At 41.3% G+C, this 122,274-nt stretch overlaps 4 protein-coding genes and 1 long non-coding RNA gene across 9 annotated transcripts in view; 2 read left to right on the top strand and 3 right to left on the bottom strand.

Moving 5' to 3' along the window:
• The window catches only part of CPSF3L (cleavage and polyadenylation specific factor 3-like), a 14,078-nt gene extending 13,326 nt beyond the window's left edge, over nucleotides 1-752 (bottom strand). Inside the window, exon 1 of one of the 4 annotated variants that reach the window (XM_010577404.1) lies at nucleotides 576-752. The gene's annotated coding sequence lies outside the window, so the exon portion shown is untranslated. Of the gene's footprint in view, nucleotides 1-78; nucleotides 148-178; nucleotides 237-330; nucleotides 372-575 lie in introns of those variants that run through there. The other 3 variants (XM_010577402.1, XM_010577403.1, XM_010577406.1) reach the window with 3 other exon arrangements.
• On the top strand, nucleotides 462-2,460 carry CPTP (ceramide-1-phosphate transfer protein). Its single transcript, XM_010577401.1, has 2 exons — nucleotides 462-601; nucleotides 683-2,460. The coding sequence occupies exons 1-2, from the start codon at nucleotides 480-482 to the stop codon at nucleotides 1,203-1,205; spliced, it is 645 nt and encodes a 214-aa protein (XP_010575703.1). The 5' UTR covers nucleotides 462-479; the 3' UTR covers nucleotides 1,206-2,460.
• LOC104837940 lies at nucleotides 1,455-17,024 on the bottom strand. Its single transcript, XR_775002.1, has 2 exons — nucleotides 16,980-17,024; nucleotides 1,455-4,243 (listed from the first exon to the last, which is right to left on the bottom strand). It is a non-coding gene; the product is annotated as an uncharacterized LOC104837940 (long non-coding RNA).
• LOC104837939 (taste receptor type 1 member 3) lies at nucleotides 4,263-11,234 on the top strand. Its single transcript, XM_010577400.1, has 6 exons — nucleotides 4,263-5,302; nucleotides 6,295-6,595; nucleotides 7,328-8,107; nucleotides 8,520-8,723; nucleotides 9,041-9,161; nucleotides 9,775-11,234. Exons 1-6 carry the CDS (start codon nucleotides 5,124-5,126, stop codon nucleotides 10,659-10,661), a joined length of 2,472 nt encoding a protein of 823 aa, XP_010575702.1. The 5' UTR covers nucleotides 4,263-5,123; the 3' UTR covers nucleotides 10,662-11,234.
• A 5,366-nt stretch (nucleotides 17,025-22,390) lies between the features above and the next one.
• DVL1 (dishevelled segment polarity protein 1) lies at nucleotides 22,391-84,831 on the bottom strand. Of its 2 annotated transcripts, XM_010577408.1 has the most exons (14): nucleotides 84,762-84,831; nucleotides 68,993-69,114; nucleotides 63,870-63,982; nucleotides 46,666-46,804; nucleotides 39,773-39,866; nucleotides 38,669-38,738; nucleotides 37,735-37,874; nucleotides 37,335-37,411; nucleotides 36,784-36,851; nucleotides 34,985-35,134; nucleotides 29,996-30,127; nucleotides 28,926-29,093; nucleotides 28,199-28,405; nucleotides 22,391-23,097 (listed from the first exon to the last, which is right to left on the bottom strand). In XM_010577408.1, exons 4-14 carry the CDS (start codon nucleotides 46,728-46,730, stop codon nucleotides 22,679-22,681), a joined length of 1,590 nt encoding a protein of 529 aa, XP_010575710.1. In that variant the 5' UTR covers nucleotides 46,731-46,804; nucleotides 63,870-63,982; nucleotides 68,993-69,114; nucleotides 84,762-84,831; the 3' UTR covers nucleotides 22,391-22,678. The 2 variants fall into 2 exon arrangements, with proteins under 2 accessions (XP_010575710.1, XP_010575709.1); XM_010577407.1 differs by lacking the exons at nucleotides 39,773-39,866; nucleotides 63,870-63,982; nucleotides 68,993-69,114; nucleotides 84,762-84,831 and having other exon boundaries at nucleotides 46,666-46,751.
• Nucleotides 84,832-122,274: the final 37,443 nt, after the last annotated feature.

Genomic DNA, 122,274 nt, shown 5'->3' on the forward strand with positions numbered 1-122,274 from the left:
GGGGGGGGGGGGGGGGGGGGGGGGGCTCCTCCTCCACAAGCCCTTCGGCCGGCGGTATTTATTTATTTATTCACTCACACCACCAGATTTCCGAGTCCGCCCTCCCAGCGGCCGCCGATCCCAGCCCTGACCGCAAACGACGCTGCCCTCCCTCAGGGGAAAAAACCCAAAAACCTACGTGAGGGCCCCGGCTCTCCCGACGGCCTTCGGACCCGCAGGGCCCCGAGCCCCTGGCCGCCCCCCTTTCAGCGGAGCCCCCCGGTCCCGGCAGCGGGGTCTCCCGCCCACCGCGGCCTTAGCAACGCCCGCCCGGGGCCCGCCCGCTCTCACCGTGGCGCCGGGCCTTCTACCTCAGCGCCTCAGCGCACGCGTAACCGCCCGGGGACCCGCCCCCGCTCCCCTCAGCGGGCGCTGCGATTGGTCGGGTTGCGGGTGACTGGCAGCGGAGGAGGAGGAGGAGAAGGAGGAGGAGGAGGGAGATGGCGGCGGGGCAGGGCGCGTTCAGCCTGCGGGAGGTCCTCGCCGCCTTCCAGACGTGCGTGACGGAGCGGCGGGAGGTGCTGCTGGGCCCTTACCTCAGCGGTTGGCGGGGGCTCATCCGGTGAGTGCCCTCGGCGGCCGGCCCGGGGGCCCGGGGCCGGGTTGCCGTTGGCTAACGGGAGCGTGTCTTCCCCGCGCGCAGGTTCCTTCACAGCCTGGGCTCCATCTTCTCGTTCATCTCCAAGGACGCGGTGGCCAAGGTACAGATCATGGAGAACTACTGCCGCGGCGAGCAGCGGGAGAAGTACGTGTCGCTGCAGTCCATGGTGGAGTACGAGCTGGCCAACGGGCTGGTGGATCTCCAGAAGCGGTCGGGACGGCCCGACTCCGGCTGCCGCACCGTCCTGCGTCTCCACAGGGCCCTGCGATGGCTGCAGCTCTTCCTGGAGGGGCTGAGAACCGGCCGGGAGGACTCCCGGACGTCTGTCATCTGCACGGACTCCTACAACGCTTCCCTGGCCACCTACCACCCCTGGGTTGTTCGCAAAGCTGCCACGGTGGCCTTCTGCACGCTACCCTCCCGAAACGCCTTCCTTGAAATCATGAACGTGGGCACGACCGAGGAAGCCGTCACCATGCTGGGCGAGGCCTTACCCTATATCTGCGACGTCTACGGCATCACCCAGGAGCTCTTCGCCCGCCACAAGCTGCTTGACCTTCCTTGACGGGAGGGATGCTCAAGAGCCGTGCCACGTTCTGACAGAAGTAGGATGAAGCGGGTGAAAACCATGTGTTTTCTTCTCTGTCCATGGTCACCCTCCCTTTTCCAGTAGGGAGCTGACAAGTCGGCAAAGCTATTCAGGATGCCTCACTTTATAAGAGAAAAAATTGTACCAATTTTTTTTATATGTATATTTGTCTATGTGTGTGTAGAGCCTCGGCTCTACAGTAAGAAAAAAAACCCCACCGTTAGCATGCTTAAGGGATTTTTTTTTTTCTACCTGGATTAACCTTCAACTCTCCAGCTAGGCTGGGGAGAGGGGGGTAGGTTTCTTTTTTAAGCCAAACTCTGCAACTTCAGCAGCACCTCTGCGTTTACACTAATAGTTAGGACCTGGTGAGACAGCACAACTTTCCGATGTGGTGTCTGAACACACTTAACACTACAGTGAGCTCACTTTGCCACTTTTGTTTACAAGCTGTTCCCTTGAATAGATCTGGGGGGTTTTGCCCTCTGTTGTGCTTCAGCCTTGAAACTATAATGCTGAGTAATGCGTGTCTGAAAGGAAGCTCTTTTCCTTGTGGTCACAGACTCATTTGATTACTGCTGCTAATTCTGTGGCCCCTAGAATTAAAGAAGGAAATGTTGGTGTATGTCATTACTGTAAGACCCTGTTCTTCCTTTGTGCATGGATCCATTAAGCAGGACCTTCCTTCTGTGTAGCCTCCCCTACCCATTAATCTGTTGGTTTTAGCATGTACTGCACAATCCTATACATCCAGCTAAGGCTGCAGACTGTACCTTACCTGTTTTCCAGCCATGCTTCTAAATTGTGTTCTCATGATTTTTTTAATTAATGTGTCAAATGCCTACAAAAATGACTTCTCTGATTGTCTGGGGAGAAATCTGAACTTGTACTGTAAGTCACTACTTTGTGAGGCTTATTGCTTCTATTGCAAATCACTGTATATAATAGCCAGTTGTGTGTGTGTGTGTGCGCGCGCGCATGTGTGTGTATATGCACACACACCCGCAAAGTATGTAAAATGGAGTTTACTTAGCTTTTTGAAAGCTGAAAAAGCACTACATTGTTAGTTCAGGATGACATGAATATTTGGGGGAGGAGGGAGAATCCCAGTGGCTGTAACATGTTTTGATTTTATCTCAGATAGGAGGCACTTTGGCCTAATGTAACACTGCGTGATTCAGGAAATCACTATTACCTCATGGAGATTAACTGGACATTAAATTATGTGACTAACATGCTTCTGAAGAGTATCCTTTATAGGAATGCTATCTGGTTTTGTGGTGTTGGCAGGAACACCACTTACAGTGTTATCTATTTGTATCTTGTCTTTCACTAGCAGAGTCTGTTTCATTTACCTAGTGATCAGATGTGAAACCAGCTGTCAGGAGTAACCCAGTTGAAATTAGATGCTGTGCAGTGAGCTCCTATTCTGATTACTCACATCTCTCAACACTATTTTTTGCCTGAAGACAGGAAATGGAATTTCCTTGAACGTCCTAAATGGAGGTTTAGTTGCTGTGCTGTGAAAACACAAATATAATTCCCTTCTTGCTAAGACCACCTTAAATGATTACATAGTTACATAGGATAAATCCGTATATTAAAATGGAGCGGTTCCATGTTACAAACTACAAAGTGCTGGGCCTCCCCTGCTGTCTGATATAGATACAGCTGGTATTTAATCTGTGTAGCGTATTAAATGCCTTAAATTACGTCAAATAGTATTGTGTGTCAAGTGAAAAAATGTTAACAGATCTCTTGAAGTTTAATGCAGAAATGGTAGTATGACCACATGGGAGAATTACTTTTTGTCCCTTGTCACATTCATTCTCAACTATTCTTCCCATGAGATAAACATTAATGTTGAAGATGAACTTGATTTTTACCATTAAAGAATCAAACTTTCTCAGTAGGGAGAAAACTTTTTTCTAAGTTTATAACTGATCATTTTGTGCTAAGTATGCTTCAAGTAAAATACAGCTTTCCATCAGTCTGCATGCTCTCATTTAAACAAGGTATTGCCTCACGGTAATTTTATTTTCCTGGTGTCCTGCTCTGTCTCCAACAATGGGAACCTTTTTAACAGCCCCGGTTAGTTACCACTGAGTAAAACTAAGGTCCTGCACTTGGCTTTGGGCGAGTTCAGACTCGCAGCTTTCACTAATGGGGCCAAATACAGAAGTTTAAAACCTTCAGCTACAGTGACTGGTGTACTTGAAAGCTGCAATAACATACAGACTCGCTAGAGGGAGTTTGGGTATTTTGCACAAAAGTCCATCACATAAACTTATCTCCTATGCCACAGTAAGCATACTTGATTTCACGTCAAAATATGGGTGGGAGTAAATAAGTGCATATGTGTGACCTACACCATTCAAGCAGCTTTTTTTCTTTTCCTCTCTGTGAAGCTGAATTTGTATTTAGAACTTTTTAAGAGAAGTTATATAGTTAAAGCTAACACTAAGTATTCCATTAAGGGGAAGGTATTCTTAAAAGAATGTCAGTATAAACACATCTATATAACATAGCTATAGAAACCTACAACTGTTGCTTGCCTGAAGTACTTACATACTTAGCTTTCTACAGTGTACCTGCTCCTCTTCATACTGGAAAAATATTCTAGCCTTGTAGCAAAGGTGGTGTATCACTTTGGCAGTATAAGCAGTTTTTATGATACAGTATAAATACATAATAAGCCAATAACATGCAGTAAATTGAACTTTCCAATTCAGAGCTATCCTCTTTTCTAAAATACAAACCTGACAGAAAAAATGCAAACCATGACACAACCGAAATTACTATGTTGTGGAACTTGTACCTAAACCAAAGTTTTTAAACTGAAGTTAACATCATAGCTCAGTGTGAGAAAAATTTAGATCCGCCAATAACAACTTCCTAAAAATAACAGTATAGCTGAGTAATAGCTTACCAACCTTGCAATCCAGGAATGGCCTGCTCCAGACAAGTTCTTGCAATGCACTAAGGAAGACCTGGTTATCTCCTGATGAGGTGACCTTGAATTTAAAAAAAAAAAAAAAATTACCACGGTGTAAGTCTCTTATCACTACCCTTTAGTTCAGGCAATTCCACGTATTATTCTGAAGTTCATTTAAAAATAAACTATGTGACATTCTTTCAGCACAGGCCACTTCTAAGTAGGGAGCACGCAAGCCGGGGAGAACCTCAGGTAACAGCAGGATGCAACGCTGGTGAGCAAGTCAATTTTTTTCCTCCTCAGGTTCTGTATGGGTAATGGTTGTATTACGGTAACAGGCACCATTCTCCACAAGGCACACTTTGGCGTGTTGGATTCCACTCCTATCAAAGCGCATTCTCCTTGGCGATGCTTTTAGATGAGCAGCCTGCACTGATCAAGATCTGCTCCCAGCATTAGACAAGTCACAAATCCAGCTGTTTGTGAAAACTGTAAACAGGGACGGTTTCTACAAACACATTCCATTACAGATGATGTTTCTTCCTTGGTTGGGGCAGGGGACAGTTAATGCCAAAGACGTGTCCAAATTAAAGGTGGGCACCTGAGTTTACCACCTATCCTACAGGAAGTCCAATTTCTAGAGCTGCGACAATGAATTCAGTAAGTCACTGCTTGAGAAAAGGCTACTCACTGAGCAAAGGAAACCAGGATTAGGCCAGTGGTTTGCAACTAAGTACACTCATAGGGTATTGATGTGTATTTGACTATTGTCCACTAAGCATAGAGTTACACATTTAACGTATTTTGCTAAACAAATTCTTCCCCGTTATTTTCATCTCTCCGAGTTCTATTTAAAGAGACTTCCCAGGAACTGATGAGATTGGATCCCCTGCCCCTGTTCCCTCTCCCACATTCTCTTGGAGATTTCTTTGAAACTTTTTCCCCAAAACAGACAAATAATGGTCCCTTACCTGCTGCTGTGCTTGAGCTTTGGTTATGCAGCAGCCCTCAAACCCACATGCCTATCGGCCCAGTTTAGAAGGCCTGGTGATTATATCATAGGAGGCTTGTTCCCTTTTGGAACGGACACCGTAAACCTGACGGCACGATCAGAGCCCACGTTAGTTGTGTGTGAAAGGTAAGAGGAACATTAGCTTCATTAGTACACGGTAAGTTTGGTCACTTGGGCTGGGAAGAGAAAGGAAAAGAAAGTAATCCTTCTGATAGCAACTGACGGTCTCACAGCCGAACATTAAAGGTAAGATAGAGACAAAGATTAGCTCTAAGGTGCTGGAGCACTGGTGTGCTGTGCCATCAGTTTCTGATCCTGAAATGGAAAATGTTTTTGTCTTTTTCTCGATGCTACTATGCAGGCAAACTTCGGATGCAACCAACCCCATTTGGATGAAAGCTTTTAGTGGCACTGGCTTTCTTAGTGTTTGGAATCTAACGCTTACACAAAGGTGTAAATGTTGCTTTTGCTTCCAGATGGAATGAGAAGCATGCACTGCACTCCGCAGGCAGATGACACACGTTAAGATGGCGCGTTGCCTTTTACGAGATATAAGGACACTCAGTACAAAAAGACATGCTAGTGTCCTACCTGCTTCTTTGGCAGCAACAAAGCACAGAAAAGCACGGTCCAATTTCTTTCCATCTTCACAGGCCATGAGGCAGGGAATATGCCCAGTGCACTGAGCTATACAGCGGAGGAAAATCCCAGGAAGAAGGACATCTCTCCTGAATTAGCACGCACAGCACTTTGGGAACCACTGGTTTCATGGCTGAAGTACACAAACCTAAGAGCAGGAGGTTGTCTGAACATTGACTCTCCTCACGGCTAAACATACTGGTCTCTCTATACCTCTGTTTCTTCTCCTGTGAAGCACAGAGAATATATTTGCTGACAGACAAGATTAATTAGATTTGAAAGGTGCTCAGCGCCTCTCTACTCACGGTACAAAATTTGCAAAGGCTATGTATAGGTACAGGGATGCTCTGCTGACAGTGCCACTTGTATCTGGCTTGGCAACACACAGGATGCCAAGATGTCAAAGAACGTGGAATAAGCTGATCACCATTATAACAGCACTGATAGACCACGTAATTCCCTGTCTCCTCTTATTACAGGTTATTTGTAGGTGGGCTAATATGGGCTCTTGGGATGAAGTTTGCTATCGATCAGATCAACAATTCCACTTCACTTCTCCCAGGAGTAAAGCTGGGCTATGACATGCATGACACCTGCTTTGAGCCAGTGGTGGCCTTACAGCCCAGCTTGCTATTTTTGACCCGAAATGGCACAACAGGCATCGGAGTACTGTGCAACTACACCGACTACCAGCCTCGTGTGACTGCTGTGATTGGACCACATAAGTCAGACCTCTGCCTGGTAACAGCCAAACTATTCAGCTTCTTCTTGATCCCACAGGTAAAGAAACTCTCTGGAGAAGCAAGAATTCTCCTTTTTGGTGGGGGAAGGGTTTGGATCAACAACGGTCTCTACGCTCTAGGTCTTTGAAGCAGGACTACTAAAGTGCAGATTCCAGTCTTTCCTCTGCCACAGATTTCCTGAGTGATCTTGGGCAGGTCATTAAACTTCCCTCCTGGAACACACTCCAGTGTCTAAGTTCCCAGAGAGAAGAGGGATAACTCAGGCTGCTCTGTGATCAATGTAAAATGGGAATAAACAGAGTTCCCAGCATAAACTGCGAGGATCCCATGAAAATACATCTGTGACTGTAAGTACTCAGTTACCACAACAGAGAGAGCGCTATAATGGTCAGGTAAATTTAGCCCTGAGCTAAGATATTACTGAATCTTGGGTGTGTCACCCTTTGTAGAAAGTAGCTAATTATCATTGTCATTAACGATAAGGGCTGGTGCTGTGATGATGGACACAAATGGCACTGGAAGGAGATAGCCATGTGGGACAACGCTAGCAGAGGCAAATGACGGGCCAGTTTATGGTTCTCTTGGTAAATGCAGCCATGATGGACCTATCCCTTTAGATGAGTTCTTCCTTCCCACTATCCTGACACAGCAGTTTTGAAAATCTAGTGCACTGAGACTAAGCAAAGAAGGTGGAGAGTGATCTGGACTGTGAACACTTCTCTCAGCTTTACTCTTTGCCTCACTTTCTCTCTTATCCTCTAATTTGCAGGTCAGCTACGGAGCCAGCAGTGAGAAGCTCAGCAACACAGACTTGTACCCATCCTTCTACCGTACTGTTCCCAGTGATAAGAACTTGGTGGAAGCTGTGGTCCTGCTACTGAACAAGTTCGGATGGAACTGGATTGGCATCATTGGAAGCGATGATGAATATGGCCAAGGAGCTCAGAGGCTCTTCTTAAGCATAGCTGGAAATCACAGCATCTGCATTGCGTTCGAGACACTAATTCCTACAGACCTTGCAGACCCCAAAGCCAAAAACCAACTGGAAGATACCATTAGGTTAATTAACAAGACCAAAGTCGACATTATTGTCCTTTTTGCCTTTAGTCAGTCAGTCCAGGCCCTGCTGGAACACAGCATCAGGATGGGACTGAGCAAGAGAGTCTGGATTGGCACTGAAGCCTGGATGTTGTCTGACATAGCTGCCTCCATCCCAAATATTCAGAGCATTGGGACAGTCTTAGGCTTTATTATGAAAGCAGGCACAGTCCCTGGCTTCCGGAAATACGTTGCTGACCTCTTTACCTCTGTTCAGCAGGATAAATTTTGCCAGGAGTCTAGAAAATTCAACCAGCTCATGAACTCTGACGTGCTGGACACACATTGCAAACAGTGTGACCACATCTCGCTGCGTGACATCTCATCCATGCTAAACCTCCCACAAATACAATCAGTCTACATCGCAGTCTACAGCGTGGCTCATGCACTGCACAGAGCGCTGGGGTGCACCCACCAAGCGTGTCCCAAAGCATCTATCAGATCTTGGCAGGTGAGTAAAGGTCAGGGGGACAAACAGCAATTTTTCATCTCATTTATGCATCGATGCTGCACACAGCCAGGGAGGGAAGGAGGGTAACATTGCACTGTACTCCTGCCCTGGTAGCGATACAACCTTGGCAATTCCCTTAGCCAGTCAACCCCTACCCCGGCACACTGCATCTTCTCTGCTGCTGGCTAGGGCTGCATCCCCCTCTCTAGGGCTATGTTTTGGCTCCCGCTAATTGGGCTTGGCACAATAGATAAAGCAGTTGATAATACAGCCAGAAGGCTGATAGTCGCAATCTTAGCCCAATGCAAGGGACAACTGATTTCAGCCAGAAATTAGTTTACTGCATTATCATCCTCCAAGCAAGAACATCAACTGTACCAATATTTACCGTCAATTTTCATTTTCTCCTCAGCTGCTGCATTTCATGAATACCGTCCCATTCAAGGTGAATGGCCAAAGTTTCAGCTTTGATCAATTCCATGGCACAAACACTGGCTACAAGCTTATATTGTGGTCCTGGAAAAATGGCACCCTTACGTACCTGCCTGTAGGCAACTATGAAGAGTCCTTGTACATCAATAAATCCCAGATTCAGTTTCACACTGCAGATCAAAAGGTAAAGATGGGGGGCAAAAGCATAAACAATCATGAAATTAAGTAAACATTTTTGCCACTTCATCAGGACTGTTCATAAGGGGCTTTTAGCCTGCGTGCTACCCCTACGAGATTTGCGTGGGACCCAGTTCTTGCTCCTATGCAAACATGTAATCCATCTCCATTATGCAAAACTAGAAGAAGGTATTCCCAGCACTGTTTAAGATTCAGACACAGGTTTGATCCCAGCACAGCACATCCAGTTTCTTCTCATTCGTTTGGTGATACGGTGCTTCTCCTGAAAGTGTCTGGCTGACATTCATTCTTCCTTTTGTCTAGGAGCCTACATCAGAGTGCTTCAGACGTTGTAAACCAGGACAACTCAGACGAATAAAAGGATTCCACCTCTGCTGCTATGACTGCACAGATTGTCCAGAAAACACCTTCTGGAGCACTAAAGGTGAGGTCTAAGAAATTCAATGGCTTTAACTGCCTGTATTATGTCTACCTACTGCTTAAGGTCACACAGGTTCACAGAACTGGTAACAACCAGTTGTGAGCTCTTCCTCCATGAAGCACTGCCAGTGCAGAGTATTTGCCTCCATTTTGTTCTGCTGTGCATTGCTCAGTCTTGCTCTGGAGGTCTTCAGCGGGGGACCTTCCTCTGTTGATCCCAAAGGGAATGCATAAGGACAATGCTTATGTTTTACCTCAAGAGGTAGGAGAGAGGGTTATGGTGAAATTCTGGGATCATAGGTAGAAGAAAAGCATACGATGAAATTCTGGGATCTTTTGGAAGCTGGTGATCCTTCCTGGGGAAGGGAAACAGAGCCAGGAAATATGTGGATCCCTTTGGGAGGAGGGTGGAGAAGTAGTGGGGAAAAAAAGATTGAACTATCACAAGCTTTGGCGATCCAATACACTTAGGATGGGGCGGGGGGCGGGAGTAGGCAAAGCAGCACCCAAACCAGCTACCTAATTCATGACTGTGATCCATCCTCAAGGACTGCCTGCAGCAGGGTAGCAGCACTCCGCTGCAAGGTGGTCATCAGCTTCTCACTGCTGCTTTGCAGACAGCTCTACCTGCACTCCCTGCCTAAAGCATCAGTGGTCCCCTGTCCGGAGCACACAATGTTATGACCGCAACGAGAGATACCTCTTTTGGAATGAGCCGCTCACCATTGCCTTGCTAACGTTGATGTCCGTCACCATATCCTTGACTTGTTTGACAGCTGTGCTCTTTCTAAAGAACCTTGAGACTCCCCTTGTGCAGGCTTCTGGAGGCAAACTGAACCTCTTTGCCTTGTTCACACTCACGCTGCTGTGTCTCAGCTGCTGCCTCTATATAGGGAAGCCCAGCAACAACCTTTGTATGAGCCAGCAGGTAGTCTATGCCCTGTGCCTCAATGGTTGTTTCTCTACCTTCTTCATCAAATCCCTTGAGATCACCCTTGTGACAGAGTTCCCTCGCTGTGCCCCCACCTTCTTGTACTGGGTGACCCAGAGAAGGGCCTGGCTCCTCGTCGCCTTGTGCCTCCTCACCGAGTGCTTGTTCTGTTTCTGCTATCTTCACTTGGGCCCTGACTGTCTGGTGTCTGACTACAAGTCACTGCCCACCGAAGTTCTGCTTGTGTGTAACACCGAGTCCTGGTTTGCCTTTGCTCTGGTGCACGGCTACAACGGCTTCTTGGCCTTTGTCTGCTTCCTGTGCACGTTCATGGTGCAGACTTCTGGGAAGAAGTACAATATTGCCAGGGGGATCACTTTTGCCATCCTAATCTATTTCATCATCTGGATCTTCTTCGTTGCTACTTTTGTCACGCTGAAGACAGTCCTCAGGTCTGTTACTCAGATTGGTACCATTTTGTCAACTAGTCTGGGTATCTTGGGGACCTACTATATCCCCAAATGCTACATCATCTTGCTTAAGCCTGATCTGAACACGGTAGATTATTTCTAGAACTCCATCAAAGAGGAGCCACAGGAGGACTCAATAAACAGACAATAAACCAGATCCATTGTCACCTGCTCTGCAGTAGAAGCTGGCTGTATTTTAATAAGATAATTCTGTTTATGATGAGTCTATAAGCTATGGTCCCACACACAATCACCACAAAAAATACAGTCTTATCCAGTAGGCTGAACACTAGGAACAGAATTTTTAAGCTGCAAAAGCACAGGGCTCTACTCAATGAGCTAAAGCAAAATGCCCCCGGCAGAGTAGTATCCATCCTCTCTATGGCTAACCACCCATTTCATCACCCACAAGGAACCAAAAGCACATTTGGTTAAGCAAGCAACCTACAGTACTGATACTTTATATGAATCTCTCAGGTCTGGCAATCTGAGCTCACCCAGGCCACTTTCCTGTAAAGACCGCTCATGATTTTTACTTCTTAACAACTAGATAACTGCTCCAGCGATATAACCATGAATCTTTTCCCAGGCCTTATAAGAACTTTCAAATATATTCAACAGCACAGAAATAATAACCAGAAAAACAGAAGGGAATCATCTGAAAAGGTATGAGATAGACCACAAATAGAAAGCCTTGTGATTAAGTACTGATACTATCTACACAGGATCCTCTATAAAGCCCTTCTAGTGAGCAACATCAGAAAATACAGCTCCTGTGCAGGTCTCCTCCTGGTAGATACAGGAGGTAGATGACGAGAGGGAGGTAATGGACAAGAGAGAACCAAAAGTCCTGCACACTGCTCTGTAACTGCGGTCTGTACACATTTATGCGTGTTTGTGCACTTGCTTTATTAAAAGTGGAGTCAATGACATCCTACAGCTCTGGGTCTCTTTCTTAATGGTTACAGTCAATGCAAACTTATCGCTGTCTAGGTTGTGAAACTGTATGGTTCTAATAGCCTCCAGCATCCTTAAGACAACCCTTTCCCATTCTCCCTGTAAATAAGATTCTGTGACGGAACATACTGATCCTCTGGGCTGCCCTCTCTTTCTATTTAAACAGAGGGGCTCCAACTTATCAGCATGGCACCAAGTAAGTTTTGCTCATTTTTGACTGAAATTTAGAGGATGCCTGGAAAGGTATACATGAAGTTAACAACATAGGCAAAGAGTACACAAAGAAATTGATAGGTCATACACAAACTGAAGTATGAGGAAACAACTGTGTTCAGATCAAGAAGGGCTGACTACTTTGACTCTTAAATAAAAGACTGAAAGGCTAAGCAAGGCTTCTGATGACCATTGCTCTTCTAGTTGGTAATATCATCAGTACCCTGCTGCAGCGTATTAACTGAGAACTGGTCCTTATATATCACTGAGTGTTGAAACAAAACACAAGCAAGAACTTGCATTTCTCAAGAGATTTCACAGTTTCATTCCAAGTCAGAACAACTGTAGTTATTCAAGCCAGAATCTCGGTAAAACTGAGATTTTTTTCAGATAAATTATACTGTAAAAGTTTAGATATCATAATGGAAATGTTTATCATAATTTCACACTTGTTTTACAATATGAATTTCACTTTTGCTATCATTGTTGTGAAACAAAAAGCCGAACTTTCCAAAGTCAAAGTTTAAATTTCTGTTAAGTATTGTTTTCTATGGAAAAAAATTTCTTTTTTAATTTTCTTGACTGCTTTGTCACGAAATCCAGAGAAACCATTCTGATATGTAAAGGCAGCTGTATGCATGATATAGAGAGTATATTACCCATTCAAATTTCAGTTTACTCATTTGTGTTTCATTAACATGTGTTTGCACAGAACATGGAAATGCCAAGACACATGGAAATGAACAGTGTGCAAATCACACTATCCAAAGTCATAGCAAAAAGTTCCTCCATCTCAAAAAACATCCAAGGATCACCAGAGAGAAACATTTCTTACCCGGTGGGACATTCTGCAAAGGGGACAAAATAAATCAAACACTTTGAGGAATAAGAAATATCTCTAACCTGTATTCATACATGTAACATGGCCCCTGTTTGCTGAACAGCGGGAGAATTCTCATATCCAGAAAGGCTAGCAGTTTGCCCCATTAAGCATCTGATTTACAAGAACAGGTAATAGTGATAGTTTCAGAAGGCACAACAAAGAAATACACAAGAAAAACAGACTAGCTCTCTCACAAAAGGTGCCTGCTAACTATAACCAGTTACTATCTAGTTTATATTATGAATATGAAGGTTTATACATAAGTTACTGAACAAACAATGATCCTCTAAAGTGCTGAGCGTGGAGGCTCAGTGAAACGTATGGGTCTAACTCTCCGTAAATCCCGCAAGCTCCTTGCCACTAGGGAGTGTTGTATACCAAGAATTTCACAAGCCTATTTTTGCGTATGCAAAAATCATCTCTAATTGTCAGTCTACCTGCTTGTTTTGGATAGACTCCCCTCACTGCCTGTTAGCCACAGCCATACCTCCCTAAACAGGACTTTCTGCAGAGATGAATTACTAGACTCAAACCCAAACAAAGACGAAAGAAAACACCCCTTATTTCCATTACTGTTCTCTGTAACTACCTTTACATTTCCTAGAAATGGAATTGGCCCTTCCACCCAACACTGGACGTCTCTCTTTTTTTTGAAAGTGTCACCAATCAGTTAGGGCCTAAAGGCTGCTTAAAGCCAGGAAAGAGATTCACAATTATAATCCATAGCAGGTACTTTCTGCACTACAGCTGTTACTGACAGCGTCTGGCTAGGCTGTGTGTGACAAAAAAGCATACCCATAGTCCCTCTAGACCATCACGCACATATTGCTGGAGTACTTTCCTCAAACCTACAAAATCCTCCCAAGTTCCTGCCTCAAGTTCAGGCTCGGCTCCTACCTCCACTCCCACATACCACCTCTCACATGGAAAATGAACTGAACTGGCCACCAGCTGAACCACGTTAACACCAAGGGGACCAGCAATAACTGCCAGCTGGACTGCTGGTGGCCTACATACGACTAACAGCTGACAGTGGTAGCACCATTTAAGACAGCAGCTCACCCCCACACACTGTGTATTAGGAGCTACTTAGAAAAGTGCTACTTCTAGAATCGCTATGGCAAAAAGCTTGAACTCAACTCCTATTGCTGCCAATAGCAAAACCTCATTTAACTTAAATGTAGGCAACTATCTGACCACCTTTAAAGCAACCAGATATGCAATGGAGCAAGGAGCTATGCAGGTGAAGACAAACTTCCACTGAATTGTGTAAGCTGTTACAGAAGCATTCCTAGGTCTGTCTTTAATTGCTAGTCAGTGACTTGGGCATTTGCGCTTGAGTCAGTCTGTTCTTCCAATTGACTTGGACTTCATTTTTGTCATTCCTACTGATTGGATCAATGGCAGAAGGAATGGGTTGCACAGCTTTTAAACCTTGTTCCAAAGGGTTACCTCTCTACTGAACACATGCTGTCTAGTTTTGAGCCCAAACAGCCGCCAGATAACATTTAACAACAGGACTTCTGGTGAGCTACAGCAGAACACCAGTGAGAGTCTGAAGCTACATCTGCTCCCTATCAGGTTCTCACCTCAGGGGAGGAGAGGAAGCATCACGGATTTAAGTGGGAGCTTCCTTCTCTTTCAGGCTGCAGAGGACAAGTAGGAAAGATCCATTCTCCTCCAGGGCTGTGTTGTTCCCGTAATCCCCCCCATCTTGGACAGCTGCTGCACGGGCTGGGGCTGGGGCAGGGGGACTCTCCCAGCAGCCCCTCTCGGAGACCAGGCTTAGTCTTAGCATATGAATTCGTTTGCCACCTATGATGAAAAGTGCAAGACGTCTCTGGAGTTCTCTGTGAGGCACCGGGCTCTTTTTTTGCCCTCGATAAAAGTATTTTGATTTTCAGAAGGAAGATCCATTTCCCTGTCTGCAAAGTGCTTTGCTGTTCGGAACTGTGCCTAAAACGTCCTGCTACGAAATAAGCAAGTAGTGCCTTCAAATTCCATAGACACATGAAATGCAAGCTCTCTCAAAATACAGAATGTTAAAGCCTCACAGTAAAAACTCCAGCAGAAGATAGCGGAAGACAAGGAGTAAGTGACTCTGCTGGAAGGACAGAATGCTACCAGATCTGCTGAAGTAAGCTGCTGATAAGAGTGCAGATAATGCAGAAGCAGAACATGACAAGGTGTTGCAGAAGCTCGAGTGTGCCAGAAAATGAAACCTATGAGAGCAGAGGCTCAAAACAGCAGGAGTTGCACATCGCTTCCCTTTCACTTGCTCCTCAGAAATACAAGAGTGCCAAAGCTACAGACAACTTAAGCACCTGGACACAGGACAAGTAATAGATGAAGGGAAAATGCATCTGTCAGCATCACACAACCTGGAGATTTTCAGGCCTACTGCTTCACGCATGCACAGGGTATAACAGCTTTCTAAACATGGGAAAACTACACAAAGCCTTACCCTCCTGCTGGGAGAGTATGTTTGTACTGAAACATTTTTTGTAAGACTAGTTCAACTACTAGTGTTATTCCTGTCTGTTCTTGCAGGCATGGAAATTCCTCTGTTCTCCAGGTCCACCCTGCCAACTTCAAGGCATTGTAAAACCAACGCTGCAGTACACAGAGCATGACAAAGCTGACTCTGCAGCTCTAGAGGTCACCACAAATCTTGAAATCTTCAAAAAAGCAGCTTCGAACTGCAGACCCCAAGCAATCTGAGGGGCAAGGCCTATTCCCTCCTCTGTCCCAGTGCACCTGCTGTATTTTATTTCTCCTCTTGCCATTTGAGACTCTAGGGTCCACATAATCAAAGGACTATAATCCAGGACAAAAGAAGGTAAATCGCTGCTACTACCAGTGTGTCTCCTGCCAGTTACTTTTAGAACACAGAGGGTGGTGAGGTAATACGGCTGTGCTTCTCCATGAGTGCATTTATGGATCATGAAGCACTTGTCACCCTCACAACACTGCTGTACAGAAGCTGCTGTTGCTTTGCTTTACTCGTCTGGGTTTTCTAGGTCTTTTGAAGTGTTTACTATGATTTACTAGAGCTAACCTGATGCAGCTGCATACAGGTGATACAAGCTGATGAACTGGGTCTGCTTTGCTCATCTTCATGACTGCAGGATCATTACCCCTGCCTAACAGAGTCCCAGCTGCACAATTTCCTTTTTGTCTTAACTATTTTTACAGCTGATGAGGATGTCTGGCACTTTCGGTCCTTATTATAATACTGTGTTCTACATTATATTTTTTGTAATAAATGTGAATCCACATTTATTACACCTAAGTACTTTTCGTTACACACCTCTGTACTTCCAAAAGGCTGGAGAGAAACCAGCCAGCCCAGAGCAGACACCTGTGGCAGAGACCAAGCAAGGAAAGACAGACAGTATCTTGAACTACACAGCATCACAGCAATAATCAACAGTGTCTCAATGTCCACTTATATACCGTGAAGGTTGCCATGTGTACTAGTGTAATATGAGGTGGCTAATTAGGTATACTGCACTACCAACTATCAGCCAATAGTTGCTATTAAATATTAGCCACTTAGTGCCTCTTTATGTCAAGAAAAGTGGCAGCTACCACTCTGCTGTTACTTTTCCTAACAGTGCAGATGAAATACAGTACAGAGATTTGTCTTTTCTCATGCTGTATCATGGAGGAATGATGACAGTATCTCTCCTTCAGTTCAAAAGCAAAGGCTGCAACTTGATCCAACACTTTTTAACCAATGCCATCACACTTATCCTTCATAAACCTGGTAGAAGTACAATCAGACTCTAACGCAATTGTTAAAAAATTGATTTCACGTTACTGAAATTAAGCAACTAGCAAAGAACAAGTACTTTCTCAAAGCAAAACCAGAAATATTTTAGTAAAGGCTGTTCGCAGTATTTTTTTTTTTATCCTTTAAACAATCTTTATTCTACACTCATTTTGCAAAAAATTGTGTCGGTGTAAAGTAGCAAACCATGAAGGGTGAAAATGGAAAAACATCCACATTATAGCAAGTAAATATCAAGTCAAATCACTAAGATCTTTTCTTTTCCCCATCCACTTTGACAAGCAACTACACTCCTCTTTTATTCCCCACATTAGACAAAGTTTTTCCACCTATCCACTATGTGGTATTGGCAGTTAACTCATCAATTCAGCTCAAATACAGAATTTGCAAATTAATCTAAACCAGGGAATATTTTAATTCTTAAAAAAAAAGAGCTATTTGGTGTGCTGCAAAGCTAGCTGTCCTAGATTTCTGCGGTCACCTGCATATAAAATTCTCCCGGCGTACTTAAGGAGAAACGAGAAACATTTGACAAAAGTACCCCTCAGTGTGATTAAAGATAGCAAAAATCTGACCTGAAGACTGGAAGTCCTTGTTTCTCGAGACTGCAGCAAGTCTTCATGAGCACACTGTCGCACCTGAGAATTTCAGCAGTACTCCTCACTTCAATGCTGTGATTTCATAGTAGAGAAGCATTAAGTAACTTTTGATCCTCATTCCAGAAACAGAGAAGGAAAAACATTGATTTACCTCTACTGCTTCTCTTTCTAGCTGCAGAGGTACAGCCACGATAGACTGATTTTTCCTTTCCTTTAGGGGCAAAGGAAGGGGCGGGGGAAGAGGGGAGGAAGGGAAAAGTAGCTAATTAAATTGTTCAACCAGTTCCAGTCACCTGCAGACAATTTATACTACATCAGCTGGAGTTCGTCAGGCTCTGCAGTAAAAGGCTGCAAGAGCATGTCCAAAATTCTGATCATTTAATATTCACCTAACTGGGAACATGCTGGCTAGACCATTTTGCATCCCATGTAAACAAATATGGTTTGAAAGGGAGAATATGGGAAACTCTGCAAGACTTTCTCATGGGCTCTTATATACATTTGCTGCAGAATTGTGCCACTTATAACCGGTGCCTCCATAATAACTACTACTTAGTCCCTCCCTTTGCTGCTTGATCTCCACCAGCTAAGAAGAGGGAATCTGCCTCATCAAGCTCTGGCTGTTCTCTGTACATGAACCACTCAGACCTTACAGGGAGGTTTTGGTGTCCCTCATGTTGCATGACAAATACACCATGGTTTAAGGCTTACCAGTTAGTCTGCAAAGTGGTGTCCTAATGATCCTAGCTTGTCTCTGCTGGAGTTTGTGTGCAGAGTCCCAAAAAAGGGAATATTCACATGAAACAGCTGGAAATATTGATGGGTTCTACCAGCAGATTCATCTCCTGGGTCTGCAGGCAGGAAAACTTGTTCCAGCTCATGTCTTTGTAACAGCAAGTATCCTCCAGCTGTCTTTTACTTCCACAAACTTTCTTCAGCCTTTCCTGTACACCTACTCCTGTCAAGCTGCGAGAGGGAGAAGCTCAATAATTAAGAGATAGGGCAATTTAAGGGGAAAGCACAATTTCTGCACCAATGTATTAGTCATTAGCTCAAAGCTGCAGCACTTCTGATGAATGGCAGGGTCTTGTGCTTCCAGTCAGATGTCATTACCCTGCATGGAAGAGTCAGGCCTCTGCACTTCAGTCATCTGTGACCCAGTTTAGTGGTGAACATTTACAGGGTTCCTGTCATACTTTGAATTGTAAGCGCTTCTGAAGCACCATTAAATCACAGAACTCCCAGCTGCCTATCATTAGCTCCTGCACAACCTTCTCCTGTCCCGAGGACAAAACTTCAGTGTGGCAGGGGAGGGGGAAAAAAAAAAAAAAAAAAGAGTAAGATTCAACCAATACTTCATCATTCTTGAATAAAAGGTAATGCAGTAATGCAAAGAACTGAAGACATAGACTGCGGTTATCACATAAAATTAAAAGCTTTTTAGTGTTTAAAATAGCATTTACACATAAGCAGCTATATATTAACTATACAGACACTTGGGTTTTAATACAATATCTACAAAAAAGAATTCAATTATGCAATAGACATTTAACAGGAACAGTGCAGTCCATGCTAGTAAGAGGTCACTCTTTGAGTAGAACCAATTCTAGAATAGGTGATAGTCTGGGTTTTCATTATTTAAAATCATGTAACTTTGTTCCTCTACTGTACATAAAATTCTTTACATGTATTTCTAATCACTGATTAGAATTAATAATTTTAAGTCAATCTTATTACAATCCAGTTAAATGCAAAACAAAAACAATTACATCAACTCATGAGCTGTCAAGTCTCAAGATGGGACTGCCCATTTGAATAGAACAAAAATAATATCAAAAGTCAATGTCTGTGCATCATTGCTTGCCATCCAATATACCTTTGGATAAAGTGTCCAGGGGACTGTTACCTTTGAAAAGTAGATTTATTAACAGGAGGTAAAAGACAACAGCAGTGCTTTTAAGACTATTTGCCAAAAAACTTACTCCTCAGAGTTAACGTACTGGGTGGGTACACTACCCCTACAGATAGTACCTCCTTTGGATAGGAGACATCATCCCAAACTGTTTTCTTATCATTTTCTATCATCTTCCAAACATACCTGTTAGTCCTTGTTAAAAGCTGTTGGCAGGTATGCATGCACATTAAGCTCAGCTGCAGAGCACAGGCCGATGTTGAGGGTCTCACTTCCAGGATAAAAATGTCAACTACTTAAGGCTCCCGTTATGAGGTTGTTTCAATGCCCTATATAGCAAACCCATAACTTCTCATCGTAGTTAGAGGCATAGGTCATGCATTCTAGAGCCCAGCCAGTGCCAGTTACTTGACATTAACATCAGAGAAAAATTTCAGGCCCTGGTGAGAGAAACAGACAGTTCTGCAGGACTCCAGCCTTCAAACTTTCTTCCACCTGGCACAGTACTTCCTATTGTTAAGTAGCTTCGTTGGCATCAGTGGCACTTCTTTCTGCAGGTAGTACTGCACCCCTTAGGAGAAACTTGCACAGTTAGGCCCCAAGGCCCCCTTGTTGCAAAGACACATGCACATGCATTGAAAGCCAAGGATGGGATTTGGGAAATCTCCTGTCTTCATTCACGTCTGACAATTAAGAGCTAGCAATGTTTCCGGCCTAACTTTCCATTCACTCAAACCAGCCTCTCCACTGTACACTACAAGGGGGGAAATCAAGCTTTTGTTTTACACACAGTGGCCATTATGTATTGCACCGTTCACAGAAGGGTCATTTACATTCTCCTACTGCTGTTCGTAAATAGCAGGTTCTACATGCTATACAGTATTAACCAACTAGCACATCTGTCAGTACATTCAGAGCACTCGTTATTTGCCTGAAATGGATGCCTGTTTGTGGGTGAAGCTAGTTCAGGCTGGATTTAGCAGCCTGATTTCCTCAGCAGACGAACGCTTTCCCACACCTATGTTACGGACTATCAGCCTCATTCCAGAGCTACCCACAAACACGCAAGTATATAACACAGTCGTTTCAACATAGCAGCAAAGACCAGCAAGACACAGAACAGTTTCTGCCAATAGCATAACAACAAGACAAAAAAACCCAGCAGGTGTGTAAACTGCAACTCTTGAAAAGACATAAGGAAATTAAACACATTTCTTCCACGGGTGAAAGCTCAGCCCCCAGCTTTAATCCCTTTTGGAAATATCTTATTAAAATGACAGTCTTTTCCTCCAGCCCTGTAAGTTCTGCCTTAAGACAAAGCGGGCCAGAAAAACTGTAATATATAAGAGACCAGAAAAGTTAAAATTACTTTAAAAGTAGAACCGCTAGTGATTGTCAGTAAAGTCACAGACTCCTTAACAGTGTCTCCTGGAGACATAGCAGAATTACAGAATTATTTTACCCTGATTTATTTCCTTGCTTTAAATGTCAATCTTTCAAAATAGTTCACTGAGTTTAGTTAGCATCTTTGCTGTGTTACTGGGAGGAGGAAAGGAAAAGAAAGGATACTCTTGCACAGTCAAGCTTTAGGTAGTGCCATTCTTTTGAAGCCATCACCAACTTTGCAATCTATGCTAGCCCATCAGATGGATTATGATGAAAGCACTGCTTTCAGAAATGTTATGTAGCTTCTGGGGAGATTTTTGTAAACTAAACTGTCCAAAACCTCTCAGCTAGTTTAGAAGCCCAGTAATTGGAGTACCTAGTCTGAGTGACACACACTTTCCTAAATGCCTAGCTCCCTTTTGAAAGTGAGACTTAAGTCTCCAATTAACACAGACACTTGAAAACGTTACTCTGACTTTTGTAAAAGGGATGTGTTTACACACACAGACCTGTAATAAGAAAAGAAGTAGTGAAAAATCTATCAGAATGAACAACATACAAAATGGACAGTTTGAAGAGTAATTTTTTCAGGGTGACAAAGGAACATGAAACTACATGTATATAGTGAGAAAGACATGTTCTCTTTTGACATTCATATCAGATATTCACACTGCCCATAAAGCATGGAACATAACAAGAAGCAGCTTCTTACCAGTGAAGAAAATGCTTATATACAGAAAAGACTGATTTTAAAGCACCTGTCCTAAAACCTGCCAGAAGCAGGTATCTCACAAAAGAAGACTTAACTGAGGCATGGCCCCATGGTCAAATGCCACTAAGTGACTGCAGCTTAACACGTATTTCCCATTAAATGAGCCACCATAACAGAGTGTGGGTGTGCTCTTACCATGCCCTCATTCGGATACTTTAAAAAAGCTTCTTAAACGTCAGTGAAGGTTCCTGAACATACTTTATCAAGAGTCCATAGCCTTAGAGCAAAAAATACACAGTAATGAAATCTTGGGGATATACAACAGCAATTGCTTAAGTCAAAGCTCCTCAGCAGGAGCTCTAGCATGGGTCTCATTCTGTGTCAGATATAAAGATTCATTCATTGTACCATTTACGAACTGTTCTCAAAACACTCTCTCACCTCTCTGCTACCAGCTAGCCCCCATCTGTGTTCAGAACATGTTCCCTTGGGTAACACTGCAATTGGGATTAGACATCTCCAGATTTCTATTTCAAAAAAAGAGAAAGATACTGCTCAGAAATTAAGAACAGAAAAAGAGGTGATCAAAATGAATAGCCATGTCCCAGTGGGAGCCAGAGTTTACCTACGTCTCTGCTAGAATGGGATAAATATTCCCTTCAAAAGGGAAAAGCTGCAGCTACACTAACAGAATCGCATAGCAGCAATTGCCCTATTTCTGTGGAAACAACTTTGAAAACCTGTAAGCAAGTACGCATTATAACCAGAAGAAACAGACACATCTGTCAGCAGGGATGTGACTGAAATGCCCAGGAACGGACTGCAGCTACAAAGTCACTATCATGATACTAAATGAAATAACTTTACAAGTTCTGCACAATGAACACATACAGTAGCAAGACTCCACCACTCCCTTGATAGAATAATATCTAAAAAAAAAAAAGAAAGAAAGATTGATTTATTTATACTCCCTAGTCAGCAGAAGAAGGTAGCCACAACTTTGCCTTCTGCTAGGAATTGGTTTGAGCCTGCTCCTTTCCAAGCATGTGTTGTCTGTACACTTGCGGGTGCCATGTCTGCTTAGAGTGCTGACTGATGCATCCAAGAAACATCATTACAAGGCAGTATCACAGATACTAGCCAACGGTCATTTTTTCCTTGTAAGAGAAAAAGCAGGGAAAAATAAAAGTGCTACTATGCATTATTGGAAATTTAGAAGTGAAATATTCACTGTTATGTGAAATAATTGTCCTTGAATCAGCCAAAAAGATACACTAATTGCATTTTAAGTAGGCGCCACAATTACCAAAGCTTATTAAGATGTGAATATACACCAGCCATTCACAATCAAAAACAAGAGGGGAGGGGAAAAAAAAAAAAAAAAAAAGAAAGGATAAAGAAAAGATGCCATCGATTTGCTGATATTTAACAACCCCAGGAGATTTTTGTTGTTGTTGTCATTCGGTTTTGTGGGGGGTTTTTTTTGTATTTTTTGTTTCGTTTTGTTGATTTTTCTGCAACGCAATTGCAAACCAGGAAGGTGTGACATGCAAGACAGCCGAGTTTCTTCCGTGAAGTGTTCGACAATGACCAAAACTGCTCGCCCACCCCCAGAACAATCCCCTCCCCGGCCGTTCCCCAAGCAGAGTCTGAAGGCACTTCCTCTCACATGATGTCGACAAAGAATTCACAAGGGTTGCCCATAGCCTTCTGGAAGGACTGCCGGCTCCCCGTCAGCTCCGGAGGAACAGAGCTCAGTTCCCTCACGGGGGGTCCTCCGGGGGGTCCGCTCGTCCCGTAGACTTTGGAGCCCAGCTTGGGGAGATTGTAGAGGGGTGGGACTCCTGGAGGCCCGTAAGAATGCTGGCTGTGGTGGCTTCTCTCGCTGTGGGTGGCAGAGACGTGGCTTCGGTGGCTGAGCTGGCTGACGGGCCTCTCCCGACGCACGACGCTGGCGCCGCCGCCGCTGCGGGCGGTGTGGTCAGACTCGCTGCCGCTGCCAGCCGACTTGCGGTCCTTCTCTCTGCCAAGAGCTCTCCTGCTGTTCTCGCTGTTGCTTCGGTTCGAGCCGCTGCTTTTGCTTCCTAAAGGCCGCCGGTGAAAAAGGACAGACAGAAAAAAAAGCAGGATTAGCTCAACGTCCCGCTGCCGTCTCCCACACCAGCTCCTACCAAAACCCACAGATCCGGGTATGACCATTGTAATGGCGACAACGATGACAAAACCAGGCCTGAACGTGCTGTTGGTGGCTTATGGGATTTAGCGATGACAACCGGTAGGACAAAGCCGACAAGGTTGTGCCATGCACAGGTACACGTAGACACCTTAGAGCTTGCACAGTGAAAGCAGCAGCTAGCCTACAACTACGGGCTGAAAGCCATCTGCTCTGCTGCCGCCCGACTGACTGGAGGGAGGGGAGGAACAAAAACAGAAGGAAGAAGCAGGCATTTGGGGTTTGACTCAAGCAAACGAGCTTCAATCGAATTGTAACTGTCTCTGTCTTTGCTATCTTCTATCAGCAAAAACGTTTCAGAAAGAAACTCATTTGCCTTCTCTGTCATCCTTGGTCACACTGGGCGTACTCGCACCCAGGGCCAAATCACCTGAAGTTAACAGATGTCCTTTTGCTGGCTTCAGCACGTAGATTCTTTTAAAATTCATCGCTACAGTGTTCTGGGGTTGGAGAATTCTTCCAAAACCAGTTATTAGTTGAACTGCTCTACGACGAATCAATAGCATGCAGGATGTTCCTAGCGGAGGCCACTAAATCAACTTGGAAGAACAAAGGACTGCTGCTGGTGCGTAAGCCGAGTCGTTGCTACATACAAGCTTCACTAAACTTCAGAACTGATTTTACATTCAAGTTGAAGGTCATGCTCTGTTACCTATCTGTTACCTCTGAGAGACAGGCTAGGATGATGTCAGCACACATTTCCAAGTTAATTATTCTTTAAAAAATCCCAACGAACCAACCCACAGAATATCTCATTAAGTTCATGCCATCTTAGCGCAAGATTGTCTTCCCAAAAAGGATCCCCAGCCAGCAGAATAGAGGACCAGCTTTTGAGTCTGAATGAGCCACCGGGGTCACTGAAATGGGAAAAACAGAATGATTCTGAGCTGCTCCTTTCCTGAACTACAGATGATCATCAACTTCTGTCTGCTCCAGCTGATGTTTAGAGCAGGCAAATAGAAGAGACGGGAAAACTAGACTGACCTGGTGTGTACAGTGGAAAGCCTAGATTCCCCTGCAGAGTGCAAGAAAAGCTGGGGATAGATGGAAAACACAGAATATAAAATCACTGGACTTGAAGTTAGTATTCTGAGCCTGGGACTCTGAAGTGGTGTTTGCCGATTGTAACCCCTATCGGCTCTTCTCTGCTCTGGGAAAAACACTGTCCTGCTTTGTGCCTCAGTTTTCTTCCATCTGTAAATGGAGATATTAACATGGGTTCAGCTGCCTCCATGAAATACTACAAGGATTCATTAAGGTGAGGTTTTTGAAGAGGTAAGGTACTCCCTGAGCTGTCATTTCAAATGTTTCATAACAATCTTGTAAAAACAAATAAGACAGGAGAAACTACTTGTTAGCAGGTTGACTGTTACAGCCTTTGCGCCGAAGAACATAAAGATTATCTCCAAGAAGCATCTTTGTAAGCTCTCCAGTGTGGCACACTGTTCACAGTGGAAGAAAATTGACATTTGATTTTAACCCTTCCACAGCTAATATGCCTCTGCCTTTATCTCACGACACATTCTGTTGCTACCCATCCAACCTTCTGTTGCTACCCATCCAAACCCTGCTAACCTTACCAAAGCCATTATTCTTTGATGCAAGCTCCCTATTCACAAGAATTCATTGCCAGTTCCATAGCTTGTGGCTGAGTAAAGATCATGCAGGGGAGAAAGAAAGCTGCACTGAAAGCATTTATTACTGATCTTGAGAGGTCTTCCACAGTCAGTAGGACTGAGACTGCCTTGTGGCAATCCATCACCTTGCTACTCCAGACTTCAGTATATCCAGAGTACCAGGTCTAGCTGATCTGCCAAGACTCCAAGAGGTCAAGCGGTTAATGCAGACTTATCTCAGAAGAACCTGGCTTTCTGCAGCTGCACTCCAAGCTGATTACATGGCAGAAAGAAAATAGAGAAACCATCTACCATTACACCAGTCTTATCTAAGAATAATCATCATCAGCACAGCCGTTCTCCTCTGGTCATGCTGAGGTTCACTCTCTGCCTTACATGCCTTTAAATCCTGTCACAGAACACACAATCAGAAACTCCTTCTAAGCCTTGAGTTTAAACGCAAACTAATGAGAGCATCACCTTCTTGGCAGCTGGGGACTGGCCTGTCTTGGAGACGTGCAGCCCAACCTAAGGCTGAGGTGTGAAATGCTGTTAACTTGACACAACCACAGCAGTGTTTGTTTCCATCTAAGGCCAACTTTAAACCTAAGTGTCATAAAATGGATTTAAAGAATCTGCATTTCAAATGCCTAGAAAAGCTGCACTCTGCATTGGCACAACATACTATCAGCCTTCACTCTCTATTACTGCTGGACACCAAACTTCCACCTCCTAAAGCCACAGAGACTCCAGCTGCCTCAATACTTCATTTCATGGGAACAGAAGTTTCCACATGAATCCTCCTGGACAGGGGCAGGAGAGCATCCAGAAACAGTGTAGAGAGGCTCTGAAGACCCTTCTATTGGTCCTGTCTCAACAACTGACATCCTCTGAGCTTGAACAAATCCATCCTTCCTACTTCTTTCATCTCTTCAGACTGTAACCTGATGATCTCTCACTATCCATCTGTATAGCGAGCATCTACCAGAACAGGGATGTGACTTTAACCTAAACACTATGGTAACAGAGATGATGTTTTGCAGAGGAGCTGGTCCTCACACCAGTGCCATTCCCTACAGCAAACCTGTCCAAGCCTTTAAAAATAACCTAAGCCCTGGGTACCACAAGCAGGGACAGATGATGTGGCTCAGATGAAGCAAGCAGCAACCTAAATTGGAACAGAGCCCTGAACAGAACTGCAACATCACATAAAACTTTGCTAGATCTCCCTTCCCCTTTGTTGCCTGCCAGAACACAGTCTCAGTCTGTCTCTTGACCCAAATCTTAGGCTTTTGTCTGTAATCATCAGCAAATACACTGCATTCATCTCAAAAACGTGACATTCACTGGGCTCTGGAGCAGTGCTCTTGTTCACCAGATGAATTCAGTTACGATCTAACTTCGCACATAAAAGAGAGACTTCAGAAGAAACCCAGTTCTAACACTCTATATTGAGAGTGACCAATGCAGCCCTGTGTCCCAGTACTCTTACCTGCCTGAGACATCTGGACAGTGCTCAAGTGTCTTTCGGTAAATGAGCAGTGGAAGGGCACTGGTAAATAAATCTAATCCATATGGCTGACATCAGACTAATAAATTAGGAGCTGGGATTATTTATTTATTTTATGAAGAACAGCGAAGAGACTGGTGATAGGATTTTCCCATCTGAGCTGACAGTGAGGTATCTGATGCCATTCCCTCTGTAGCTGCTGCAGCATAGTCACACAGGGGCCAGACAGGTTGATATGCTAATGCCACGCTATTGGACTACTGTGCATTGAGACAGGTTGTGTGTCCAGGACAATTAAAAAAAAAAAAAAAAAAAAAAGAAAAAAAAAGTACAGCTAAACATTTGGGTCACAAGAGTCTAAATGATCATGCTGTGAATTCATTATTATTATGGAGGCATTTGAAGCTTACCAATCCCCTAGAGTCAGCCATTCCTCTATGAATCCTTCAGTCTAATGCTTGCTCAGAACAAAACAAGGGAATAACAGTTACAAAACAAGAAACAACACAGAAGTGTAGTTTCCAAAAGAAGAACAAGGAAAGTGTTGAAACCCTTCAAAATTAAACACCTTGGCGCCTTTCATAAGGCTCTCTTTAGCCAGTAACACAGGTCGCATGGATAAAATACCATACCTTTCCTATTCCAGCAGCAAAGATCTAATATTCTACTGCCCACAGAACCAGCTGCCAAAAAAAATAATCGCATTCTTTCCAGCACAATCAGCTTTCAGTTCTAAAACAAGGATACCACCATGAGCTTCCTCACAGACACTTCTTATTTTCAGATAAGGTGGGAAGCAATAGTGCTAAAATCTGGTGAGCAAGTTCCTGTTATGAAATTCTTTTGTGCAATTTTGCAAAATCTAACTGGCTATGGTAAACAAGAAGTTACATCCAAGTTACAGGATGTTCCCCACAAAAACACAGAGAATCCTCACCCTTTCTTTACTGGCAGCATTTCCAAAAGCAAAACTCACTCTGGAAGTGATTTAAAAAAAAAAAAATCTGTACAGCCGAAAGATACATAATTTGTATTTATTAAGGTTTAAAAATGAACCACAAAATTATCCTGGCGCAGGAAAGGAGGAGGTCAGGTTTTTAATCCATGCAGTATTATCTTTTTTTTCCCTGTCATATATTACAAAAGAGACTCTCCTCCCTGTGAGCAGTGTTTCAGCCCTGTAAACCATCTGGCTGGCCACCTCACGCCTGTTTCACACAAGCAAAGAGTGATTTTCCTTTTGTACTGAGCATTGAAGGGAAAGCCAAGAGCACCTTGGTTCTAATCCCTGTTCCATCAGCAACGAAATGGCCTAATTTCTAGCAATATCAAGCAGCTGCAGCCCCACTGTTGGCAATGGCTCTGACCTCTAAAAAGGGGGGCAATAGTTTATCTGTTTTAACAGGGTGGACAACTGAGTCATTAATGTTGGCCTGATCAGCCTTATCTAAGCAGTAGTTTACCGTGTGGTGCTGTTGGGTAAGAAAAGTACAGATGCCCATGCCACCATGGACATGACAAACAGCTTGGCTCTAGTTCCCCACTGGCATTTTGCATGGGGTACAGAACTACAGCATAATGATAAACAGCATGTATTCTATTCTATTCTACTGACTCAGTGAAAACATCGCTGGCAGTTTCAATACAGAGCTGAAAGGCTAACCCACTCCATCACATACACAGTTTTGATTAAGTGCAGTTGCACCAAATCCATGCAGGTAGCATACAAAACCACAAGACAGGAGCACAGACAGTACAAAGGAACTCAAGCAAATGGTTAGGGATAATGACAGCTATAGAAATAAGTACCAGATTAACCATCTTACCTTCACTTTGCTGGCTCCCTGCACTGCCACTACCATAGCTAAAGCCTGGGTCTTGGTATGCTGGTGGAAAACATGGAGGGGGCAGAGGATACTGATATGGGTATCCTTGGCCTAATGGCCAGGGAGCAGCAGGATGTGGAAGCGGAGCAAGGGTATCCTGATCCGAGGCTCCGCTAGAACCATTGTTAAGGTTCAGTGCAGCCATATCTGGAAAAGAGAGAAAAGGTCAAGACTGTGTTCTTACCTAGCAGCTGACTCCTGCATATTAATAACGGCTGACACAGCACCTAGTGTGGTGAGGGACTAGAGGGACTCCTCCCCGAGTTCATTTTAAATACCACACATGGTAGGGCAGACATCAGTATTTACCAGTGAGCACCAAGGTACCTTTGCAGAATTTCCGAAAGTCAAGGAGGAATCATTCCCATTTTACAGATTGGAAACTGAGTTGACTGACAAGCAGGAAGTCCGTGGCATCACCAGAAATAAACCCCGCTTTCTTCAGCCTCAGTGCAATGCCTTATTTGATGAGTTCATCCTGCTCTTCCAAGTGGTCTAATTGCTTGGTCTAACAGGAAGCATCAACCACTTGTCATACAACTTCAGAATAACAGCCTGTTCCGAAATACCCACTTGTGAAATCCTACAGGACTCTCCTCTGTGCATCCTGTGAGCACAGAAGAGACAACACACATGCAGCCTTGCCCTTCACAGATGGGGAACTTACTGCCACAGAGGTCTCCAAAGACATAATAGCACTGTTCTGAGAAGGTGATTTTGTTCACAGTGTGCCTGAGGTAGCCATGTTTTAACATGCTGCTGGCGTATTTTCTAGCCTCCCGTCGGTCTTTGAAGCCTTCCACATGTGTGTAAAGCCAGTCAACCACATCTGCTCCTAAAATGAGAACAGGAAGAGGAGACACAGGATCATCCTAGCCAAATTGACCTTTTTTGGTTTTTAATCTTCACATTATCACATAGCCCACTAGTACTACCGTGCTAGGTACTGAATGCAAATATGAATATGTAACAATCTTGCTGCAAAGAGCTCAAAATGTTATTTTCACAACTCAGCCTAACTGCTAAATTAGTTACCACCAAACATCAATAAAGCAAGCAAAGAATTATCTTGCACCCAGTTGAACACTACATTAACAGTGACACCAAATACACACAGAGAAAATTTTATAGTTATACTGTTCAACCCCTTCTGAGTTGCAGTAATGAAAATGACACAGGATTTACAGAACAGAAGTGACTGGGAGAGTCATCTTTGTCAAGGGGCAACCCTTGTCAAAAGACCCAGGTTCCAATCCCTTTCTCAGCAAAAAGTAACTACAACCTAGATTGACTAAATGTTAGCACAGTTGAGCTCACAAGACAGTCATAATCAAAGGTAGACTAGTTGTGGTAATTTTAAATGTAATTAAGATGCTTTATTCAGGTTGTGTGGCTGTGTGGAACTGGAATTACAAGGATTGTTGCTCTGCTGAACTTGGGCAGATTGCTAGAGCCACAAGTACTTACATGGAAAACCTGAGATATAACAAGAGTTAAGAACCAGCTGTGTGGGGGCATAAGAAACGTGCAGTATTTTGGGCTGTCCAGGCTCAAACAAGAGCTATTAGATATCTCCTGTCACACTTAGAGTTGTTCACAAATACCAAGTCAAGGGACTATAAGAGATAATAGATCGGGGGTGGGGGGGGGTGGGGAGCTCATATAAAGATAGTTTCTTCTGCCTATTTCCAAAAAGCCACTGGGTTTTTTTCCTCAGCATTCCTTTGATCTGCTTACCTATCACTGCATTGGAGATGGTAATTTTTAACCACATCCTGTCCCGAATTTCAAGGCCTGAGTCTGGTAGCTGCATAACCTTGACAATAGTAGCCATGTCACTCTTCACAGTTAAGGGAGATTCTTCTAATTCTAAAAGGAAGAAAGGTTACATGCTTCTTTGAAATGAACCGAGTCTGAAAAGGAACTTCTCAGCTCCCAATTTGGATGAAATGTTCCAAGACACAGCTTTACCAACAGATGCAAAAAAAGACACAAAGGGTCCCAAATGCACCCTCATCAATGGCATAAATTATAGCATTCGTACCAATTTTTCAGAGATTGTGCTCAGTGCAGCCAGTTTAGTCACTGAGATTCTGAGTCCCTACCAGCACTGCACTCTTTCATTCCACACTGCATTGAGATTTGCAGAAAAGGAAACTCAAGGAGTTCTGCGACCATTGCTTTCCATTTCAATTTGCCATGAACAGCCCCTACCCACCCAACAGTTCAGTGCACTGTATGCAAAACTCTGTAGGAAAAGTTTTTTTGGCTTGTTCTTTAACTTTCAGTTTAATTGTCAGGAATAATATCCATCTGCATGGACAAAGATGATGATGACCATGTCTCAATCAATGTCCATTTGTTTTCTTAAGATTTGGACATCAGCATAATTGCGGAGAATTGAAATTAGAAAAGAAAGCTTCCATCATCAGGATAAAAGCTGGTGGTTTCCTTAAAAAAAAAAAAAACCAAAAAACCCCAAAACTTTCCAGGATCCCAATGATGCCAGCCTTAAAAGTTAACATGTCATTTAACCCAGCATTACTTTGCCCTGCACCTTTCTTGCAGAACACTTTAAAAAACGCTACTCCCAAATGCCTCAGCAGCCATCACTGCTCTGTTCATACTTCACACACTCTTATGGGCAGACCTGGCTCACCGGAAGCTTCATACTTTCCCGATGAATTTTTATAATAAAACCAGAACAACAGGGCTGAGATTCACCCTGCTGAACTGAGGTGCCTACCGTAGGAGTCTAGTTCCTTTAGAAACTCTTTCTCTACCGTACATAGAGGCAAAGTGGCATCTAATATTGAAAGCCCAGTGGGGTGAATCTGGGTCCAAGAGTCTATCAGCCTTCTTGTGTTCTGTGCAGAACTCAATCATCCTGTTTATATATAAGACAACTATATTCTTTGGATACAGCACCCAGTCCTCCTTCCTGCTCCCACGTCTTCTCAGCCCTAGAAAATTCATGTTGAGCATGTGCGTCCTGTGTTTGTAGTTCAGACCCTTCTCCAGCAGGAATTCAGGAACCCTCCTCCCCTCCCTTCTCCCAGCTCCCCATATCACCCACCTTTCAAAAGCACAAGGGAACCAATTTTGGTTTTTTCCAGCAACCCAATATTTTGATAAAAGGTACAACAAGCATGAAACAATGAAAACTGAAAATGCTTCTTTCAGCACATGCACTGCTAATATGCATGAAAATATCCCAGACCAGCTATGCATGCGGCTTCAATACTTACAAAGTTTGAATAAACACTGAAATTTTGCTTTTGCTTTAAGTTAGTTTGGTTAGTGGCAAAAAGCAGCATGTTTGTTTGGAGGGAAAAAAACCAATAAACCAATATTCAAGTAAAGTTTGTGGGGAGCAATAAATTGTATTTTCTTGGAGACCCGCGATCTGCGTATAAAGAACAACACTGGCCAAATGATGATCAATATTTTCTAGGTCTGCTAGTTGCTGTACAAATAAGAAAAATTCTAAGATGCATCTAAAATGCACCCACTTTGGTCTGAACTCAAGTCAACTGTAGGCCTGACTACCTGACCACCTTTACAGGTACGTGCAAATCTGAGGAAGAGCACAGACAGTAAGTCCTTTCTGGGGAACTAGATCTACCACAAAGCTCTTTCTCAGGGCTTTGGTTATCAGTTTTGAGTGGCATTTTTTTCCCATTAGCAGATCCTGGTAATAAAAGAGGTGTATACTCCAGGAAAGCAAAGTCCTACCGCATGTAATATCACCACTTCCTTGTATCCTTATTTGAGTAAGGAAGTACACATTTGCCCAAACAAAAAGGCCCGCAGTACCTCAGGCTGAATACTATTAAGCAGAAATAGTTTGAAGTCTCAATTCAAAATCCTCTGAAGTCCATGCAAGAGAAAAAGAGAACCTTCCAACAATGTCAGTAGACTGCATTTTGAAACAGCAAGACCTTCGAGAAACATTGAAACACTTGACGTTAATCTCATGGAATGGGTCAACACTACTTTGCAGAAAGGGGTCCTGTAGTGGCAGAAGAGGGGCTGGAAAAATCTACCTTTAGCAGAGTAAACGAGGAGCAGAGTTTGCACTGACTGAGGCAGCAAGTCCAACACTCAGAAACCACTGTGAGAGAATATTCTCCTGCATCAGCCAGAACACTGCTGGAGAACAAGATACTTTTTAAAGCAATAATTACTATGAAGCACCTCAGTCTGCCTTGGTTTGCATAGTCCAGTTTCTGAAGAAATGCACCTGAGAAAATAAAGAGCTAACACAGAATAATTCCTACTGTGTGGTGGTGATTTGCATGGCCCCAAAATCTCAGCTACTTTAATCACTAGCACCAATATGATGGTGGCTGTGCAAATGCTTCAGATATCAGAACTTCACTTTTGATCCAGAGGCTAGAGAGCAAAGGAATGCTAGTCAGAAGGAAAGGAGTTATTCAGTCCATTTACATTATCCTGGCCTCGCTATACAGAGTAAAACAGCAGACAGTCACAATACTTAAACCAAGGAACCATGAAATAGACTTGTCTAAGATGACTGCGTTAATTCACTGCTTCCACTTTCACAGGAGATACTGTAGAACAGATACTATATTCGCTTCAAATACTAGTGACTCTAGCCTCAGAGGAAATGAAACAGAGAATCTTGCACTGGAACATGAAAAGTTAGAAAGCCCCATTTTGCATGAAGCTCTTCTTTCTTTGAGATGTCAATGCGCAGTCTCTCCTCGCCTCTTTCCTCCTCCGTTCCTCCCCGACTTTGTCTTTCCTGCCAAAGAGGTTCACACAACAGGTACTCTTTGTACCTAGGGCCCTGAGGTGCTGCCTGCCGTGTTTGGGGAGGGGGGATAACAGGACTCAACTGAAGGAAGGAGTGTTAAGCAGAAGGTCACAAAAAAGGTCAGGGGTACTCCGTGTTTTCTTGCATTCGGGAAACACTGTAAGTCACTGGCATAGAAATGAGAAGCTGTCTCCAGAAACGTGGTTCTGCTCCCAAATAACCTTTATTTTAAAAGTATGATTGAGAAGGCATCTGTGTTCCACACTTCCCAATCACATCACTATATATCAAGGCACACGATACATGAATAGTTCAAGAGGAATGCAGAGTAACAGACTCTTGTTGTTTGACAGCAATCAGCAGATACATTTGATTCCAGCAATCTTAGTACCTGTAAGGCTGAAAACACATCTCAAGATAAAGCAGTCATCAGGTAAGCGGTTCACTTGCTTTCTACTGCGGATGTATTTCCCCATCAGTGGTGCTGCCTACTATCTAAAAAGGCACTGAGCTATTACACCTACAAAAAGGATAACTGCCCTTTCAATTCAATGTGAGGTGTAATTCCAGGAACTTTGTGCTTATAAAATCTGAGAGAGGGTAGAAGAAAAAGAGGCAGACACCTACGTGGTCTGATAGGACTTAACTGGTCCCTGCAAATGCAACTTTCATGCTTCAGCCATGCATTTCTCCAGGGAAGATTCTGTCACTAGTCTTTAAAATCCTCAAAAAGACCGCATTGGTCTTTAAAATCCTCAAAGTGTTGTTTTTTTGTTTGTTTTGTTGTTTTTTCTAAATGATATCCTCCCTTTCTCTCTGGAAAAATCTTATAAAATGAAAAAAAAGTTATTCAGTCCTAAATTTAGACTCCAGATCTAGCAGACACTTAAGCATCCCTTGTTAACATGTAATATTTATCTGGCTTTCAATAAATGCATACTGAGGTAGCATTGTTCCACAAATGAGATAATCTCCTCAGAACTTTAAAGCTACTTCAAGATTTCTATGTGTGTATAAACAAATATAATAAATCTCCTTGCTACAGATGAACAAATTTGATAGAAAGGTTGCATCTCTAGAGAAATTCTTCCATATTAATATTACAGGAAACAAACACATACGAATGAGGTGTAAAGTACCTCAAAACTTTCACATCAAGTAAACAGAAGTGCTCTTTTAAATATGAACACGTTCCTGAACTAGGACTTCAGTGGACAGTGTTCTCAGAAACACATGTTCCTCATTTATTTGGCTTGCCTTACTGCCATGTATTTCAAACTAGCTTTTATCCCACGCTAACATCAGAAAGCAAAGGAAGAGTAAAAGAAAGGAAGAGTTTATATTCTTTAAAAAAACTTTCCAAGATAAGGAATCATGACAACTTGTTGGTTACATGGATACGACTAGTTTAGAGACTGCCACAGATAGACAAATCAGGAAAGAAGGCTGAGCTCTAACCATAATTTCACGTGGGACATTACATCTTTTTTTTCCTTGTTCAATAAATTCTAGAAGTATAAAAAAGTATAAAAGAAGGATATGCGAGTATCAGTGGAAGATTTCCTAAATGATACACTAACATTATTATCCAGTGACATCTACCTGAAGTAAATTATTTAAATTTATTAAAAAACAGTCAAGTGCAAGGAGGAAGCTCTCACATTCGTCTGAGGGGATAGGAGGCCTGCCTTGTAACTTTAAAAGGGATTAGAAGCCACCTTTTCCTGAATGTGAAACCTGGCAAAACACCACTGCATTAACTTCTGACCTTTGGAAAAAAGTTTTATGCTCCCCATAAGAATTACAAATTTAAGAAAGCATTCAAGAGTTCTGTGGCGGCTGTCGTTTTCATCGTGCTTGTGGCTGGGGTCGGTTTTGCGCACAGCTCTGCACTGCTGGCCCCGAGCAGAAGACGCCTGCCCTGTGCTGGCCGCAGTGTGACTTACTTTCCGAATCGGGAATTGAGCTTGTTAGTGAGGAGCTGGTAGATGTGGTGATGCTCATGGAGGGGCTCATACCGTAACGGGGGTACGCTCCCGTCATGGCTGTGGTATGAGAGATCCACGCTGCAGGGTCAATTGGCCTCACTGGTTCAGCTGCAAAACAACCAGAAAGGGAGAAAAAGACAAATGGAATCACATTTGCAGTAAACACTAAGACCTAGAGTAAGAAGGCATTTTTTTAGGGTTGCGCAAGTTCTTGCCATTCTGATAGCACAACTGAGACAGCCACAGCACAAGGGAACAAAAAGCACCTTGCCAGCAGTAGCTGGTTTCCTCTAGCAATTGCCGCACCAGTCTAACAGGATAAAATCATGACACTCCTGTTCCTGTAACTGCAGTAGGAGTGAAATATTTCCCCTTGTAGGAAAGAAGCTACCAGTCTAGTAATAATATTTCACTATCATTCTATACAGTGAGATAGAGATTCTCATTTTGCTATGATGTGAAGTACTACCAAATGCTTTGTCCCAGCCAACAGGAAGATCTCTCCCTACTTCTAAGGGTCTTGGATCCAAAATAACCACTCAGACAGAAGGTGAATCTTCTGCTGAAGGTGAATCAGAACAGTAACTCTAGAGCTCTGTATTTGGAGAGATGAGGCATCATGGAATTCCCCTCTCAGTGTTTTCAGCAGCCATAATGAAACTTTTTAGGACTGGAACAGTCTTGCAAAATAAATAGACAAGACATATAAAGACCATTTGAAGAGACTGGTGTCAGAGAAGAGTGAAAATTACACACACTCAGACCTTAAGAAGAGCCACATAGCACGTAATTTTTAAAGCTGAGAATAAAACTCTATTTTCCCCATAATCTGGATTACTTCTTTCTTCCGAATTATAGTGGCTGTTGTTCCATTGCCTTAAAACCGGAAATTATGTAAAAGAGCTCTGCCTATGTTAGATATTTCCATAAAATATCCCACACATTATTGCAACCAGTTTAGCCTACAATAGATACATTGCTGTTTGCCTTGGATAATAACGCATGCACCTTCGCTGAACAAAGGACTAACTGATACACAAGCTCTCCCTGTAGCAAATCTGATGTGATCTGTGGGATTTTTCTTTTGATTATGCTGGTGTTCCTTAAGGATTTCACTGAGTGAGCTCCCGTAGTCTGCACGAGTCTTTTGCATTAATTTCAATGGACAATGCTATCCTCATCTTCTTAGGAGGACTGGTAACAAGCTGGTTTCAGTATCATAAGCATAGCGCTCACCAGTAGGAGGCAGCTGTGTTTGTCACATGAGCACTGATCTTTTATCACTACTGACAGGTTTATTAAACCAGAAGTTTTAAAACTAGGTCATTTTCAAGAGGTTTTATGAATATGAAACAATGTTGTTTGCCTCAAATTTTAAAAATACTCAGTTTCAATTCTTCCTAAGAAGTGTACATGTGACAAAATGAGTCTTTTTAGCACTTAAGTATACTTATCCTCCAAACTTTCTACCAATTGAAAGGTTAAGATCACGAGGATATACCCACCAAAAGGTTAAGAGCTTGATCCAAAGCCATGTAAATCAAAAGAAAAACTCCCATGAATTCACTGGGCACTGGAGTCTCAGAAGGAGTATCTTAAACCCCTGCCTCCCAAAACAAAACATAAACAATACAACCAAACTTAAAAGTATCAAACTTGTAGGGAACGGAAATCTGTTAGATGCCAAAATAGCTGAAAATATTCTAGACCTTGAGGGCTCCACATGAACCTACCAAAGACCACAAATATGTACTCACCCCTGGGGATGGTGAAATAACTCCTGGGAGTAGGGTCCCAGCATTTGGCTACTGTTAGGCTGATAGGTCTAGGAAGAAAGAAGACAAGTAAGGGTGACTCTTAACCCTCCCTGTAGACTTAACTGCTACAATGAACTCTCTGAAACAAACTTATTCCTGTCCAACAGTTGTCAAGTACATCCGAGAATGCTTTTGAGATGCTTGTCAAAGTATTTTCAGTACAAACCAGTATCAGGATGTTTCTGGTTTTGCATAGATCACGAGCACTATTGGTGAAATCTGTCAAACGATCAGCTCTTGAGATATTAAAACACTCATTGTATTAAAAAATAGTGCTACTGAAACGAGGCAACTCCTAGTTTGTGTTGGCTTTGGCTGGTACATTGGAACCAGTCTCACCTATTCATCATTTACACTGAGCAGTTCAGAGCTGAGATCAGCAGTCACACTGGTTGTTTATTGAGATCAAAATGTTGATTTCTCTGAGGTTTGCCCAATACCAATAACTACATATGGAGGATAAGTAGCAAGAGATTTTGTAATATGCTCACCCCGGTTTGGAGACTATTTCCCGTAAAACCCGTACTGCGTCATCATTGCTCATGTTCTCAAAATTGACATCATTCACCTGAAACATTGCAAAAAGCAGAGGTCAGGCTTTGCAACAGCACAGTTAAAGACATTTTAATTATTTGTTTCCAAATTTGTTTGCCTTATAACTGTTTCCATTCCTTTGAGCGACTGCAGAAATATCGTTTCTCAGAGCACATCAACTATCCAGCAGAGTTCTCAAAGAATTATAGATTTAAGTGAAAATAGTCTTTGTGACACATTTCTCTGAGTGTGAATGAATTCTGTTAACTGATTACTAAGTCCATGGATCTGGTGGGATGACTGAGCTGAGCCACCAATGTACAAGCCAGCAGCATGTATTTTCGGACACGGACCAACCTGCAGAAGCATGTCTCCTGGTTCAATTCGGCCATCTGCTGCCACAGCCCCTCCTTTCATAATAGAGCCAATGTATATGCCACCATCACCCCGGTCATTGCTCTGTCCTACAATGCTGATTCCCAGGAAGTTATACTTTTCTATACAGATAGAAAGTGGAGGGTGGGGGGGAAAAAAGCAAACAAAATGATTGGAATAATAGTGAAGAGCTATTACCAGGCTACTTCAGACTGGAATAATCAGTTCTCTGAACATATCAGCTGGGCCATGTTTGACTTGCAATTATCTCAGGTTATCCTATTGGCGTATGTCTGCCTGGCACATTCAGGGAAAGGCAGCAGGGAAACGCTGCTAAAGACATTATTTTTTCATACAGGACACGGAAAAGTTACATTCAAAAAATCAGCAAGAGAAACAACATTGAAAAGACATGTCTACACCTAGAAATTAGGCACCCGATCAGCATTAGGCAATGTTTTTTCCACATGTCAGAGTGGCAGGAAGAATCTGGTGCTACTGAAAGGTGCTGAATTGGCAGTCCTGCACATTTCTATCTGGCTAAACAATGAAACGCATGAACAGCGGAAATACAAACTTCCAGTGCCTTTCTGCTCTCGCTCCTAACAATGTCTGACCCCTTACCATTTCTAGAAATAAGAGCAGAACTCCATATCCTGGAGTTCCAGCTCCTGCCCTGGGCTTCTCAGGAAGAATACTGATCTGCTTGTGCAAATGGCTCAGAACTATCCAGTACTGGACTAGGAATCCAGGCACAGTCAACAGAGTAGCAACTCTCAGCTGCCATTCCCTTTAGTTCAATTGGCATCCTTTCAAATCAAGGAACTTTCTAATGGCTCCAAAGGCTACGACACCATAACAAAATACATCTGTATCACTTGAAAGTCATCATAAAAAACATTGCTTATCCTCTTACCCATGTTGAGTGTGACAGTGATGATATTTAGGGACATGGTAGAATCGGTGATGCTGCTGAACGAAGACGACTGCAAAATACAACAGAAAATTCTCAAGGTTTTAAATGGCTCAGAATAAGACAATAAAAATAACTATTGAGAATTAATTCATTGGGAAGTGATTAATAGGTTTCCATTTGGAAGGCATCCAGAAACCATTGTGGCCTCCTCAAAATTATTCTTCATTTAGAATCTGTAAGGAAAAAAAATCTGAACACAATCTGCACTTTCTCCAAAGATTTGTTTACAAAATACACAGACCCAGTTCCTATATTAAGGTTTCTCAACTGAATTTTACATTGAATCATTTCTGCTTCCTGACTGTATGACTGACAGGCAGACATTTAAATACTAAAGTGCCCGGTGTAGTGTGTAGTGTGAATTATTACATCCACGGCTCCTCCCTAAAGAGAGGGGCGAACAACACAGGATCCTTCGGGAAGTGAGAAGACAGGCACTCCCTCCCTCCAAAATGAAATACAAACGTGCTTATCGAGTATCTTCTAAAACTTTACTCCAGTTCTTGTGATAAAATGTATGCATACTCATTCTTTAATCTGTGAAGACTGATATTTATAAGAGAACACAACATTTACTTCAAGAAATATGTCATTTGGACCATCCTCACTCTGCCACCATAGGACTAGCACAGAAAGGGCAAGAGAAAAGATTTGCTATTTCCTATTAAACGTAGATTTCTCCTTTCAGCAGAATGGAAGTCTCGGCAATTTATACATCAGATGTCTAACACCACAGACACCCCTTGCCCACATCAGCCAGTAGCATAATGGAGGTTCTCCTGCAGAGGCCGGTCTTGAAAGAGACAACAAGAAATGCGATCACTTCACAGTAAAAAGGAGAAAGGGAGAGGAGAAAAAGAGTCTTGACTCTAGAGCTGCAGAACTTCAAATGTTAGAGATTTAGTCCATGGTAGATTGGAGCCAAAGGGAGCCTTTCCAATGAATTCAACAGGGCACAGACCTGTTCTGGACCCCTTCCTAGTTCACCTGCTACACTCAAAAATCACAGTTCACCTCCTTGGAAAATTATGATGCCAACCTTACCCTGTCAATCTGTCGCATCCTTTGTTTCCTCCTCCTGCGTTTATGCTTCCGTATGAGTCGGGATGAAGTACTTTGCTCAGTGGAGCTACTCAACCTGAGGGAAATTGAGAGCAAATGTCAACTCTGTAAAGCTGAGCCATTTGCATTTCTCTGCACCCTGCCAAAAAAAAAAGGCTGGTTCCTACAAATGCAGGAGAGAGTAAATCGTACAGACACCATCAGCTAGCTTACAACATATCGCTCAGCTTGTTGCTGAATTGCTGCTCAATCCCAGTATGTGCTGTACCTTCGCCTCTGCCTAGGAGCAGAGAAGATACCAGCTAAACTACAGCATGGATTAGAGAGTATAATTTACTGGCTTGCTTTCTTTTGGGAGCAAGACTGAGTGCAACCCACACCTCAAAAAGCGTGTATCACCCTGATTTAACCACCCAAAGGTCAGAAGTAGCCATCTTCCACTACTTTAAAGGTGGTCCTGACTCCAGGCCCATCAAAGAAAAATGCACGCTCCAAGAACAATCGTACATTAAACAATGATATTAATCTCTGCTCTGAGAGAACAACAGACAACCCGGAGAATCTCTTAATATTCATTTTTGTGAGTCTTGTCATGGTCCTGTTATTTTCGTCTCCTGCTATCTACCCTGTTACCAGGATCTTAATGCTGGGGCTTGAATTCAATGAAGTAAAGTAGCAATTGATAACAGCTACTACCAAATAGTGGCAGAGGAATAGTGAATGTCATTTACCTTTACATATTCTGTTAGTTTTATTTTGTTGTGGGTTTTTTTTTCAGGCTCTTCACACTTGTAGAACCTAAATGTGCCACTCTCTACATATAAATCCTTAAGATCCCCCTAAGAGTTCGGAAAGTTAATCATTCTCATTTTACAGATAGTGGACTGAGACACAGATTGGATTTGCCCAAATTAATTTCAGAAGCCTGGGACAAAGCCTAGATTTCAGAGATACCAGTGTAACACCACAGAGACATCTCTCCTCTATTTATTATGTTAAGAATGGCAAAAAAAGACAAAGTAATGCTCCATCATTAACCAAGATTAAAAAAAATCCAACCCTGTACAAAACAATTGAACTGGCACTGTCACAAAGAAAACAGTGCCAGTCTTTTTCCCGAGTCTCCATGTCCCAGTCTTCAAAGTTCTAGCCACATGCAGGAATGCTAGAATACCTCAAGGAAAACTTGATAGAGCAACTTCAAAAAGGAGCTTGCTGTCATGAGATTACAACCCACCACACCGGGAAACCCATCTTGCATAAAGTAGGTGTGTTTTAGTCAACCATACTGAGCTGAATATTACAGATGATGGAACTGCTCAGAGGGTGTGAATCTCTTGACATTCTCTTTGAGTTCACAAAACTATTTCAGGCATGTTAACCTCACACACTCCTTTTTTCCCCTCCCAGCAAGGCAAATTAATTTAAAGAGCCAAGAGGTGGTATTTTCAAAAGAGATCAAAATTTTGATAATTCTCAGTTTGTGGAAACAGCTCACATCACCTGGTTTTCTGAGGCTTTACCTTTACAACATGAAAAATAAAGAGGTGTCTCAGATGCAGGGCTCCCAAAATTGGACTTGTTCAACATTCACCACTCTTCTTGAAAGTACTAGCAAAGATTGACACAAAAACCTCCTCTTACATTTTACTACCAATATTCTCCCTCTTCCTATTTCCTCTCTGTTTTCATTCTTCTCTCCTCTCTCAGAACATCTCATTGATAGGATTCAGCTAAAACTTTCCACCACACAACAGTTTAGGGAGAATTTGAAGAAAGGCAAGGCATGTTGCTCACATCACAGTGAACCTGCCTGCTTTTTAAGAAGGGCAGCAAAAAGAAAAGAGGCAAAAGACTGGGGGAACTTTTCTGCATATACACAAGTCAAACAACAAGATACCTTCAAAGGCTATGAGAGAGATGTGAGTGCCCTTCTTCCACTGATTAGAATAAGAATTCAACACTCCAAGCTGCAAACAAACCCTCTGCTCACAGGCTCTATTCCCTGCTGCAGACAGAACACAATGGTGTTCTGTCAAGCCCTGCTCTTTCGCATGATGAGGCAAGACTTTCCACTAGTTTTGGAGACACCTGAGCTAGCCCATACCAGAAAGGACAAAACCTTAAAATTTTATCTGTCCTTTTGGCTACTACAATCACACTTCCAAGTCATTCACAGCATCCAGGCAATTGATTTTCATTGTTTATACACATATTTCACCTACTGCTGCATCATATTTTTTCACTTTATCCCAGTGTGCATCACTTCAGGAGTATGCAGTACTTTCTGTCACCAACCTTTTTTAGAATGGCATCCTCTAATGGTTACTGTGGATAAAGAGAGTTCATTAAATTCATACACATCATTTCACTTATTCAGTTTCCCATTACTACGTTTCTGAAAGGAGTAATGCCTCTGGCTAACATTGCCTACTGTAAAAAGCAGTTTTAAGTTAGCAATGTTCATATAGCAGAGAAAGAAAATGGAGAGAAAAACTATACTGAAAGCCACACCTGCCTGCAGCAGGAGACCACGATGGGAATTCACCCAGTAGCAAAGTTCTTCCTCCACTTTCCAGACAATGGGCGTTTTATCTGCATAGCAAGTTATGGAAATGAGGGGTAGGAACAGTAGTTTCAGCAGACAGTTCACTGAATTTCTTTGTCTCAAGCAGTCCTGGCAGTAATCTGGTGCTATTTCATCGCACTTTACATCCTAAGAAGCAAGCAACTTAAAAATACCTTCCAATGTATGTTAGTATACTTCCTCTGTCAATATTTTTTCCTGATCACAGACAGCACATAAGGTCTGCTGACTGCCAAGGTTGCCTGGCTATGCCAATTTCTTCCTCCAGCTCTAGTGCACATCAATATGGTGTTGCTCAGAAAAACAAAGGATGATTGTTTCCAGCTTTTAGTCTGATTTTCTAAAATTGGACTGGACAAAAATACCTTTTGCCAGCAATGACTATAGCTAGAAAACAGAAATTGCTCTCTGACTCTGAGTCCTTAGAAGGGATATTTTAATCAACCATCAAATACAGGACATAAAAATACTTTCATTACAACCTTTAGAGAGATATATCAGGGATGAGTTCAAAAAGATGGACTGGAAAAAAAGAAGAAAAGTCTAAGTAGACCACAGAAAGGCAGACAGAGCACAGCTGAGGTGATGAAGGTATGAACAATTAGCTTATGTTCATATCAGCATCTTGTTTCTTCTTCACTTTCGCCCTCCCTATTTACTTTGGCAACTTGGGGGTGAGACTACTTTGGAAAATTTATTCAATTTCAATATATGACCAGAAGTTTACATTCCTCTGTAGGCAGCAAACATTCTGAATTTTTCTTTTAAATTAAACCAGCAAAAACAAAGTATTGGCAAATATCTGAACTTCTGTTACCAGATGATAATATGTGAAAAGCGAAGTTCTTTCTGCAGTATCCTTTTCCCTCTACTCAGCATTAGACTGGAAGAATGGAAATCAGTTCCTTAGAAAAGCCACAGTTCAAGTTTAGTTCAAGAGGACGGACAGTATTTCAGAGAAGTAACTACTTGAGCTAAAACAGCCTCTCACATTAGTTGCACAAAACTGATGATCAGAAGGCGCTGCAGAAACATTTTTGTGTGCTTATACATTGGCTTCTATACAGATAAACATTAGAAAATGTTACTTATTACACTGGAAAAACCATACACGGAGAGCTCACTTAACTCAATTTTTTTCATCCTTTCCTGGGGAAAGCTGGACAATGACTTAAGTTGCCTTAATAAGCCTATGTGTAAGTAGAAGGCAAGACAGCTTGTTTCAGCAAGAATCCCCCACTGTGTGAAAGCATATTTGTAAACATCAGGTTTCACAGTCTCTGCAATTTCTTAGAAAGGAGTCAAGCCTATATCTATTTTCATGTAGCTATGGTACACTTCATCATGTCTTCTTGTAATTTCTTTCAAATCCATAGCCTTAATGCATCCTTGCTGAATCATTCATAAACACTGCATATCTCATATTCTAGGAGTATCTGGATGCTAAATAGCAGCTCAAACCTATTCTAATGAGGAATAATATTTTGATCTCTGAAGTATCCCCAGAAATGAGTAAAAGTTATTATTACAATTTGATGAGCAAAACAAGATGGTATATTTGAGCTTTTGGGAACAATAAAGTGCAAAGATGAAAAACAAATCTGGAATCATAACTACTAATTTCCTGCACTAGCTACTGGCCAAAACCCTGACTGCACTTCTAACAGAAAGGCTAATAAATCCCACAGAAGAGATTTTTAAAAAGAATAATAATAATTTGTCCAATCTACATTCCCCAAAAGAAGGAAAAAAAGGTACCGATTTGTTAAAGAAAACTTATCCATACAGTTTAAAAAGAATTAATGTTAATTTCTTAAATTGGAAATAAACGTAATCAATTTTTTTTGCAGGAATTATTTTAGTTACATTGAACTCAGAATACTAATTGCAAGTTGCTGACAATAATCCTACAGCTACAGATGTCATATCTGCTAGACCTTTATTTGCTTAACAGAAGACAGAAATAAGGCTCTTACTGTAAAGTTCACCATGAGCTCCCTACATCAACCTGTACTCAAAATACGACCTACCTGCAAACAACATTAATGTTCAATTATATCATACTTTGAAAACAAAGGAAATAAATTATTGCACTCACACTACTTGAAAGATTCTGTACTGTCCTGTAATATCTGTGAACAAATTAACTCTTTGAAACAAAAAATTATTCTTTCTCTCTAACTAAATGCAACAGAACTTCCTTGGACTGGAAATCAACCAACTCTGCTGCCCTGCTCCTAGTTAAAAATAAAATAAACCAATGTCAAACGCACAGTTAGAAAAGCATCCTCAACCTTACAACCTCTTCACTTCCAAGACAGTAACGTCCTTCACACTTGATTTCTCTCAGTGACCTCCTCTGTACAATCTCCTTTACAATGCAGGTTCTGACATCAGAGTTCACCAGCTGTTATTAAACAAACTTACCCCCTTCAACCTCTTTTTCCCCAGGCCGCTGTCTCCAGCAGATCTGGAGCATGCTGGATGTTCTATTTGGCTGTATTTGCCTCTAAAAAAACCTCTCCCTGCCAGCACAATCTCTCATCTGCTTGAGAACATCATCACCGTAACACAACAGCATACCTTGGAGCATTCCATTTAGTTGTTCTTCCTGACTAGCTGGCCTGGCAGCTATTCTCCGTGCCAAACGCTTCTGCCCTAGCCTAGAAAGGAAAAGGCCTGTGCAGCAGCTTCGAAGAGTCTCTTTCTTCTCAGGTCAGACGCAGGAAGCTTTACTTTATTAATATAGAAAGATCTAGCTGGGTCTAGTATAATGTGCTTCAGTGGCCACCCTGACTGTGCTAATCCTGCCCTACTGCATATCTTGCTGCCATGGAAATGATTAATTTATTTACAAGAAACAAAATCAGCTGCAGGGTTGTTGTTGGTTTTGTGGGCTTGATTTTTTAGGGAGGGAAGGAGGGCTGGAAGCCCTAAAGGCTTTAGGAAGGCTTAGAGTACATTCAGGTTAACTACTGATCTTGCCAACCCTTTAAGCACATGAATATCCAGGTGAAGTACAAAGCATCCAGAAGGCTAATTTTCTGTATCTTCAGGTGTTGGCAACTTCACTGCAACTGCAAAATAAGTTCTTGAAACTAATTCAGGACCAAATCTTCAATGTTCATTTAGTTACCCTTTCAACCCTTTGGAAACACCCAGCCTTTAAACAGAATTTGAAGGAACTGCTGCTCTTCAACAGGTTTAAGCTATGATTAACTGCAAGACCAAATAGATCCACTGAGTTCAATAAGCTAATAATCTGTTTGCAAACATAGCACATGTTTAAGTATCTCCAGGACTAGTTGTTCTGTGCTGTTTCCATTCTACCTAAAATTTAAGAATATCACACTGCACCTTATTTATTTTAGCCACAGGTCTCTATGAACCACCAGAGATCTGTAATCTTGTTGTTCTCTGACATTTAATAGAAATCTGTAATGGATTTTCATGGCTTATTTGGATGAGCAACAGCTCTAGAGACAGTGTTCAAAGAATGCTATCACTGCAGCCGGGAAAGGGAAGAGTATTGGTTTTGATTGATTTTACATCTTTAAAAATAGGTATTTTGAATCCAAGAGATGTATTGGCTTATAGAACTTTTACAGAACAACAAAAATATCTTTAGAGATTAACAAGGATGTCTTGAAATGGAGAGGTTTTTTGCAAAGGAATAATTCACATTCTCTCTGTCTGCACAAAAAGAAAAAATAATTAAGAAGTCATAAATATATGGCATTACAGCCTGCCCTTGCAACAGCATTAACTTTGATGAATCCCTGTACTGCTCATAGGCCTCAGACTATGCAATTACACAGGCATTCCTTTACAATTCAGCTTTAGTGAAGTGCATACTTATTAGGAATCTGTGCTGAAGGTATTCTGTTACAATATTCACAACATTACTTTATAAATAGGTAGACAGTTGCGCATTGCTTTGATCTTAAAATGTGATTCTTCTTGCTATTAAAAGGAAAGAACAGGAACAAAATTTTTCTCTTAATTGGAATAGTGGCTATAGGCAGCTTGGACAGCAAGCCCAATAACTTAAGCTTGTTTCTCAGAGCAGTGATTATAGAGAACATGATGTTACTGATCAATTATCAGTGCTCAAATCATATGTAGCAGGGAAAAAAAAAAGAAAAGAAAATGGAAAAAAAAAAAAAAATTAATAAATCTTCTCATCTCACCAGTCAGCATGTTTCAGGAAGGCCAGAAATACAGTCAAGTGGCTGGGAAACAGATACAAACAGCATTTAACAGCTCAGTCACTATGCGAATGCCCTACCTGCTTGTGTTGTCATCATCATCAGAGTCAATGAAGCTGCTGGATTCCAGCTCACTACTCATCATGGTAGAAGAGCTGTCATAACCAGGAGGATGCTCACGGTGTCTGTCCAGTTTTGGATGGCCATTGATCCGAGGGACTGTAAACAAAATAAATGGAGTATTACTAGTCAAAGAAGAAGAGCAAGGAAGTGGCACTGCGAATAGCATGACATTCACACTGACAGCTGCAGACAACTCTGCAGGGGGTTCCTTATGCTGAAACCAAGCTCTTTGCAGAACCTGATTTCATTCAACAGCTGGAAAGCCTACTGCCCCTGGCCAGCCTGCCTGCCTGCCTACCTACCTTTTTCCTAACTTTTTCATTTTCTATGGCTCAGTTCATGGACAAGCCATAAATGGATCAACGCAGAAGTAGCAGGCATGAACAAGTACTATAATGGTATCAGAACATCAATTAGAATAGCCGTGAGAAGTTGATGTCAATAGGAAGGTACACATGAAGATCTTGGAAAAGCAGCAGATAACACAATTTGAGTTTAGTATGGATAGGCAGATTAACAGAAAATGTTAAACAGCACTCCTTAAGGAATTCTATTAATATCTCACCCATAAAACCACCTTTTCCTCAACCTGTGCTACGCATTCTTGTCCCCATACCTACACCACCTTGTCTGGGCAGTACAGCTCTATCAAAGTCACGTTGTCTTGACCATTCCACATGCATAAGATGCTTCAGAACAATTTCTTACTAATCCCTAGCTGTGTGAATGTTGTCAGACATGAACATTCATGCAGATAATCCCCTCGGTAAGAATGCCATTTACTTGAAAGCAGCAGTGATTCATCTTTTTCTAGAGATATTTTATGGATTTTCCTCTGCAAAGCAAACTCCTCTCCCTGCTTCCTTTCAGGGACTTCTCATTAGAAGACCCATAACCTGTTAAGTGCTCTATTTTTCCAAGAATGTTCCTTTCCCTGAAACAAGAAGGGCTCAGCTTGATAAGGCACCTGGTCAAGAAATAAACATAACAGGCTTCAAAGACAGACTGGTATTTTAAAACACACTCTCCAAACTCACAACTCCCTCCCAAGGTCCAAGGGATCTGCTCTTCAATTACAGAATAGAAAATCTTCATAAAAGAGGAATGTCTGCCGTAGGAATTATACATGATGGTGTGCAACTGTACACATTGAAAGTTAGTTGACAGTTCTTGCTAACTATTAAAGTAACATGGTTTGAAAAACCAAGAGCCACCCTAAATACCCGGCTGTGAAATCTACTGTGGCTAGCCTTCACTCCTCTATTTCAAATTGCTCAGAAGTGAAATAAAAAAACTGATTAGTTTTCTTCCTGCCTGAGGAACGTGGGCCTAATTATTTATGTCCATAAAGGGTTTTAAGAGATTCAGTAAAAGGTAACAGAGTCACATAAGATCTCATCTCATTTTTTTATACATGTATCTAAACCATTCATTTCTGCAAAGAAAAATAATTGAAGCATAAAGCTGTACAAATTCTCCTGCTATGTCACTTCCATATCGCGTTTGATCACTCAGCTTCTAGGCACATCTGTAGGTATACAAAATGACTGTGAAAACACTTAAGCTGGCTACCCAAGAAAAGCAAATCTTCTTTCAAGTCACAGAGCAAAACCAAAGCTCCTTCCCTCCTGCAACAGCACTGAGCTTTGGTTTGAAGAGAAGCTGAACAGTACCAACCCTTCGTCATCCTTCTCAGAACTGATACTTGTTTTTCATCCTGCCATGTGCTGAAGGGCAGTTGAGATGACACCATTTATTCAAGCCTCTTCTGAAACTAGCACATACTAGTAATAATGAGTCAGGGACTGACTGCTGTCCTCTAGGAGCTGCCTTAAAGTCAAAGGCTGTGTGGTGTTAAAAAAATGAAGCTTACCAGGTTTCAATTTCAGGCTCTGTCTCCAGAGCTCCTTACTCCTAGCATTTCCATTTCTCACTCCCTCATGTGTAAAATGGAGACAGAACAGCATTTGCCAGAGCTTTTTAGACTGCACATTCTACAGTATAGAAGTCCTCTCCTCCCATAATTTGGTTGTCACAACTACCATAATGTGCTCCCAGTATTGGGTGGTAACACTAGATCTCACTGAAAAACTATTAAACAGTTTGTCAACAGCAAGTTGAGGCTGCAGAACGACAACTCTTCATAGACACAGCGGGAAGAAAACATTTAAAGGCCTGAACTTTCAGTTCTGTCTGAATAACTGTGTTTCTTTCAGTACTACAGATGAGTAGGTGAAAATAAGTACCTTCAGGAATCCCACATCCACACTCGAATAGACTCCTAGCTCTGCCTTTAAACTAAACTCTAAGGAGCAGCCAATTACGCTTGCATCTGCCAGATGTATACAGCTAAAAAGAAACACAGAGGCTGGCCAAATTTTACTCCTTCTAAGCTGGCACTAACAGCTTAGAGGGAGTATCTCAACCAGACACAAACCGATACAGCTGTTTATGGCATCGTTACTGAGGAGGTGAAGACTTATATTGCATTGTTTCTTCTCATCCAGAACAGGCAACTTTGACCTTCGAGAGTCAAGGTCAAGTAATCCATTCTAGAGAGTCCCTGAATGTTCAATCCAGGCTTTAAAAAAAAACCCCATTTTTTCTTTCAAAGTTCCTTTCATCTGTAACAAAAATAGGAAAGAAAAAAAAAAAAGAAGGGAAAAGACATCCACATTCTAAAGCTGAGAAAACAGCACTTTTCAGCAAATTAATAAGCTTTAGACAGTCAGAGTTCTGTCTTTTAAGACTAAGGAGAGCGTCACAAACTTGAACAATTAAAATTCCTCCTTTTCTTGTGCTACATATTCATTTTTTAAATCTTTATATAGTGCAGCCTAGAGTTCAAAATATTTCACTAGATCTGGAAACCTGGATGCTAATCACAGCATTGAACAAATTCAACTCAATCTCTCCAGCCTCAGCTTAAGTATAAAATCAAGTCCAGCCACCTTGTCCGTTTATTTTTTGCTTCTACACAGTGAAACATCAGAAACTGTGGAGCAAATTAAAGCCTCTTAATCCAGCAGATTGCATAACCCAAATATGCATTCACTGGAAACAGTACTGGAACAGCCAACAACTGACACTGGCACCACTATCTAGCAGCCAGATAACTTTCAAGGAAGCAAAGCATTCCATACTCTGATCACATGAACCCCTTCTCTCTCTTCTGAACATACTTCAGCTTTAAACCTGATTTCAGGAGCAATTGTTAGCTTGCAAGAATATCATCACCAAAAATCAGTGTGTTGGACTATCAGAACACATGCAACACCATCACCCTTACAAGCTCTGCACAGTTTTCCTGAAGAGGGAATAACAATCAAGAAAAGGTGGTGACATACGTACAATGGCTTAGGGCAAAGCACTCATGATTCTGAGCTATGATGGACAGAGACTCTCACCAAATGCAAATCCAACACAGTCCCAAGGAACTTTGAGTTGGTTGCTGATTACTCGATAGTCTTGCTTCCACTGATGTTTCCTTTCTGACTTCAACAGGAAGTGACAGCAAATCTTAGAAATTTACTAGCTAGCACACAATTTACAACAAATCTATTATCTTTGCCCCTTCTGAGTTTTATATTTCTATTTTTCATAAAGGAGCAGTATAAAAGCTAGAATGGATGGAAGTCAAAACATCAGCCCTGGAGAAAACTGACTTCCATTTCTCCACTTGAAAAATCCCTTCTTATTTACTACTGTGTTTCTTTTCCTGCCTTCCTCTGCTATTCATGACTTGCAACTTATAGAAGTAATCACATCAATGTTGGGCGATAATGTTGATTTAATTTAGAGAAGCTGACGTTAAACAGAGCCCTGATATTAAAAACAAGCCCCTTTCAGAAGCAGCTTTCCAGCTCTGATTGGGTGGGTAGTAGATTACAGAAAATAATGACCTGGATTTTATCCACATTTAACTGGTATAAATAGGAAGCAAATTTGAGCAGCGTGCTTCTCTCATCAGAGATACTTTATTTACATTTGGCTTTGATTATTATTAAGTATACAGCCCAGAAAGAAAGTTGCCAGCATGATTTTGTAATCTTTCTCTGCAAAACTAGTCTGTTTATGCAGCTGGGGAGGGAGGGAGGGCGCCTCTGGTCATCAATAGGTGGGTTGTCTCAAGTGCCCACTAGAAATCACCAGTCCCGTCTCTCCCATCGCAGGTCATGATTATTTGACAATGCAGATTCTTCATTTCATTCCAAGTGGGTGGTCTAAAAGCTTTCACTCCTGTGGACCTTTTCTGCTCTAAAACGCCATCCTGCATTCAATTCTCTGCTGAGAATTCTGGATGTCATCAGTTAGGGAGCATTAAAGGTAGAAATCTACAGATTGCAATTTCCAAGCTCTCAACCGGACCTTGCACAGCTGGCAGTGAGGATTGCTATGAAACCAGGACATGTTTCAAACAGTCACATCTCATCCTTTGTGGGTTATTTATTGAGAAAATTTTTGTCCTTAAAAACTCTATGAGCAGATAGCTATTTTATAGAATTTGCAATTCAGAGTCATTTGCCTAATACTTTTAATAGATAAAAACTCTGTGTGTAATTCAGCTGATTTGTTTTCCATGTCTCTAACCACTGGACGCCATGGTCAGCAGTTGCGTGTTTTTTCTCTACTAGTAAGGAATTTCTCAACTCCGGATCTTAATTTGCTTCCTGCTAGCATCCTAAAAGACCGCTCATGCCATCTCTAAGGAAGCTTCCTTCAAAATTTACATTTATGCCACTAAAGTAATTCAGCTGTCACCCAGTTCCAATTGCTTAGCATTGGGCTCAAATACAAGCTTTCTGACTCTATTGTATTGTTCTTATCATCATTTCTTATAAGAAATGCTCTTCCTCTCCTGCTTGGCCTAAGACACACGAAGGATTACAGTACAAGCAGGCACATACAACAAAGTGTGATTATTTTGCAGTCTATGTAATTATTGACAGGAGCTGAAACCTTTTGGCTTCCCAAACATTCTGCAGTTTAAATTGTTTCCTGTTGTTTCAGAGACTATAAACTTGAAGCTAGGACTTGTGTTCCTATCAGATGGAATGGGACTGCTAACCTCATGTCTAATACTGAGTCTCAAACCGCTTCCTCATTCATTATCAGGTGAATAATTTATCCCACACATAAACTTGATCAGTTCACAACCATTATGAAGAATTAATGGCCCACATCTCTCTAATGCTCTTTAGTTCTCAGGGGCAATTTTCACACAAAGGACAATTTTAAGACCAGATAGAATTTTTAACCAGCTGAAGGCTGCCTCAAATGTGCTGTGCGAAAACTCACCATTGGAGTGTTTTCTTTAGCACTCTACCTTTCAGTGAAACAGAAGTACCTCTGTAGTACCTCTGTTACACTGCTAGATCACCTGCATTTGGCAGTGAAAACACTGAATTTTCACTCATTTGCTTTTCAACTAAAGTAACAGAGAAAGTTTAAGACAAGTGATGCTTAGTGCTTACTAGGGATTTTTCAGCATAGAGAGAACAATCAGGAATACAGAGGAAACCAAAGCGTGGAAGTGGCATCCATAGGTATTTTCCCCTCAAGCCTGCACATTTTCTGTGTTAACTAAAGGACAAAAACCCTGCAGTTTGATACAGTGCCATGGCCTGTATATGGGGTATGTCTGAACGACTGGCTGGCAGTCCCTGAAGGGATGCACTGTTAACTCTGACAACTCACATGGCTGGAACACTGCTGTAAAGTTCACTTGAGAATCTACAGTACCAGCATAGTCCTGAGGGCCTCAGGCAATGGATATGTAAGGTCCCATTTCTGTGCAAAGGTAACAGAGCTTGTGCCCAAGAAATCAAGGACAGAGTCAGTGCTGCAGCCTACAAATCCCAAGGAACGCTCAAGAGCAACGGGTCCAACACGGCAGGATCCACATTCAGGAGATTGGGGAGCATCCATCTGAGGATTTCATCAATGCTGCAATACATTAGTATGGACATAAACCCCCCCAGCCCAATAATAACCACCCAAATTTTCACGCACCCTTTAGATCTGGTGTGCGTTATCTCATTTTTATACAGGGTACCTCAGTTTCCCTGCACAAAATAACGGCACTGACTGCTTAGAAACTTCAGTTGAAATGAATGTTAATACCTACAGCGATACATGTGGGGCTGTGCTTCTGGGTAACATCTGACTGGTTCCAATGGCCTCATCAGGTGGTGACACCACTTGTGACAATATCTCCTACTGGGAGCGGGTCTCAGAGGGGAACGCTGCTGTGAGTGGAGCTCCTGTTGCCTCTCCTGTTGTGGCTGGCTCCTACCAAAACACTTCAAAAACGTGGGAGTGACCATTTCCCTGCCCGCACTGTGCCCACTTAAGGAAATCCCCAGCATGCACTGTGACTATCACTCTGTCCAAGTCCAACAAACATATCCAGATGTACATGGAGCTTCCCACAAGTAGTTATTTTTCAGGCACAGTGTGAGAGAAAAAAAAGAGCCAGTTCAGGGCTCCTGCTGGGACACCGGAAAATTCCATTCCTGAAGACTCAAAGATTATGAAATATATATATATTTTTGCATGCTCTTCCTCCATGACATAATCCCAAGGAAGCCTGTGCCCAAGAGGCAGCGCATCTGGTAGGCAGTGCATCTTGAAGGACTGGGGAAATAGAACAAAAATCATTTGCATTGACTTTGCCATTTGCCACTCTGCCATTTCCACAACACACTTTGTAATCACATCTGCTGGATACGAGTCACTCTTTTTCATGGATCAGTTCTGAAAATCCAGATCTTTTTGTAGCCACGTTTTTAATGGGATCCTGTAAGATGACATAGCTCTCTTTATCCCAATAAACCACACATAAATAGACCTTTGGAATTTGCATACTTTTGAGAATATAGTCAGGCTACTAGAGATTATACTGATTTGGGGCTTCTTTTAAATTATCTCTTATTTTAATGTATTACAGAAATGTGTCTCAGATCTCAATCCATGGTTTTCCAGTCCCTCATAAAATTTCTCATTTTTGGAGATAGAGGTGAAGGAATTTTTCACCCAAGAATAAAATCCCCAAACATACATGTGTGTTTCTCATCATTAAATTCCATATATTTCTGCTAGCATCTTTACGAAGAGCAAAATGTTTCTCAGCCTTAACCTGATGCAAATGCCAGTGATGGAGCAACTCCACTTGTTCTAGAGAAAGTCTAAGGCAGATGGACTGTTCTGTCAGGACACAAACCACTTAAAGCAGCAACACTGTAAAAGTTTACAAGGCCTAAATATGGGCATCATCATTAGAAATTGTAATGCAGACAAGTTTCACAACATCAGTTGAAGTTCGGCACATGGCAAACCACAACCACACTATAGAAACAAATGTTGGATCTCATGTGTGTGCGTGCTCGTGTCTAGTGGAGGTTCACTGAGACTTGCATTTTAAGGTCTTCACTTAGAATCAGGGACAGACCACGCCTCGGTATCAAGCAGAGGTTTCTGTCCATCCTGGTGATATCTACGCTTGAGTAACAACTGATAGAACTTTGTTTCACATACCTCAAATACTCTCTCAAACTACATGCCCTGGCATTTCTAGTGTGCACTTCAATACCGCAGCACAGAAGCAGTGTTTGCTGGATTATTAACTTCTTACAGAAGGACAAAAACTTCAGAAACTACGAACATTTGCAGCTTCTGTGCAATTTAATAAGGACTGCAACAGCTCAGCTGCTCTCAAGGTTCAGCCATTCAAACATTTCAGAAACAGTTTCATGTTCTTTGACTGGGTCTTCAGGGCAAACACAAAACAAATACAATATGGCATTAATTTGTTAAAGATAGGACGTTTAAAAAGATGATCCTTTCAAGCGATACTACAATTGTGTCAGAAACCTCTTTCAACTCCCCATTTTCCTGAGAGTTTTTCATTAGCCTTTCTTGCCAGTTGTTCCTCACAAGCCGAAGGAATCGGGACAAATGCAAGACGGTGATACTTTGTGTAAATTAGTGTTTGCTTTTAGTACCATTAACAGCAGCGAGGTTTAATATCACAGTGGTCTCAGCATTCTTGTGCGGAGTTACCACAAGATGCTGCGTTATGGCAGATGCTAGTACCTCAGACGCTAAATTTAAAATAGATTTACCGCGTTTGTTCAAGATTTTAAGCTGAGCTCTTCAAAAAGTAAATGTTCTCTAACATCATCCAGGTCAGTTTTGTCATCTGATTCAGAGTCTGTCCCAGTATTATGGATTACTTGGGTATGAACGAATCCGTGTTTTTTAACGGGTCTCTATGAAATTCTAATGCTTCACAGGGAATAGCGTTTTGAAAGTGCGCCTTCGCTCCTGGAAAACTTCACCGTCTCTAACGTCGAAGTAATCTTCTTTCCCCCCGGTCTCTCCCCGAGACTCGGGTCACTTTCAGCCATACAGAAAACCCCTTGATCCTTTCCCCCATCAGAACACCTTCTCCCGCCTCCGTCCCGGAGCGAAGCCGGCGGCGCGGTCCCTCTCCGGCCCCCACCGCTCCCCCGCGCAGCGCAGGGAGCCGCGGACGGTACTCACGGCCCGGTCCGGTCACGGAAGGCAGCTGTCCTGCCGGCGGGCTCAGGCTCCGCGATCCCGCGCAAAAGGAGGCCGTGGGGATGGCGTCCGTGGGCTCCCACGTTACCTCAGCTTTGCGTGCGGGCACCGAGCTTAAGAGTTCTTCCATCGAGACTGGAAACCGCTCACCGAAAGCGAAACCCTCCCCCGCGAATGAATGCCTTCGGGGGGTGGGCAAGCTACGTCTACGCCTTGAATGACTTGGGACAACTTATTCTAGGGGAAGCAAGGCTGTCCTTAAAAATAAACAAAATAAAAAGGACAGTCCTACTGACGCGGGATCTGGAGTTGCCGAGTATCATGTTTCCAGCGTACAAAGAAAACACAAAGCATGTGGTTTAGGGTTGTCTTGTAAGTTCGGGAGACCCACCAGAAAGAATAAGCAAACAAAAACTTCGTCCCGTCCCATCCCTGTCACCTAATGGGGAAGGAAAGCAAATTTCTCACACGTAAAGCACTGCCAGGGAAATCAGATGCAGCAGCAGGCATCATACACCGCTTAGGAGACAAGACACAGATTTATATGGTATTTTACATGCTCCTCGGATTCTTCACAAGCATTAGGTACAAAGAAAGTGAAAGGCACAGACAAGTTGAGATGGATGAATGATGGCAGTAATGTATATATTTTGTCTGTCTGCCATGACTCAGTCTGACATGGGATTTTGTTGCCTGCAGCAGGACTGCACCTGGAACGCTGCAGTCAGATCTGAATATCAGCAGCAGAAATTCGTTGGCGCCTTTAAGCCCATTCCGAACAGTCAAAGCAACAGCCAAAACACTGCTAATACAGAATTACAGAAGGAAATGGAAAAGGACCTGCACCTTTTGAAACATGGTGTCAGTTTCTAAGTTCTTTTCTGCATGCCACATCCAAGCAAACAAACTCGGTTCCACTACAGAGATGCAAAGGGAAGACCCCAACAAAGGAAAACCCCATATCTAAATGCAGTTTCCCTCCCTTTTCCTCCTTAACTCTCACCTTTTCTGTAGCGACTTAGTTATATCAAATATAAACATATTATAATTATTATAATAATAATAGTAATTAAATATATTTATTATACAAAGATATATTTTTAAAGACTTCTGATTAGCAGTGCATTGGCCTACCTGCGTAAATTAAACCTTCAATTTATGGCTTTTCTCGTATCATTCAATATAAACTAAAAATGGAAGTGAACTGTTCTCTGAGCACTGTAAAAGGTTCACTTCATTGTTTCCCTAAAAGCCAGGGCACAGCTGGATTCAGCTGGAACTGGAATGGGTAAACAGATGTGAGGTAAAGAGACGGGCTTTTAGTCTCATTTTGCAGATCTGAAGCGGCACTGATAGTTGAGATCAACATCCGTATTTCTAGATATTCCAACTAAAATACACCTGGTTTATATACTAGATCAGAAGAGCTCACTATACTAATAATGCCTTCTGTTTACATTTTTTCCCTTTCCTTTTTCCAGCTATATCTTCTCTGTTAAATTTTAAACAGAAAAAATGCATTCAATTTCACGTTTCCTGTTTGAACTAGATCTTCTTTTATAGAAAAGCTCCTATACACCCCTCCAATAGATAAAAGTGGCTTTACCAGTATGCAAATACACTTCAATTTTAACCATGTTTTATACCTCCTGAACAGCACCAGGTAGCCTTGAAATCACAGGAAAAGTTTCCTGTGTAATTAAGATGTGCATTTAAATCCATAAAGTTTTTGTAACCTCTCTACCCAATTAAAATTCCCTTTTCTAAGTTTTTCTAATTAGGCCAGCATTGTTTGGGGGGTGAGGGTCGGAATCCATTACTATAATTGAGTGAGTACTTTCACAAACCATGATTATGAGAGTTTTATTCATACAACACTCCCAGGTATCCAAGACCTTAGCCTAAACAAGAATCATTCCCTGCTCTGGTTCAATGCCTCTCCCACTAATAACGAGGGACTTTCTGCCCTGTTGACCCCCTGCTCCTGTTTCTTCATTAGAGGATGACAGAGTTCACTGAGACTGTCTGACAAAAGCCTTTCAATGTGACACAGAGAGGAGAATAAAGCATAGCCTAGGAGGTTAAAATATGTCCTCCTTGACTTTTATCAACAGCAGAGTAGGCCCTGCCTGAGGGACAAAAGCACATCAAAGTACTAAATCAAATAAGCCTTGAAAGCGGAAAAGAGTAGAGCAGCATCTGCTCAAGGAAGCTGTAAAGAGGGTTCCGTGACACTGCAAGAGAACAAAGGTGAGAGTGTCTCAGGAAGAAGTCATCCCCAAGCTCCCAATTCAGAGAAAAAACAACAGAGCTTCCAATCCCCACCAACGCAGAAAGTCTTTACCAATTATTAACAGGAAGGATGTTACCACTTTTTCAATGAAGACTTGCGACCCCATCTGTGCAGCTCACTTGCGTGCAGGGGTCACAGCCTCTGCTACCTAAGTAGGGAAGAATGGTGAGTATTACATCGTCCACTCCTGCTTTACGCTTGTACCCGTCTGCGTGTTATATACCCCGACTTGTCTTGTGCTTGAAGTTTTTTGGAACCCTTGAACAGTCTCTCCAATGGCTCTACAGTGCTACCAGAAAAAGGCATCTAGACATTTCCATAGGACAGATTACAACCAGTAACAAAGTTCCTGCACTCAAGGGCACACAGTCCTACACTGCCAGTATCCCATGCATGGCCACCCGGTCACTTCAAAACTTCAGGGGCTCACCAACCACTTCATAGTTGTTTATACATGACAGAGTCTTTAAAGAGCAACAATTGCCGAGAACCGTATTTTCAGCTACCGTTGTTAAAGTTCCCATTGCAATTGTTTTGTAGTCCCAGTCCTTTTTGTTCAGATTCCTTGGCACACACTATGGTAAAGAATGCATATACTGCAGCAATGATTGGAAATCTGCAACAGCTCCTCTTCCCAAACTTTTGGGGATCTACAAGCGTGCCCACATTAAGAGCTTCTCCAAGCACAGGTCATTATCTGGCATTTTTCAGCTGGCTGGACAATAGTTAAGTTCACTCCACAGCAAACTCAGTGTTGAAGCACTAGTGTCGACACTTGACATCTGCAGACTTGTCAGAAACCAAGCAGTAGCTATAAAACATTCTCCAATGCCAAAGAAAACTTGTCCCTTAATTACCTCCTTAATTAGAGCGTCCACAGTCCCCTTTCCCACTCCTCCTCAGGAACTTGACATGGGAGCTTTGTTCTAGACAGCAAGGGGTCCCAAGAACATGTGCCAGGCAGACCTCCCACATTTCTAATTAAGATCCTCACTCTACTTTCACTTAATAAGACTTTGTCAACTTTCCAAAGCAACAAGGACTTTTGTTGATTTAAGAGAGAAAGTGGAGCTCTGACATACTGACAGCTCAGCTCTTTCAGATTAATTTTATATGAAGCTAATGCCAGGAATAGATTTGCTACTAATTAGTGTGAAAGGTGATCAGGAAAAGACATATTCCCCAATTCATACAAAAGCCTCTTTGAATACAAAGCCTCTCAAAAAAAAATTTTTTTTTAAACTTCCCTGCATATGTAGCTTCCACAATATAACCATCATTATACCTTAAAATACATACACACACAGAGAAGGTAACTTTGTCCACGCTTACCTCACAGGGCTCATCTTTCTCAGCTAGTTCACTTTATTAACCTCACTGAGAATACAACAGCAGTATCAGAGCAAAACCTCTTTCTACTTGCACTCTTGGTGTGAAACCTCATGCTTAACGCGTGAGAATAATACGGCAAATTTAAACTTAGGCAACTCCCTGGAGAAAAATTACATCTCTACTTGTTGTTCCTTCATTGTTTCCCCAGCTTTACTGAGCATCTGTGGATGAGAATTACCATGTGCTTTGCATATATGACATCATACACCATTCTAGTTCCCATTAGCAGAGAATGGTCTACTAAAAATGACTGAAAAGGAACAGAGTAAGATGAAAAACTGGAGACCCTATAAACTGGTGCTCTTGCTACAGGTAACAGGTCGATGCACAGATAACCAAAGCTCCGGCAGAGGAATGACATAAGTGAAAAGCTTTCCTTAGCCTTGACACGGCTGTAAATGAGGTCCGGGATAAAAGTCCAGAAAGCAGCTTCTTCTAGCACCTATTAGGCATTCAGTTCAACTCAGAATCTTAGCACATACTTTAACTACATCATTGAGGTTGACCAAAATCACTTGGATTTAAGCATACTTCCTGAAAGTTAAGGAGGTGCTTAAGTGATGAAAGGGCCAACAACAAAACCAAGAGCATTCCACGGCTGATGATGTTGTGTGTTTGGACATCTACAGTAGGTAAGGAAGGAAATGACAGATACATTGATAACTGCCCCTCTGGCTAACCTTCCTCCCATTCTCCATTTAAAAAGGAAAACTCATGCTAGGCAGAATTTGTCCAACTGAGTCACTTCTGCTCCCTGATGTCATCAGCTGTACAGTGCCACCAGAGAAAGTCTTCTAAACATTGGCATAGGACAGATTAAAAACAGTAACAAAGTTCCTCCTCTCTCTTAAGTATAGTATGATCAGGGTGATAATTCTTTAGAAACTACATCCCTTCTCATTTTTGTCCCAATCTCTGGCAGACATTTCACCAATAAAATTATAAATGCACTTTGTTTTCCAGATCAGTTTCTCTTATGATTTTCTTAGTGCTTGTATCTGAAATGTCACATACCTTCAAATGCACATTGATGAATGAAGGAGTTTCATTATGTTCCTCAGGCCATTACATTCTCTTTGTGGGTATATTTTTGAAATCAGAGAAGATATAAGCACAGGAGCATCCACAGCTATTCATTGCCTCTACACTTAAAATAGCAGCATAGTTTAAGGGAAATGGGTGGAAGAGCTTGCAAATGACCTAGCCTGTGTTGTTATGAGAGTGAATCCCATCTAGTAAATCACAGCCTCTCTGCAGCAAAATCCTTTTGCATTTTCAATGGAAAGAGGTGTCCCACATCTTCTGGCTGCAGTACGCCATCAATATTTATAATAGCCTCTGTATGTATGTCTATAATTGCCCATTAGCAATTCAGCAGAAATAGTTTTTCTATGATGAGTAACCCTGCAACAATGAAGTAAAGCATAAAGGCTAGGATTGTGAACAATCTGCTCATGATAACACACTTTTAATTATCAGCCATCAGAGAATCTGGTTAGTTTACCATCACCTAGACTCTTCAAATCAAAACTGAATGCCTCTGTAAGAAACCTGTTGCAGTTCAAGCACAGGCTGTCAGACTGAACTATCCGACACAGTCTTCCAGTCTCCTGTACAAGCAGGAAACAATCTGTGCAAATTAAAATGGACATTAGGACAGAAATGTCAAAGAAACTTTTAACTCTTTAAGCAGTTCTAATCCCCCCCCCCCCCATATCAACAGTAGCTAGAGAGAAAAACTCCCTTTTTCCCATTCCTGTTTTCCCTGCCAGCTTTTGTCTCAGATATTTCCACCATTAGCTTTTCAGGACAAAGCATCTGTCTGTTCTGAGCTCTCCATACAACACTTTGCCCTGCGGAGCATTCTGAATAGCTGTCACTGCAAAACAAAGAGGAAACAAGTCGGCAATAAACATTTTTTAATTCATACACTGTCTTCATGTACAGACACACAAAAATGCTTAACCCTTCAGCTTCCTGCCAACTCATTCTTACCCCTTTCTCACACCATTCCTCCAAATAATTGGTCTGTGCAAGACCTTTTTTTTTAATTTGAGCATTAAACTAGTCTTTTTATGAATTAAAACCTGTGGTTTAAGAAAGACAGGGAAGATTATGCTTTAAGGACTCCACCGCTATGTAGAATGACTGGGCAGCACAGATAGGTTCGTGGGTCTAACCCTTAACGAGAAGGAATAAAAGGTTGCCTACAACTAATGGTACCAATATTGCTTGTTACTGAGTATTATTTTAATCTTTCTAAAAGATAAAACTTAAATCCATTTGGGAGATTAAGATGAAATTCTCATCTACTCATGATGGAGCTGTACAGTGGGGGCTGGAGGGCATTTAAGTGAAAACTAGTGGCTAACTCAAAAGGAAGCTTCTGTCATGCTCTGAAAACAGTAGCGGTCCCTAAATGCCAGGCTGACAGGAGAGAGATATTTCTGCACAGCTCACAGTTAGAATTCTGCTTTTCTACTTACATTTACTTTGGGATATTTTCATTTTACCTACATTCTCAACAGATTTTTGTTTTGCTTCCCTTCTCTTCCCTGCCCTGGGTTTTCCCAAGTCAGGATGAGAACCTCATTCTGTTGAACCTCTCAATTCCACAGTGATCAGGGATCAATGGAATAAGCTTGCTTGACCTGTACAGGTTTTAGCTTAATGTGTCTACATCTATGCAGTTCTCAAATGGCTTATTAGCACCTTTTCTCACTTCACCTTTTTTGAAATGAAGGCTATAATACACTGTTCATTTCTTCTTGTGGAATGAGTACTTCTTTCCCTTCGCAGAGTATCCAGGGATATCCTCATTGTCAGGGTGGGTATTCTTTGTCATTCACTTTATACCAATAATGAGCTCAAACAGTTACAAACACTACATGGTACGTTACTGTACAGTTTGGTGAGCTGGCAATACTGTACATATATGTCTTGGCTACTCTGCATAATAATACCTATGGAACAAACCTATGAGTAATGCAGTGCTTCAATGAAGATCCCTCATCCTGCCTCTCTGTGAACTACTAGAGCTGTAATTTTGGTATTATTTAAACAAGTCTCTACAGCACAAGATCAAACGCTCTAACTGAATTTCCTTCTTTCGGCAGGGAAAGGAGGATTTACCACTATTTCATAATGACAACTGAGCACACAGCTGCTGTCCCTGAAATTGCTTTGAACCAGGTGTCACAACCTTGCTGCCCTTCCTCCACCCTTCGCCCCCTTTTTCCTACGACTGTTCCCCCATTTTACATCCAGCTGTGCTCCAAAGAGGACACGAAGACTCAAGAAAAGAATGACTCTGCTAATGTGGGACCATTATTATGAATAGGCCTTAAAACCCTTCTCCGGGATAAGTGTATTTCACTTCTTTTAATCTTTTTAAGTGGCAGTTCAGGATACAGTGCTGAACTGTGCATTTTGGAGACATGCTTTCAACTGAAATTAACACTCTGGACATTAAATAATATATTTCATGAGACCAAAATCATACAGCAGTTGTCCTTGCTTTATGCACGTTAACAAAACTCACATCTTCCTTATGCGTATAGCCTGCTTCAGGTAGGAGGCCTAAATTGTTTTGAGAACAGGTAATGTTTGCATTACTGAGTGACATGTTCTTGCCTCAGCACAGCTTAGACTGACAGGAGAAGGAGGAAATTTTATCCCATTTCTATCTAAAGGGAAAAGTATGAACTAGTTTCAGACCACCAGAAAGCAGAAACTCCTGTGCTCAAACAATCCCATATGAGCAATCTAGACTATGGTCGTAGACTAGCCATTCAACAACCAGCTCTTTTGCCATGAATGTCCATGGCAAAACATGCATTGGTACTAGCTTAAACTAATGTTAAAAACAAACCACCGTTAACATTCTTCCTGTAACAAGTTTTTAACACAACACTATTAGAAGATTCTGCCTCTTTCTGTGATTTCCCAAAGGAATCTGCAGGCAGGATCATGCAAAGACAGCTCTCTGCTCCACCCACTGAGTAACTTTCATTCACTCTGAGTCACTTGCAAGTTGGAAGGGTTAAATGAACAGGAAGACACCTGCTTCTAACCCACAGTATATATATATGACTTCTGGTTTTCTCACTGGAGGCAAATACTTTAGTGGGTGGAGCTGTGAATAAAGCCTGTGATGGCATCTCTTAGGCCCAAGTATTCCACATTCTGGACTGTTTTAAACTCAATGGGTGGCACCTATTAATTCTTAATTAAGCCTGGAAATTCTTGTCTGGCAACAAATGAAAAAAGCAAGCTTACTTTGATGTACAGACTAGAGGCAAGAGATGAAGTTCTGTAGTTTATATGTGTGCTTTGGGTGTATTTATGTATAAAAGAAGATCTTCAGAGCCAATGTGCTGTAGTTATACCAGCATAAAACACTACCGCTGATCCAAGCCTAGAGAAATCAACAGAAATTATTTCAGAGGATTTTGGCTCAGATCTTGCAATGTTAAAATACTAAGACTCTTAAACTGTCTACACTGCAAACTCCCAACGCATCGTACAGATAACGTGTTCTACCTTTAAATGAGCAAACTTGAATAATGGAGGCAGCCTAGCCATGACAGTATGGAGCTCAGCATTGGGTGGTGTTATTCCTCTCCGAGCTAATCATCTTCTAATACTACAGAAAGTTCTGTATATTGTCAAAAACAATCTCTCTGCCACTTTACTGTAGATTGTCCAGACCTCTTAGAAAATGCTGAGCTTCAAAGAGTTTCAAAGCAATTATCAAATTATTCCATTAAAATAATAATAGTCCCTGAAAGCACGCAAGAATGCAGACACGTTTCTCTTCTGCGGTATTCACATAAGTGTAGTTGTTGCTCTGAAAGATTATCAGAAGAATTGTTCTTTCTAAATGAAAAAGGGGAAAAATGAGATAGGACTCACCATCCTCATGCCCTTCTCTATTTCTCCGTCGATGTCTGTCTCGCCGGTGGCTAATAACTGACTCTGTTCCTGTTTCATTGTCCAGGCCGTCCCGGCTGCTGGCAGCATTTGGGCTGTTAGAGAACAAATAGGAAGAAACAGTGGAGTCATCTCTTTTTTTCTTTTTGATAAAAGCAGTTGTAGTCGTGAGGATGTTGGTTGAGAAGCCAGAAAACTACTATGCAGATTAGCTGCAGTCTTGCTGCAGCACCACAAGCTCCCTCAGATTGCTCTGCTCACCCCAAAACTACCTGAAGGGTGAAAAGACAGTTTCAATATCAATGCCCTAAGACACAGCGCTATTTGCACAAGTAGTATCATCATGCCATTGAAAAAGCTGCCACAAGACTGTTGTATGAAACTTCCATAGGAAAAAAAGCCTACCGGTAGGCTAAGAAAAGGGATCATTTTAGCATGCAGCAAGACGACAACTAACTACAAGACAGCTTTAGCTGCTAACACACTTGCAAAGGAAATGGGATTTCAGCACAGTTCCATCATGATAGCTTTAATACCACAAATATGCAGCATACCTGCCTAACACAAGAACAAACAGATAACACTGGTTTTTGGAAGAACAAAACTTGTTGACCCTAACACTCACCTTGGCTTCCAAAACACCCCAAGTTCCTGTGCATCTCTCAAACCCTCCCATGCTCATTCTGAAGATCACAGATCTGAGGAATATATACATGTATGAGCTCCTCTAGTAATGCCAACAGATGACATGCTCTATCAAGGGCTTATTCTCAAGCCTGTGAATTAGTTGCCTTTTCTACAATATTCCAATACATACATATATTTTTTTAAACCAAACCCAGTGTTTCAGCTCACTTCCTTAAGTGCTTGTTCACCCTGAACAGGTTTGTTTTCCTGACAATAACCCAAGGTAGATATGCGGCATGCTGACAGCCAAAGGGCAGAAGCTATAGCTCACTGTGGCCACTTTTAATACAGAGCGCTGACCTTGAAGGTTGAAGTCTTCCAAGTCACAGCAAAGCTCAAAATAATTAAGTACACGTCTGTGAAATGTACAAATAGACCCCAGGTCCTTTCCCCATGTTCTCAACTGTTTGAAAGCTACACTGATATGCCAGCACAATATTAATCTAGTAAGCCCCAGTGAAGGACCGTTATGAGCAAGTGAGCTTTGGGCAAAAAGCAGAAAGATCTTGATGATGATCTCCGTGGCCAGATTTCTTCCACTCTGCTTTTGTAAGGGCTCTGCTGAGAGTCATTTTCTCACTACTACAATTAACCAGAACAAAAGGTTTCAAAGAGGCAGTAGAGAATTTGTCCCCATGGTTTAGGGCTGCTTTCTGGGATGAATCTAAACAAACAGCAGTGACAGCTCTATACTCTTGAACTTCCAAGCATTGAGAAAGGGCCATTTCTCAGTTCATATAAACCAGGCTGGCTTTCACTTCTAATTCCAATAGACAAGTCAGCTAACAAAGAGCAGTGACTGTAATATAGAACACTGAATATGTAAGACTGCTTATTTGCAACCATCTGTTTCAAGATCTCTGCTGAGGAAAAGAAAACAGTCATATTAAAGCAGAGTTGGCTGGAGCAAAGAGGAAGATGGAGATGCTCTTTTTTCCCCTGCTGAACAGAACTAGCGTAGCTATTTAGTTTTCCCCTCAGGCTCAATCTGTTTTATGTATCTCTACTATTCTTGCATTTAATAAGCTACCTTGAAGTGCTCATGTGGAAGGAAATAAGAAAAGCCTCTTGCAGCGCTGGCAAAGGCCATAGCTCATTTTAACGGACTAAATTGTGGAAACTGATCTAAAGCTCCTGAAAATACAATAGCACGTGATCTGACGTGGGCTAATGCTCTCCTGTAAAAGACTTCCCTTAGAAAGTTACTGGTCATACTCTTCCTGTGTGTCCCATAAATACCACCCATTTAAAAAGCAGTCCCAATTCACATCTGCCCTTTGCACCTGTTATTTATGCCTGACGTCCTACTTATGCACACAGAGTGCATAATGGCCATCATTATACTTACACCAATGCATCGGAGTCATTAATTTATTTCTCCTAGAATTCCATGAGGCTGGAGTACACTGCCATGCACATTTCACACAGGGAATTAAAACTACCAACAATCTAACCAACTGGTCCCACGGACTTCTGTGGAAGGCAGACCCAGAATTGGCATATGTGTAAGCACATCTCTATAGTTTTACATTTAAGAGACTGCTGAAAAGCCTTCTGCACGCCCACACACTTTCTTTGCATTAATGAAATGTACTGACATGCCCACCACACAAATTAGGAAATCGAGGTTGTTATTCAAGAAAACATTTGACTACGCATTTTAAGCCCTAATGAAGCTACCAAAATCCAAGTATGTATTTAAGTGTTGTCACAAGTACGTTTGTATTTCTTGTTTCAGTCTAGTACGACTGAAAAGGGAAAGAGGGTGACAGTTTCCTAAAGGCACCCTGTGAGGCTCTCGGACATCTCAGCACCACCATCTAGTGACTACTGCTGATACTTTCCACTACTAAATCTCCTCCTAGGCTAAACCCGCCTACAAAAGGTGGTTTACACCCTAACAAAGGGTGCAAAAGGAAGCTCACAGCTGGCTTGTTTCCTCCCTCATTGCTGAGCCAATTAAATTCAACACAATTTTCAGTGCACATACCCAAGAGCTGTGTAAGAAAGGTAGCTCAGAGGTCACTATTCTCAACTCAGTCATGCACCTCCACCACTAAACCAGGAGCAGCCTCACCCATTCAGATGAACATGGATTTGGCAACCACTAAACAGAAGCAGTGGAGCATGAAATACAGGATGAACTTCAGAACCCTCATCAGGAAGGGAAAAAGTCAATTTTCTTTGGATCTAATCAATGACAAAGCAAAATATCAATGCTGTCAGGCAGCTAGTTGAGATTACCACTTCACCTCTGGTAAGGATCTCATTCCTTTGCATGATATTGCCTGCTGACCCGTCTGCTTCATCTATCTCTTGTATTCTTTGTTGTCCAGCAACATTTCTGTTTGTACAATTATACACCACCTAGCTCAGTTTGGGCTTCTTGCATAAATAAAGCCCCAATCAACACTGAAGAAGGAAGACAGATGACAGATCTCTGATAGTTTGAATAGCATTTAAAAAAATCTCAGGAATTTATGAACCAAGAAGGTAAGTCACACTTACAGAAGGGGAGGTAAACATGAGTATACAGTAATACTGAAGTTACAGTTGTGAAAGTTACAGGATTGCACTACTGATCTCTTAAATGGAAATACTATTCAAGGAGACAATATGCAGAAATGGCACTGAACACACTATTGCGCAGAATCACCATGCCAAAATCCCCAGAAACATCATTTTCAAAAATTGCTGGAGAATTGTAAGTGATCAGAAGAGAACTACAGTCATGGTTCAATTTCTGGAAGCTACGCTTTACAATGAAAAACTTGAGCAGCTCAACTTATTTAGTTTATCCAAGAGAAACAAATAATTTCAAAATACAGTGAACTCTTTATCACTTGGAATCTTTGAACCTAGAGTGGGTGTGTTAAAATGAAATTCTAATAGCGAAACAGAATTAAGGGCTTCATTGAGAATAACTGAGTGAAATACTCTGCCCTGTGTTACGGAAATAAGCTTAGGTCATCATTAGGCTCTTTTCTGGATTGAAAAAATAAAACACAATAGCAAAAAACACTGCAAAAATTAAGACATTCAATTGTGAAGAGAAAAACCAAAAAAGGCATTAAGAGAGAACAAGTTTTAGTCCAGAAGACCTCCCCACAAGCCAGATTCTCCACTGCAGTTTAAAGCATGAAAGCAAAAAGGGGTAGGGGAGAGAGAAAGAAGGAAGGTGATTTATCTAGGAATGAGAACACAAGCCAGAAAGCACGACCTCCCATGTTGCTACCCCAGACTCAGCATGACCTGTGTAAGTTACTTCACCCCTTTGAGGATTCCCGCATTTGCTCTGTAATATGAAGATACCACCACTTGCAGCCCTGTGCTGACTGACAGCATGAAGATACAGACAAGATTTTTAGAATACTATGGAGGACAGCAGGTGCATCAGCAGAGCATAGCTTAAATTTCATCGGTCTGAGTACCTACAGTTATTAGCAGCGAGTGGTTCCACAAACACAGACTTGTGCCTAACTCACAGTGCATTTTTTTAAATAAAGTTTGATCTTGCAGCTATTACATGTAGGAACAGGTCAGAAAGACAAAGAACTAGTTATATTTGCAGGCCATGTGACTGCACTCATACAGGCCTCTCCCAGTCAACATAAAGCAATTCACGAACGCACGAGGGCAGTAAAGCCCTTGCAAGACACACAGCATCACGCAGGGTTAAGTATTTCCCAAGATTTCTTGTCCCCTCTAGAAGGCATTTATCTGTAAAAGACTCATACACAACACGAAGAGCTCTTCCAGGCAATAGGTATCCCAGAAAGCAATGGAAACGCATGGCACCCGGCAAACAAGACCACATTTCCTTCTCCGAACATATACTAAGATCACAGCTAGAACCAGGTCCTGCTTTAAATCCTCCTTGTGTAAATTCAGAGGGCCTCCCTGAAAATGAAGGTATTCTAAGGATATACATTGGCTATGCACACGTAACAGGAAATAACAAGGATACCATTAAATCAGATGACTCCCAGTCTGGCTATATGCAGTTCATGCTACTAGCCTCTGTCTGGACATGGAGGAGGCATTATTCCTTATGTAAATTTTTGCTCTTGGTATCAGTGTTCTGCTGGCTCTGCATACTACATAATTACACATAACAGAGTAATAAAAAGTTGTCATCCATATACTACGAAAAGCATTTTGGGCTCCCTCGCTACTTAACTCTTCCACAGTGTTTTTCAAAATGAGACATACAGGATATATATTTAATTCTAACAATGATAGGGGGTTTTTATTCCCATCCCCCTTTTAATTCCTCTGTTCTAATAAGCATATTATTTTTCTAACAATAACAATAAATAGCTAGTTTGCAGCAGCAGGGAGAAATGTGGGGAAGAAACAGACAGGAATTGCATTTTTTGGTTTAAAAAAAAAAAAAAAAAAAGACAGCTTGCTCTTACTGGAATGATGGAGGCCGGGAATCTCCAATGCCGCCTGTTCTCTCAATGGGTGGTGGGAGATCTGTGTGGCTCTCGGTGCACTGGGAGCCTGTGTCAGAGTGGGAGCTTTCAGCCAGGACCAGCTGTGAAAAGAAAGAAGAGAATTACATACCCTTGTACAGGTTTCTCCACTCTGACATAAGGTGTTCAGCCACTGCTTTGCTAAATATTCTGTGAGATCTAAGGGAAACTAGAGGAAAGGAAGTGCTTAGTGTCTAGTTGCATGGATTCCTGCCAAACTTTCATAAAATCAGGTTACATTCATTCTCAACATGAAAGCATCATCAGCTAGGATATGCACAAAATTCCTGCAAGCACCACAAAATTTTTCTCATCTCAGAACAAACAAGTACACCAGGCAGGGAGTGCACTTTTTTCCTCTGACTTGTCATTACAGCATTCTCTGAGTTGCCTAAGCATGCAAGTTGTCAGCATTCCTTGCAAAATGTACGCACATTGTAAGACTGCACTCTCAGTCTGGTTTTGCCATGACAAAAATAAAAAGCAAAAGCTGAAACTTGACAGTATGACAGCCCAAACACAGTATAACTTCTTATACAATGACCTTCAAAACTCCTGAAAATTCACAATCTGGTCTGGACCAATCACCAAATCTCAGAGTTGCCACCTTTCTATTAAGAGTCTGAACTAAACCAATATCCACCGAATCTCAACAGCCATATACTTTCGGAGGAGGACCAGACTCCTGATGTTCATCATACTTGTATCTCTTGTGCCCATTTTGTCTCTTAATGTTCCCTTAAGGCAGAGCAGCAGATAGAAAAAGTCATTTCCCAATCATGCCATGAAAACCAGGATATGCAGTGTGCACTCTTCTATAAATTCATAATGACCTGAAAACTTTTATAGTACTACACTGTTGTAACTATCACCTTCCAAACTCCTCTGACACTGACATTTACATTCATAGAAGCTGAAGGTGCCTGGCAACCTGTCAACCAGGGCAGAAGGAAAGGCTGCAGAGCACCCAACACACAGCACTCCCGTGGAAATAGGTAATTGAAGATATGCTGCAACAATCTATCTTCTCATTACAAACACCAAGCATCTATATACAGCCTAGTGTGTTTGGGAATTATTACATATTCCAGTCCCATTACAAGGCAGGGTGTAAATTCTTCATATAACAACTAATGCCAGCACATATTATTTCTATTTCATATCAACATCCTCAATCATTAGTAGGGATGCGCCCTGGATAATGGATCACAGGCATGGTCATGGCACACAAAAGGCTTACTATACTCAACCTTACTTCCAATAAATTCAGGACAGAAAGACCATCTCCATTCAGTATGCCTAGTATGACATCTTTAATCAGCAGATAAACAGACAAGAGAAAGAAGAATGAGTCTCTCTTCCTACCCCCACCTTCCTGGTTTGTAGCTCATTGTAATATACTGATTGACAGAGGCTCTTCCATTTAACTAAGATCTGATTCTATCCACTTATCTACCAGGCTAGTATCTAATTTTCTGTATTAGAGAAAGGAAGAAAAAAAATCAAAACCAAAAACAACAGACAGTGATGCTTTGTGTTAAAGGATCCTTTTGTACAAACCTAGGTGAAACCGTTCTTCCACATTAATTTTTTTTTTAATCTTACTAGAGCTGGAAAAAACTCCTGGCTGAAGCGTACAGCCAGGAACCAGACAGAGAGGGTCCCTTCTCTACCAATGATTCAGTAAAACTTTTATAAGAAAATCAGCATTTGTGCCTCAGTTTCCTAACCCAGAAAGGCAGGAGACTACTGATTTTGCACAACTGAGATTAAAATAATTAACATGCCTAAATGCAACTTAAATCTTAAAGTAGAACCACCATATACTGAGTAAAGCACCACTATAGAAAAACAAACAGACTGATCCAAGATTCCCTTTAATTTATCTCTGCAAACAGAATGTGGTCATTCCCAATTAGCAGTTCCAGTTTTAATTCAACTTAACCTGCTAGATTAAGTGGTTACTTTTTATTAAAAAGCATAGCGGTGGATAAAGAGATTCCAGTCCTCTAGTATTCAAACCAGGAAAGCAGATGACCAACATGAGAGGTTTTGCCCAGAATGAAAATGGAATTCCACCAACTGAAAGACTTGGTTAGTATTTTAAATGACCGTACAAAAATTAGTCTCCCATTAAGCTGGGCATCCTGTACAGACAAACCCCACCAAGGACTGCCTGCACTTCAGACAGACCAGATCAAGAAAGAGACAGGGAGGCAGCAATGCCGATATCCCTGTCCTGAGAACAAATCGAGGCAAAATGAAGCAACTTGCTCAGCCTCACACAGGAGGTCTATAGCTGTCCTGAAAGCAAATTCAGACTTTGCACATTCTAATCTAGTTCCATACTTTCCTTACTGTATTTTGAATGTTTTTGCAGGAATGGGGAGAAAAAAACCCTGCCCAATCAGAAAGGAAGCTAAAAACGGTTCATGTATTTCAACAGTCCACTGATCACACAACACTTTCTGGCCGCTACCAACAGAAGTTAGACTTGAACCAGTAACCTAGAGGTGAAAAGGTTTATATCCTATTACCAATCCCCTGAGCCATCTAATCACTTTGCTGAGTCTCTTTAAACAATATGATTATTGGTCTTTAATTAAATAAATGCTCAAATAATGATATAGATTATTACCTTTCACTTAGAGGCAACAAGGTCTCAGCTTCCCTCTATTTTTAGCTGTGGAAGAACTAGCCCTATGTAAGAGATTCCAACTATAATTGGTTAATTTATCAAGGACTAATTCTAATATAATCATCAGGAAGCTGCTAGCTGTTAAAGAAGGGGATGGAGAAGGAGAGGGAACAGGATAGGAGGGGACTGGCATTCAGGATGCAGTATGTTACTCCTAAGAGCATATACCATAAATATGAGAAGGCAAACACACACAGACTGTCAAAAAGGAACTGCCTGAAGACAAAACAGTTCTCCAGCGCCACATGGAGTCAGTTGCATTATTCAAACTCTTATCACCAAAGCAAGAGCAACAGAGGAAACACTGAAGGGAAAAATAACACGAGCTTTCCTAATAACTTGATAATTAAGGTTTCTTTTTTTCAGGTGGGGAAGCTAATGGGAGATGTTTAGAAAGCATGTTGGCATTATGGAGATGCAAGAATGCCTCTGAGCCTGGCTCATCCCCAGAGGAATCTCTCCGCAAGTACTTTCACTAACAAAATCAAACCAAGGGATAAAAAGAACAAAAAAAGAAAAAAAAAAAAAAAGAAACTGGGTGTAGGCAAGATCTATACATCCCCTCACCCTTCTCACTCTAAATTGTATCAAGCTATGCAGACAAGCACCTGGCTCAAGTTATTTGAAAGCAGCAAAACATATTCCTTCTTTAAGCCTTTCTGCTTATGGCAGCACCCGTCTCAAAGATGAGCTTGACGCAAAAAGAGAGATGAGCCAACAAGACAAATCCTTTCCATATTTCAGGATATTTGTTCTTTAGTACTTCCCTGCTCCTGGAGGAAGAAGTCTTGGCACTGCAGAACCCATTACGAAGGCAAGCCCACCGTACTGATCAAGGTTGCAGATCGTCTTGGGAGTGCTGCTGAGCAGAAGCAAAATCCACTGCAGCAAAGCAACTCCTTTGTGAATACTGCCCCTGGGCTGTGATTTCCTGAAGGATAAAGCACTGGGTACCCGCTTCTTATTGACCTTCAGCGGGATTAGAGTCACAAACAGCCTCAGACTATGCCATTACCATTATAAAGAGAAGAAGGCTGCAGAAATTACCCATACTAATGTTTCAGCTGCATTCAGGAAATATACCACTTGAAACTTGAATCAGTTCACTACCAGATATAGTGAACTTGAGATACATTCAAACTCAAGAAACTATATTAGCAATATCTCCTGTTTCCAAGTAGCTTGTTAATCCTAGATAAAGTTCTTTCAGATTTCAAGTAGTAAGTCATAAGCACAACAGCAATGATAATGCAGTGGCCAGTGCAGAACTTTTCATGTTTACTTTCCCAAGTTAAGATCCATGCCATACTGGCTGTACTCCACACAAAGTACACTTACTATAATTTAGCCACATCCTTTGGAGTGAAATTTTGCCCCTCAGGAATAATAATAATAATAATAATAAAAAAAAAATAAACACAGAAGTGTAACAGTTTAAATAGGTTGCCTAACGTGATTTTACTCTTATGATAACCAGGACCTGGGAGCTCCTGCTAGAGGACCTGACTTCAGAGATTTAAGCAAGAGAGCTTGAAGCAATTACATTGTTAAAACAAGACACAGACTGTCCAGATCTATGTCTGGTTACAAGTGAAGCACTCACCCTTCATCAAAGCTTTCATTCTTGACTTACAGTCTCTGTGTTCAAGAGCAGTAGAATATAAATGGATGGCTGCAGACCAAATTAACAAAAACACCACAAAAGAGCATTAGAAAAACATCTGTTGTGCTAGAAAAGAAAATCTGCAGTAGAAGATGGCACATGCAGCAAGATTATTAAGATTACACTGTCTAGCTGATTTTTCCCAAATGTCAAAAGGATCAGAAAGGTAGTATAACACCTAACACCATGGAATAACTGGATCCAACTGGAACTTCATAGTGAGTTAGCAGCCCCACCTCCTTCCGGGCACCTTGCAAAATGCCTTCAATTTGATGAGGGTTTGATGGTGACTGCAGAAGAGGAAGAATTCTGTGGGGGGTGTACACTTGTTGACAGAATTCACACACACTGCCCTGACTACGCCTGTAGGAATTGCTGCTCCCTGCTTTGCCATGCTAGCTAGGAGTGCTTCCTTTCTTCCAACAAGTGACACTTAGTAAATCATTAAGTATCCTATCAGCTTTAAGATAAATTGTGGCCTTTTCTTTGACAAGCTGTGGTAAGAATAAAACCCTCCAATATTACATCACTTTGAATGGAGAAGATAATGCACTATTGGACTGCCGCATTATAGACTTCTCACTGTGTTTCTGCGAGAAAAGTGGTGTTAACCCCAGCTTCCTGGACAGAAGCCAGCCCTGATAATTATATTTCACCCATTGAGCTTCCCCTGCAGTTTTGACTGGCAGTGGCATTTTAATCCATTTCTTTACTTGCACTGTGTTGGTACTGTGTGCTGTTCAAGAGCATGCCTCTGGGCTGTAAAACAGCTGTTGGGTTCCACCCCAAAGGACTGCATTTCAACGCAAAATGTGGATGTCTTCCGTGTGGTGGACATGGAGGAAGTTAATAAAGAAGTGTGGAACTAATTGCAACTGTTGATTCAGTTCATTTCATCATACTGAATGCTGTTTGTTTTTTCAGCTGAGGTCCTACCATCACACTCACTACTAAATCTTTCCCAGGAAGTGGAGAAAGCATATCAAGCATATCAACCCTGGCATGTTAGAAAGGAATCCTATGTTCTTTTGATATTCCTAGTGATACCCACACACGCACTTCCAATTCATGACAGTACAAACAACAGTGTGCTGTGCAAGTTAGCTACTCTATGCTGCAGTAACAAAACATGCAGCCTATTCCTGCTGACAAAAAGTGCGTGCTTTCTTCTGCGCTAGAGAAAGTTACCCAGCATTGCTAGGCATCTGCTAAGAAACTTATCTTGTAAGTCATCTGCAGAAATAAGTGTTCCGTTCACAGTGAACTCTGCTCACTTCAGCAACCTGACTTCCAATCTGAAGCTCTAGTACAGGCACAAAAGCAAACTTCACACCAGTCCATTCTGCAAGTTGTAAGCAAATTCAAGTGATGGAAGAACAATTGGTAGGCAGATGGCCAGGCACTCAAATGCAAGCAAAACTTAAGCTCCCCAGTCAGAGCCAAACATGCCAATGAATGTTTACAGTGTCAGGAGAGCCTGTTTTCTTCCCTTTATTGCTACTGACCTCCAGTGAGTCCTTGGATCAATTGCTTCACCTCTCTGTAGCTCAGTTTTGCTTTTTCTCCTCTACAACCACATTTCCTTATGCTCTTCCCTTAATTATGGCAAGGACTGTCTTTTATAGCACTCAGCAGACATCTTAACAAACTCACACAGGCATTAAGCCAGCTCAAGGAATCAGTCTGTTCAACATTCATGGCTGAAGACACCAGACAACAAGAATGAGTCTGGGAAGGGGGAGAGAACAAACATTGGTACACTCTGCTCTCATATTCTCATCTGGCTAAATATTTATTAGTCTATCAGCATGAAAACAACAATATTTAAATTCTCGCTGTTACTGAGAGCAGCAGCAGCTCTTGGTATTCCTCTCAGCTCTGGGAGAGGTGAGGGACAGATAACAGTAACTAAAGAAATACCCCAAAAGAGCCATTTGTATTTTTGACAGCAACTTCAGAACAGCCACATTCATCTACAAGTTGAAAGTAATTATTTCCTATAAAGTCACAGACATCTCAAAACCCAAGTCAAAGCTTCAGAGACATGGCCCATTATCCACACGAAGGCTGCTCCTGAAGGACCAATTGCACAAAAGGACTTACTGATGAGGCCCTTTATTCCACCAGGAATTCTGTCAAAGGCAACAAGACTCCACATTGCTAGAAGGCCTGCAAAAGCCTATCAGGAATGTGATGTTTATTTTAGTATGAAGAAATTGTCTATGCCGGGTAGATTAGACTTCCCCCTTCTTTTCTGCTGAAAACTACAGTACATTTGTTTGAGGTTTGCTTCAACCATGGACCATAGATAGGCAGAGAATACAGGATCAAGCTTATATAGCCTGGAAATCAGAAGCTATAACAGGCTAAAAAGAACAACTTCAAGAAATCTGTGGCTGTCAGGTAAAGGCTGACCTTCTTCAGTGTTCAGAGACAGAAAGATGCAGACTGAGTTTCAAACTAAAATTGTTAATTCTATATGTGATTTTATCACCTGCCACCTTCTATTATTTAAAGAAAATATTGTATCTTCATGAAATATAATATCTCAGATTACTCCCAGATTCTGTTAAGCATCTCAGGTGTTTGTTTATGGCACAGTATAGCAGGCTAGCTGTGAAAAAAAAATCAGTTTCACTGACACTTTGCAGCAAGTTCTCTTTAAACACAGGATTACCTGCCTCTTGGAGAACACGTGGAGTGAGAACAGGAGGCAAAAAAAGGATCTGCAGTCCTATAATCCTATTTCCATGTCTCACCCTTCCAGATTTTTTCAGCAGGTTGGTGACTTTTTCCGAGAGCTTACACCTTCCTCACCCCAGCTGAAAACACGTACCTGTGTACATCAGAGCAATGCAGAGACCTGGGTTGAGTGTCCCCATGCTCCTGCAAATGACAGCAAGTACTTCTGCCACATGACTAAGGAAGTAAGATCTCCTTACAAGCCTTTCCTCCACCTAGTGCTGATCACAGTTAGAAACAGGACAGCATCTTTCAGTTCAAACTTGGATTAAATCTAATTTGAGAATTCTTGTGCATATCAAACCAGAACCACCCAACATTACTTTAGCAAAGAGAAGACCATAAGATCTTAGAGCTCTGAAGCATCCTCATCCAGCACATTCTTTCAGTTTTTCTTCAAGTCCCCCATCCTTCATGTTAACCCGTTTGCTTCTTCCCCATCTCTCTCATAGAGATCTAGCACTCCAGCCCCAGCTGCACCTTAGAGGAATTTCATTCTCCTATACTAGGACTCAGATCCTTCCCTAATAACTCATTCGGGTACCTTAAAGCTTAGGAATGTTTTCAGTGATCCCGCTTTCCTTCTTTATAGCCTCTAAACATTATGGAAGAAGATGCAATCTTGTATTAATATACTCTTCACTTTGGGTTAGATTTCATGCACAGCTCTCTATTTTCTACTGTGTGATAATTCAGACTATCAGGAGATGAATGAGGGTATACATAGTCTGTGAAGAGAAGAATCGGGTCCTGAAATTGGTTCATTTTATACATAAGAAATCAACGAGAATCTGCTTCTGTGAATTTTCATTCACTGCCTCACTTCTGTGCCGAAAGGCAACAATGCACATTGCTGAAGATCATTTAACAATCCTGAAGCTGCTGTGTTGCCTTGTACAGTAGAAGGCTAAATAGTTCTACCCAACAATATTAATTGCAATTGCAAATACAGGATCTAAAAAGCTTACGTACAAACAGGACAAGTATTATCTGTTGGCACCCAGATAATAGAAAAGAAAAAAAAAAAAAAAGACTCACACAAGGCTATGACATCACTGCCAGCCAATAGGAAATAGTGCACATTCCCAGCAGCCAGTCAGGGAATTGTTCCCAGATGTTGCAAAGCCTTCCTAAAAAACACAGATAACAGCCAACCGACTTTGTGCAAACTGCTGGCAGAGGCCACTCAGCTGGCTCCGATCTGGCAGCAACCACAAGCCAATTCTTTCCACATTCCCAGCTTCCACTGGGAGGCTGTCCCTGGGCTGTGCAAAGAGAACAGAAAAACATTTTAAGCTTTTGCAAAAAGCCTGAAGGTAACTTTTTCTCTCCCATACAAGCTATTTTTCCAAATTGCCCAGTAACTACCTGAACCTGAAAAAACAAAAATGCAGTAATAATTTCACTCAGGTAAGCGGTCCCAAAGAACTCAAAACAAATTATCCCAAGAAAAACTGTATCCTATGTTTTGTGTGTTTATGTGTGTGTGTGCTAGCAGAACAGGCACACATGTATCAGCTATTTCTTGCAGAAGATGTATTTGTGTAAATGCATTTACAGTAATTACTACTAGATTAAGAACTCTGCCATACAATTAATGCTAGTCTCTATATTGTTGAAAAACCTAAAGGTCAACCACTGAAAAGGAATCTAGTAGGTAGTAGCCCTCTGTCCCAGATTATTTAGTCTTTAAAAAAACAAAATCACCCCAAAAATCGAAAGGACAAGATATAAGATGCGGAGGACAAAAACAAGCCGGACGCAGGAGGGATGGCGAGGAGGTTTAAACAGCTAATTAGGAGCAGTGATTCTAATTCAATACTAATCTAGCTGTATACTGAGTTCCCAGGGCAGCGAAACTAAGCAACAGCTAAGGACTTGCAGATCCTCCCTTGAACATTTTCCCCTATGGAAATCAGTCCTGCATGTGACACCAAGATCAAAGTTCCTACCTGTGACAAATAGAAGGATTCAAATGTTATTAAAAAAGATGAAAATCTCAAATTTCTAAATGTCAGTCATCTTGTAAACTTCAAAGTAGCCACTGTATCAGTCAAGAGGGGAGTTGTAGGGGAAGAGACAGCTAAGCTATATCGTGTGCACTTAATGTTCCAATTTTAAATATGTCATCTTGATATGAAATACACAAATATACATTGCAGTAATTTATAGTGAGGATGACAATTATCACAGATGGTTTTGTGAAAGAATCCCAAGCTGTCTGCTACCAGCTGATGCACGTTTTATAACATGGGAGACAAAGAAAGCTCAGGCCTATCATGTTAAAAAGCAGAGAAGGAAATAGCCCTGCCCAAACCACATTTTTTCCAAAAGGTAAAGACCAACTTTGCTAGCCCTGAAAGATATGTATGCAATTATCTGTTAAGTTCCAGTGAATAGGATATTAAAGGGTTCAAAACTGTGAACAATTAACTTACAGTAAGATTTACATAAAACTCCTCCAGTAATTAGCAGCAAATAGAGGCAGATAAGCACTGCAATTTTATGGGTGTTAGTGTGGAAAAAGTAATTTGCAATTTGTAATGCAGGTCAGACACAGATGTTTCAGCTGATTGTTCAGCAGAGTGAACAAAAGCCCTTGTCAACATCATCTGCAAAAGGTGCACCATATGATCTCTGAGGAGAGCTATAAACTGAATCCAGACTAGTGGGATATGCATATAAATTTGGAAACAAGCTGATGGGTGGGAAGGGAGGAAGGAGTTTAAGTCTTCTGAAGCAATGTATCTATCCATACTACCTGCAACAATCTGTGCTCATTGTCTCTGCCTCAGCTGAAATAGATGGGTTTATAATGCATTATGTCATTTGCTGCTGAGCAGCAGAGTCTGTGAAGAGCCTACATTGATACAGCACTCACAAAAGGCTCTACAGTACTACTTCTCTGAAACAATTAAAGCCATGCATCTACGTTTTGCTTTTAGATCTTTGCAATAGCACCATTCTCACTATTAGAGACTTGGCTACTTAGTCAGACTGAATTGAGTCTTCTGTGTTAAGTTCCTGGGTTGGCATTACGAAGAAAAACTATTTCACTTTTTATCATTGAACTGATGTTATTTCACCTAAGGAAGAAAGGCCATTTGAAACTCATTCTGCTCCTAAAGAAAAGACATAAGAAATGAAGGAGGGATTGTGTTCTGACTTGGGAAAACCAAATTTGTCTTTATATTGTCTGTTAAAGGTAGATGACAGACTGCCTTAGTCTCATCATTAAAAAGGATGATGCAAGCATCAGAAAAGCTACAGAAAAAGCAGTAAATCCATTCACAGAATAGCCGACATTAGACAATCTCCAGAGGTCCATTGCAGTCCAACTGCCGTACTCAAAGTAGGGTCAGCTAGAGCAAGTTGCTAAGGTCCCTGTTCAGTCAGGTTTTAGATATCCCCAAGCAAGAAGACTGCACATCTCTGGGCAAGCTGTGGTTTACCAGCCTCAGACTAAAAAAGATTTTTTTTATGTTTCAGTGGAATTTCCTTTATTTCAATTTGTGCCTATTGTCTCCTGACCTATCACTAGTGCTGTTGAGAAGAGTCTGACTCAGTCTTCTTTACTCCCCCCCGTCAGGTATTGATACACATTGATAAGATCTCCCCAAGCCTTCTCTCCTTGAGGTTAAACAGTCCCAGCTCCCTCAGCTGCTCCTTGTATGCCAGATGCTCTTGTCCCTTAACAGTCTTCAAGGCGCTTCACTAGACTTTCTCCAGGGCATCCAGGTCTCCCTTGTTTTGGGTAGCCCAGAACTGGACGCTGCACTTCAGACGTGTCCCCACTAGTGCTGACTAGAGGGGAAGGATTACCTCTGTCAAACTGCTGGTAATGCCCTTCCTGATGCAGCCCAGGACGTTGCCAACCTTCTTTGCTGCAAAGGCCCATTGCTGGCTCACGGTCAACTTGCTGTCCACCAGGACCACCATTAAAGTTTCAAGAAAATAAGACGTTACGTTTTCTAAAAAGCTACCCTCAACTTACACTTGCCCATATGCTCATTTTAAAAAACTGGCAAGAAGGAAGATTTTAAGATTAAGTAATCAGACTATGAGATATCTGCTGTCAGTTGTAGAAGACTTTCTATATGACCTTGAAGGGAAAGAAAAAACCCACATGAAAAACTTCTGTCTCAGTTCCCATCCTTAACGTAGAAAAAGCAAATAGTTGTGACATACAAATACAAGATTGAGGTCTCTGGATCAGCAACCGCGTCTCCCGCCATGCACATGTACAGCGCACAGCATAAGGAGAAAGAAAGAAGCAGAGACATTGATCTTGGTTGCAGCCTCCAAGCAAAACTGTAACGTAGAAAATAGGAATGGGTGGGAAGATTTGAAACAAGGTACAAATCCTTGGAGCAAGGATTCTGCATTCTTCTACATTTGGAAAGCAGCCAGAAACCTATACTGGAACAGGAATTACAATAAATGGAATTCACTCTTAAAACGCATTTCAGAAATTGTAACGTTTCTCTGAAATTAAAATAGTAACAGTCACAGAATTAAAACATAACATTTGTATGCGTGTGTGTGTATATATTCTTGTTCTGATCTTACTGTTCTTTATATTCTCCTGTTTTTCAGCTGGAAAACAGAAAAGGCATATATTTTCATATTTTATTATTTAAGAAGCTGGGAAAAGAATTCAGCTCTCAACTTGAGATCAAATGCCCTTGGGTTTTTGGTTGGGAGAGGGAAAGAGGAAGAGGTTAAAGAATTGGGATGTAAAGGGGAATGAAATAATCCACATCCTTATTCATGTGGAATACTTTGGGGTTGGGGGTTTGTTTTTGCTTAAACTCCAAGAACACTGGCCCTTGTTGGAACAACCTGAGTCATATTTTGCTGCACAGAAGAGCCTGGATAGTGTATACAAGTTCAGAATGAATCATCGGTGTATTGAATCACCAATGCAAAAGATACATTCTTTAACTAGACCGCATAGATAAAAACAAACACTACCATGCTCCTGAATGCATTGGGAAGAAGAGACCCAGTTCAGGGATGCAGAAAGGAAACCAACTATCAGCCTGTTGTTTGAATTAATATTTATCAGTTCAGCAGCATGGGAGAAAGGGGTAGAAACAGGGAGGGAATGACCCTGAGGAGCAAATACGGTGCAAGTGTACCATACTGAGAAGGAGGAAAGGGGTTCTCAGGATTAATTTGCTCTCTTGATAAGAGCTACTATTCATTTCTACCCCTTTGCTTTTAAAACAGATGCTGCTCTCACACTATGGCAACATAAATGACATTTCATAGTCTTTTTTTATCAGAAGCTTTCAGGATGCTCTCTTCAGCTTGTCAATTACACATGAAATCCCTTTTTGTACAATCATTCCCATACTGTCAGAACACCATGCTATAGCCCACAGTAATCCTTGGACTGAAGACAAAAACAGCACCACCAACATTCATAGCTCAAGCATATCCTGAAAGTAGCATATTCAGCAGCATTGAGCTCTTCAAAGAAAAAAGGACCTCATACCACACCGGTGGCCATTAGCACATATGTTCAGCCATGACTTGGAGAAGTTAACACCACTGTATGTTCAGTTCCCACACAAGAATGGACATAAGCCAACAACCTCATTAAGAAAAAACGTGCTGTCTCCCACAGCGCTTTAGGTGGACCATCAGGTCTCAAAGACCACGGCTGTTCGTTTGTTTGTTTAAACATTAATTTTATTCTCTAATGCCAGTGATTTTTTTCTAGAGATCGAATACTTCTTTTGACAACCAATTTACTCCTCCATGGAGCACAACACATGAGGATCTTCCCTTCTTTGTGAAGGCAGGTAGACAGGTTCCTGTTGTGTTCATTTCTTTCCCTTGAGCACTGCCCAGCAGCACAGGTTTGTATCAGCATAACTTTGCTTTAAAACACTCATCCATTTTCAAACCAAGGCATTTAGTTGCCCAACACCCACTGCTGGGCAGAAATATATGGCTAAGTTCTACGAACAGCTTTGAAAGTCACACTGGTTATTAGTCAGCTATTGCTGCTGAGTCAAGAGGTTGGAGCACAAAGGCCAAACACAAGGTATGGAGGTCCTACAAAAAAAAAAGTAGCTATTCCTTCTGAATGCATCTTCCAATGACGAAACAGCTAACTTTTAAGAGAGTACAGACTGAAGGGAGAACATTCTCCCAGTTTTTAAGAACTCAACACAAAAATCTAATAAGTGCTTAATATTCTGTACACATTTGGGTGTGTAGGAAGACTAAGGTTAAGTTCATGCATTAGAAAGCTATGTGCTTTGCTTGCCTAATACTAAGAACCTGTTGGGACTACACAGTCTGAGTGCCTTAAAATTGAAAGCAATCAATAGAGCAGAAAGAAGTGATAATATTGTAGCATACAGCTGAGCTCAATTCATCTGCCAGACCTTGCCCTCACATAAGCAACATTTTCAGCTGCTTAGAACCCAGCAGGGGCTGTATTTGATGAACCACAAGGCATCATTACTTAAGAACAATCTCCCAGTCAAACTGATGTTTAAAAGATACATTGCACTTTCCTTATACAATAATAGAATGCACACATGCACTCTACTGCAGGCAACAGCATGCAATCGATACTGTATTTGATTTTATAGCGAAAGCACATGTAATCCTGTCTACAAGAAGCCAGGCTTAGAAACTTTAAGCTACCCAGCACGATTATATGCAAGGCCCAGACAGATTTCCTTATCCTGTATAACTTCAGTGACTGGGATACTGAAATATTTTAGCCTTACTGGTTTTAAACATGTGAGCAAAATCTTCAATTCCTAAAATCAGCATAGGACTGGAGAAATAGATGGAGACATGGCAGTTCATTCCAGCTGAGAATCCCAAGTAGCCCTACTCGTCCTAACTGTGCAGTTGGAAAAAACTCTTGTAAACCTACTTAACTACTACTACTTTCTTGCTTACCTTCATCCTACCAGAAATAGGAAGACTGCAAACATATATCCAAACATATATCCAACGCTGAAAGGCTGTCCAACATTTCTAGTTACTTCAGCAGAGTTCTCCTATCATGGCACTATGATTTCTAACCCTACTTGCATCACTTGAAGCCAAGCCCTTAACAAAAAAATCATTTCATACTCAAGTCAAACTTGAGTTTTGGGGAAGACAGACAATTCTTCTTGTCCTCTTATAGTGTTCCCGATACCCAAGATTGTAAGGTCAGCTTGAAAGAGGACATTAAAATCACAGACTATGTCCCAAATGCTTTTTTGGTGTTAAAATCTAAAACACTACTGCCCTCTTTTCTGCCTAAAGGTGCACAACCACTTTAATCAACCTTGACAGTGGTAAGCCTCCTATCCCCAGGTGGAGAAATATGTCCATGAAATTGCCAAACACCAAATTTATCTGTGCGTTTGTATCTGTGCCCCAAACATAATCTGAAGGTGGGAATTACTATATTTCACACAGTAACCCTGGGGAGCAACAGACTTTTATTGCATCTCCATTAAGCAGATCATAACGTAGCTAAAGAACTAGGCTTGTGGAGAGGCGACCAACTATTACAGTAACAGCACAGATTGTATGCTGCTGTTCAGCACTCAGCTCAGCATGGAGTGCAAGTCACCTGTTCTTTAAATGAGAAGCAACCCGAAGGGCTGTGTAACACTTAGGAGATAGTAATTAATAACTATAGTTAGGGGACAAACAAATATCATGGCATACTGGAGAAATTAACACATTAAGAAAAACAAGAGAAAGAATAAGGGAGATGTGATCTGCTGAGCAGCACAGTAACTAGGATGAACAGCTGGATCGGTCACTTCCTCTACAACTGGATGACTTACAGCACAAATTCCTCTGCCTTGCTTATTTTTCCAAGGCTATAAATTTTTGTGTCTTTTTACTGAATGCATGCACACTTTTTAGGTCAGAGATTTAAACCCCATTTAAACCTTCCGGGCACTACCACAATGCTGATACACTGAAATTAAAATAACATAACCAAAATCCTCTAGAATATCACGTTTAGCTGGTTTCGAATAAGTTATTTTGGCTATTTAGTGACAGTATTAAAACTCAATGATTGGGCAGAACTCTGACTATTAACTGTGTAACACAGACAAAAGTGTGCTTCCACTCTCCTACCAACAGCAAGCCTGCTGTTGCATTTAACCTTATATTGTGGGACAATTTTTTATTTTTTTTGAACAAGGATCAGAGCTTGGCTCTTACTGGTTTCAACAAAAGGTGAGCAAGTAAATGTTTTTAGAAGTCTAGCCTTATTTTGTGAGGTTTTACAGCATTATTTCAGAGCCCTCCATCAGATTCAGTAATACTTAGGAGGTGAGGAAGAGAGACAACACTGGGAAAGAAAAGACAACATGTTACTAACATTAAAGGTTTCATGTTTAAACCACCTTTTCAGCCCTGCACACCTTTGGGGGCTTCAGTCTAATTTTTAAAATAAATTACTTAGTAACAGGATGTTACAGATATAATGAAAAACAGCCTTTGCTTCCATATAGTTTGAGACTCAAGACACTTCTAAAAATCAGGATCCATGTACCAACTACCCTGCTACTGTGCCCACTGTATCAAACAACATATGCATACAGACACATGAGCCAACATACCCAGGAGACCACTCTTCCATTGAAGCAAGGTAGCTTTGCGTTGTCGTCTGAGATCTCCTCCTTTACCACCCTGGAAAAAAATAATAGGAAGAAATTCAAGAGTTTGAAATTACATCAGATCAGAAGGGACAGTAGTTTTCTTAAATGGTCCAGGAAAAATACAAATTTTTACTAAAATGTTGGTATCAACAAGTATTCTGTATTTAAAGAATATGTGACTATCAGAACAAAGGAAGCAAGTAAAAATAAAGGGTAGAATAGTACCTTTCTAGACAACCATCCAAAATCAGTAGGCACAAAGTAATTATAAGCACTTTGGAGTCTTCCATCTCACCACAATTTTTAAAGATCTGATGGTGATTAAAATCCCACTGTGCTGTGCAGTCTCTGTGTCAGAGATCACAGATCACAACTTAAGGCCACTCTGTCAGCAAAGGGCTATTACCTCAATTTCCTAGACTAGATTTGGAGCCAAAACACAGCACCTTCCCTCCAAGGCACTGAAGGGGTTGTGGTCAAGCTTCATACTGAACCTTCCATCTCCTGTGCATCAGACAAGCATCTCAACCTTCTTCATTAACTCAAGCTCTCTTCCCACTCTTGCTAGCCACACACCCCTCTTGCTCCCTATACCTCCCTCCTTTCACTCCAAGGTGGTTTAAAAATGGTTAGCAAGGCTGAGGCCTGGCCCCGTCAGGGGAAGAGCTGACATGGTCAAATACAGAGGTGCAGCTCTGGCTTTGAATTCCCTCCTCTAGTCCATTCCTTTTTAAACAGATGCAATGCCAATACAGCATTCAGCTAGGAGCCATTCTGAAGGCTTCTTGATAAAAAGCTTAATCCAGAACTCAAACCCTTATAATTAAGAAGAATAAAATCAGCAATTTGTTTTACTAGCATAAGGGTTTTCATAATATTTTAAATTCTGAAGACACTTACTGTGACTCAGTATCTCAGAATCAGCATTTATTTCAACAGTTTAAGACTGGTCATAGCCAAATATAAACAGCACAACTACTGAGAAAACAGAAATGCTCCCATTTCATTAAGACTTAATTCCAAGCTTCCAATTCAGCAGCAACTGAAGTTACTTCAGACGTTTCTGTTCTTCTAACTATCATGGTAACCAATATGGCCCCCATTTAACAACTTCATATTCTTTAAATTAGCCAGTCATAGACACACATATATATATATATTTATAGCTACAAAAAGTTATTCTGAATTCTTCAAACAATTCAGTGCTCATTCATCCTCTTAGAAAGTAAAGTAATCATGTTTTAAGTCAGCAAGACCTTTATCAGGTCTGCCGGAGGCAAAGTGAGCCTCCAGTTCTGTAATTCCCGCACTAAGTAGCCCGCACAGCTGAACACGCTCTAGAAGGCCTCTCTAAATCCCATCCAGGATCGGGAAACAATGGTGCTGTTGACTACACCAGAGTCGCTTCCTTTGGATTCATCCAGATGAAAAGAGCAGGTTCAAAACCAACGAGTGGTTCAGTACTACTAGGAGTAATTAGTTACTGCCTTGAAGCACTCTTTGCAACAAGCCCCCAGTGAGCCAGCTTCTAAGTCTACAAACCAATTACAAATGTCATCTCTCAGCAGGGCACTTTAAACCGTATTTTTGGGGACTGCTGCTCTAAGCTGGAGAGTTCCAATTTAAAGCAGCAAAGATTAAGAAAACCTTGCATTTGCATCAGCTTCCTTAACAAACCTCCCTCATTTATACAAGGCCATGATCTCTCAGAAAGTGATTTTTGTCTTTAGAGAAGAAGCAGACATTGCTGGTGGCTTCCGAAGAGACTGTCAAATGAGAAATTTTAAAAGAATCACCATTTCAGAAGCCAGCCTGAGTGGTGCTTCAGTTTCAACATGCGCTTTATTACTTAATTTAAAATCAGAACCATTGGACTCTGCCAATTCTGAAATCCTGACTATAGGATTTGGTAAAACAGCTGGACTGCTTCATTGTTACAGTTCAGCAGTTTCAGTGTAAGATGACACAGTTGTGAATCAGTGCTATGATGGATTCTCTCTTGTTGACGATGATCCACAAGACAGGACAGAAATGGTCCATGTTATCTATTACAACACTTTTGTCTGGTTATCTCTAGTAAGGAGATACAGATGAAATGCAGGGCAGTTAGCTTCCCATTTGGTTTCTCTGATTAATGGTAAGAATAACATCACTCTTCAAAACAGGAGCCCACAGAGTCACCATTATACAGGACCCCCTTCCCATCCCCTCACTCCCCCAATAGGACATGAATCACTTCTGCCTAGAAAGCAGACCTTAAGGACAAGCTTCCTTTCAAGCCTTTTTTTTTTTTTTTTTTTTTAATCTGCAAATTGGAGCAAACTCTAAACCCAGCATCTGGCAGAAGCAAGGCAGCCCCAGGCAGGGCAGCATAGAGAATCCCACACTACACCACACACCCTGTACAGCAATTATTGAAACCTGAAGCCCTGCATAAACATCTTTTCAAATGCTACTGCTGCCTTCCTTGTAGCAAGATTCTTGTGGATTCTTCTAATCCTACAAGCAAGGGCTCACATAGGGCTGAAATGCAAGCATTCAAATGCAGGACTTGTCAAATTCCCGTTTCAGGAAGCCTCGTTTACAGAAATACTCCCGCACAACACAGCAAGCTTGCAGGACATTTCAATCCATTTTAGTCTCTTATTTCAAGAGAGAAGTAGTCCAGGACAGAGTTTACCTTAATTCACTTAATCCATAGTATTCTCTTTATCAGAGTTGCAGGAATAGCATCAATGTTTACAAGCCCATGGCTTCCTTTCAATGCAGAGCTCTCCTCTTCCACTTCTGCCTAGATCCAAATAAACTAAGGCTGTATGACAGCAGAGACCAACAGAGCACTTCTGCTAAGTCCTGGGAGTCACTTGTCCAAGAAGGGGTTTGTTTCATGATTCTGAAGAGCTAGAGATATTCACAAAGGTGGCTGCCCAGGTCAGGGAGAACTGGCTGGGTTTTTTGCTGGGTTTGGGTTTTTTTTAATATACAGCTTGAAGGAACTGAGCTGACTAATAGAAAATCATTCAACTGCAAAAACACCAGGTTTGCCCTTAAATACAAGGCTTTAGGACTACATACTGATGTGAATACTCAAGACATTATTTTTGTTACCTAAGGGCTCCAACCAAAATTGGGAACCTTTTGAACAAGGCACTGTACAAACACACAGGAAAGCTCTTCAGAGTGGGGACTGTCTAAATATGGGCAGAGAGGAGATATGGTGGCATGTTTATACCAAGTCAAACAGTAGATTCGTAGCAGAAATAGATTTCTGGCCTCAAGTCCCTACATAGGAGAACAGGGACAATTTGGTTTTGACAATCCCTAAGCTTTAAAATAGGCAACCTGAAGTCTAGTCAAACTCAATAAAAATTTGTGGTTCCACAACCACATTTTCCTTTATTTATGTGTTTGTCTTCCTTGTTGCTGTGTAAAAAAAACCACAATAGCCACAAAGCAACTGACTATGCATGAAACAGTGTCATATTATGAGGGGGGAAAAATGGTTAGGAAGGAGAAGAGAGGAGAGGAGAACAAATGGACAAATGAGTCTCTTTCCATCTTACTTTTAGAAAATTAGGAATAAGTGACACCACCACTAAAACCTGCATTTGCAAATTTTAATCCATTTCCTAAAGAAGGAATGAACAATCTCTTCTTTCTCCATATTTATTTGCATTGTTAATGGTTAGCAGTACAATATTAGGCAGTCTTCACCCCTTTTCTATTATTGGAAAGAAAAACATTTGAAAATATTAATTTAACTCCTAATCCATCTGTCCTCCCTTCACCGTTTGGCAACAGGAAAGAGATCATATGATTTCGTTATTGTTTTTAGTCATTTATACCTAGACTCTAAAGAGACAATTAAGAATAAACTCCATTGAAATCAACAGATACTCAGTGCTTTAAAATCCTTTGACAATTCAATGAAGCTCTCAGACCTGTAATTCTGGAGCTGCAAACTCTGTGTGCAGACAGAGGATTTCAACATTTGCATGGATCTCCAGCCCCAATGGACTGACTCGAATTCAGACATTATCTTTTGTGTTTCATAGAGTCCTGGAGAGAACACTCACTCAGCAAAGATCCAATTGCAGAATCAGCAAATAAAGATGCTGCAATAATTTTATCCTGACAACTGCATGTTTTAAATACCGTTCTCCCCCCCCCCCCCCCCCCCCAATGAAATGCCATTTACTGCATCCCAGAAATCATATGCAGCAGTTCTGCATCAAGCTCTAAGATTTAGGCAAAAGTCAAGCACTAAAAACATACTGATTGTGAGGTTCTCTCCAGAGAAAAGGCTTGGAGGTCTTTCTAAAATTGACACATACAGTGGCAGTCAGGATATCCCTGCAATACTGCACAGACTGGTTTAGTTGTCCTCGTGATGGAAAACAAGCACACTGAAGTCAACACTTAAAAACCAACGCACTCTATCACAGCATTAGCCTTCTGCTGCAGCTAAAGGGAACAACTTCCAGATCTGTTGCAACTTGAACTACTAAATATAGCCTTGAGCTATGAGGCAAGAGGATGACAGACTGTAATTCCCAGCTTGCTTTGGGTAGCAATCAACAGTGCCAAGAACATCAAAGACAGCAGCAGCCACTAATTTCAAATATCACTGTTTTACAAATCATTATTTGTAGTAAAGAGGCTGCTCCTTTCAATTCTCAGGAAGGAGAAGCAATGGAGAGAAGGCAAGAAAGGAATATGAAAGTTTACAGCCATATGCTTCGGTCTGAGGACAACTTTGTATTCAAGAAGACATCTTTTGCTCTACAAGAACTTAGAAGGGCAGAGGGAGACCCATGCCGTTGGCTGCTTTTGGAACACACACAGTCCATTAGGAACTAATATACAAGGCAGCTTAAGACCAGGGTGGATAAGGCCCTAAGTAATGGGTTCACAGCCTAGACCCAACCCAAGCTAGCATGGCAAGGAAGAAGTGGTGATGCATTTGATATGCCAAAGACCTCCTACAGAGGTGAAGAAAAGTCTGTTGGTACTGGATGTGGTCCACTGTGGAGATAAGACACCACTGCTCTCAAGCACAATCATTAATGGCCTTACTGTTTGGTAACAAGAACAAAGACCATCTGATACCAAGAAACACATCCCCTGCTCTCATAAAAGTTAAAGGTTCCCTTCAGAAGACAGGATATTTGTTTCCGAGGTCACATCCTGCCTCCTGGCAACACTGTGGCAAGGCTGGAATGCACACAGTCTCTATTCCAGCACACACAATCTTCCACTTAACCCAGGTTAGGAGCCACTCTGGGTCACAGAGAAGACAGCAAATAAACACCTATCCACAAAGCCTTTTACAAAGCTACCACTCAAGGACTGCCAAACGGTAACAGAACAAACCAGTCATTTCCAGATAACTTGGGTCGCAATAATTCCCAGCTGCAGGTCTACCCCATGCTGCCCTGCTGTGTTCCAGCTGTACACGATTCTCCTTTCCAAAGGGGAGGGAGGGGAGAATCTGCCAGCACACCAACAATTTAGCTAGAGATTTTTCTTCAATGTTCAGAGACTTGTAACATTTTCCTCTTCACTATACTCCAGAAAAATCCTGATGCACAATGTATTAGATCCTTTCATTCATCCTTCAAATGCATCTACCAGGTAAAAGGAAGGTAAAAGAAGAACACAGAGGAACAACTCACCCAAGGTCACACAGTACATCAGTGACAGATCATGAAAAAGACCCCATACTCTTGCATACCCCCAAGCACCTGCTCTACATTGTCAGCAAGCTCCCTACTATCAAATCCCACATCAATACAGTCTTTACTTAGAAAGAGCATGTGCAAAAAAGGGTGTGGATGTGGGGGGGAAGGGGAGGAGGGAATAGTTCTCAGAAGCTCACATCCTCTGCTTTATTTCACTTAGAGGAGATTTAAGAACTAATTACTAAATGAAACAATCACTGCTGGTAACAGCCCCTCCTTCCTCTCACTTCCTGGAATTGTGTCTGGATCCTCTTGACTTTGCTACCACCCTACTCTGCACAAATAGGTATTTGTGCATTTACCAAAACCAGTCTTGTTCACCCTCTCACACCTCACCTGTTTCTATGATAGGTTTACACTCCTGGTTACCTCCCCAGTATCCTGATTCCTTGCTTTCCTCCAGAAAGGATTTTAGCCTGAAGACGAAGGATTGTTTACGCTTACCCTCACTCTCATCCCTCTGCCAAGCTGTTTGCTGCCTCAGAATATATGCTGACTCCATATTAAGAATACTAAGTGAACCCCAGAAACCTCTAATGACTCTCTGATTCATAAGCATTTAGGCAATTGGATATTAAACACTGGGTTTGATAGTGTTGCATACACTTGCATTTTGATTGCATCATGCACGCCTGGGAGAGACTTAATCTCCAGAATTAGCTAGATGATTTTTTCTTTCTACTCAGAAAAAATGAGGTTATAAAGGAAATTCTCCTTTGACGGATTCACCAGTTACAGGCCCAACCCTCCAAGGCCACATACATGGGAAATGCAGGGTTGAGACAGCAGTGCGGCCCCTACAGATACATTCAAGGTTAACATGTACCATGCCACAAAGTGCGCATCTTAATACACTTTAGCACCAGATTAATCCCATCTTGTCACTGCAATCGCAATCAAGTCTTTTCTTAACTCTTTCTTATTGTCCTTTACTGATGGGAGAAGGGGGAGAGAAGCTTCATTCATTACTTTTTATGACTTGGAGATCCTTAGAGAGAAGGCGAAGTAATTAGGCCATTTGTTCTATACCTATCTTTGATGATTTCATCACCACAAAGGCAGGTAAGAGATTATTCACGTTAGTTTTGATTCATAGAATCATGTAGGTTGGAAGAGAAATCCAGGGGTCATCTAGTCCAACCTCCTGCTCACAGCAGGTTTAGGTTGCTTAGGGCCATGTCAGTCAAGTTTTGAGTATCTCCAAGGATGGAGGTTCCACAACCTCTTCGGGCAACTTGATTCTACTTACGAAGCAGCAGTTTTCCAAAAACCTGTTTAAATTAGTAAAACCATAAGTAATCATAAATCCACATCTGCAATGAGTTAATACTAAGAGAAGCTATTCGTAAGATTCTACTAACTGCTTTGGCAGATTCTAAGCTCACTCAAAAGCAACTTTTGCTTTGGAAGCGCCCAACTTCTAATGTGGTTTGATAGATATTTGCACATTGGACAAGCGGTCAGAACTACAGTAATAGTATTATACTCCACTGATGCTAGCTAGCTGCTTCATAGAAATTCTTTGACTTCACTAGCCATAAAAAAATATTTTTAAAGCTCTTCAAGCAGAAGCCCTTTCTGAAGAAGGTCCAGAATGGTCCGACTACCCCCTGCATCTTGCCTGGCAATATCAGGCCAAACTTCCATGCAGAATATAAACATCGCTGAAGACCAGACTGTTTACTACAGTACAAAAGCAAATGACAGGACAGTCATTTTTAGGGAAACCCAAGTAAAATACAGACAGACATGCAGTTCCTTTAAGGACAATTTAAATTGCAGAATGCACACGGCAAACCCAGCAGAAAGGAGCTGACATGCACAGAAAGAAAAAAACCTCTCACCCTTCTGATCACGTGACAAATATGCAACTCCTCAACTGGAATCTAAGCCTGCAGCTCTAAAAATAGTCTTTCTGAAACTGATTAACATGTCAGTTTGAATCTTTAATGCAGAATTAAAACTTTAGGCTTTTTGTAGCTGAGGCCACAACACAGAGAGTCTTTAGCCTCCCAACTCGGAGAAATTAATGAAAATAAAGCCACCCACTGAATTTACAGATGACACTTGGCTAGGATATGTTTATTTTGGAAATAAGAAAGAGGGGAGGAAAAGAGAAATCTGTTTGCCGAGCAGATAAACACCCTAATGCAGTGCAGCATAGAAGGGCTCTGCTCAACACAGAAAGATTCGCAGCCTTCTGTGATGCATGCATGAAAGCCTTAGATCTTGTCTGCACCCCACTGAGCTTGTGAGCAGGAAACAGCATTGCAGCGTTCTGAAGCAGACTTACAGTGCTTCTCTACAGAAGGCTCATGCCAATCACTCCTCCAAATAGCACAGAGCCAGAATGGAACCAGCCTTCTCCTTTTTAGGTTGTTATTCATAAACAACACTGACAATGCTTTGCCTTTCCATATATGCACTTTTGTATGCCAACTCCCACATAAACCTGTCAAAAATGAATATGAACGTGCTACCCACGAATATGATGACACACCCAAGTATAGAACAAAACCCTCTTCAAACAAAGATATTTAGCTTCAATGCATGTGAGAGCTCTCCTAACAAAAAAGCTGAGCAGCAGCTCTGCATGATCTGCAGAGGCTCAGCTACCCAAGTTCAACATCCCTTCTGCATAAAGCCATTTACTAAAGTCAGCTCTCGTGACGGCACTCCCCAGCTTGAGGTTAACCTCCTGTCCTTCCACCACGCACTTTAGCTCCTTCTTATAGGTTCTGTAGAAATCATAGCAAGAAACTGTGTGTAACGGGTGTTAGGGAAGTCACCTCTTCCTGCATAGCTGACAAATACATTAAGAAACACTCTCTTTTTCTTCATTTATGTAATTAGCTGCTACCCTCTGTCTCATGTTATCCTTAACACTTTTAAAAAGCTAAACATGCAGTCTTAATGATTCTGTCTGCAATTAATATGAATACATTAACCATGTTTACACATCAGTTATCCTCTGCCACATCTGATCTTCATCACCACACTAAACACTTTTGCCCACATAACTGCCTCTTCCCTGTTTTCTCCACTCCACCTTTATTCCTGCAGGCACATCCAGCAGTTGGTCATGCCAGCCTTCTAGAACAGGAGGGAAAATTTACCATCTTTCAGGAGAACTGCAGAATACCGGAAAAGTTTTGGCACTTAGGTCCTATACCAGATACTGACCTAAGCTTAAGCACATGAATGAAGTAAGAACTACTGTATTCCCTAATCGAGAATCAGCCTGAATCTGCCCTTCATTTCAAATATAAAGCTTCACTTTTTATAGCAATGTGTTGGGACTCAAGGACAACTAAATTTGTCTAGTCTCCACTCTTGCACCAACCCACTGTATGACCTTGAGGAGGTCATTTGGCCTATTACACTCCCTCTTACTACAAGAAAATTATGGGACCCTCATGTTTAAAGGTTCCTTGATGACTCTTTAAGATAGACATTCAAGCAGCAGAAAGCCTCATTACTTGGTTAGAAAAGTCCAGAGTTCTGCTTAAGCAAGATCCCTGCACATGAATCCAAAAAGAACAACAGGAGCGTGTGAGGGAGGGAGGCAAGCAGAGATTACTTGCATTACAGCTGCCTCAACTGTGAACAGGGGAATTCTGATCTACAGCAATCCAGTTTAGCCATCTGCATCACACTCAAAGCACTTCTAAAGGCCTATCAGTCATTACCAAGTGCAACAGTCTGACACAGTGACTCATACTAAAAGGTTCCACGTGTTTTGAACCAACTGGTACTTGGGCTCCCAGCCCAGATCCGTCTCATCCTTCCATTTCAGTCAAGTGCAGCACAGCCCAACTTGTGCTAGGCTATAGACTCTCAGAACTTCTACCCATTATCTTGAAAGGGTCTCCAAATACAGTGCACTTTGTAGCATCCTCAAGGAATGGCTTCCAATTAAGTATTTTAAAATATTTATGACTGACTGTTAAAGAGCAATGGCATACAGGGAATACTATTTGCTTCTCTACTCCTTAAGTAACAATATTTCAGTGGTTGTACAGATGCCCAAGGTGTGAAAATCCCACTAAAACACAAGCATTTATGGCATTATAAGTTGATATCTATAGAAATTAGTCTATTTTGATTTAAGCACCAATAGCCCAAATTGTGCATAGTGTTATCCTCCACTCCATGATCAGCTAACCTAGCAGTAAAAAGGTTACTCTTAATTATGTGCACAGAGAAGCCAAGCACGTGGTTGACTTTTGGAGTCCTAAGACCTTACCATTTGTTTTCATCAATACCACTTACTCCCTCGGAAAGGGTTTGGAGTAGAACTGGCCAAACTGTCCATAACAAGCAAAGCATTTTATCCACACTGACAGTCTTCTGTCTTTTATATTATTTCCCTTTTTCTTCTAACCTTCCCCACCATGTTATTTAGTAAATTATTTATGTGACTATATTATAGTCTCACAGGTGTTAAGGAACCTATTCTTGCAACTGTCCCAAGGGACAGACACATATCATCACCTCTGCTGTAAAGACAAGGAAGTCACAATACAAAGGGACAGGTCAGCATAATTATGACCTGAACCCAGATTTCCAAGTCCCAATCCAATGTCTTAGTTACAAAACAATGAATATTAACAAGCCCCTATAAAATTAAGTAGTTCTTGAAAACAACCTAGGAAAAACACTGTAAAAGAGAGGTTACTGCCAGCATCAAGTTGGTTGTGGAATGCCCATTTGAAACAGCTGGCTCTGATTTTGCTTTCCCCAGGGTGCAATTATCTTCAAAACTCCAGAGCAGGACACTCTCAAAATAGCACTTAGAGATGACATTCACACAAAGTCAAGGCAGAGATGCAGCCTGTTGAAAATCTAAGCCTCTGCAGACTGAAGTCGCGTCATGACCTTGCACACTGAGGGCTACATACCAATTCATTGAGATGTTGCAGTTTCTAATACACAGTCTAAGTGCCATTCTCCAAGCCAGTTCTGAAGCTGAGAATTGAAAGGCAAGGTTCATGATGCTTTTAGCTGATCATCAACAGCTCTCAGCCCCACTGATAAACAGCAAGAGAGGCTGCACAACATGTAAGTTTACTGGGCACTCCACCTAGTATATACTACCAACAAAATCCCTATTTTTTGCAAAGGGAACACTAATTTTGGTAATACAGCCTCCCTCAGCACAAACTGACACTAAGAGTACTACATCCTTTTAGCTGTGCTTCCAGTCCTTTCAAAGTTACTTGGGAAGCATTAAGAGCTCCATGAATGCCCAAGATTTCACATCATCCCTAAGGATATTTTGGGATAACATAACTTTAATTCATCAACATGCAAAAAGCATCACTTTGCAGCCACTATTCTTGGACTTCCAGCCAGAAATGTGGATGCCTCAGCTTAAGCCTGAATTTCATCTGCTCAATAATGAAATGGACAGAGAAGCATTTCAAGATACTAAATCCAAGTTAGTTTTAACCCAGCTAGCTCAAGCACTGACAACAGCAGTAATGTAGTTACACAAGCTTCATTACAGTCCATAGATTACACTAGGGACTCTGGTACTTCCTCTGGCTGCCAGACCACACTTAAGCCCATGCTGCCACAAATTATTTCAAGGGCTTCCCACACTAACAGGATTCAAATTAAGACAGATAGGCTCTTTGCTATCACACATCCAAAATGGCATGCGGACACAGCCCCCCTCATCCCATGGCTCATACCTATAGAAAACTCTTCTCTAACAGTCAGGCAGAAAGGGCAGTCTGAATATGGTGAAGGATGAGTGACAGCAGGAGACATGAACTACAGCCAGATGCAGCAGCATACCTCTGTCACTGACGATGACTGATTTCAGTAGCTCAATTGAGGGCTGGTTACCGGGTCACTCCAAGGAATCGCTCGCTGCGCCCAGTGCCAATAGCTGCACAGGTTACACAAGTGTGCAATTCAAGCAGACGCTGAGTAAAAGACACCTGACAAGTTGAGTAGGAGAAAGGACCTGGGTAGAAAGGTAACAATTTCAGAATAAGGATGGAATTATAGGACAATGCACCTACACATCCAGTAGAAAGAGTCCAACCGAACTGTGTTAGGGCACTGCAGTCCACTCATGGGTCTGATACAGTGTGCTTTCTAGCAAATGACGTGCTCAGATTCCCAACACTAAGTTTTGAAGGTGAAACTCACTCCTGAGCCAAACACAAGCACAAACACTACGTTTTACCTGACTCAGTCTCACATGACTTATCAGCTTCAGCACAGGGATGGATCTGGCCTAGGCAGAGCTAACTGACAAAGGAGGATAATTTGGAGCAAGTGCACAGTAAATACTTCAGAAGGACGTTATGAAAATATAATGAGTGATATCCAGACCATTGTGTCATAGGTCCTTTTCCAAAATCCCAGAAGACTACTATGCAACAACCCATTATTCTTATTCAAAATACTGACCACCAATAAGAACTGAGCCCACAGACAGCAGATGGCTCTTATCTTTGTGTATTTGCACACATTTCACAATGGCCAAGTGCCCAGGCAGTTATTTTTGCCTCAAGTTAAGACCTTGATTTATAGCAAGATTAACAGTAAATATGCAACTTGTAAGCTCTTCAGGGACTGAGTATTTTCAGTGGAAAGGCTGACATTTACATACATCACATTGCAGCCACAGAAAGAAGGGACCACAAGAACAGCCGTTGTTTCTCTGCAACTGAAAGAACATGCAGACATGACAACCCCAATACCATCTCATATGTGCATCTATAAAAGCAAATAAATGAGGCAACTAATGCTAGACAGCATACTGAGTTTTAGTGCTGAAGCGACCCAAAGTCACATGTTCTTACACTGCCTTCACAATTCAACAGAAAAAACAGCTTCTCAGCAACAGACTATTGCCAGCACACTTTATTTGCATTACTAGATGTCAGGCAATCCATTTTCAAAGGCAATACCACCAATCATGTATTGTAACCTTATGAATCTATTTTCTGTCCTAAAGGGAAAAAAATATACACGTACAGAAACATGTTACTTCCATCTCAGTACGACCCAGGTGCTGTCACTGATAATGCTGGCATGAACACACACAAACCAGAGCATTACGCTTAACTATCTTTCCACTACAATTATTCTGGCATCAGTGGCACCAGCACAATCACACAGCACGTGGTAAAAAAATGTGCACAATATTTGCCCTTAAAAATGTGACATCAGTTTTTCTTTATCATTTCTTCACCCAAACATCATTTTAAAGATAACTATATTTTCATCTAAAACCATAGTCTCTGAATATTAATGCATGTTATAACAAAAATCCCAGACAGTCAGGTCCTCATTTTAGAAAACTATTAACTGTATATATTAATTTTGCAAAAATTTAGATGTCCACTTTCAGCATATACCACATTAAGGAGACAGGTTCCCATTCTGCTGGTAGAACAAGGAAGGAGAAGAAGAGATCTTCCTTTAAGATTGTGAAGGACAGGTGCAATGTCAAACTAATGAAGTGATCATCCTGGCTGAGTTGTTCCTTCAAGAATCAACTCCAGAGCAATAAACTCCAGAAACAAGTCAAAGGACTGTGCCTGTGACCCTAATCCCCTATATTCCATCAAGTCCACTATTCTCAATATGGAAAGAAGCACCTTTCTGGAGAGGTCCACTAACTACATGCAGTGAAATCACTCTCTGAAAGGCAGCAGGAGGAGAATGAGCTGCCTGAAAATGTGCCGTCCCTCTCTCTTTTCAGACAGAATGACTTTCAGTCCTTCACAATGAAAGCAAGAAAGAAAGAAGTTCAACATACGGCCTTAGAAAGCAGAGCATTTTTCCTAACCAACTAGAAGTAAAGTGAGCTTATTTCTAGCATTCTAAGTAACGGCTGGATATGGTAGCAACTCCAGACCTCTTATTACAACTATTCAATTCGTTTTCAATAAAGGTGTCACACAACCATGACAGATAGGGTGTCAGCTGCCAAACACCACAAAACAAGAAATGCTAAACGTACGTGAGAACAGTTGGGTCGAGGGAGGTGATTCTCCCCCTCTACTCCGCTCTTGTGAGACCCCACCTGCAGTACTGTGTTCAGCTCTGGGGCCCCCAACATAGGAGGGACATGGACCTGTTGGAGTGAGTCCAGAGGAGGGCCACAAAGATGATCAGAGGGCTGGAGCACCTCCCCTACGAAGACAGGCTGAGAGAGTTGAGGTTATTCAGCCTGGAGAAGAGAAGGCTCGGGGGAGACCTTATAGCAGGCTGCCAGTATCTAAAGGGGGACTACAAGAAAGCTGGAGAGGGACTTTTTACAAGGGCATGTAGTGATGGGACAAGGGGTAATGTTTTTAAACTGAAAGAGGGTAGATTTAGATTAGATGTAGGGAAGAAGTTCTCCACTGTGAGGGTGGTGAGGCACTGGAACAGGTTGCCCAGAGAAGCTGTGGATGCGCCATCCCTGGAAGCGTTCAAGGCCAGGTTGGATGGGGCTTTGAGCAACCTGGTCTCGTGGAAGGTGTCCCTGCCCATGGCAGTGGGGTTGGAACTAGATGATCTTTAAGGTCACTTCCAACCCAAACCATTCTATGATAAGGTAAGAATCAATTCTTACTCCTCTGTGAGATGTTCCTTTTGTGGTCTCTTAAAAGTACATCACTATAATAATAAAGCTAGGTCAAAAAATAGCCACAAGTGTTCATCAATACCTCACAGAAATATTATTTACAGACAGGTTAAAGTAATCGCTAAAAAAAAGAGATGAATGCCGATCTAGTTACACGAGAAACCACCATATTATCCAGCAGTGGCTACAGTACTCCAAGACTCCAGATACTTGGGAGAGAAAAGAAGCTATTCATAAATTTATTTAGTATGGTCCCTATGCAGAAACCTCAAACACTTATTATAGATAATATCTCACTCCCCCTAGGTTATTTGTCTAGACATATTTTAATTAAATGGCATTATTCTGGTCACTGATGTGGTGAAAATGATTTAGTTTATTTTAATAAGGTCTTTTGCTCTATACTACTCCAGCTTCCAGAAGTATAACTCACAGCCCATGACAAGTTAGACATATGTTGTAATGAATGCGATAGCGCCTGTTGCCTCCAGACCTATATAAAACACAGGCACAAAGGTGGGGACTACCATCCCTGTCTACCTTCAAAGCACATGCAAAATGTCAACTTTCCCACAGAATTACACAGAAAACCCTAAAAGACTATGTACCCTTTTTTTTTTGTGGGAAGCCACCGGAAGCCTTCACTAGTCAGTTTTTTGTACAAGCTTAAAAAGTGTACTGCATCATACATAGAGATCAATTTAATGCACAATTCCCAGAATCTTCATTGAGTCTCAAAGGCAACCCAGGAGGCGTATAACATGAATCCACTGCATGGCTGTTTCAGCTGTTCAACACATTGCCTGGACAGTCTCTGTGGACAAAGTATTTTGGAATCCAGATCACAAGATAAAGTTGTTCTTGTCTACACCCCATCAAACTTTAGCCTCCCATGAGGAATAACATGCTACTGGTGTAGGGGAAGCACGGATACAGCCCTCGTAATATTTCCCTGGGATAGTAACACTGCAAGACAAACTTCTAACATAATGAAAAGCTGGGTTCAGACCTCTTGCATTCAGACCTGGTAATAAATTCCACCCACACTTCAACTTCAAAGTATAACTGGACCTACAAGTTTGTTTCGGCATTGAAAGAGAGATCTCCAGCTTGTCACAAAATCCCAAGTCAGATATAAATTAAGGAACAGGTAGTCTTTGGATACATGCCCGTATGTATCCACAGTAAGTCAAAAACTTGTTTTAACCATCAGAAAGGTGTTCCAGCAGAGAAGTGAAACAAGTTCTCGATAGCAAGTGCAACCCCCCAGCCCCATGTTCATGTTGAGACATGAGTTTGCTATCCAAAGCTACACTATAAAGCGTTTTACAAAAATACCTACTATTTCATTTAGAAAAATAGCAAAGAGTAATAACACAAATTGCATGGACTGAAATATTCAATATCCTTGTAAAACCAAATTAAGAGAGGTGTTGCTTTGAGAAAAGTGAAGTCTTCCAGTAAAAGACAGCTGTCTGTATAAACATTAATAAGCCAACCTCCCTCATTTCATGAGTGGCCCCTTTAGTTTAGAACTGGAAGTCCCTGGTAAGGGAGAGAGGGATATGGTTGTTTCATTTACTACTAGACTCCTGAAGAGCTAACGACAAGCAAGAAGCAAGCTGCAGTGCTCAGGGACTCAATTTGGTACCTGACACAGGTTTTTGAGTTCTTTATAAAGAAATATTTGTTCAAGCTATTGTCGTTTGGTGCATCCCTACCAGAAGATATAGCAGCACTGAAGGACACAAATTAAAAAAAAAAAAAAAGAAAGCTGCAATGAAAAGAGCCTACAATGCTGTATTTCACCGTTTCCCCAGGTGCATCACAGGCTTTCCCATCAGATCACCAAGTCCTTGTTTCTCAGGAATACAGCAAGATTCATTTGCCAACAGTTCTTAAGGCCATCCATTTAAGGAGAATAAAAGTTAGATAGGTCTGGAACACTGAACCATTCAGCTAAGGTACCCTTCAGAAGACAGGGAGCAGGCTTGCCAAGAACTGACATGCATGCACTAAGAAATGGTGCTCCTCCAAATATTGCACTTATGTAACTATTACCTAGCAGCTGGTAAAGCACAAAGGCAGACTGTTCCGGGAGGGGCCCCTATTAACATAGGAGGTACATGCTTTTTACCTGCCTGGCTCTGCCTGTTTGGTTCCCCACCTCCCACTCTTAAAGAGTCATTTCAGCAACCTAAGAGGCTGCTCAGAGAAACAGTTCTGATAAAAGGTGTTCAGATTTTATGCATCACAGGCAGAGAACTGAACCCTTTTCCATATGCAAAGGGAGAGCAAGCAAAATGCAAACCCTTCATTCCACACCTGCACAAGCCCAAGTACATTTGGCTTCTAAATGAGTATTTGTAGGTTTAAGCACAGAATCCAACAGAACCTCTGCCTTAAATTACCAGTGTATTAGTGTGGAAAAGAGTGGGGAAACACAGGGCCCAATGATTTTATTTTTTTTTTTTTTTTTTTAATTAAGCAGCATTTAAAGCCCTCTGAAACAGAAAGCAGACCCTCATTATCCTGGCACCATACAGAATGAGATAAGCCTTCTGCAGGGAAAACTATCATCTAAAACACAAGATTAAAGACTTATTGCATCTCTTCCAGCAGATGGTAAGATGAGGCAGAAAACTGTGTGGCAGGGTTGACAACCAAACTCAGATCTTCCAAGAGCTAGGTAATCACCTTAGCCACAGACAGCCTTCTGAAGAGTCTCTGCCACTCTTAGCAACATGGCATTTCACCAGGAACTGAACAAGAAAAAAAATGTAAGCCATGTCCATTCACATGAAACACACGTTTTCAATTTGTAACAAGTAGTCCCCCTTGCCTTTATTGTCTTAATTTTACAAGCTTCACAGAGAAGATTGCTACAGTATTTGCAAAGTGCACTTCGACAGTCTGTTGGTTCCTTCTGGATTCAGAGCTTCGTTTGTCCAGACTGGAAGATATGCATACATACACCCCTCTGGTTCTGTTTAGTGACTTTTGGTGCTTCCTGTGGCAATGCAGCTCTTGAGGGATCTAACAAAGCTCTGAGTTACTATCTACTTTGGCTGTGAAATGCATCACAGGGAAATCTGAATCTCCCACAGGTTTTAGATCGACAAATACCACTCCGGGTAGCCCTATCTTTTAAAGGAAACATCCTGAACCTTGCAGAAGGTTTGTACATATTGACACCGGACAGTACGCCCCAGAGATGGAGCCACAAACAACATAAGTGGCAGCCTTTCTACTTTACTAATATAAGGCGCGAGCCAGTATAACCTAACTCCCTAGGGAACTATGTGCATCAACACTGGAAAGCCACATCTTCTCGGTGCAGAGCACAGCTTCTTCACCACATCCAAATGGTGTCTAGAATCCATTTTGACTAGCTGCATGCATTGTGAAATGACATGCAGCATCGCTAGGGAATGTTCCATGAACACATTCATCACCCCAAGAACGCCGAGTTTGAAATTGGGAAGAAATTATAAGTTCTTGCTATTACAAGAGTTGTTAGAGTTGCATCATCCATCTTTCATCAAACTCAATATTCTCCTGTCATGGGAACTTCATAAGCCTTTGGGCCTCTGACTACAAAAAGGCATGCACTGGTCCCACTTGCATAGCTGAGATTTCTACCCTCTCCCTAGAGAACAGGCAGAGCACCAGCAACAACCTTTACTGAAAAGGCAGACACAGCCAGATGGTGTATTTGTATTAGGCTGCATAATACTCAGCTTGGGAACTGTAGCAGGACTGCAAAATATTTCTTCCAAATCCTATTAGAGAAGCAAAAGCTGTTTGCCATATCAAATTCAAACTAATGAGAAGAGCCCAAATTCACATCATAATGTTCACAAGCACCAAAATGATACATGCCAACTGAGCTACAATCCAGAAGTTAAAGCAGTTTTTCACAGGTCAGACTTTCAACTGACTCAACATCAACAGATGATAACACTGGAATAGGTAAACCATAAAGTTTGATTTTGTTGCTGCTTTTATTACAAACACAGTAAAGAGTGGCTGAACAGCTCTAACTCAACCAATGAACGCCATAAATCCTGAATAGCTTCTTGAGCTTTCCAAATCCTGTTTTTGCAGAAGGATACCGATAGCATCTCTCAAGAGCGAAACTCCACTTTTGTCATTTCCTAATTCTGATTTCATTGAGACATATATCCTGCTGTTTGGCACAGCCAGATAAGAAGAGACCCAATCCCAGTGGTTTTGTAATCTGTCCATTCTTCTATTACAGCTGTGTTCCTATCTTTACTCATTTTCTGTCAGAGACTCGGGAAGACCAGCAGCTCTGTAACTGCAGCAGTTGCCAATGGTTATCCAACCAACCAGAGGCTGATTTCTTAATTAGTGATCCCTGGAGTCTAAAGAGAGAAAAGGAAGCTATTAAAAGGAGACAGCACGGATGGGGGGGCAGGGAGGGACAGAGGGGATGGGAATGAAATGTTGAAACATAGACTAGTTGTTTAAATTTGCCCAAAGACATGGTGAGTACCTTATCCACAGTTAAAGGTCTAGCTGTTGCTTTTAAAACCAGTATCCAATAAGCCACCAAATATCCTTTTAAAAGTCAGTCTGTCTGGTGGGGAAATCAGAAATACACATTAAGCAACTACCTCTTTTACAGAATCTTAAAGAGGGCTTACAGTTTAAGACACCTTGGCAGTATCTCAGTTATAACTTTTTAACACAGATATTACCTTCTGACCATGTCCTGAGTCACTATTTTCAAAAGGAAATCTGTCCATAAGAAAACACAGCAACAAAAGGAGGTACTGTCAGATTCTCAAAAATGATAGTTACTTTACTTTGCCCCTGCAGACACTGTTCTCCAGTAGAACTCTGCCTCCACCCCGAGAGACATAGCTTCTTTTGATAACACAGGTTTAATAAAAGTTCAGCTTTTGTATACTGCCTCCACAGAACACTTTTTGGAATGCTATCTGACATCTGCACTTACACTTTAACACTCAGGAGAGTGAATCATTTTAGGAAAGGAGTAATATATTTTCAAGAGCTGTTTTTGCTTTGCATTTACATTTCTATACTTACTATCCTTAGAGAAAAGAATGTTTTAAGAGTTCATGAGCTGACAGATGTGCATGTCTCTATTGCTTTTATTTATTTTACCTGGCTGCTGTAAGTAAAAAGAAAATATTTTAAAGAACAAGAATATATGAATGTGAGAAATCAGCAGTCTTGGCAAGGAAAAGTCAAGGTAGTTCTATGAATACTTAAAATAAGTTTTTAAGAGCTAATGCAATTTTTAAGAGCCAGGTTTCCATGAGCAGCTAGAGAGAGTTGGTAACATTTCGTATTGTGCCTCTAATAGAGTAAAGGTCTCGATTACTTGCCAGCAGCACAGTTGATTTCACAAGCATTTACAACTTATACCCAAATGCCTAAGATTTAAAGAACAAAATAAAATTGTTAAGAAGGAAATATTTGAGGCAAACTCTTAGAATAAGTACTGAAAATCAGAAACACATTTATTCAACACATGCAGCACTGGACACATGTCTGTCTGACGCATCCTTTTTTAGATGCATGGGGGACTGCTAAGTTGAGGACAATGTGACATCCAGTGTACTATGAGAACAAAACAGCAAAGAGGTATTGACTGGAGTGAATAAGAGGAGACTTTTCAGGAAGGAGAAGGAGAAAACTACCAACTCAAAAAAAGTTTAAACAAACTCCTAACCCTGGAGAATGAAACTTTCCACTCGTCCAACAAGCAAGTACAGACAATAGGCTTCAATCCTTCAACCCCCGGAGGAACCTCTCATTGCAAATAAACATGTTTTCAGAGACAGATTCAACCTTTGCCTGTCCATTGAGTCTATCAACAACATGGCAAAGGATGGTGGTGGTCTGTCTACTACTAAACTCCCAGGCATTGGAAGTGGAACCAACTGCTCAAATAATCCAACATCTACAGCATTAGTGTCCAACCGAGAAGTCTCCCCCAAAAGCCACCATCACTTAACCTTACCAGATCCCTGAGGTCATGAAAGTTCACAAAAATGTCCCATTTCTGTAAAGAGGTATAAAGCCATTTCCTGATTTGTATGACATTACTCCAAAGAAATCAAACACATAGAGCTCTAATTATGATATTCAATCTGCTGCTGAGAGTTCACAGTGCCCCAATTATTAACTGACATATTGCAAAGCTTCTTGTCAGCTTGGAATCCAGAGACAAATCACCACTGCTACTGCTCCTAGAAGCCTTCAGGATAAAAGGAGAAAGGAACAATAAGACCCAAGAGTATCTAGGACTATAAAAAAGAAGAAAGGTCTTATTTTGCTTAATTTGAAGCAACGCATTTTATTGCAATGACAGTGATAGACTCAAGGTTGTCAAAACCAATTGCATCCAGAAGCAATCACTGGAAGCAACCTTTAGTCAGTTTGGCAGGCTTGGCTAGATAATTATATCATGAATTTGTTCTTGTATCTGTTATATCCCAGGCCACAGTCCCAGACCTTGGGCACGGAGAGTGATTTTAATTTCTTCTCACTCATTTTCTATTACTTTCACTTTTATTTCATGTAAAGAAAAAAGCAAGATTCTTCCTTAAAAAGGATAGATCTGTTACACCTTAATGGATTTCTCTCCTCTCTGACATTTTGTTATTTTGTGTGTTTGAGAAGGGGACATATTTCAGTTTAGAACATTAATAATTAGCCAGACTGCAAAACTTGTAATATTCCAGAGGGGTGACTGAGATATTATCCAGAACCTGTACAATACACTAATCCTACCCTTGCTCCTAAAGACTGTACTTCAGTCTTGATTCTCTAGACTGTCCTCACCCGGCTTTACTAGCGCTCAATTGTTATCAATGGAAACAGTAGCACAATGGAACTTGTTTACCCTCTAGATGAAAAAACTAGAGTCTTTACTCCAGCTACTTTATTTACATGCTCACACCTATCACATCTGTGTTGCCATGATAATTACGACAGTCTGAAAAAGCTTTTAGTAAATATGAGCCAATTTGCCAAGCATAGGAAGAGGTTCTACCTAACACTTCCCTTTCTCTGTGGCTATCAGGAGTAGGGACGCAAGCAAAGTATAACAGAACAGCTGAACCTGCACAGCTCACAATTTGACAGCTCCGAGTGTGCCTGACTCACAAAGCCTAATGGAGAGATACACCGACCTTACTCTCTTCCTCTTTCTTTGTGCATGTAAGATATACACACTGCTAAGGCCTCTACAGAAAGAACGAGCCACAGAACTTCGTGGACCCAGAGAGCAGCTACTATCCTTCTAGCAGAAGGGTTTACATTGCATAATCCAAATACAAAAAACATAACTGGAAGGACTGCTACATTTGTAAGTGCTAGTGCTCATGGAGCATGCGCTGGCCACCCCAGAAGTGATTCTTCTAAAGAAAGCTCATGTTATACCACTAGGATAACAGGAATATTCACCCCCTTTTTCCCCTCCTAATGAGAAATCATTTGTGTGCATACAAAATATGCAAAGGTGGGGATCAAACCTCTCTCTTTTCAACAGGTTTTACTTTAAGCCCATTATTTACTGTATCATGATCCTCTCATTCAAAAAATAAAAAACTCCAGTGATGCCTGTCCTTACGTTTGTTTCTTTTTGCCTAGCTGCAATATAAGTTCTTCAGAGTAAGGACTGTTTTCTTACTAGGACCTTACACTATGCCTCACAAAACATGACACCCATCTTCACAAAGGATCCCTCAACAATGAGTAACCATGCTGTATTTGTCTCTGCTGCCTTTTTACAAATGTAAAGAGCAAGTGCAATTCATACAGCAACTCACAGCACAAGGCCAAGACAGATGAGCCAAAGATGTCCCCACAAAAAGAACCTGTCAAGGAGATGCCTCCTAAAGCTCAGTCACTACCCTTCAACACCCATGAGCCCCTCCTGTCAGGAATGAAAATCCCAGTTCTTTTTGCACTCCCTGGTTTTAGTCACACAAACTAAAGTCAGCTTGGCACTACAAATGCAAAGCTGCCCTGCAGCAAAGGATAATTCACAGTAGCATTATCTTCAATTCACTGGCTTACTGTTAATTTGGTCTGAACAGGAGGGAGGGGGGAGTGTTAGCAAACACAAAAATAAGCAGATGACAAATTTGCTTATTAATCACATTGAATAAGATATGTATTAAAAAACCTAAGGAGGGAGGGGGGATGAAAAGTAGGATATGAAAGAAGCAGGAGCTGGAACAGCACGGATAATGTCAACCATGAAATGCAACCCCTGCTGGGACAATTTGAAAGACAGAAGAGGCAGGCTTTTTTACGTTAACTATTTGATCGCTCTACTTCAGATGCATCTATCTAATATCACATGAAGAAGAGGATTTCCATTTACCCTATAGGTAATTCTTACAAGCTAGAGATCTGAAACAGCACTGAGAACAACAAATAAATTCACTCTGCATTGAAAACTTTGGTTAACTTCACTCAAAGTTGACCAGGACACACTGTTGCAAGAGTCACCATGAAACAAGTAAAACACCAAAGAGCTCTTAACAATTCTCCAGTTGCACATTCACACAGGCTCCAGGGCCATTATTTAGTTTACCTTTATTCCAAATACTCAAAGCTCTTTGGGAGGCACATTCTGTACCACCTCAGGATTAGTTTCTAGTACCATTGAAGCCAGTGAGGATCTTTGCATAGACTGAAATAAGGAACTTGTCAAGCATGTCTACAAGCATTGCACTTGCCCAACAATCTCTAATGACTAAGTATTCCCACGTTTCCCCATGACACCAGAAATCCAACCTCTCCCTTGAATTCAACAGCTTAACTAGCACCTCTAGTTAGAAACACGGTTGATCCAGAGATTCCTAAATATTCATGTTTTCTGTACCACTCATATCTTGCCATCACTTGCTACCAGTGTGCAGCTTTCTTCCTCAGTAAGAGCAAAATGTAATTAATGTCAGATGCTTCTTTGCATATTCTTTTTCAAATAAAGAAAAAGTTTGTCATGCATCCTTACTCCCTCCTCATCTCTGTACCAGGCAAGTCTCTGGGCTCAATTAGTTTTGTTCCATTTACTGTACCTTTTTTCAATTTGGATCTATAACTAGAATAGGTCATGAATTACAACTGGAAATAAACATATTTAAAAGCAGCCCCCAAAAGTCTTGCAAACCCACTCTTTTAGTAGTTCCATTCTGTCTGCATTGGCAAATTATTTTTATTTATTTATATAATTTTAAGAATTCAACCACAATAGTAAATTCAATGGAAAATATTACACGAGTACAAATGGAACAATCACTGAAGCTGGTCATTGCAAAGAACTTCTACTACAATGACTGCCAAAAAAGCAATGGGCAGGGAGGGGAGAAAGAGCCTCTCTGCGACTCAGCAAAACAAAAGGAAAGAGAAATCTGATAGGATACCATGCATTTGCACTGGTATACTTCTGCAAGTGCAAACTCTCAGCGTTTATGCTAGTCTGCAGCAAGCTAGAGCTTTACTCTGATTTAGAAGTTTTTACAAATCAGAACTGAACCCCCAAAATAAAAGCTGCTATTTCCAAGTTTCCTAGGCATGTAATTTTAACACGTTTACAGTCTTCTCCAAAGGCACAACTCATGTACGTAAAATGAAGCTAGGCAGAAGTTTAACTGGTTGTAATATCAGGGATTAGATCACTTACTCAAGATCAAATACAGAGTAGCTGGAAGAGGGAAAATTGAACTCGCCTCAAATCCCAAACCAGTGCCTCAACCCGCATAGTCATTCTTCTCTTCCCATTCCAAAGGGAAGGCAGAGAAAAGTCATTTAAATATCACAGGTTTCAGATAGGATTTCACTAACAAAACTCTTATTTTGAGACAATTTTCTAATCTATCTGTTCCTCTTAAACTTTATATGATGAATGCTTGGTTTTAACAGCCTAACAGTTGTTAAAACACAAGCTCTTGTCCCAGTTCCCCATAGTAAGACAGCTATTAACAAACAGTATTTGCACACTTACTAAGGATTTTCCAAATGCATCTACTTCTACACCTCAGAACTCAGAAATGCAAAGGCATGTTAAAAATAAATAAATCAAAATCTGGAGGCTCCCTTTTAGGGCTGCTCCTCGCAAATTGTTGAATGACCTCTATAGACACTTCTTCCAAAATCAGAGATATCTTAACAATAGAATTATGCAAACTTAGCAGCTTTCCAGAGCACTGGATGGACTCCATACCTTAGTCATTACAACTGAGACTGCAAGTTGCTGTGAAAATGCCATCCTTACAAGACTTGAGGGGCCTCAGTACCTACCTTCCATATCACAGCCCTGTCAAGTCAGCCATCAGTCACATTCCAACTGGTAACTTGCTGATTGACCTTCAGCATCACAGTCACCCTCTGCCTGTAGCAGACACATGCACACCCCCCATCCAAATCAGAAATTCTCATACTGATTCAGGCATGCATGGTCTTCACCCATTATATTATTGCCAAACAAAGCCAAGAATGTAGATCCTCACTCCACCTGCTTAATAAAAAAAGAGCCAGAGTACTTTTCAAAAAGGAGATGTTATCTTCTTCAGAAACGATGAAACAGGTAAAATTAAACCCAACAGCCAAATGATCCCTAGCAAATCAATGGCGTAAGGTGAAGGGGTTCTCTTACTATCTTCAAGTGTTTCACTTCGATAACTGAATGGAAAAGACAATGTTTTGTATGCTTTGAATATCCTCCCAAATTATTTTCATACTTTACCTTACCAAGGCCACTGAAATAACCAGAAATTATCATTATTCCCTCAGTTACTTACATGTCACATGGAAATAAGCCACAACAGAATCACAGGGCAACTATTTAGGTCGTTCCTTCCTCAAGCACTGTAAATTCCTCTGTATTTGCTCAGCAGCTTGTCTCAGCTGATTAAACTCTACAGCAAAAATTGGAGGACAAGTCTCCAGTAGTCTTCTCAGAGAACTGGGACCCCAAAACAGCATTAGCAAGATTGCCACTGACATCCTCCCCCTTCCCCAACATGCTCATTAAACCATGAGTTGGTGCTTAATTACTTTAGAAAATTGCATTCTAGTGGGAGGCTAATCTAAATGTCCTTTGCTAAAAGGCACGCAGTAATCAGATGGAAAAAGCGGAGCCTATACAGCAAAGCTTTTCCTGCATATATGATGTACACTTAAAATCTTCTCTTAGCTCTGATGCTGAAACAGAGCTGAAGGCTAACAGAAGATCCAGAGAACTGTATGCTCATAGCATATCCCCACTGCTCACTACCTCAACAGTGATATTCATTGTGGAAAAACTCACCCATCCACATTAGTGGAGCTGACAGGAGAAAGCTGGCTGAAGCACAGACCTATTTTTTCCTTAAGACAGCGCAACACGAAGACTGTACTTCTGAAGCAGTGTTTTCAGGACCCAGCTCACTGATCTTCATTGATTCTAAAACTTAGCTCTAAAGAGCCAGCTGCGTTGAACCAGCCATGACCAACCATTCTTCCTTTAAACACATACATTCTCTCAGCATTCCATCCTCTCTCACCAGGCATTTTCTTCTTGCAAAGAAAAGCTTCCAAATCTAGGGTCATTTATATACTATACATATTTATACCCAAGCTCTAGGGTCTTAGAGCTTGGAGCATCTCAAACTGTTTTCAGGAGTACTTGCAACCCCACAAAAGGGAACCTATGGAAGCAATTCCATCCAAACAGCTTTTGGTATCCAACAAAACCTGGACAAATATATTGGTCAGAAGAGTCTGTCCCAAAGCCCATCAGAATTAACTATTAACTATTTCTAAGTACCATTAAGGGGTTTGAATCAGGCCCCTGTTGGGAACTATGAGCAAGACAAACAGTAAAGAACACCTGTGTAAGCACATTACTACATATGAATGGATTTACTTCTGAGATTTAAGTTAAATAATAAGCATTCAAGCAGTTGACTAAATTAGGGTTTAAAAGCTCTGTGTGTCACCAGTTTCCATGTGCTGTATGAACTGATGCTTGGATACCACAGCCTCAGGAACTGCCCCTACTCCCATCCCCTACTTGGCCACAGAGACAATTACTCAGACTTCCAGACCAAAACATCCTGCAAAAACTAAGGATGGTTACAGATATCCTTTTCTTCCCTGTAAGAACAAGAATGACTGAAAAATGGCTTATGCATTTTCGTAAGACACCGTATTTCTGCTAGAAAAGACAGTTACCCATCTACAAACGGATGCATCTTTCACCTCAAGGTTATTATCATGTTTGGGAAAACAAGCAAAATTTAATATCTAAAAGGATCTTCTCAGGAGATAGCTGGATTTGCAGGTTTTCTGGAGAGCAGACATGACCTCTTTATTTTTTCCTCCAGAAGAGGATCATCTATCTGCCAATTTTTGCAGGGTGTGTAAGGAGAGGAATTTTCTTTTTTGTATACTCTCAAAGTAAAAGAGGGTCAGAAAACAGTGGGAGCTGCCATGAACTCAGAGGGGGGAAAAAAAAATAATCAGATGTTACTATCAACAGATGCTGCTTCCTTGAGAATCTCTCTTATGAATTTGCCTTTTTTAACACATTGATTTTTAGGCCAACTAAGATCAGTATCTTCCAAAATACTTTAACTGGCTATTGATAGACTACATCTAACATAGTTCTGTACCATGTAGAAGATTTCAGCATGTTTGAAGCTAACCTAAGGTAAGCCTCTGTATCATATCATTGTGGTATGCAGAGGTAAAGGCTTACACCTATAATCATGCTAACACAGGGCTCATTCTTTCTCAGTTCTGCTTTTTCACAGGGTCCATTTTATCAGGGAAAGGACCATATCACAGCAATTCCAGAGAGTGCTTACCTGGTACCACTTCATGTCAGTCTCGACAAGACTACTTTGGAAAATACAGGTATATGCTTAGAGAACTGAAGACTAAGACAGACTGAGTGTTGTTCTATTGAGAAAGGACATTTTTACAACTTTCATATATTTTATTGCCAGCAACATGCTCTTAAATAGACATTTTGATTCAATTATTATTAGGCTTCCAACTGCAATACTAGCTTTGTGAGCTAAACTAACAATGCAGACCAATTTAAAAGCAACATTGCCTGCATTCACTGCTAAACCTCGGAACAGAAGAAAAATAAGGCAAAAAACCCCCCTGTCTTGGAACTCTTGGACAAGCGAGGCAAGACTGTATTTCTGAACACTAACGGTGAAATTTTCAGGAATGGATTTCCTCTAACTTCATTGGAAGTGGAGTTAGACCTACCCTAAATGACTATGAAAAAACAACACATTTTGCTGGAACAAGAAAAACAGATGAGTTTAATCATCTGTCCAGATTCAGCACCCCAATCAAGTGAATAAAAGCAGGCACAGATTAAACAAACAGTAAAACTGATATTGGAGATTGTCAGGAATGCTTTACTCACCCTTTTAATTTTCCCAATCCACCTACTCAGTGTATCTTGTCTGAAAACAGTCAGTTCTTTGGAACTGGGGTTGCATATACTACATCTTGCAAAATTCTTAACAAATAGCTGCACTTCAACTGAGTTTACATGTGTTTTTCTCATTAGCTACATGTAGAGGGATTTCAAAATGCTGGCTGCTGAAGGCCACAGTACTCTGACATTTACTCAAGACTACCAGAGAAGAGGATGCATTTGCAGATCACACAAGCATCCCTTGCAGGACTATCTTAATTACCACCATGTAATAACACAATTAGAGCATATAAAGTAGACATTTAGCAAAAGATGAGGCGCCTGTTTTCTTTATAAATCACATAGCCAAAGAAAAGATGCCATCCTGGATATTGTAACTAACTAGCCATTAAACTGCATCAGAAAAGATTTCTGCTCATTACCATGGAGCAGTTTACAGACGTTTGCTTTAGCAAACTACAGGGAAATCCTTATGCAAAAAGAATGCAAACAACGGGGTAAATTGAGAGTAACCATGAGCCACGAGCAAGCTTTTTAAAAAAATAACTATAGGACCAAGTAACGTTAATCTGTCTCAATTCAGTGCCGTGTCCATTTTTATCGGAGGCCATTCACCTCATCTCCATTATTCAGTACAGTCAAGCTATCCAAAACATTCAAACAAAGGATTGGCAACAGCACAGCTTGCTCCTTATACAACAGGCCAAGTCCTGTCAGTACAAGGGCAAAGCTAGATCTCAAGGAACAAAGGATAAATTAAGTCTATCTGTAGCAGCCAGTCACTGAAAGGACACTGCCACTTTTTTGAGCCTTCTTCTCAAGTTCTCTTCGGGTGTTGCAGCATGTAGTGTTCCACACTGCTTCAGTTAGTGTAGATGTCACAGCAAAAGATACACTCAGAACTTAATCACTGACCTCAGGATTCTAGTGGACACAGAAAGGACAAAGGCTGACTTTACCTCCAGTACTCGCAAAATAGATGGTCAAGTCACACAGAAATACCAAGCCATCCTCCTTTTCCCACATAGACTGAAAACAGGAATAAAACTCTAGTTCTAGATACTGCCTTTATTCAGTAAGTTTAATACTTGTTCACTTTGCTTCCTCTCTCTTAATTTCTTTCCAAATAAAATCCAGAAATCTCAGCACTTTAAGGAACAAAAAAGCTAGACAGAATAAACTACAATAATACATCTGTAAAGGGTTGTATTGAGTCAGCATCAATAATTGGAACAATCAGCTGATTCTATTGAATTTTCCCTCCCATAATGTGAGGCACATTAAGAAAGGTACATATCTGCTAAGAAAGGGGATCATGGTTTAATGGCTTTAAGATACTTGATCTCAACTGACTTTATATAGGACTGGACTCCAACACTGCTGAAAGTTTCAAGGATAACGCTTGGATTCTGCATCTCCACAGCTCCTTTTTAGCTTACCAGAAACACAGGAAAAAAAAAAATCTGCCTCTGTGTTGTAGAAGTTTTAAGTAAATTTAAAATAAAAAAGGCTTGCCACTTCGCAAACTCCAGCTGATACCCCTAAGTTATTTAACACAAAAGGAGGTGGAACAGAAACTTCAACCTTCCCTATTTCAAAGAGGCTCTAAACACAGCTCACTGCTGTAATTACAAGTAATCGTCCTACACTTTTACCCTGGAGATGTTAAAATTGGACCAAGTAGCAATGAAGACAGTGGACTAGCTATTCAATCCACAGAAACATTAATAAACTGGGCCCTTGCAAAGAAATTCTAATACCAAATCAGATCCCTACCAATCACAAGGCATTCAAGATTGCAATGGGGAGACTACAATATACTGCAAGTTACTTGAGGCCTAGCATATTCTCAAGGCAAATATCAGCTGCATAAAGGCATTGATGGATACCCTTTCTCCATATCTGTTTACAAGGAAAGAATGACAGTAGCACAGAAAAGAGAGTAAGAATTAGCCTGGACTTAAGGGCAGGAAATAAAAAATCACCATTTAAAAGAATTTCACACAGAGATGAAGGCAGAAAATCTACTGTTGATTATATCAAGCACAACAACAACATATCTAATCAGCTAAATATACAGGAACCCCAACTCTTGTGGAAAGAAAGAGAGAAAGGAAGTAACTTTAATTATCAAGACATCCAAATTGAAACATGTCATGATTCCTAAAGCAGATAAAGACCAGAAGAACAAGGAGAGAATTCTAGCAGTGACGCCATTTACAGGAAAAATCACTATCTGTGTGTCATAAACACCACCTTGTCAACCTTTCCATCTAACAGTGTGGCACAACAGTTGAAATAAATGGTTGGTGCTCCTGTACGATTCTCTGAGAGTACTAATCAGCATGATAATTGACCAGGTTGCACATACTCACGGTAACACCTATCAGGCTGCATTTGAAGTGGAATCTGAAATGCAAGCATGAACAAGGCTACTTTAAAAAATGCCAGACTCGTGCTTGAAGGTAAGCAGAACCAAGTGAAGGGACCCTGCTGTACTAATCTCAAATATACCATGGAAATCTTTACAGGCTTTAATACTGTATGTAAATTAATTCCTTAATTCAACATTTTAATCTATTCCATAGCTATTTATGGTTGGTTTCAAAGCGCTCAATGTGGATCTCCTCCTGGTGCATCTCGATCTCTTCCTGGTTGCCTGTTCACCCTCCTGTGTCAGGCTAGAATGGTGATAATCTTTCAAAAATCATTAACTAAATCCATTTAATTCAACATACTTCACAGGCAAATTTTAATTAGAGATACAGCAAGCCCATAGATAAGTTGCTGAACTTGAATCCTATAGAGATGGCTAATGTTTCCAAGAGCTGTACAGTCTGAGTGTGTATTCTTAGGCCAAAACAAGTCTACCTGAGCACTGGAAAAAAAGAAAAACAAAACTGTGCATACACTATGTGGAGGTGTTCATTAAATGAACAGTAGTAAACTTGTTTTTCTAACTTGTCCCACTGCAGATCACTAGCCACAGGAAGCAGACCAAACCTGATGTATCCCTTTAGCATGTTTTCATAGCATTAGCTTTTAATAAATATAACATACTCCACCCTCAGAGTGGAGCAGTCCTCAGGTTCCAGCAGAAAAAGTGGTTGTTTTAAATATTTAGATTACATTACAGTTGGGATGTTAAAATAAGCAGTGACTTGTACTGTAGACAGCTATCAGAATCAGCTTGGCAAAATATGTGTAAGCTAACCTAGTGTGGTTAAAAAGTATGAGCTTTGAGGTCTAATAGGCTGGTGTTCTTAGACATATTTTTATTATTTGTACTACAATAGTGCTTTCTGATGTCAGCAAACAGAAAAGCACCACAGTGCTAGATCCTGTACAAACATTAGTAGCAAGATGCACAGTCTCCAGAAAGTTTATAACTTTCAGCAGAGAAAATGAGAAAAAGCTAGGAGAAATAAAGGCTATTCTCATTAGGCAAATAGCTAACACAGGCCTCAATTCAGCACTACACTTCAATGTTTTCAAGTACTTTGCTGAGTCCAAGCCTAAATCTGTGGCTGAATACGATTTTTTTCAACTTCTGAAGTCTTAGTTCAGTGCTTTAACTATGCAACTATCCGTTTTCTTCCACTAGGTAACATTACTTCCACCTTCTGCAGGTATTAATGAACTCTCCCAGTCTTAAGAATTCTCCTTCCCCCTGAAGGCCTCTGTGTGGTTGCTGTTGATCCAGATACTCAGGCCTAGGACCTGCTCTTAGTAATCCCTATTTTCAGAATATTATTCCAGATTTATTTGATTGAATCAAGCTGAAACTTGGCCTTCACTTTTGAGCTCCTCCACCAACAGCAGACCAAGACTTCTGCAATGTTTACAGCATTTAAGTGTGCAGCAGACCATGCTGAGTGGAATGAAAGCTAGGAAGAACCATGACCAACCCACTGAACTGTAAAGTCAGAGTCACCATACTCAGTTTTATTAGCTGTCTCAAAGAACTAATAAAAATCCAAGCATCTTCTCAACTTAATCTACTTAACCATCTGTGGATTTTTTGAGGAAAGCCTTCATTAAAGAGCATTTTCTTCCCACTGCACTCACTGCAAGTTACACATTCAAACCAGTATCGTTCACGTGACAGAACAGTTCAGCTAGAAACTGGCTCAAAATTCAGTGCATTTCACAGAAAGACTCTTAGTGACTTCACCAAGCTTTGGATCAGTCCCAAACAGAGCTTCAGTGCTGCCACATACCCTGCTATAGCCTCCCAAAGCAAAGCCAGCAGCAGCAGAAGAGAAGGGTCATGAATCTTAGCCATGGGCTCTAACATGCCTTGCATTCATTTTCTTGGTCAGCCATGCTTGTTTACATCACAGGGAACAGCTGTCCCAGCGTGACCTGAAGACAGCTTTGACTATTACACAATCATCCCTTTCTAGCCTACAGACACACAAACCTGGCCAAAAAGGGTACAGGATTAAAAAATAAATAAATAAATAAATAATCTTTAAAAGAAACCCATTTGTTGCTCCATCTGTTCAACCACACTTGCTATCCAAAAGACATTTTCAGTAAACATGCCATAGGCATTTGCAAAGATCTATATAGTAAATTATGTGACTGCATTACCAGTTGAAGCCCTAACCCTTTTTTAATCTTGTGTCCAAGTAAACTGCTGTCTTTTTCTCAGTCTAACTGTATCTCAGATCTTTGAATATCTACTAACTGATGAAGCAGCCCGAGATAACAGAGAAAATACAGAGGGTTAACACTGAAAGGACACAAACCTTCAGGAAGCCTGCTTTCGTTAGTTGTACCCTCATGGAACTACTTCTTACTCATTCGCCCCTCCTAAAAACATCCTGTTCCCTCAATAACGTTGAGGGTAAAAGAGACTAAAGAGGAAGGAGACGAAGAGGCACGTGGGAAAACAAGCACACAGAGGGAGATTCTACATGGTTTCTTTGTAAAGATAATCTTGCATGTATTTCAAGGCCCAAAGTTATACGGCACACCTCTTCTTATCTGCTCATCTACCTGCCCATCATTCAGATCAGTAACCTGGACATCATCTTGAATTCTCTGACTGCTCTCTAGACCCTCACGTCCAACCTACATTTAGGTCTTGCAGTCTGTGTAGTATTTCTGAAACTTTCCACTTACGCAGCTAAAATTCTTGCCAGAGCTTTGATCATAGTAGTTGCCTCAACATCCCCCTGCCTAGTTCTGACCCATACAGATTCACTCTGTGGGTATCAATCCTTGTCCCAGAGCTGCAAAGATCGTTTTCCTAAACTGTTATTTTTAGCACATGCCCCCTCTGCACATTAGTCTACCAGCTCCGTATTTTCTAATGCAAATATGTATCATTTGCATTCATTTTATTCTGTTTCAAAAAAGACAAACTCATACCTGTAACTGACCTATATCAGCCTCTGTCACCTGCTTGCTCAGTTTTCAAACAAGTATGGAGGTAGGCATCCTTTCATGTTGCTCTTTAGTCTTGAGAGGATCTCCTTAAAAACACCAGCAAAAATACCTCATTAAAATCTTTGTTGCAATAACTACCAAAAAAAACCCAAAAACACCAACCCAAAACTATGGTCTTACTACTACATAGCACAGCAGAGCCCACCTAAAAGGCAGAATCCTACCTGCAAGGCACTTTTGTCTAGTATGCTGCCTTATCCCTGAATAAACATGGAAACAGTCTTCCAAGCACAGAACTCAGTCCAAAAACTTTCTCTTGAGTTCAGCTAGCTCAGAGTCTAGAACTCCATGGCATCTGATTGAGAGAGAACAGGCAGAAATAAGGCTTCCACGTTTTTGTCTAATGTTGCTTTGCTTGCTGGATTTTTACAACAGCTTTCACAGTTACATTCAATGAGCATGGAATTCTGCAAATATAACACACAAATCAACTTTCTGTTTTCCAAATTATATATGTCCAGTGTCCAAACGGCACTTTAAGCATGAATCGTCTAAACCTCATTGAAAAATAGGCAACACCTACTTTCATTTATCCCCATAAAAAATATTTTGAGAGTGTTTTTTTAATATCTTGTCTCTAAAAGCTTTCACATTTATGAAATTATTCTGCATCTCCACAGCTAGACATTTGTCAATTAGGACTCCTGTTTCTCAGTTAGGACTCCTCTAAAGGCAAGGGTGAAAACAGAGATGGTACGCTGCCTCCATGAGAAAAGACACAAAACAGTGCTTCTCATGTCCCTCTTCTATCAAAAATTGCCCCGTTCAGCTCATAATCCCAATCCCAAACCGGATTCCTACTGCTTTAAATCACAATTGCTTGCTAGTTTTCAACACACCAAGTTACCAAGAAAATCAATTTCTGCACAAGAAACAGCTGCACCTAAAAGTGTAATTTAAAAGGAAGTTCTTTTGCTGATACCAAAGGAATGCCTAAAAAGCCACTCCTCAAAGTACTCCCTAAAGAAGTATAATCAAAAGAGTATTAGTTCACACAATGGAAAGAATGAGGACTTGAACCTCACCCAGAAGGATGGCAGAACAGACATACTCCAGCATTCAACAGATAAAGATTGCAGAGTCTATTTGCTTGCTCTTCCTATCCTGCAGTACTGGAAGACACCATCACCAGTTCCTACCCCAGTGACATGTTGGCTGAACAGAGCAAAGGAAGCCAGAACAATGCAGGAGAGAGTATATTTATCAGTATGAGCTTTTGTACAGACCATGTATTTAAGCTGGTACAGTTCTTCCTCTGGATCTCTCCTGCTGTAATCATGTCACAGCATAGCATCCTATACTGACCAGAGATGAAACGGTAGCATGGAGTCTCAAAGTAGGTTATCGTACAGCAAAATTAAAACACGTAGCTTATGAGAATGCCTCGATCATAAATATTTATAATTTTGTATTTTTGGAAGTTAGTGATAGTGTTTCACAAGTAAAGCTCTGGAAATACCAAATATTTAAGAACAGACAGGTAGGAATTCCTCTTATAAGATCTGTCACACAGATTCATTATGAATCATTTGGATCTGACACAGTTTATGCAGCTGTCAGAGTTTCAGTCACGAGAGCCCAGGCATCACAAACTATAGCTTTATTTTCAGATGTATTCGTTTTCTGTCATTTTTCAATTATCAAAGAATCAACAAAAATGCATTATACACTATTGCAAGGATGTGTGTGGCTGTAACCTTAGAATCAACAATTTCAGTGATCGGAAGTGATCTCTGAGCTCTTCCCCTGACAGGAAAGAATCAGTTGCTGTAAGCGACTAAGCAAGCTGATGACACAGCTCCTTGTCTATAAAACACGTATCACAGATTTCACCTTCTCTAAATTTCATTGCTGGTGGATACTATCACATTAACGAGTTTGATCCTGTAATGTCCCTGCTTAATTTCCTACCGACTAGAATAAAAATAGAAGCTACAAAGCATTTCCAAGGGTTGAGTCTTAAAGTCAAAACATAGTTAGACATCCTGCATCTTAAAAACAACATCATTATCTACAGATGGAGTTACTTGGAAAGACCGGGCTTTCAGAATAAAGACAAGTCCATCCCATCAAGAGTTAGTGCAGAAGTCACCCTTGAGAATTAAATGGGTGGGAAAAATGTTTTTATGTCAAAGTGAGGCTGGCAGGAAAATCAAGATGAAGCTTCCACATTGTATCTATTTTCCACAGCTTTACTGATAGTGTAACATTAACACTGAAAGGCAGAGTAGTAAATTAAACTGTAGCCCAAGTTCAGAAGGAAATATGCTATGCCTACACCTTTCTTCCGCACTTTCCCAGAAGGAAAGCTGAAAGCAGGCTGGTAACTCAGCACAGGTACACAAAACACATTAAGTGCTTAATTTCATAACACAGCTTGATATGACTCCACGTCTCCAACCCAACTCCATTCCAATCCTTAGCAACACTATCTTTCAGAGTTGGAACCAATTCAACACATCCACTGTTTCTGAACACAATTATTTATTACATTATTTCAGGATCCAGGAAAGGCTGTGCCTTAATTACAACAACATGTCCAGTATTGCGAAGTCAGTTCCCGATCACTGGCTTCTCAAGGAGGCTCCACTTCTCCAGGAAAACATTTGCTTTCCTAACACAAGAAGTACTTTTCACTCCACATTGGGATTTACAAACCACCCTGCCAAGCGGCAGCCACCATGCCAAATCATAGCTCCACACAGCCATTGAGCAGCAATGTGAAGAACAGAAGGCTAGAACTGTAGAACACTACATTTAAAACCAAAATGTTACTGTAGTTTAAGCCTAAGTACCACTTACAGAACACACTGAAAAGAATTTCTTTGGAGGACATTTTCAGGCACATAAGGTAGAAATTAGATACACAGTTTAGTTACGGTTAGTGGCAACCGCATCTATAATTACCTATTCGCGACAACAATTTTAAAAAGTCAGTTTGAAGACAAGATGATGAAAAAAAGCACATATTTACTATTAACACTTGCTAAGACAGCGAAGATTCATGTAAGTTTTCTTCTAATTCCCTATTTTTCATAAGTATTTAGGATTCAGAGAGGAACAAAAATCTGGTTGACAAACAAAACAAAAGCAAACAAAAATCTTACTGACAGCTTATTGGTCTGCAAGAGTCACTACCTACAGAGTTACTTCTAGCTGTCTCAAGACAACGGATTGCCACCCCCACGCGTTCAATAGTTATATTTGAGGCTACTGTTTAACTGAGAGAGACAGAATTTACCCTCATCACTCACTTGCAGCCCATCATCTCCATTTCCAAGACAATGCAAGAATAACAGACATTTTTCACCCCAGTTTCGAGACTAGTAAGAGAATCCACTGTAGGGTTTACGTTACTAACTCTGTTACCTGGTCAAAGATCAAGAAGAGCCCAAACACGTTAAGAGATCTTCCTAATACGTTCAACGTGCCTCGGGACAGTTTATGTTTTCTAGGACTAAACTTCCGTAGCAGTGGGAATGAATGCATATGCTGTCTCAACAAACCCAACATCCTTTATTGAGGTTGCACCACAAAAACTTAGAGCTTGAATATATACGACAACTGCAGGGTACCTGTCCCTGTCACTTGAGGGTGAAGGAGAAAAATTTATGAACAGACAATTTCAAAGACCTTCTTTTGAAAACAAACAGTCTGTACAGTTGTTTCCCAGAAAAATGTTTTCAGAATCCAGAAAGACAAGAAGTCAATACATGAACGCTCCTACAGTAACATGCCAATAGTAACAACTCACCACATAAGAAACACATGTCAACAAACAATATCCACATTCCACCATGGATAAAAACACAATTAACTTTAAAGGCTTCAGGTCTCACGGATAAGAGAGAGGCTACACAATACGCAAAAGGATGCTTGGGATGATATATCTCACCAAACATAAAATTCGCACCTCAACCACGGTGTTATTTTAGAGTCAGGTCCATATTAGTTTTCCACAAACCTGCTCTCTTTTTTACTGGCAAGGCATTTAAATACGTAAAATTGCCCTGCCAGTGACAGATGTGAGTACAAAGAGAAGTCGTTTGCTACAAAAGGACTAACACATTTTGAAAGTTACCGTCTGGCAAACAGTCAAACGGAATTTTATTGGTTTATTTTATTACGGCTGTAAATAAGCCCGGTGGCACGCAACCCACATTTGTGCGCGGAGACTGGAACGACGTCAAATATCCCCCCAGCTCCAGTCAGAAATCTGGCCTACGC

The sequence above is a fragment of the Haliaeetus leucocephalus genome, unplaced genomic scaffold (assembly GCF_000737465.1).
Source record: "Haliaeetus leucocephalus isolate CR32 unplaced genomic scaffold, Haliaeetus_leucocephalus-4.0 Scaffold556, whole genome shotgun sequence".
NCBI classification, from domain to species: domain Eukaryota; kingdom Metazoa; phylum Chordata; class Aves; order Accipitriformes; family Accipitridae; genus Haliaeetus; species Haliaeetus leucocephalus.

What these genes read in the sequence shown, in the direction of transcription:
- DVL1 (XM_010577408.1), bottom strand. Translation starts at nt 46,730, where the DNA reads ATGATGAGTAGTGAGCTGGAATCCAGCAGCTTCATTGACTCTGATGAT. An exon ending in CAGGAGACATGCTTCTGCAG is followed by an intron (nt 37,412 to 37,734) that starts GTTGGTCCGTGT and finishes GCAATGTTTCAG; the next exon opens with GTGAATGATGTCAATTTTGA. An exon ending in CTTTGGAGACCTCTGTGGCA is followed by an intron (nt 28,406 to 28,925) that starts GTAAGTTCCCCA and finishes TCTCTTTTCCAG; the next exon opens with ATATGGCTGCACTGAACCTT.
- CPTP (XM_010577401.1), top strand. Translation starts at nt 480, where the DNA reads ATGGCGGCGGGGCAGGGCGCGTTCAGCCTGCGGGAGGTCCTCGCCGCC. An exon ending in GGTTGGCGGGGGCTCATCCG is followed by an intron (nt 602 to 682) that starts GTGAGTGCCCTC and finishes CCCCGCGCGCAG; the next exon opens with GTTCCTTCACAGCCTGGGCT.
- LOC104837939 (XM_010577400.1), top strand. Translation starts at nt 5,124, where the DNA reads ATGGTCCCTTACCTGCTGCTGTGCTTGAGCTTTGGTTATGCAGCAGCC. An exon ending in TTCACACTGCAGATCAAAAG is followed by an intron (nt 8,724 to 9,040) that starts GTAAAGATGGGG and finishes CCTTTTGTCTAG; the next exon opens with GAGCCTACATCAGAGTGCTT. An exon ending in CACCTTCTGGAGCACTAAAG is followed by an intron (nt 9,162 to 9,774) that starts GTGAGGTCTAAG and finishes GCTGCTTTGCAG; the next exon opens with ACAGCTCTACCTGCACTCCC.